Source organism: Cheilinus undulatus, linkage group 20 (genome assembly GCF_018320785.1).
Source record: "Cheilinus undulatus linkage group 20, ASM1832078v1, whole genome shotgun sequence".
NCBI lineage: Eukaryota > Metazoa > Chordata > Actinopteri > Labriformes > Labridae > Cheilinus > Cheilinus undulatus.
The window spans coordinates 23,647,579-23,791,757 of NC_054884.1; the positions used below are offsets into that span (position 1 = coordinate 23,647,579).

The 144,179-nt window shown below is 38.8% G+C and overlaps 4 protein-coding genes and 1 long non-coding RNA gene across 6 annotated transcripts in view; 3 read left to right on the top strand and 2 right to left on the bottom strand.

Annotated features, from left to right (window-relative positions):
* The first annotated feature begins 19,067 nt into the window (after window positions 1-19,067).
* LOC121527891 (melanopsin-A-like) lies at window positions 19,068-72,925 on the top strand. The gene is made up of 10 exons (XM_041814919.1): window positions 19,068-19,323; window positions 32,818-32,954; window positions 35,178-35,311; window positions 42,327-42,530; window positions 51,517-51,688; window positions 52,019-52,180; window positions 54,471-54,578; window positions 60,537-60,708; window positions 60,810-60,998; window positions 71,184-72,925. Exons 1-10 carry the CDS (start codon window positions 19,195-19,197, stop codon window positions 71,379-71,381), a joined length of 1,605 nt encoding a protein of 534 aa, XP_041670853.1. The 5' UTR covers window positions 19,068-19,194; the 3' UTR covers window positions 71,382-72,925.
* A 6,783-nt stretch (window positions 72,926-79,708) lies between these two features.
* Window positions 79,709-97,897, top strand: ldb3b (LIM domain binding 3b). 2 transcript variants are annotated; one of them, XM_041815254.1, is made up of 9 exons: window positions 79,709-80,039; window positions 84,974-85,125; window positions 85,267-85,342; window positions 90,868-90,890; window positions 93,675-93,872; window positions 94,618-94,641; window positions 96,456-96,625; window positions 96,783-96,819; window positions 97,221-97,897. In XM_041815254.1, exons 1-9 carry the CDS (start codon window positions 79,944-79,946, stop codon window positions 97,315-97,317), a joined length of 873 nt encoding a protein of 290 aa, XP_041671188.1. In that variant the 5' UTR covers window positions 79,709-79,943; the 3' UTR covers window positions 97,318-97,897. The 2 variants fall into 2 exon arrangements, with proteins under 2 accessions (XP_041671188.1, XP_041671189.1); XM_041815255.1 differs by lacking the exon at window positions 94,618-94,641.
* LOC121528101 lies at window positions 88,369-107,510 on the bottom strand. The gene is made up of 3 exons (XR_005993471.1): window positions 107,383-107,510; window positions 103,327-103,440; window positions 88,369-90,154 (listed from the first exon to the last, which is right to left on the bottom strand). It is a non-coding gene; the product is annotated as an uncharacterized LOC121528101 (long non-coding RNA).
* Window positions 100,388-116,738, top strand: sncgb (synuclein, gamma b (breast cancer-specific protein 1)). Its single transcript, XM_041815256.1, has 5 exons — window positions 100,388-100,789; window positions 104,490-104,531; window positions 107,405-107,532; window positions 110,992-111,033; window positions 113,766-116,738. The coding sequence occupies exons 1-5, from the start codon at window positions 100,669-100,671 to the stop codon at window positions 113,772-113,774; spliced, it is 342 nt and encodes a 113-aa protein (XP_041671190.1). The 5' UTR covers window positions 100,388-100,668; the 3' UTR covers window positions 113,775-116,738.
* A 2,284-nt stretch (window positions 116,739-119,022) lies between these two features.
* The window catches only part of glud1b (glutamate dehydrogenase 1b), a 28,432-nt gene continuing 3,275 nt past the window's right edge, over window positions 119,023-144,179 (bottom strand). Inside the window, exons 2-13 of the mRNA XM_041815431.1 lie at window positions 140,025-140,105; window positions 139,851-139,906; window positions 137,234-137,297; window positions 136,112-136,206; window positions 134,227-134,406; window positions 131,360-131,497; window positions 128,596-128,733; window positions 128,433-128,513; window positions 126,042-126,165; window positions 121,755-121,846; window positions 120,886-120,948; window positions 119,023-120,010 (exon numbers count right to left, since the gene is read on the bottom strand). Of these exons, the coding sequence (XP_041671365.1) occupies window positions 119,891-120,010; window positions 120,886-120,948; window positions 121,755-121,846; window positions 126,042-126,165; window positions 128,433-128,513; window positions 128,596-128,733; window positions 131,360-131,497; window positions 134,227-134,406; window positions 136,112-136,206; window positions 137,234-137,297; window positions 139,851-139,906; window positions 140,025-140,105 (1,232 nt within the window). The 3' untranslated portion in view covers window positions 119,023-119,890. The remainder of the gene's footprint in view (window positions 120,011-120,885; window positions 120,949-121,754; window positions 121,847-126,041; window positions 126,166-128,432; window positions 128,514-128,595; window positions 128,734-131,359; window positions 131,498-134,226; window positions 134,407-136,111; window positions 136,207-137,233; window positions 137,298-139,850; window positions 139,907-140,024; window positions 140,106-144,179) is intronic.

Here is a 144,179-nt window from a genome sequence, read left to right on the forward strand (position 1 = left end):
ATAATAAAGGAATTTCAGAGTTTAAGAAGATATCAGTTATGAGAATAAATTGAAAGTTGGGGTTTTTAAAAGTCTTTTTTTTTTTAAACCATAAATTTACAACATTTAAAAAAAAATGCACAAGGAACAACTGAAAACAGGTTCGATTTTGACTCAAAAGTTTCATGATTTTTTTCAGTAAATTAACTTTTTAAACTTTGAGTTTTTGCTTAAATTGAGCAGATCCTCTTTAGTATGTTTTTTTTCAACACTGGTTAAGTTATAAAGGATAGCTTACACATAAATCTTTTGGCAAGAACAAGTGTAAGTATGCCTTTATGTTGGGATTTGTTAGATAAAACAAATAAGACTGATGATTAATTTTTCCAAATAGCTTAAAATTTCCAAATAGCTTTTCTTAGATGGGGGGCGGCCCTGATGAAATTAACCACCACTTTAGACGTATCTCTGCCTGCTCTGTTTCATTTGCTTTCCACACACAGGCAAAGTTTTCATTATAGAAACAAAAGTTTAACCACAAATGAAACCATTATTTTGGAATAAAAGTGCACTTTGCATTTTTTTCCTTTGATAAGACTTAAAAATTTTGAAGTTTTATGAAAAACGTCAGCTGAATTCTTGTTTAGTTTATTGAAATGTCAAATTTAACACTTTGTCAAGACAGTTGCTGTCAATTCATGGCAAAGTGAAAAAAGAAAACTCTTTAAAACCAAATATCAGATGTTATGTTGTCATGTACGATTAGTTATAATTGTCTTTTCTCACTGCATATTAACCCTTCTCACTCCCAGATGTGCATAAATACACAAAATTACAACTGAAGAAAAATGTTGGTTCTTCTGGGCCATCAGGAGTGGGAAAATGGTCGGTTATAGGTACTGGAACCCAAATCAACTTGCAAGATTCACTTCTTTTTACTAATGTAAATTCTGAATGCTAAAAGTAGGTCAACTATCTTAGGTAAGGTATAGATTTTGCTTTGTTCATAAAAGCCACCTCTGGGGTCAAAAAATAAGTCTATTATTGCTGAATACAATACATGTTGGACATTTGGTTTCCTCTTGAGGATCTCTTTGGATTTACTCTAGCACTTTTGAAAACATTACATTGATATTATTGAAAATCAATCACCTGACCTTATAATCCAACTAACCTTCAGCCTTTGCTGTATTTTCCTGACCTCTTTGTCTCGCTGCTTTTTATGTCAACATATTTAAAAATGCACAGTCAGGTCTTTCAGATTGTCTTTTCAGTGTTGCTTCAGGGAAATGCAGTTTAATGTGAGGAAGGTTAATACATCAATGGGAAGGTCAAATACTCAACCAATCAATGCAATCCAAACAGAACTGTGTGTTCCTGATTGGGTGGTTGAACATTTTATCACTGTAAAATCTAGTACAACAAAAAGCTCATGGTTGCTGTGTTTTGTTGCCCTGTGTGAACGAGGCTAAAATGTCCAAAGCTGGAGACAGTTTTTATTTAGCACCATAAAACTAACAAGAAATCTCCCTAAGGAACCTCCTTTAAACACTTGGGAACCTACATGGAAGCAGGCTTTGTTTTCAGTGTGAAACAGAGGTTACTTTAGGGTTTTTTTTTTTAAACCCCAACTCACAGACGAAACAGTCCACTAATGTCTGACCTCCAGTGACCTCTGTATCCTTCCCCAGGCAGGATGTCGCACTGGTCCATTCCTATAAATACACCAAGGTCCAGCAGGCTGGGAACGCAGGGGGCAGCAGCTCTGAGGCTTCATCAGCCATGTTGGTGTGAAGGTGGGGAAAGGCCAGCCCAGTGGATGGAGGAGGACTTGAGTTAGGGTTCACTCAGCTCTGCTTTGGTGATGAATGATTGGAAGTGGACACAGATGATGCAGAGGTCATATTTAACACACATAGAGCTGTTGGAGCGCTGCACAGATCTATTTGTGGGAAGGAAAAAGAAAATTAGCATCATCTTCATTCCCATCACAATGAGCCTCATATACCAATATCTCCTGAAGATTTTTCTTAAATTTATCCCAGTCTTTGTGAGAAACCTGTGTTAGATCGATATTCATGTCTTTTACAGTGCTGTTTCAAGTATTCATTCTGTTGGATGTTTTACCCTTTTATAGATTTTATAAATCAATCGTGCTCAATATACTTTTGCTTTGTTGACAAAAAAATACAAGAAAACCTCTTCACATAAATACACAGATTTCTACAAAGCAATGTCAATTAAATAAGAACATGTAAAGTAAAATAAAAGACTGCATAAATATTCATGCCCTTCAAAACAATATTTAGTAGAGGAACCTATGGCTGCCATCACAGCACTGAGTCTGTGTGGATAGGTCTCAATCAGGCTTGCACATCTGGGGACTGCAATTTTACTCCATTCTTATTTGCAGAACTGCTCAAGCTCTGTGAAGTTGCACGGGGATCAGGCGTGAATAGCTCTTTCAAGACCAGGGCTTTGACTCTGCCTTTCTAGTATATTCACCCTGTTGCCTTTAAACAATTTCCGTGTAGCTTTTGCTGTATGCTTCGGGTCAGCGCCTTGCTGGGAAATAAATCTTCTCCCAGTAGTTGTTTTGCAGACTGATTAAGATCGTCCTCCAGGATTTTCTATAATTTGCCGCATTCATTTTACCCTCCACCTTTACAAGCCTTTCAGGGCTGGCTGCCAAGAAGCATCCCCACAGCATAATGCTGCCACCACCATGCTTCACAGTGGGGATGGCGTGTTTTTGGTGATGTGTAGTTTTTGGTGTCTGATGGCAAAATAAGCTAACCTAACATGCCAGATAGATTTCTTTTACACATCCATCTGGAAAACCTCCCATAGACGGTGATGGGGAATGGGCAGAGCCTTTGAAAAAAACTCAGAGGGTGATTGGATGAATGTTCTGTCTGTCACATCTTTACACGCCAATCAGATCAACAAAACATGTCATCGTGGCCCCAGGTGTGCCGCTACCGACCAATAAACTCCATAGATAGCTGCATAGTGCGAGCCATGGAGACTGTAGACATGTTAGTATATGACGTTTGTCAATGTTGTTCTTTGTTCTTCATTTAACGACAAAATGTCGTCAAGTTCTGATAAAACTTATGCTTTTGCAGCACCCACGCCAATGTCTTCCGCCATAATTGCACTGTCTTCTTCTCACTGCTTGCATATGTCACTCTGCCACACCCTAAAGTACAGCTCCTCGACACCGATTGGTCCAGTCACTTTCTAACCAGGCCCGAACGGTTCAAACGGGAGCTTTGCAAGATGGATTTGCCAGTAAGAAACACAGAAATGGGTGAATCCATCTGCTACTTTACCACTTGGCAATTGAGTCTCCCACTTGCCCTTTGGCGAACTCTAGTCGAGATTTAATGAGTTGTCTTCGACGGTGGCTTTCTCTTTGCCACTCTCCCATAAAGCTTTGACTGGTGAAGAACCTGGGCAACAGTTGTTGTATGCAGAGTCTCCCCCCATCTCAGCTGCTGAAGCTTGTAACTCCTTCAGAGTAGTCTTAGTGGTCTCTTTCACAAGTCCATTTGCACATTCAATCAGTTTATGAGGACGGCCTGATCTAGGCAGACTTAAATGTGCCATATTCTTTAATTTCTTACTTGGAGTGTTTTTTGTCTTTATGGTGTAATGGTAGCCAGGAATTCTGATCAACCAGTGGTTGGACCTTCCAGGTTAAGTGTTACAGTGTCATTTAGCAGACACTTTTGTCCAAAGTGACAGGTGTTGCTGGCATAAAGGACCTTTGTCCAAGCACCCCTAATGGAAAGATGTGAAAAATTAGCTCCAACCAATTATAAATGTGCATAAATGAGCATAATTTTCCAGAAGGTCAACATTTCTGTATCATAAATCCTTTTTTGAACTAATATTTTATGATATTTCAATATTTTGCGATCGTGGATTTTTTAGACAATCAAACACAGCATTTCACAGTAAAACAGTATTTTTATAGTCTTCTTTGTGGATGTCATCAGCACTCCAGCATCATCACGTCAGCAGGTACCACAGTGTTGTCTCAGATCCACTGTGTAGGACTTAAGGAGTTCCTGTAGCTCTAGATCATATTTTTGGTCACAGTACGTATATTAAAGTCATGTCAACTTTGCATAGTAACTGAATATTGCACTACTAATTAAATGCATTTATTTTTGTCAAAAGATAATACTCTGACACTATTATTTGTGTTTTTATACATTATTGTGTCTTATCGTCATGTGCATGTGCAGTCACTAATATGGATCTTCTAGTCTTTGTTTATTCTTCCCCTCTTTCTGTTCTTGTTCTGTCTGACACCTGCTCTGCCCCAGCCCTCCAGGTCAGAAAGGGTGACAAAACAAGAAGACAAAGAGTGAATATGGAGACTAAATAGATGCACATAAACACCCTAACATACATGACACATTCAGTACCCCCCTGGACTCCATTCCCTTTAGTGTGTATGCCTATGTTAAGGTATGTGAAATGTGCTACATTTAGCATGTCAACATTATCACATTGTCACTGTTAGCATGTTAGCATTCTGATTTGAATGGACAAACCATAACAACTAAAACTCCACTCACCAACAGACTGAAAAAAGGCCTTATTCAAGATTCAGAACTCGATTTACTTGCCATTTCAGCCAATAATCTCATGTTGTAGTTTGTTTAAGCAGGCTCTGACTTAATCACTCCTCACAGATTTTACATCCAGAATTTGAGTAGTGATAATATAACAGCTTCAACCCCGAGTCGGAGCTAACAGGTGGATGCTGGGGTGGAGGTGGGTTGAAGGCAAGAGCACAGTGTTGATCCAGGCACAGTGATTGCAGCAGAAGAAGAGACCAGAAATCTTGCTTAAATAGCCCACTAATTTAGGAGGATGTGGGTCATGTGATTTGATTAAGATGCGTGTCAGGTGTGAATGATTGCACTCAAGGTTATTGACAGAACTAACTCACGAGCTTTGTTTAATTTTCCTACAGACATGAAAAAGTAAAATGCTTCTCTCTAAGCTAACAGCTGTAATCAGTCACCTAAAAATGACTTAAAATGGGCCTGAATGAAAGTGTTAGCATGCTAATAGGCTGTACAAAGCAGATGAACTAGGTAAACATGACTAAGCCAAACATCAGAATGTTAGCAATGTCGCTGGGATTGTTAGCATGCTAATATGCAGTATATAGGGCAAAACACCACTTTGCCTACCTAGCATGAGAGTTGCTGATGTGTCTGTTGACTGTTTGTAAGTCAAGTAAGCCTCTTAATGAACAAAATATAACATCCAAAACTCTTCTAGAAGAAAAATTACATGTAAAATCATTTTTAGGGTTGATAAAATGTCTAGAACTAGCTACACAGCTTTTTTTCTTGACCTGTTATTCCCATAGACTTGACATTAATATGGACACTGTCACAGTGACGGCACCCACTGGTGCCTCAAGTGGACTTTTGAAGCCCATTAGTGGGGGTTGCTGAGCTGATACGCCACATACACTATACGTAAAACAGTATTTGGCCATACCTGTCAATTACTGATTAGGTATTCAAGTGTTTCAATCAGACCCGTTGCTACAGTTCTACAAAATCATAACCTAGCCCTGTGGTCTCCATTTATAAACATTTGTGACACAAAATGGGTCACTCTGCAGAGCTCAGTGACTCCAAGCATGGCACTGTACCACCTTTGCTATAAGAGAGTTCATGAAATTTCATTCCTGGATATTCCACAGTCAACTGTGAGTGATATTATTAGACAGTGGAAGCGTTTAGGAACAACAGCAACTCAGCCTTGAAGCGGCAGACCACATAAATTACAGAGTAGGGTCAACAACTGCTAAAGCGCATGGTATGTAAAAATTGACTGTTCCCCAATGTATAAAACCAGGACTACAAAGACATGGTTTGGTGAGTTTAGTGTGGAAGAACTTGACTCGCCTGCATAGAGCCCTGACCCCAACCCTACTGAGCGCCCTTGGAATAAAGTGGAACAGAGATTACAATCCAGGCCTTCTGGGCCAACGTCAGTGCCTGACGTGGCAAATGCGCTACATATTTATTAGGCACAAATTCCAACAGAAACACTCCAAAATCTTGTGGAAGGCCTTCCAAGAAGAGTGGAAGCTGTTAAAGCTGCAAAAGGGTAAGGTACATGTATTTGAATACAATACCTTGACAGTCCCTGTTGGTGTAATGATCAGGTGGTGAACACTTTTGCCCATATAGGGCTTCATTGCATTGGATAGTCTCACATCCATCTAGGTGTTTGTCCATAGTCCGTGTTTGGCAACTACATTGGCCACCAGCTTTTAGTATAAGTAAACCACACCGGTAGGTACAGCCTCATTCACCTGATTGGTCAATTTTTTCTCAGACCGGCACAAACGTTTCAGATTGGAGCTTTGCAGGATGGATCTACCTGATGACAGACGTGGAATCTGGCCAATCCATCAGCTTTGCAAGTTTGGGCAGTTGCTATTTTGCTGAGATGCTGTCTCGAGCCAACTCTCTGTCGACAGGCAAAGGGCTGGATATGAGGCAGATGAGCTAATCATACCAATTTGTTTTTAACTAGGCTGTTATTACATTTATTTTAACATGCTTTTAAATGTTTGACTTTTTAGGGATTGCTTTTTTTTTGGAGCCAGCCTCCAGTGGACCATAGAGGAACTGCAGGTTTTTTAAACTTCCATAGTATGAATTTTTCTAACACTGCAGTAGCTTCTACCATGAATACATTTAATAAAGCTAATTTTCCATTCTTGAGCCAACCTGTCCTATATATTTTATTATTTTTAACCTGGGTGTTTCATCCTTATTCTTTTATTTGAAGTTAGTCGAGTCTGTGCTGAGCCCAGATGTGCTGTCTGTGAAATGTGTGAGTCCACAGTCTGACCTCGAGTCCCAGAGCCACACAGATTTTCTAAATGTCAGTTATCTGAGGTATCTTCTCTGAAATGTTACCTTAGCTGTCACAAGAAGAGACTATCATCACAGTCACCTGCTGTCCACTTGTATTGTTGCCTTCTGAGTTTAAAAACAAGATCAGGCCATCTCTGTGCTGTTGTCCTCATCGATCCAAGAGCAACTGCTGTGTGAGGAAACAATTTATAGCTGGGAATAATTTTCTGCTATGGTTAACGGGGAGAACTGGCTCTATTCTTGTTATTTCCTGGAAAATAAACACCTGGTAAAACCAGATATGACTCATGTTGTGGACTTACATCCAATCATGTTTTGCTTGTACAGACTAAAAAAAGGGTACTGGAGCTCATGCAGCTGGACCACCACGACAGACTTGAAAAAATGTTTGCTTTAACCTTTTCTGTCCATCATTTGACCAGACATTGATGCAGTGATGCTTCCTGCCAACACTCGCAGCATTTCCTGAGACTTGAGGAAACTCTGACAGCCAATGGTGGTATTTTTAAATGAGCAGACAAAGGGGATCTGGGTAGCAATGTCAACAGTTTTATTAATTCTTCCACATACCAAGCATCATATCCCATCATATGCAGCAGCAGACGTCCGCAGGACATCATGAATCATAGTTTGGCTCAGTGATCTTCCCTCCTAGCACATGTCATTGTCACTGAAGCTTCTCATCTGATGGCTCTCCTCTCTTGGAGCGAATCAGGCGAGACCATCAAGCATTAACTTTGGCTCTATTTCACAACACCCATCATATTTTACCTAAAACAATGTAATCTAGCAATGCAGTTTTAAAGAGCCATGTCCTAAACAAACGGTGCCCAGCTCAAGCATCCTGTTCACCTACTAACGCTCGTGGCCTCATCCTGTTTGAGCTCTTTCTCAACAAACATTTTGACTTTTCAAAGGAAGGTGGTCCAGTTTCAGTTCCTGGCATTGTGCATGCTTGGCTCACTGACATAATAAGCTGAAAGGGTTACTTAATACCAGGCTGTAAACAGGTGTTTCAGTGCACAGTCAGATTTGCTATTTCACATCTGTTGCATCTCCAATCACTTGCAGAATCACAGTCTGGATATTGAGCTCTGATTGACCACACATTAGTTTTTTTTTTTTTTTTTTTTTCACATTGTTCTGACCCACCTGTAAGAATGAAATCCTAAACTTCTTAGTCGACTACTCAGAAATAACAGTGCCAGAGCCTGGGGACTCCTACTGTGCCTGGAGGGGGATAAGTATACAATAGGTAACACAGCCATGCACACTAATACACTGTTTCTATTGCTGCCAAACAATACAAAAGAGCACAACAGCTTAAAAAGCGTACCATCATTCCTGGTCATTTATTGTAAGAAAAGCTAGAAGGATAAAAAAGTAATTCCATAGACTGCAGCACTGCCACTAAGTGAGTTAAACTTAAAACACCAAGTGATAGCTGTGTGCATCTTTAAAGGGATATTTCGGTATTTTTGAAGTTGAGTTATATAGGGTACTTGGTAATAGTAGTGGCAGTAGCCTCCAGTGATTTCAGTGAGCATTGTCCCTTCAGACAGGACATGCTGGAGGAAGCTAGGCTATACAGCGTTGCAGATGGGTACAGTTTCTCAGTGTAATTTAGAGAATTTTAGGTGAAAAAAAATGGGCCAAAAAACATGATGGCTCACGCCAGATGAGATATATGAGCCCTCCAATGAGGCCTGGGTCTACCCCAAGTGGCAACTTTGGGTCCTGAAAAATGAAGCCAATGCGGAAGTGCAAAAAAATGCAACATGGTGAGTGTCCACTTAAGGCTGGCTGCAGGAACACCGGAAGTCCTGTCTGAACACATGTTAAAGCCATTTTTTACACAAGCAATAAACTGGTTTACAGCCCGGTTCAAAAAGTGAAACGTGTCTCATTAGCTAATATCTACATGTGCTCTCACTGTACTGGGGGTGATTTTTTTTGTACCACAATCATTTGGATTATATTTAGGAAAAACCTCACTACACGCTGATTGTCGTGTCTCATTTGATTGACAGATAGCGTGACAGGCAGGAGCTACGTTTCTGTTAACCAGGATGCTGGCTAGCCAGCTAGACAAGAAGTCAAGCTTAGTGGGCAGGCCATCAGGTTGATCCAAAGTTTGATTGAGACAGCGATTTCAATACGGAGCCCACCGCAGATTGGCTTCAAAAGCAGTTTGAGTCCGCCTATTGTAAGCAGACGACTGACATCATACAGGCTTTGTCCAGTTCTTTCTACAGTCTATGGTCTAGAATGCGCCCAGAAGACCTCCACTAGGAGGCATCCTAATTAGATGCCCGAACCACCTCAGCTGGCTTCTCTTTCGAGGCAAAGGACTAACAGCTCTACTTCGAGCACCCTCTGAATGTCCCAGCCACCCTCCTGAGAAATCTCAATTCAACCACTTGAACCTGTGATATCATTCATTTGGTTATTACCCAGAGCTCATGAATAAAGGCCTCCAACTAGTGTGGCAAAAACCTAGTACTAGTACAGAAAATTGAGTACTAGTAGCACTGTTAATGGTTAACATCACTGAGATCAAATAATGGCTCTAATGGCTTCCTATACAAGTCTGGTTGAACTGCGTTTTATTTCTGCTTTTTTTTTTTGTAAAGGTGGATTTCCCTTGTAGGAGTGACTACTCCTGCTAACCATACCTGAAGAAGGAATTAGTCAGCACTCACTGAGCTCTGTTTATACCTATTATGATATTATAATAAGAGGCAATTTAATATTTTGCTATTAGTTGATGTTTACACACTTGTTTACATGACATCTGTTTATGTTGTACGTGTTTATGCATGAATCCAAACATTTTGGCTGCATATATTTACATCAGTTTGCTGTGTTGTAATCTAATCCCTTGCATAATAGATGGTTGTTAATTTACATCATTTATTGACATGTAGAGCAACAAACAATCATGACAGCAATATCCTCGCTACATCAACTTTCTAAGCAGAGATTGGCTGATTGGATTTAAAGCTAATGATCCTTGTTCTAAACTCTTAAACAACCTTATTTAACTCAAACTGGAATGAGTACGATGGAGGGAGGAAGGACGAGGGGATCACGCCACACAGAGCCGTATTGTTTTGGCCTTTGTATTAGTTATGTTTGTATAATGCTACTGTTGTGTAAGACCAGACCCAGATTCTGATCCTCTTAATATCAGGCAGAAACCCCACATCATGGGACTGGTTAACTTCCCCGCTCCTACAGCTGCCAGAAGGCCACGCTGCCTGCAAACACAACATGCAGGAAGGATGTGTTTGTTTGTTGGAGAGTTCAGTCGGACGGGAAGAGGATAGAGGTTAAATGTTTAAACATGCTGCAGCACTAAGCTCACACACGCTGTGTTTGTGTGGATAATTGGTGGTGGACAAGTTGTTGAAAGCAGACTTATGGTTAAGCATGCTGCTGTGGGAGAAGCAAATGTGCAGAAAGTGCGATGACCTCATGTAGGCATCGGTCAAACCGGGAAACGAAACTGTTTTCACACTGGATCCTGTTGCTCTCCTTTCTGGTTACTGATCATTTCACTCAGCAGGGTGAAAAACTTCAGTCCCCTCTGAGAAAATCTGATCCACTGAGTCTGAGAATATCAACACTTAGGGCTTCAGAGGTGGGCTAACTTGATTGAGTTTAGGGGAGCTGAAGAGGCAGTAAGGCCACATTATGGAGCATTAAACAGCATTAGAGGGCATTAGCGACATATTATTGTTGAAATGGAAGACTACGAAATAGGGCGTTGCATAAACTGTAAAAATGGGTTATGAGGGCAGGCGTTGGTGTTCAAAAATCAAAAACAAACCCAAAGGCAAGCTGAGAGTGATGGAGTGAAGGAAGGGAAGCTAGGAGATCCATCATAAGACTTCATATTTCTCTCCAGAAGGAACAAAAGAACCTGAAGAGGTTCATGCTTAAATTCCTCCTCATCTTTCTTCTGGTGTTGACAATCGGCCATTATTCCCAATCTATCATTCAGCTCCGCTGCCATTCTATCTTTCCACATGCTGGAGCGCTCTTGGCTAAATGTCATCCTGGATGTGTGGAGATGAAAGGCTTGCTTTATTGTTCACCCAGGAACTGTTAGTGGCAAACAAACATGTTCTCACTACAGGTCCTCCTCTGTTATTGTTCCGATATCTTCCTACCAAGTAGTCATGAGACAGAGAAATAAGATCAGTTTCACACACATTAGCGCATTCTTACACATTTGTTTCTGTGATTCTGTTCCACAACAAGTTTGATGCTTTGCTTGTATAACAAGGCACAAAAGGTCTTCATGTGAAGCTCTCTGGTTCAATAAAAATTAACCATCCTAACTTGCTATCTGCTTCTTTAATTTATAAGCCATATTTATTCTTTAAACCTCACTGCCAAAAACACCTGAATCACCAGACTACACTCCTACATCAGGTCTATGTAGCCCTCTCTGTCCGTAGTTAAAGCCTCTGTAAAGTGATTTTTTTTAAAAAATCCATATATTAGGCTGTATGACAGGTCACTGTGTTTTGAACTACCAGGCCAAAAATCATGAAAAGTTCGTCTGTAAAATCTGTGAGCTGAAGCCACACCCACTTACAAGAAATACAATCCTCTTAAATTTAAAAAATGCTTCTGATCAGAGCACAGCTACCCGGCTCTGTGCCAGATCAGAGACAGAGGTTTGGGAATAAATTTACTGTTTTCTAGCACAAATCTCTCCATTATGATACTTTTGATTAGGGATGGGACCGATCCAATATCGGTATCAGGTCCGATATGGACATAATTAATAGATCTGATATCTGACTGATGGCGCCGATCCAAGTAACCGATCCAAATCCATCCTACAGTTTGCGGTAGACTATGAATGCACCACAGTCTAACACAAGCCAGTCTGTGTGTAACTGAGCTAGTATTAGTTGGGGATGTTCTTAGCGGTATAACATAGTCGATTAAACATAAATCTAGATTTAGAATAGTCAAAACTAGTCTAAAGATGAGAGAACACAAAGAAGAGTGGTGTGATGTTAGCCTGATAATACTCTCTATAGCGTGGCTAGCATTGAAAGCTAGCACCGCTAGCGCCTTTGTTCCTCTTTGCAGATTAATATCATGCTTTGATATTTGGCCTCTTTTCACTTTGGGTGAGTAGTCATATGTGAGCTTAACCCTTGACAGCCCACATACCACTTTATTTATATTTACTACTTTGGAAAACTGTTGTACCATGGTCTTCCTACGAGATGCTAAAAGCTTAGCCACCGCAGACCTTCTCATTGTTTATATCTGGTGAAGGGTCAGAGAGGAAGGCTGCGGCCATTAACTGAAGCTACAGCGGTCTCTAGAGATGGGAGGTTCATTACAGTTTAAAAGAGCATCATAGACAGGGATTTCAAGACCGTGCTCATAAAAAATGATAGGTAATTTGTTTAACCGACTGTTAAAGTAATAGTTTAACCTACTTGAGTTATGCTATGTAGGGTAAGCATTGTTGTTTATAACTTATACTCAGTTGTTGTTGTTTTTTGGATAATGCTGATATTCATTTTTTTAGTAGTAGGTCAAATAAATTTGTTTGGAACACATTTAAATTCAATTCATCTTTGTTTTTATTTTTTTTTTCCTTGTTAATAAGAGGAGCTGGGTGTCACGATCCCTGTCTGTTAAGTCTATTTTTTTCACTTTTATTTTTGCACATTCAGGTCTGTTTTATGTTTTGCATGTTCTAATTTTCCTTTTCTGTTCTAGATTGATCCCGCTCCGCTCACCTCGCCCCGCCTTTCCCTCACTGACTCCCGGTCCCTCATGTGTCACTCACCTCGTCTCCTCCCACTGCTGCTCTCCGTCCTGCATGCTGCTCCTCACACTTGTCCTGCATCACTGATTAGTCATAGTATAATACTCACCTGCACACTCACCTCCTTGTCAGTCCGTTGTTCTCCACAGTTCACGTTCCGGCTCTTTAGTTTTTTCTCGTCCAGCCTTATTGTTAACGACACAGCCAGTTATCCGTCTCTGCTCTTGCCTGATCCCTGCCTGTACCTTTGCCTGTGAGTTTTTTGGATCTCTGGTTTTTGACTTGGACTGTATTAAAGATTCGGATTTTTTGCTTCATGTCTACCGGTCTCCTGAGTCGTGCATCTGGGTCCTGAATTATTCTGTGTTCAAGTCCATGGTCCATGACACTGGGTGGTTTACTACAGCCTCATGTAACCTCACACATTATACCAACAACAATAATAATTGTTAAAATATGTGTATATTGTGTATATATATACACAATATACACATATTTTAACAATTATTATTGTATATATTGTATTATATATATATATATATACACACACACACACACAAATCGGAATCAGTATCGGCACATATTTATCAGAATCGGATCGGAGCTGAAAAGAAGTGGATCAGTGCATCCCTACTTTTAATAATCTGTAGGCCACTGTGCAAGGTTATAATAGTTTGGGGTTTTTTAGTAGTTTTAATTTTTATTTCGTTTTTACCTTGTGTTTTAGATTTCAGTTTAGTTTTATTAGTTTTTCCTGCTAAGTTGCTACTTTAGCTTTTATTTGGCAAAAATGTTTCATTTTAGTTTGATTTTTCATAAGATTTAGTGTTAGTCTCTTAGGCAATATCAAATACCTGGCAAAGGCGAGACCCAAAAACAGCTCATCATTTTTCATTTCGATTATTGAATTTTGATGTTTCTATATAACTTAAGACCGAAAATTACCATTGTGTGAGGTCTTCTCCATTCAAATCAGGGGCTTTTACTCTCTCCAGGCTTGGGCATAAATGTAAGTCATGATGCTGCTGTCAAAAACTAAAACGAAGGAGATTTTGTCTTTAATTTATTTTTAGTTAATTTTGTCAGCACCAAATTTAGTTTTTGTTAGTTTAGGTGTTTTTGAAAGCTTAGTTTTTGTTTTGTTTTTGTTAACTCAAATGATTTTTACATTTTTACCTCCGCCAAGGAGGTTATGTGATCGGCAGGGTTTGTTAGTTAGTTTGTTAGTTTGTTTGTTAGCAATATAACTCAAAAAGTTATGGACAGATTTTGATGAAATTTTCAGGAAAGGTCACAAATGGCATAAGGAAGAACTGTTTAGATTTTGGCAGTGATCCAGATCACCGTCTGGATCCAGGAATTTTTTAAAGGATTCTGTACTATTGTGAGATAGGGCTAATGGCGGAGGTCTGCGCTCTCCGAGTGCTTTTCTAGTAGTTTCTGTTATTTAGTTAGTTTTAGTTAACCATAATAACCTTGCCACTGTGAGTGATAGATTAGGGAAATTTACCTCACAATGAACAAAATCAATGTAGCGTTAGGGGGGCAGGGCAGTACCCCTCCAAGACAATGCTGATGATGCCATGGATTCAGATGTTTAGCCTGCTCAAATTAATTTCAGTAGTGTGTTAAGACACAAAGTTTGGATTTCACTTTACGTGTCCATATTTGAACTCTACTGCCTTACTCCAAAGGTTTGCTACAGATCCCCTGACTTCTCTGATTTTACCGATATGCAGGAAGAGGAAAAAAAGAGCTACAAGCTGGTCGGCATTAGTGGCAAAGTGGGGTTTTCATCCCAAAGTGTGATGAAATTAAACTGATTTCAAGTAATTTTGCTAAAGAAAATGCAAATTTATGTTTGTTGTTCATGCGCTACCACTAATCAAGATTAGGGGCCAACAAGTCGAGCAGTTGGAAGCACTAATTTAAGGATTCAAACAGCACTGCATTGTGGCTTCCACCAAAATGACCAGCAGTCCTTCAGAATTCTGCCGTGTTTTCAGCAGCAACTAAACAACAAAGAAGTCTCAAAAATGGGAGAGAGATCTAACTTCACATAACTCATCTGTCAGGACATAAATGTGATTGTTTCTCTGTTGGCTTTAAAAGAGAGTTGCAACATAGCAGCATAGCAGACAGATGACTCCTCTAGTCAGATTGTAGTCTTTTCTTTTCTGAGAGGATTGTATTTCTTTTGAGTGGGTGTGGCTTCAGCTTGTTCAACTGACATGCCCACAGCAGATTTTACTAATTCATTTTTCATTATATTGAAGCTTAATTTTATAAACTTAGAGATGTTTCTCATGACTAAAATTTGCCCAGTGGTTCATAACACAGTTGGCCTGTTAAACAACAAACTTAAAATGCAGGGTTTTTTAAATCACTTTGTATGGACTTTAATGAAATGTGATCAGCTGTTCTGTACACACATGCAGTCATTTGCACTGTGCACACCAGAGTTTAACACTTGAACAACAACAGCACTTAGCTAACATGCTAAAAAAGAGCCAACGTGAAGTTACTACCATAATCAATAGCTTAAAAAGCCACATACATTACCCAGACTATTGTCCATTTTATGTTAAGACAATAAAATCCCATCATCAAGGTTTATTTGGAAAGGTTAAAGAGAGAGAAAAACATTCACTGTGAAAAGGCCGGTGCAGGCCAGTGTTCTTCTCCTCTTGTCTCCTCCTTAAGTTAAGTTCACAGCTGCTGTTACAAGCTTGACTAGGAAGCACAACAAACTTTGGGGAGATGAGATGGCGCTCTTGCCACCATCTGATAAGATCCATTTGGTTATGTATGACGTGGTTAAATATTGTTCCACCACATCTGAGAAATGGCCATAATTGTATTTTCCCAGTCATTGAAGTCCACAGCAACTTTCTACTCAGTTCCAGTCTCACGCTCATCCCGGCCAGCTGCTACTGCTTCGTGTTGATGTTGCTACGGTGTGTGCAGTCCTCCTGGGTTTGGCTTCATTTTTTCCCACATCAGCAATTAAAACTAAATCCTTCCACACTGTTTATTTTTCTCCATAGATTTCAGTAGTTTGGCATAGATTTAGACTTGGAAGGAATTTTTTTCATGATGTCCTGAGACTTGATGGAATTAACATTCATGCAGCAAAAGATATTGTTGGTTAAAGATGCATATCGTAGACATTTTCTCCACTTCTGTCTGATTTTTTTTCCAGAGTTTTCAATTGTTTCCTTTGAAATACTGCTTACTATTATTGTTGAAAAAAAAAATCATAATCGACATGATGGGTGCAACAATTACCAGTGGGGGGTGGGGCTAAGTAAAGGGTCAATTATGTTTGTGCTGCTTACTCCCAGCCAGCTCTCATAGACCATTACTGTAATATGGAGTCTCTGTCAGAACAGACATGCCATAATTAACCCTCTCTACACTCTTAAATCTGATAAAATACAGTTTCTCTGCTGTACAAGAGAAATGTTGTTTCACTATTTAAGTCCTGCATGGTATCATATACTGTTCCAAGTTCTGATCCGAGTCTAAGATAGTAGAAACCAATCTGTTGTTGTATGTGAATAGCCTAAACAAACACAATGAAAGTGTTATCAGCTGTTTCTTACATGCAGTTGCAACATACACTCTGCATGTTGCTTCACATTAGCTTTCATTAGCCCGTTAACACATTAACCACTATCATCATAGAGTAAATGTACCATCCACCAGAGAAAACACCAATAAACCGTCAAAACAAAATGCTAACCAGCAGCCTGTTCTCATCTGATACCACGTTAAAACTCAGAATTTCAAATCAAACTGGAGTCTAAACTCTGCTCACGCTACTCTATCAACAAATTATATTGTTATTGTAGCTTTCGCAGGTATGTAGTGGACCTTTCGGTCTACTTCTCGGATATTTCCAAAGAATTTTCTATACAGTGGAAAACTCCACCTTCAATAATGTGGGTGCAAACGCTTGTGTGGCAACAGTAACCAAGGGGGCGGTGTTTAGTGAAGGGTCAGTTTGATGGTACAATAAATTTCCAGTTTTAAACTTTTTCTTTTAAATTCAGCTTTATTCATCCACAGAGTTTGGCAAGTACATTTATGAAATAACCATATTGCAAAAAATTTGCATGACATCCTCAGTCTTCATTGCATCAAGAACTGCTGCCCTAATTAGCCATGTGCTATGCTACAAAGTGTATATCCACTAAACTATACCTCATGGCAAATGCTAACTAAATTCCGCTCACGCTAATCCATCAACAATTTATATTGTTATTGTAGCTTTTGCAGGCATGTTGTTGATGTTTCTGTCTATTTTGCGGATGTTTCCAAAGAATTTTCCATACAGCGGGAATCTCCACCTTCAACAGTGTGGGTGCAAAAGCTCGTCAGGAGTGGCAACAGTAACCAAGGGGACGGTGCTTAGCGAAGCGTTGATTTGATGGTACAGTTGATGGTTCCAGTTTCCAGTACAGTTTCCAATTTACAGTTTTAGACTCTTTCTTTAAACTTTATTCATCCACAAGGTTTGGCAGTTACTTTCATGAAATAATCACATTGCAAACATGTAGGATAAGGGGCTTGCTTTGCTTCATTAGCTCTAGCTTTAGCTTTAACTACAGCTCTAGCTAAAGGTAACTTAACTATGCTAGCTACCTAGCTGTCATTTCTACATAAGCCAATATAGCAAAGTTAGCTTTAGCAATGTGATCTCAAGTGAACATAGCCAAAGCTCACATAGCTATGTAGATAATATAGCTAAGTAGCTTATATAGCTAATGTAAGCTTCGTAGCTTTGTTTGCATAGGTATGAGCTTTGTGAGCTTTAGCATGGATATTTAGCTCTGTTATATATGTAGCTCCGCTATCTATGCAGCTAACGCATTTAACAGAGATACTTTTTTCCAGTGAGCAGACTGTTTACTCTGCTTTTTAAAACATTTGGTAATTAGGTTTTGCAAGGTCAGTTTTTCACTTTTAACTCTGGGTATCCTAACATGACCTGGCACGGCAGATGGATTTGTTTCACACATCCGTCTGGTAAACCACTCATAGACAGCATTTGGGAAAGGGCAGAGCCTTTGGAAAAAGAAACTCAGCGTGTGACTGTTTGAATGTTCTGTCACATCTTTATGGGCCAATCAGAGCAACAAAACACGTGACGTAGCAGCTACTGAGCTGCAACCCCTACCGAAGGAGTAAACTCCATAACTCATAATGTGAACCGTGGTGACTGTGACCTGTCAGTATACGACTTTTGTCATTTTTGAAAAGAAAACAACTCACTGCTGTTCTTTGTTCTTCTTTTAATGTAGAAATGTCAAGTTCTGATAAAACTGGCACTTTAGCAGCACCCACGCTAATGTTTCCCGCCATAACAGCAAAGGCCTCTTGTTGGCGTTTGCTTACCTCAAGACTCCACCCCTCGTCGCCGATTGGTCCTGTCACCGGCCCAAACGGTTCAGACGGGAGCTTTGCAAGATGGTTTCGCCAGGGAGAAACACGGAAACGGGTGAATCCATCTGCTTTGCAAGGTTCATTCTAACCCTGACATAACTGAAAGTTTGCCGTAATCTGATTTTATTTTTAAATCTTTAGAGTATATTGTGTTTTCAGAGAAGCATTTACATGTAAGAGTGGCCCTAGTTTCAGAGGAATTTACAGTAGGTGTCTAATTTTTACCTTTTAATCCGTCCATTACGCTCATTCCTCATCTCTTCCTTCAGTCTGTGCAGCAGCGTGATCTACCGTGACCTCAACCTTTCCCCGCAGATGCACTCAAAGCTTCTCACTGCCCTAATGAAACACTCACCAGCTGTCTGAGTCATGTAGCTGCGATTAAGTTAATATAGATTTTTATCTGTTTTTACTGCAAGAAGATGTGGGCAAGACTTCAGCAGGCAATGTGTGAAAGCCTCCTTATCAGCTGATGCCCAAACGAAGACGTGGGGTCTTTTAAGCCGTTCCTGTGGGAGACAGATTGTTTTGATTCTTGTGCATGATTGTTTTATCAATTTTTAGCCCTTTCTTGCCTTACATGGAGGGGTGCAATGGGAAAGGGGAGTGAGGTGTAGTGTGTGTGTGTGTGTGTGGGGGGGGGGGGATAATGTAAAGTGTTAGGGTTCTGAATTTGGCCATAAGAGAGCAACAAATGCAATAAAGAGGGGAACAAAACAGAAGTGAGCGCTAATTCCTCGAAGTTGAACTGAAAAAAAATTCCATCCGAGTGTGTGCACGCACGCACAGGCCCACTGACACACTCAGAGGCATCCCCGGAGCACGGATTGGATGAGAGACAAGCAGAGAGAGAGGACTTTCCCTCCCCTTCACATCTGCACCAGCAGTCCTGTCTGTCTGTCACACTGAGTGTTTGGGAGCAGGGCGGCGATCATGACTGCCCACTTAGACTCGTAGTCCACATCACACAGTCTCCACACCTCTCCGGACCGCGTCTCTCACGCTCCTCTCATTAACCGCCGTGGATCGGGGATGGATTCTAGGCTGCGGATTGGACCGGGGATCCCCACATCGGACCCGACCGCCCGGGCACCCTGGAACATCAGCTCCATCAGCCCGCACCGGCTCATGGAGCTGTCTCCGGTCGCAACAGCTGTAAGTGTATGTCACATTTGTATACGTCTTTCTGCTTTTGGAGCAAAGTCAGTCTGTGCGCCAGAAGGGATGCGTAAAAGCGAAAAATCCCATCAAGTGCTGCTAAAATATCACCCAAAACATCTGCAAAAGCCATTCCCTTTTATGTTTCCTTGAGTGTTCATTCCCTCATGATTTCATTCATAAAATTTAAAGAGAGTAAGGTGTGAATGAGCGTGATGGAAACTCATATGAATGAATGAATCTCTCCTTGCTCTCATGCGCGTCTGCGCATCGTTCATTCAGCGCTGAAACCTGAATGAAGACAGGAGTTCAGCGCGCATATCTTTATTTCATGCTTCTTCGCTTTGCGCTGTGGGAATGGTTGCCAGAAGCTGCTATGGGTGCAGGTATTTCACCTCACCTTGCTACTTTTCGCGCGCGTCACGAAAGCAATACATGCATTTTTCTTCCATTTTTTTTGTCCCAAGTATTTTAGAATTTTGGTCAGTTTGTTGGTTTTGTCTCCTGCAGAAAATTTCAGCATGTTCGTTTCGCATTTTTTGTTTCCTTATGTTGCACTTGATCGCACTTATAGAGCCATTTGATCACGACTTGTGCCATTAAATTCCTAGATAATGTCTTCCAATTAAGTAGAGAGATTTCACTTACATAGAGGATTCCATGCCTTCCATATTTGGCTTTGTGCACCATATCCTTAAAAAGCAGGGGTTATTTTCCTATAAATTCCTATAAATATCATTAGTGCTTCCCCCTCTACTCTGCTGCATGTACTCTGGAAATTTCTTAGATTCAGTACATCTGCGATGATATAATCACCTTGATATTAGTGGAAATTTTGTAGCCTGTCGTTATCAGTAAGATTATTTTTATCTGATGTTACACGCCTACCTATAGACCCATGCATGCCCTCATCCTGCATGCAAACTGCAGGTTCAGTTCAGTTCAGATCCACACTGGAAATTCTGCTTGCAGAAATCCTGCAAGAAAACATAAAGCAGCAGCTTCATATGCAGATTTGTATTGTTTGTTTAATCACGCCGTCTCTCACATCCTCCCTGCAGTCTCATTTACACATCGTTACTCCTGGAAACTCAGAGCCGTGTGATCACCAGCAGGAAGAATGTGATCATTACTGAATCTCAGCCACGATTCAGACTCCAGCTCTCTCTCTCTCTCTCCCTCACTCTGTCTCCCTCTGTGTCAGACGGCAGGATTAGTTTACGCACATCCTTTCAGGGGGAATCCTTTTTCTCCACCTCTGCACTGTGCGTAAAATACCAAGCGTGCAAAAAAGAGGGTACAATGTTTAAACTTTGCCCCAGGAGGGCAGACACAGACTGTGATTTGAGGGGGGCAGAAACAGCTGTTTTGGGAGACGTAGTGAGAAACACATGGCAGTGTTTCGGTTGTGGTGAATGTAGTTCAGAAAGGAAAGTGTGAAGGGTTCAGATTGGACTTTGAAGTTGAGACCTGCAGGCTTGGGTCTCGGCAGCTTTCGCGGTCTGGCCTTCATGGTGGGAGTGCTGGGAAAGCTGATACTGAAGCAGGGCCTGAGGGCAGCTTCTGCTCACACAGATGGGATCTTCTGCTCTTAAATAAGTGCGGTTTTCATTTCTGGACTCTCCAGAAACTTTCTATTGCTTCTCTTTATGAACCATTTGTTACTTTTTCTTTCTATCAATGGAAGATAAACTTGTAGGCTTGTCTGACTGTTTGCATGCTTTTATTTTGCTCACTGAGAGAGTGTGTTAGTTTGTGTTCTCTGAAGTTGTAGATTACCAATTACCTGGAAACTTATTGACAGACTGATTAAGGATGCCTGGTGACCTTTTTGCTGATTGATTAGATGGGTTTTAACTTCAGTTGTGTTGAGGCTCTGGATGGCTGATTCAATGGAGAGTAGTGATTTTTCAAACTGTGCAGTACACCGTAAGCCCGGATGAGTTGAATTTACTTAAAAAATTTGAGAAAACCAGTTGCCCTGAAACATTTAAGTAATGTATAATGAAAACTTGAGTGAATTAAACTTAAGTTTTTAAGCACAACAAACTAGATACCAAGTTGATTTAACTTAAAATCTCTTGCAAAGTCAATTGCTTTGCATATTTATCAAACTTAATATTTTAAGTCCATTGCACTAAATTACAAGTTGATTTAATTGAAAAGCACTCGGAGAGCACAGACCTTTAGCTGTATCTCCCAATAGTGAAGAATCCTTTAAAAAATTCCTGGATCTGTCCCCATGGGCTCCCCACCACGGCATTCACTGATTACTCCCTCCTCGGTGGGGTGGAAACACAGTGAGGTAAAGCATTGGCTTCACTTCAGGTGGACTGTCATGGTGGAAGCATTGCCTGCTGGTGCGAACAGATGCACTGACAGTCTCACCCATGGTCTCACTAGACAACTGGAAGTCATGGCAGAGGGTGAATATTCCTCTATTCCTCCCAGCATTGTGAGTATTCTTGCTAAAATTCGCTGTCTTGCTCTCTGTTACGCTCTGACTCATCTCCTTGACCGGGCGTGTGTCTTTCAACCTTTATAAACTCCAAAACTTTGAATAGAAACACACCCAAAAATGCTGCTGGGATTGAAGTTACTTATGTCCGCCATCTCCTTATGTAAAGTGGTAACAGCACGGACCTCCGCCATTAGCCCCATCTCCAAATAGTAAAGAATTAAATAAAAAATTACTGGATCCAGATGGTGATCCAGATCAGTCCCAAAATCTAATCAGTTCTTCCTTATGCCATTTCTGACATTTCCTGAAAATTTCATCAAAATCCGTCCACAACTTTTTGAGTTATGTTGCTAACAAACAAACAAACCCACCCAATCACATAACCTCCTTGGCGGTGGTATTAATTTGGAAAATGAAATTAAGTCAACTTAATATTTTGAAAATGTGTACACTGTAAATGGCTGTTAGTGACCCATGGAACTAGTAGTTGATATTTTATTAATGTCAGTGTGCCATCCAACATTCATAGACTTTAATGATATTAACACCACCCCCTATGTAACTGAGACAGTAACTTCATTCATGGTGCATTTTATTTATTTATTTATTTAACCTTTATTTAACCAGGAGAAAGCCTCTTTGAGATTAAAAATCTCTTTTTCAAAAGTGTCCTGGCCAAGACAGCAGCAGCAAACAGAGTGCATAAAGGTTTAGTGCCCAACAGCATTCTGGGAAAGCTGCAGATTTGTCATATGATGTTGCATTTTACAGTGCAAAATGCTTAGAACCAAATGAGGGAGAAACCGGTCTTCTTAGCCTCTGTCTTAGATGCTTGAACAAGGAAATTGAACAATTTTGTTTCAAACAGGCCAAGACAAGGTTGAATTCAACCAGCTAATCAGAATTCGACACTTTGAAGCATTTGATATTATAAGTAAACCCAAAGTTTAAGTTAAAAGAATAGAAATTTTACATTTATTTAACTCAAAGCAAGTACACTCTACAGACACACTATAATAGAATACACCAAAATGACTTAAGTAATGCAAAAAAGCTTAGTTTTTTAAAGTAATATTTACTTAAATCATTTGATCACAAACAACTTTCGGGTAATCAGTGCAGTCTTCAGTATGTTAAAGCATAAATAAAGTTCATCCTAAAACTAATGCAAGACCGAAAAGCTTTAATAGTTCGAGCAAATAAACTCAAATAAAATGAAGCGCCACTTGTTCAATAAAGATGTATTCACTGACTAACTACAACATTCAGCTGTAACTCGTAAATGAGACTTTAAAGAAGCAAAGCTCAACAGTGGAGTTCTGGATAAAAATACCTCTCTCTCCATAGATGCTACCTGAGTGTGAAACAATGAGTAATGCTCCCGTGGAAGAAAAAGTTTGTGTGGTATCAATCTCATTTTAATAGAAACATGGTTTATTCATGATTTCAGGCAAAAAAAAATGTGCAGGGCCCAAGTTCCTAAAGTGTCACAGTGACTTTTCTGATTGGTGGGGCCCACTCTTACCAAGGTAATGTCACAACACATGCCACCAAAGTATGCAAACACCAAGATATATCACAACATTATTAATGAAATAAACACCTTAGTAAAGTTAAACTACTAACCCCAATTCAAAAAAAGTTAGGACACTATAAATTGCCAATAAAACAGAATACAGTGATTTCGGTTGAAATTCTTTCAATTTAATACAGTACAAAGATGAGATATCTAATGTCCAAACTGATGGGATTTATTGTTTACTGGAAATAAACTAATTTCTGATTGGAATACCTAAACATGTCCCAAAAAAGTTTGGTAAAAGAAAAGACTGGGAATGTTGTGAAGTGCTCAGAAAACTCCTGGGACATGCCACAGGTAAGTAGGTTAATTGGAAACAGATGATACCATGCTGCCTCTTGCCATCAATTTTGTTTGTGATGCTCATAGACAGGATCTCGGGGCAGTGTCTGGATCGAGAGGGTCAGAATTCCATCTCTGCTTTTTTGCAGCTGATGGGGTTCTGTGGGCTTCCTCAACTGGAGAACTGAGTACAAAGCGGTTGGAATGAGCGTCAGCACCTCCAGGTCAGAGGCCATGATTCTCTGGCCATCCATCCACGATGGATTACTTCTTCCGGGTGGGGAGTGGGTCTCTGCCAGGTGAAGGAGCTCAAGTATCTTGGGGTCTTGTTGACGAATAAAGGTAAAAGGGAGCGTCAGGTTGGTAGGTGGATTGGTGCAGCGTCAGATGTGTGGTGAAGAGGGAGAAAAGACAAAGCTTTCAATTTACCAGTCGATCCACCTCCAAGCCTTCACCTTTGGTTGTGAACATTTGGTAATGACCGAAAGAATGACATCACAGATACAAATGGCCGAAACATGTTTTTTTTCCGTAGGGTGGCTGGGCTCAGTCTAAGAGAGGCTGAGGAGTTCAGACATCCAGAAGGGAGCAAAGAGTAGAGCCACTGCTCATCCACATCAAAAGGAATCAGTTGAGGTGGTTCGGGCATCCAATCATGATACCTCTTGTATGCCTCCCTTTGGAGGTCTTCTAGGCACATCCGGCTGGGAGGAGACCTTTGGGAAAACCCAGAAATTCCTGGAGGGATTTTATATCCTGTGTGGTCTGGGAACACCTCGGGATCTCCCAAAAGGTGTTTGAAAGTGTTGTTGGGAAGAGGGATGTCTGGGTTGACTTGCTCAGCCCAGTACCATGATTGGTTAGTAAAGGAGCACTCTTGAAAGGCTCAGTCATTCACAAGCAACAATGCCGTGAGATTCTCCACTTTGTGATCACTGAGATCACTGGGCACATAGCCCAACAGTGTATAAACAATGCTCTTCAATGTGTAATTGCAAGGAATTTAGAGATTTTACAGTCTAAAATCATGGAAAGATTCAGAGAATCTGGAGAAATCTCTGCACATATCAGGGCCAGGTGGAAAACCAACATGGATGCCTATGACCTTTGATCCTCTAGGCAGCCCTGCATTAATAACCAGAATTATTCTGTGATGGATATGACAGCGCTGCCTCAAAAACACTTTGGAAAATCATTGTCAGTTAACAAATTGCATCAGGCAAAAACCTTCTTTCTCCACAATCACCACTTTTCAGGGAAGGAGGATTTTGTTAAAAATTTGGTTTGATGAGTCCACATTTCAAATTATGTGTTAAAAAAATAAAGGCTGTCAAGTCTTCCATACTAAAAAGGAAACATATCTGGAATGGTGTTGGGGTGTATTAGTGCTCATGCCAAGGGTCACTTGCACATCTATAAAAGCACCATTAATACTGGGAGGCACACAAGCTTTGGAGTAACAGATGCTTCCTTTCAGACAGCGTCTTTGCAGGGATGCCCTGTTTATTTCAGAGTTCATGAGTTACAACAGCATGGCCTCAGAGTTTAAAAAAAAAAAAAGTGTGGGTACTAGACTTGTCTCAATGCAGGCCTGAACTAACCTGACATGCCAGATGGATGTGTGGAACACACCAGCATTTGGAAAAGGGCACAGCCTTTGAAAAATTAACTTTGATTGGATTGGATGAACGTTCTGTCTGTCACATCTTTCAGGCCAATCAGAGAAACAAAGCATATGATGTGGCTGCTAGCGAGGTTAGTCGCTGTCTAGGAGTAAGTTCCATAGATTACTGCATAACGCGAACAATGGCGACTGTAGACGTCAGTACACAGCTTTGTTGTTTCTGAAAAGAAAACAACTCAATGCTGTTCTTTGTTCTTCTTTAAATGAAGAAATGTCGTCAAGTTCTGATAAAACTGGTGCTTTAGTAGGACACACGGAAACATTTTTGCCATAACTGCACCGGCCTCTTGTTGCTGCTTGTTTACGTCACGACTCCGCTTTGGCCTAAAGTACTGCCCCTCGTTGCTGATTGGTCCTGGCACTTTCTAACAGGGCCTAAATGGTTCATACAGGAGCTTTGCAAGATGGATTTGCCAGTGAGAAACACGGAAACGGGCATATCCATCTGCTTTGCAAGGTTAGGCCAGAACTGTCTTCCTTTGAAAACATTTTATGCATTATGTAGCTCAAAATATGATGGTGAGAACCCTGCTCTGTCATGCTTGATTCCTGTGTTAAAAATATTGATGTAAGGATTTTGTAAAATGTCAAAAAGAAGCTTTGATTTGGTACTTTTGGTTATTGTCATGAAACAGTTTCAAGAAAATCAAATAGGTGAGAATGTGGACACACATTTCTGCAGTTATTTAGAAAGTGTAAAGGAATGACTCAGTGTCAGACTTTGTTGAGCAGACAGATGAGTCCTCCATTTAAATTGCTGCTTTTTTTTTTTTTTTTTTTTCAGAGAGAGAGGATTATCTTGTTTGTGAGTGGGCGTAGTTTTGGCACATTAAACAGAAATGTCCACGGCCTCTTAAGCAAATACTGCCTCTCTTCTCCTGATTTTAAAACTTACTGTGCATTTAAAAAGTATTCACTCCCTTGGATTTTTTACCCTTTTATTGATTTTATAAATCAATCATGGTCAATATAATTTGAATAAAAAAAGAAAAGGTAAATAAATTCTTTAATGTCAGAGTGAAAACAGATTTCTACAAAGTAATGTCAATTAAAAAATATGTAATGTAAAATAAGCGACTGCATAAATATTCACCCCCTTTAAGTCCGTATTTAAATGCACTTTTGGCTACAATCACAGCACTGAGTCTGATTGTCCTCCAGGATTTTCTTATATTTTGCCACATTCATTTTACCCTCTACCTCTACAAGCCTTTCAGGGCTGGCTGCCAAGAAGCATCCCCATAGGATGATGCTGCCACCATCATGTTCCACAGTGTGAATTGTGTGTTTGTGGCGAGATGCAGTGTTTCGTCTCCTGTTTGATGGCCAAAAAGCACCATTTTGGTCTCATCAAACCAAAGAACTATCTTCCACTTGACCATGGAGTCTTCCACATGTCTTTTGGTGAACTCTGGTCCAGATTTAATGAGTTTTCTTCCACAGTGGCTTTCTCTTTGCTACTCTCCAATAGAGCTTTGACTGGTGAAGAACCAATCATTTTTGCATACAGAGTCTCACCCATCTCAGCTGCTGAAGCTTTTAACTCCTTCAGAGTAGTCTTATGTGTCTTGGTGGTCTGTGTCACTAGTCTCCTTTTTGCACGGTCACTCAGTTTGTGAGGATGGCCTGATTTAGGCAGATTTACACATATACCATATTCCTTCTATTTCTTGATGATGGATTGAGCTTAACTCCGGGGGGTGTTCAGTGTCTTGGGAAATTTTTTGCATCAATCCCCTGACTCATACTTTTCAATCACCTTTTCTCTAAGTTGCTTGGGGTGTTCTTTTGACTTCATGGTGTAATGGTAGCCAGGAATACTGACTAACCAGCAACTGGACCTTCCAGCCACAGGTGTCTTTATACTAGCACCAGTTGGATGGACCTCTGTTGAATTAGGTTAGTCACTTTAAAGGGGGTGAAATGTATGGAGTAATTTATTTCACATTTTATATTTTTGTTTAATTGGCATTACTTTGTAGAAATCTGTTTTCACTTAGACATTAATACAGTTGGTCCACTGAGCATTCCCTGGAGAACTTTGGCTTTAACTTCATGTTTGATGTGAAGGCATTTGATATAACATTTGCAGCCCGATCTTTCATTCTCCACCCTTTTTTTCTATTTGTATCTAGATTTTCATTTGTGGTTTATGAATATTTTCATCTCTACACTGGCAGTTTGACTTTAATAAAACCCCCCTGGATGGTTTCTACATGTTCCCCCTTGTCAGCCACCGTAGTCATTCTTCAATCACTGAGTCGTATTGTTGTGTGGCTCCGAGTTACACCAGAGTCTAATGAAAATACATTTTTTTTCTGCTGTAAATGAATCATTGCACTGATTTAGAGCATGATAATTTTGTCCTAGAAGTAACTCAGCCATGTTTATTAAATTAGAGTCAGAATGATGCAGTTTCTGCAGCATGTTTGCACACAAATCCATCTCTGTGTGTGCATGCAAGCCAATTACACTGCATCACATGCATAAGTGTAACCTGGCACACCAGATGGATTTGTTTTACACATCCATTTGGAAAAGCTTTGATATACAGCATTTGGGAAAGGGCAGAGCCTTTGAAAAAAAAACTTGGAGGGTGATTAGATGAACGTTCTGTCTGTCACATCTTTACGGGCCAATCAGAGCAACAAAACATGACGTAGTTGCGACCGAGGTGCACGTGCACAGCTACCGAGGAATAACACAAACCATGGCGACTGTAGACATGTCAGTACACATCTTTGTCGTTATTGAAAAGTAAACAACTCACTGCTGTTTGGTCCTCATCACTGATTGGTCCTGGCACTTTCTGACCGGGCCCAAACAGTTCAGACAGGAGCTTTGTAAGATGGATTCACCAGTGCGAAACACGGAAATGGGCGAATCCATCTCCTTTGCACGGTTAGCATAAGTGTGCACAGCTGATTTTTCTCGCATGCATTTATGTCCTTAAAATGGACCTATAACTCCTACACTCTGTCTCTCACACTCTCTTTTCTCTCTTATCTTTTTCTTCCTTCCCTCTCAATTTATTTGTCTTTGCCTGTTCTAAATCGCCATGTATTAGACAGCCATGAGACCATTTACATTTATATTACTTGCTCTCAAGTGATGAAGGAATACCCGGAATCGCCGGCGTGTGTACGTGCTTGCAGAGAGAGAGACTATAGACTGATATTACCACCCACTATCTCCATCTTAAAATCCCACAAACACAGACAAAAGAGAACACTCCTGTGCCACGCCACTCACTGTGCCCCTCTTGCCTTTCTCCTCACCTTGCGCTCAGCATTAATCTGGCCCCCGAGCTGGGTAGAGCAAGGAGAGAGAGAGAGGAAATGAGAAAGGAAGGAAGGAAAGGAGTGTTGGAGTGATTTAGGGAGCAGACGTGAAGGAGGGAATTAATAGGGATCGGGGAAGAAATGAAGCTGGGCAGTGGGAGGGAGACCTTGAGCGTGATCCACCACATCACACATGACAGCGTCAGACTAGATCCAAGTGTGTTTACATTCCAAACACACACACCCGCGCAGACACAGAATCCACATCTGCATCTCACCTCCACTCACAGCACTTTCCCCTTGCTTCAGTAACACCTCGCCGTGACCTTTTCACTCATTCACTTACATAACCGCTCCATCACTTTCCACTATACCATTCAAGTGTCCTCCTTCCAGTCACTCCAGCATATATGACTCTGCAGAAGAGTAGGACTGCTGGCACAGATGTTGGACACTGAAGCACATATGTGTGCACACATGCACTTACACGACACGGGCGCTTAAATGCAGTGAGTGGGATTAATACAAAGAGATGTGTGTGTTTGGCGGCTAAGGAAGATTTAGCTTAGTGGAAGTAGTCCGGGTGAGTGGTCTTGTGTTTCTGTGTGAGTGTTTGAGAGAAACCCAGAGAGACAAAGGGAAGGTGTAAATGCATGGGAGTGTGTCTTGATTTCTGAGATGAATTCTCAAGTGGATCTCTGTGCTCTGAGGTTCAGCCGCTTTTTAGAAGCTAAATGCTAACGCTAAGTGAAATCCTGGAATAGCTCAAACTCAGCTTTAATGCATTTACAGTTATACGTATGTCTACTGATGATTTGAGTTATCATCTCACGATTACAAACCCTTAAATTGACAATTCTAAATCATGGCTGGTCTTACTCTTTGGGTGCTTTAACTCAGTGAAAATAGGGCCTCCAGTTGACAGCTGCTGTTCTTTTTGTTTTAACTGATTTCCACATGTGAATGAAACAACAAGAGCTGATAATGTAATCAAGGACTATTAACTATATAAATATAACCCTAGCACAATAAGTAAGGAAATTTGTGTTTGGTAGATTATGTTTTTATTGTAACAATGCTTCTTGGCCATAAATCTTATACTCTTGGAAGCCTGGTTCTTCCCCTTTTAAATGGTGCTACATTTGTAAGGATCATGCATTCATAGGATGAGCTGCAGAGCTGAGTTTGTGGGTTATGCCCATGAAAAATTAGCCAAATATTCTCTGCCAATGTTTGATCCAAAAGAGTAATTGATTGAAGATAATAAGTGACCAGCAGAGATGGGCGGTGCAACTCTTGAAAAACTGACCAAGTGCTGTGTGTCCTTACTTAAGAAGTACCATGGTTACCATGGGCTGAGAGCTTGAGCACCTTACCGCTACTTGAGCTCACAGGATTAACTCCACAACATGAAAACAGACTGTACTGCAGCAAATGTACAGAAACTGTGCATTGTGGACTTTACTGAATGTAATGGATTATGTACTGGTGTAACTTATGAATCATTTTTAACATTATTGTACAAGAAAGCTAAAGATTCCAACTTTAGTATAATCACATTTTACATACACTGATGGATGTGGCACCGTGTAGTTCATAGAGCACACTATCATCCAGAGACAGTTTAAACTCAAACGGAGTCTCAGTATGTTTAAACGCATATTAATAGACTGATCAATATCTGACTTCTGGAGGAACCTGATTACCCAATTAGTCAGGTAAATAGCACAATGAGATGTACTTTACACCATTTAATCTGGTATCTCTCATTCTATCCTGCTGCTTTTGTCTGTTTTGGTACTTATTTGCCACATTTAATTGATTTTTGCTGCTTTTTTCCATTTAGCCAGTCATTTCTGCCACTTTCACCCATTTCGCCACTTCCTTTTGCCACTTTTTAGCCAATTGTTGCCCATTTTTTCACCTCTCTTTGCCCCTTCTAACCCATTTTTGTCGCTTGTAGCCCACTTAAGCACATCTTTTGCCACTAAATCAATTTTGTAGATTCAATTTTGTAGATTTTTTTCCCCATTTTGACTTTTTTTCCCCCATTTTTGACATTGTTTGCCAGTTAAACCTTATTTCTGATGGTTTTTGCCACTTTAACATGTTTGCTGCTTTTGCCTTTTTTTGCCACACCTTTTTGCCACTTTCAACCCATTTTGCAGCTTTCACCCATTTTGCCCTTTTTGCCCATTTTGCCCTTTTATACCAATATTTTGCCCCTTTTTGCTCCTTTTAACCAATTGTTAGCCACTTGCTGCCCATTTTCAAGACTTTTTAACATTTCTTTTCAGTCATCTATTAAAATTTCATTGGCATTTCTGCTGTTATTGTGTTGCTGGTTGGTTGGTATGATAGTTAATCAAGTAGTGTTTAGTATTGTAGGAAAATGATGCTCAAGAAGTCTCTTACAGCCTTTTGGGTAAGTCCAAATCTAGAACTGTTGTTTGTGGCTATCAGTCTCTGTGCTCACAATATCTGTGCTGTTAGCTTGTTCAGTGTTTGTCTTGTTCCAATTTGTGTTTGGTGGTCTCTGCATGCCAGTCAGGATTGTTGTTGGCTTTCCCCCAAAGAGTCGTTGACAGCTGTAGTGATAAGGAGTCTTAAATTATGCAAGGTTATCTCTGGGGCTACCCTGGCTTGCCACACATTTTCCCAACTAGAAAGGTCTAGTTGGTTTGATATGTTGCACCCCTCGCTGTATAAAAGTAGGAAGGTTGCTTCTCTGTGTCCTCCTTTTGCACAAAAATTAAAGTTCTTCTTCTGCTGCTAATTTAGTACTGTCAAGAGCTTACTGTCATAGAGCTACAGTACTGTGCAGAACGTTTTAGGCATGTTTGGGCCAAAAACTGAAGGAAGGCATTGATGTGCAAGTGAGCCCACCTAAGGGCACCAACAGGTGGAAAAGGAGGATTGACACAACCCCGCTGGAGCTCTGAATGTCCCACATTACCAGGAAAATGGGAAAAATTGTTGAAAAAAAATAACAATGGCCTAGGGTAGAGTCCGGGTGAGCAGTAGAGTTGCCATGAGCCCCTAGTCATGCTGTGGATGTCCCAGGGGCCCAAAAACTGCTAGTGAAATGACTCGGACTAAAAAGAAGCCGCCAAGCCTGACCTTGGCTGCTGAGCGACACACGTGTGTCGGTGTGTGTTGAGCTTGAACTGTATGTCTCTACAGTACCAAAGAAGGGACCAAATAACAGATCTGCATTGTTTTGAATATCTCTTGCTGCCAAGCTTACCTCCGGAGAGGTGAGATTTGAAGCTTAAAATCTGAGTGTTAGATGTCGATTATATTCTAGATTTTACACACTTGCACATTTAAAATAAATGTATTGGACATGCTTTTAAATTAAAAAGTTTGTCCACAGTCCCACTAGTTAACATGGAGCAGGCAGGAATTACGATGTATAATGCAACCAGCTAGTAGGAGGGCACTAAATCTTTGGCTTCACTTCGAATTGGGCAGTTGTTTTGATTTTATTCATTCTCTGTTCTTTTGCTGCTCTCTTGGCTTTTTTAGTGCGATATAAACCTTAGGTCAGTCACCACTACATAAAATTAGGTATTCGTGGTCATCTCTGTTGCCAACAATTTAGCTCCACTTGGATTACAAATGCCAAATTTCCCCACTGCCTAGCATCACTTTCTTGACCAACCATGGTCAGTTCTAGTCCAATAAGATAAAAAAACATGGTGATGGCCATAGTGGCCAGCTTTAGGCTTTATCAAGGCTGTTCTCAAAGACTATGCTGTTTTTATTTTGCACTGCTAGCAGCAATGTTCTGCAGAATGATGAACCAATTTTAATTTGCCTTTCAAGGTTGAGTACAGAGATAACAATTTACAAGGCATTTTCTGTCTTTAAGTTTCCATCTCCCTTTAATTTTATTTCTGGGTTGAGCTGCTCTCCACACCTTCCAAGGCCCATTAAGTGATCCATGAAACTGCTGCTGCGGCTGCAGGTTTACTCCAACCAAGCAGCCTGACTCCACTCATTCAATCAACTTAACCATTTTCACACAGTTGATTTGTTGTATCAGGCGCGCCCTTGCTTGGCGGGAACATAGCCTGCCACCGCAGCTGCCCTTTCACATATCACTTTAATACACCTTTCCCTTCACAGCAATGATAATGATCCCTGCAGTGAAATAAGCATCATTCCTGATGACATTTACACCCTGTTCTGTATTCCTGTTGCAAAGGGTTCCCTGGTTCCAAACCACCCATTCCCAACTGTGGACGTACCTGACCATGCCCACTACACCATTGGGGTCGTAATCCTGGCTGTGGGCATCACAGGCATGCTGGGAAACTTCCTGGTCATGTATGCCTTCTGCAGGTATGTAAATTTGGAAAGAACTTTCTCCTATGAACTTTGTCTGTCACAGTACGCTCAAATAATGAAGGATCATTTATGCTCTCTTGTGTACAAAAATAGATGTTTTTAAACAGCACCGTCATCACTACCCGTGTATCACAAACTTCTGTTATGCTGGGGCTGATTCAAAATGGAAGTCAAAGCGGGATGACATCATATACAAATCCAAATTCCAAAAAACTTGGGATGTTGTAAAAAATGTGAAAAAAAAAAACAAAATATGGTGATTTGCAAATCCTTATCTATGTTCAAATGAGCACAGCACAAAGATACGGTATTTAGCGATCAAACTAAGAAACTTTATTGTTTTTATGGAAATATACAAACACCCTGAATTTAATGCATACACTATGTTCCTAAAAAGTTGGGACAACAGACTGTTTACCACAGTGTTACATCACTTTTTCTTGCAACAGCACCCTGTAGAGAGTAAAGACTCCAATGATTGAGTTTTTACTGAGAAATTCTGTATCATATGGGCTAGTGGGGCTTTTTCCATTACATGGCGCGGCTCAGCTCGACTTGGTTTGACTCAGCATGGCAGCCCAGTACAACAGGGGATTTGCTTTGGAGAGAAATTTTCCTGCATATAAGTGAAAGAACAGTCCTCTGATGATTGCTCTGTGGGTCTCTAGAGAACAGAAAATGAACACAATCATATTTTTTGAATCAGCAGTGAGAACAGCATGCTTTACTAGCGCCAGTTAATAAATTGAAGACTGACTCTGTCGTGGGGTAAATTTTTCGAACATCTTTTTATTTTTTAAAAAGTCTAGAATTTATTTGTCTATCAGAGGGGTAAAGGGTGAAACGTTTGTTATTAGTAGGTGCAGAAAAAGTTGTAATCCTGGATCTACACCTGGACTTTTCTGATTTCACTCGTCAGTGTGAGAAGCCGTGCGCAACTATCCGACCGTAGTATGCACAAAAATCTCAAGTTTTGGTCTTGTTTCATAAATATTTAAGTCGTACAGTGAATGCTGACATTAGACCACCACTGTAACAGACATATAGACATCTGGAGCAGAGGCAGGGACAAAACATATCTCCCAGTCTCCCCGTGGGCTGAAAATGTATCATGGAAGGGGGTTATCAGTAGCAGAAGGGGTGAATCCCCCTGCACATCGCACCCTGCGAACCGCTTGCATGTCAGCGCGGTGCGCTTGGAGGTGGGGTTGGCTTTTGAATACAGCTTGGCACAGCCAAACTGGTGATGGAGAAGCAAATCAGCACGGCTTGGTTTGGCTCAGCACAGCCAGAGCCATAGTGGAAGCCCCATTGGTGTGCTTCTTAAGTTGATAAACAGTGTGTGTTTACATAATGCACCATACATTTTCAATGGGTCTTGTCAGAATTAAGTGCATGCAGGCTGAGTACTAAAGTATGTGAAGCTGTGCTGCTGTAACGAAGCAGAATGTGGAATAGCATTGTCCCGCTACATCTGATTATGTCTGATTAGAAGCATATGTTGCTCCAAATCTGAGACAGGATCCACTGCCTGCAATTTTCCCCATTTAATACCCAAATCTGTCCAGACACGAATAAGAATAGAGTTCAACCAAACAGACCCAACCACACTCGAACCCATGATTGAACACAATGTAGTCTTTATATACAACAGTCTACCCTCATTTAAAGTGCTTTTGTTTGTAGTTGTGCAAAAAATGTGCGAACAACAAGGGTAGTAGACTGCTGCACATCCTCTGACACTCACAGGCATGTTAAGCAGCAGTAAATAAGCTTACCACAATGCCTGTTCTTTTTCAAATGCACACTTGCACACGCAAGATGACACATGATGTTGTTGATTTATGGCTTTTGCTTTTTATGCTTTTCTCTTTTGTATTCAGTTTTTTGTTCACATTTTATATAACGTCCCAAGTTTTTTGGGGAATTGGGGTTTGTATATGTCTTGAATTTCTAACGAACTTGCACATTTTTTACTCTAACATTCTGCCATTTTCAGAAGCTTTCTTGCTGCCATGATTTCCAATGGTATAGCAACATTTGGTTCATATCTGTAGGCTTCCAGAAAATATGCAGATATATGGACAAAATAAATGCAAAGTACTGACAGATCAAGCGGGGCATAAATGTGCTTTAATCTGATAATGATTTATTCATTGACTAATACGACAGACAAAATTTCAACAGCTGTGCATACATGTGTTTTTGTGTGTGCAGGAGCAGGAGCCTGCGGACGCCATCCAACATTTTCATCATTAACCTGGCTGTCACAGACTTCCTCATGTGTCTCAGTCAGACACCTGTCTTCTTTGTCACCAGCATGCACAAGCGCTGGATCTTTGGGAAAAAAGGTAACACATGCACTTGCACGCTAATGACATCACCTCACATTTAAAACCAGTGTGTTTCTACGTGATGCTGCATTAAAATGCAGATATTTTAACACCATCACACATGTGCGTCCCTACACATCTTCCACAGTCATGCGCTGCATCATGATTCACACACACTTAAAATTCAACCAGCACATGAAATGTGTCCCTCCCCTGCTAAATGTGACCTACAGTTCGGTTAAGATTCTGTCCACATACACAGACCTGCCATCCTCTATCACCCCTCTCTGCCACAGTGTAAAAAGCAGCACCAAAGACTTACTCTGCAGTATCCAAATCCCATCGATCACACAGAACAAAGCTGGGATGCATGTCAGTACTGTGTTTTACATGAGTGCATTTGGAGGGGCGGGGGTTGCTCTGGTGTGTTTTAAACAACCTGCTGGGAGCAGAGATAGAGACGAGGTAAAGGAGGCTCCACACTCCACTGATCAAACACTGATAGTCAGAGCGCTGTGTTTTCCTTCAGGAGTTCTCATGACCTTGATGAAGACAGCCAATCGCTGTCAGATCTGGAGCTCAAATCAGTAGTGGTTACTGCAGGAGGACTCACGCTTTTTATCCCTTACAACCACTTACAAATCACCTTTTACTTTTTTAGTCTGCTGGTCATTTTCCAAAGACACAGAGAGACAGAGAGGTAGATGATATCTGAATTCACGGATAAATGTCGCAAAAGCCAACTGTACCTTTTATTTGTGCATCATCCACCTTACTCCTAGGGGCTCTAGTGTCTCACCTAAACACCACCATGATTTTCAGTGGTATTACATTATTCAGAAATACGGGCAAAAAAATGTAGGGAACAGTCATAGGACACAGCCTGCATCCCCATGAGTATCAGACGTAGTGTATTTGTGAGATTAAGATAACCTTTATTGTCCCACAAAGTGAGAATTTTGTCTCAGGCTCTTCACCCATACTGCAGCCAGAAAAAAAGCAGTATTCAACATTATGCACATATGCATATTACAAAAAAAATTGACATTTAAATTGGGTTACAATAAAAAACAGAGATGTAACATTAGAAAAATCTGGGTAACCTCGGTAACAAGTCCATGGTATGGTATTTATTGCACTATTAAAAAAAAAAACGACAACGATATATGGTCGATATATTCACTGATGCATTAGGCCTAAAAATATATGCTTATACTTTGGCTCCAGTGTGTTTACTAACCCTTAAAACCTTCGTTTTCCACCTCTGAAAATAACTGTGGGTCCGGTGATATATTCACCAATACATTTTTAATCTGTTAAGCCCTGGCGCTGTTAACTTTTCAAAAAATTCTCAGAAGTAGATTGAAGGAACATTGGTAAGGTAAAATGATGTACGCATCTTTACTCTCATTTAAAAAGAAATGTGAATTAGTTCTGATTAAACTGCTGCTTTCCTACAGCTACATCCCAGCTAATAGCTACCACAGCAGCAGCTATTAGATGCACCAGGCAAACCCCTCTGGTAATGATTGCAAACCCATGCTGAAGCAGACCTGGAGAAGAGCAAAAACATTTTCTGTCATGAAAAGCTTCCAGTTTTGCTCTCTGCCCTTGTTCAAGACATGTTGTCCAGTTCTGGCAAAGCCGACACTGTTGCTACGTCCAAACTAGTCACTCCACTAGCAGCCATTGTTAATACGCACTCAAACAACAACTAACCCCTTTCCCTCTGTGACTGTCACAAACTCATACCAAAGCGGGCCTGCAGAAGAGCGAAAACATCTTTGACATCATGAAACATCGTGTTGTTTTTATTTTTTATTTCAAACAGAAAAAATGAGGTCCAGGTCTACTAAAACCGATACTAGGCTAAAGCTACATCAAGGCTAATCACTGCACTGGAGGCAGCCATTGCAAACAGCTTTGAGTACAGCTAAACTCTGCTTGTAGCTACTGCCTTGTTCTCTTCAAATCATGCTGATTGCTCCGAACTGTTTGGTTTGGCACAATCATTGCAGACTGGAGATTTTCAAGATGGATTTGCCTGATGACAGAGATGGAATCAGGTAAACCCATCTGCTTTGCAAGGTTAAAATATTTGGGATCTCAGCCAAAGATACTACATTACCCATAATCTTTCTATAGCTTCGTTTCCATTACCCTGAGAAATGCATAAAATTGGGGAGCAGGTGGCCTAGTGGTTAAAGGCGCTCCCCATGTACACAGGTGGCCTGGGTTCGAATCCGGCCTGAGGCCCTTCACCGCATGCCTCTCCCCCACTCTTGACCCTGTTTCTGACTCTATCCACTGTCCTCCTCTATCTAATAAAGGCACAAAAATGCCCAAAAATAAATCTTAAAAAAAAAAAAAGAAAGAAATGCGTAAAATCTTAATAGCGCAGTGAAAAACTGGTAACAGATTCACCTGAATTTCTAAAAACCCCTCAAATATCGCCAAAAAGTTTTAAAGCTCTCATGAAGAAGTTTTGCAGACATTTCTATATAGAAATATATGGCAAAAGTGCAATGGACACACTTTTTCCACATTTACAAGTCACAGGACGTGAGGTGTCACATGATCAGTTCACTCCGAGACAACATGGCGCGATACATGCAGACAGAAGAAGAGCCTGAGACTTTTCTTAACATCATACTTATATCCTTATACATGGCTTTTGCCTTACATACAGACTTTGCCTCTGAACTATAATCTGTTGCCTTTGTCTTTTGTTCAAAATTATCAAGGCCACCACTGTAGATGTATTCATAACCGTACCAACCAACAGGTTTTGAACATCCAGCTTCCTCGCAGATGAGATAAGACTCCCTTCAATGGAAATGCATTCAAAGCACAATTGTAATTAGTCAAAATTTAAGAAATATCACTTTTTTTGGCGAAAAACTGTGATGGAAACCTAGCTTGTGTCACATCACTGATTGGTGGGATCTCTGGTTATCATGGAGATATCTACCGAGCCCGTGAACGAAAGCTGTCAACTGTTGATGAATGCTTGCCGCCGCAGTATGAAGCAATAATGCTCACACTACGACATATTACATTATCATTTCAGATATAATCAGTACAATAAAGAAAAGTGTAAAAAAGGGGTAGAAATATATAAGTGGTCTTGTACCAATGCTTTTTTCTTGGTTTTCGAATGCTATTTTTGCTCCAAATCAGTATTTTATAGTCACGAGTATTCAGGATTTGGGAAATGTCTATGGGGGATCTGAATGGTGAATTTCACCTCTGGAATCAGGGCCACCAAAAAAATGGGCAGGCAATGTTGAGCTCTATAGCCTAACACTGGCTTTTCACTTTAGCAGGTTTCTCTTGTGCTTCAAAAATGATGGCAGAAGTGTTCATTTGTTGATATTATCGTGAAGAACAAAGTGTCTTCATGTCATTAACTTTCCCACCATAAAGAGTATTTAAGAATACAAAACCCTGTTTAAAAGCCAATAAGCTTTTGGGCGACGGAACATGAGCATGGCCAACAAAAATACATGATCCTTGAAGCACTCTGCCATTTGAGAGGTTTTCTGTCTTCCATTGCTGTCCTTGTTTTAAAAATATAAAAAAAGGCAAAATGGTACCAAAAGCAGAGCTGGTCGGTAACCAAAAGAATGTTTCTGAGTACTGAGCTGAGAGAATATTTCAACTCTCTAAAAATAAGCCCCAAGTCCCATCACCCAGGCGAGGCTGGGCAGACATAAATAAAACTTCTCTCTTCTTTGTTTACTGACCAACTACCGACATAATATAACTGAGTCAAAAGGTGGTTAAATTACATAATTCTCTGAGATTAGATTCTATGATTTACTCTAAACTTATTTCAGTACCTCATTAAATGCCTCGTACATTCCTGAGATATTTGACATATGTTTGTTATCTTGATCTTAAAAATGCCCCAGGACTTTAAAACATACTGCAGCTCCTCTCTGGAGGACGTCTGCTGTTCTTTAGGAGTCGATCTGGACTTCATTATCTTCAGTAACTTAAACATACAGACAGTGCAGTGATGTGATATATGTTCAATTACCTGAGCAGTGTTTGTTTGGATTTCTTCACGCTGGCGACACACTTCAGATTTTGTCTGGTGTTCAGATGTGATGACTTGGTGCTGTGATTACATGATGTGTGACAGGTTGGCTGTAATCACACATGGAGCCCGAGGGGACGGCAGCTGATAAAGGAATGATTGAGTGTTTGTACTTTATCTGTGTGTAGAAAGTCTTATAATCAGATTTCCTCATACATTATGGATAAGTTTAACGTAATTATAGGCGGTATAGATGTTATGGAACAAGAAGAGGCCTGTTAGAAGTCTTGTCAACACTGCAGCAAGAAATCATGCGCAGAATGTCAGCATATGATAGGTTATTTACTGTAAGTCCTTCATAGATTAATAATTCAAACACTAATACCATATGCTGTTTGCACATGCCACACTTTCTCTTTCCTCTCTCCTGATACCTCCATATTTTGTCTCCAACCACCTTTCCATCCATCTTTTATCATGCTGCTCCCTGACTTCACCCAACGCCCTGACTCATACTTCATATTGTGCTCCCGTTCCCATAAACCTGACCTCATTTCCCCTTTCTTTCACCTCCAATTCCCAACAATTTTTACTATTCTATTTCATCTTTTGTCTTTCCCTCTGATTCTCCTGTTACTCCTTCTCACTTCTACTCTTGTTTTTCCCAAATCTCCCTCCACTTAAATCTTTACTAATGAGCTTTGTGGTTGTAAAATACAAAAATGGCTCATTGCTAAAGCCTGAACTTAACAATTGAGAGATGCAGAGCATCACAACCATCTCTCTCAACATACTGAAGACCCAACTGTAACAAAGCAGTTGATTTTTTGTGAACCAAATTATACTTCATATAGAAATGATGAGATTTGGTTCAGCTAAATCAACCACACTACTAAAAACCCACGTACAAAGGTTTTTGATTGCTCTTTAACTATGATGTCTACCTAGTGGTGGTACTAGAGAGATACATGGAAGATTAAAAAAAAAAAAAAAACATTATAGGGATAATCATCCAAGGCAGTGATTCCCAAAGTGGGGCCAATGGCGAGGAATTACAGGGGAGCACAGCAATGCCAAACATGGAAAATTTTGTGAAATAAAAAATAGGGTCTTACAATAAATCTACAAAAGACATCATAACGATTAAAAAAAGGAAATAATGATTAATATACAATGGGCATCAAGGAGAGAGCCACACTTAATGCTTTTACTACATCCTAGCAGCTTGAGATGAGGTGTTTAATGAATATCCACATATACTGTCATGTGCATTAGTTTTAGGCATGTAGGGCACTAAAGATTCATCACAGAACTGATGTGCTACAACTCAGGGCTGGAGAAGGGGGAACTGAGTCAAGCCTGACACATGTCAACACACGTGGGTCGCTGGGTGGCCAAGGTTAAGCGTGACAGTATTTCTTTTGTCTAAGTCTTTCACCTCTGGTAATACACTTGGAGATCACCAGCAGTTTTAGCAGCCCTTGATCCATCTACAAATCAATCAGGGGCTTGTGGCAACTCTTCTAACCACCTGGACGGGGCCAATTAGAGTGACCACAGGACAGTGGCTTACAGTACAACTAAATCCCTATTTCCTGCACCTTTTACATGCTGAAGCAAGCCAGAAGAAGAGTGAAAATATATTTACATCATGAAAAGCTTGCAGTGGTGTTTCTTGCTTTTTATTTAATAAAGAAATGTGGTCAAGTTCCAATAAAACTGCTGCTACACTCTAGCTTTATCCGAGCTAACCGCTATGTTGGCAGCAGCCATTTGAATGTATCGGCTTGCAGTAAAACTAAACCCTCCCATAGTTACCGCCTCGTTTTCCTCAAATGATGCTGATTGAATAGGTCAGTTTTCAGACCTGGTATAATTGTTTAAACTGGAGCTTCACAAGATGAATCTGCCTGGTGATGGTCATGTAATCAGGCCAGTCTATCTATCTATGTATCTATTGATCTAACATTGGTGTCCAAAAACATTGTCAGTGGGGGGTGGGGGTGGGGTGTTGGGGGGGTGTGAGGCTTTGTCTGCTCTGAACTCCACTTTTGTTAGGTACATATGGGAGGGCCTCCCAGTGGTTGGGAAACACTGGGATGGGTGAACATTTCAAAATAAAAGTATGTCAAAACAAAAAGCCCAACTTCTGTGTTTTTACAATTGAATAAGAGAGCTAGTTGACTTATATAAAGTATAAAATGAATAATCCGAATGGTAAATCTACTGGTGAATTAATGGACTGTATTACTTTCAGAAGAAAAATAAATCATTATGAACAAAAGCATGAACTGCTGTAGGTATTGTTCCATGTACGAAGCATGACGGGTCAAATTTTCAGTTTAGTAGAACGGATTATATATAACTGTATGTATGACCAAACTAATTATTTCTTAAAATAATATAGATTGTCTTTTCCGTTTAAATGATTGGACCAAAAAAAATTACAGGAAATTAGCTTGTCTTTTTTTGTTTGTTTATTTGTTTTCAAAAACAAATAAAATAAAAACTGTTTTTTCAAATGGTGTTTCTGGTCATCTGGTGAGTTTATGGTCAAATATTCCTTCTCTTGTGTCTTGTCCTGAGGGAAAACAAAGCTTTTGTGCTGCTAAATGCCCTAATCTGTTCGTTAGCTAGCTGCTAATTGTGACCCCTGCTTTTGGGTGCTTGGCAGGTAATGAACACTTTTTATAGACCTGTCTACAGCAGTCTTAAACACATGAGGTGAGACCTAAACAGTAAAAAATTTGAGTCATTACAGCCTATTTTATTGCAGTCCGTCATAGTTTCTAGCTAACGTGGCATTCTAAGAAAAACAAACATAGAGTGTTAACAAAAAAAACCACAGAAACCTGTCCGAACTGTCTAAAACGAGGTTGTAGGTCTATAAATGCATTTAGCTGCATTATTTCAGCTGCTGCCACGTAGCTACAGGGTTTTTCCGTTAGCTAGAAAACAGTGTTGGCTAACGTGTGTCCTCTCCTCCTCCAGGCTGTGAGCTGTATGCTTTCTGCGGAGCTCTCTTTGGTATCTGCAGCATGATGACACTGATGGTGATTGCTGTGGACCGCTACATCGTGATCACCAGACCTCTGGCCTCACTGGGGGTGATGTCTCGAAGGAAAGCCCTGAGCATTGTGGCAGGGGCCTGGGTCTACTCCATGGGCTGGAGCCTGCCCCCCTTCTTTGGCTGGAGTGAGTAAAGCATGAAGCAGAGTCATTATTGATCAGGGTGATTCCTCTGTGGGATTGTGCTGAGCTCTCTCTAAGAACAGAACACCTTTACTTTTAAATGAGTCAGTGTGTAACTTTCTCCTGATAGTTGAAAGACTACATCTAAAGATACGACATGTTTTTTCTTAATGTGACAAATCCATTCAACAGTAACTCTGCTATCAGGGGGCAGATCATGTGCTTAGCAAAAAAAGCTAATTGATGGTGAGCTTGAGGAGTTCTACCTTCTCCCTTTTTTCCTTCTTCTCTTGTTATATACACTCTTTAAAAAGACAGTGAACTGGCTTTGAGCAAGGCTTTTTGGCACAATTTCAACTTCTTTAACAGTGAAAAGAGACAGAACAAAAATTGAAGAATTGAAACCTCCAGCAACACTTGAAGCATATAATGACTTTTTTTTTGTTATTGAGGGAAGTTTTCTGTCTTGTAGATTTAATTTGTTTTATCAAAGTAGAAAACATGTTTATAATGATAAACACAATGAAAAGTATTTAACAGAGCAAAACTCAAACGTAAGGTGGAATGCTACACACGCTTTATTTAAATCAACAATGATTTTATAAAACTTCTTACTTGTGGGCGTCTGTTGTTATTATGCTGAAAGATGCTACAACACTCAGATTGTTTTATTGACTGGGTTCTGGCAAAAAAAAAATAAGAGACAAAATCCCCCATTTAACATCCAAGTCCACACCAGATCCTTCCCAGGATAAAGGTACAGCACCTAAGCCAGGTGAGCTTTCTGCGTGCAGCAAGCTACCTTTTAATTGTTATTGATCTAAGAATTTCTGTAGTTATTCATCTTGTTGCACGCATTTTGAAATGGTTCTGTTTAACTGTTATTGTTTCATTTTGGAGTTTTGTACTATCTTTAACTAAAGTCTAAAACACAGAGCAGTCTGGCTGCGCACTGTACATCTGACGGTCACTCTTACAGACCGTTCATCTATCCATATAGCTTTGAGAAGAAGAGCTGTCATTTACCAGTACAACATATTTCCAGTTTTAGTTGTTTTTTCATTTAACTTTATGAAACTCATGAAATATCTACATTGCAAACATTACAGCCTAAGCAACATTTAATAAATAAAACAGAGAAATAGGTAAGAGGTCTTATAAAATTACAAAAAATATATAATTTTTATTATTATTAAATTATGTATAGACCCGTTTTAGACGTAATGGCTCACTTTAGCTTCATTAGCTTTAGCTAAAGCTAATATAGCTACGCTAGTTACGTAATTATTGTTACAGCATAAGCCAATGTAGCTAAGTTAGCTGCTTTTTGGGCTTAGCTTTATGTAGCCAGGTTAGCATTAGCAACGTGGGCTTGAACAAACATTTCAAAAGCTAATTTAGTTGCACTGATAATATAGATGCGTAGCTTATGTAGCTGCTTTGTGAGCTTAGCTTTAGCCTGCTTTATTAAACATTTTCTAATTAGGCTTTGCTAACCCTAAACAGAAGTTTAATCTGATTTTACTCAAAGTTTTTGTGTGTATTTCTGTTCTGAGATATACGATGTCTAAGATGAACGGTCTGTGAGAGTGACCATCAGAGATGAACGGTCTGCAGCCAGACTGTCTTGAAAAAACAACTGCTCCACAACATTACACCATGTTGTTTGACGTACGTCAAGTGCTAGTCCCTGGAACACAATAGCAGCAACGCAAGACTAAACTCCCCACCAGCCACCGCTGGGCTAGTAGAGTCAGTGTTAATTTTGTAGACTAAAACTGTGACTAAAAATGTTCATTGACTACCTTTTTTCCAGGTAAGACCAGCTGAAAATCGATCAGTAGTTATAAAAAGATTAAAAGTCAGTTTAGTTATAGTATTTCATCAGTGTATTTTGAATTGAGCTCAAATGTTTGGGTTTTTGTCAGCTAAAACTAAAACTACTACGATTATAAAGGTTAAAAATGACCATGTTCATTTTATTGCTCTTTAAGAGAGTACTATGTCTCACTCGTATGTTTTTTTTCCCCATTTGTGAGACATTGCATGGACATTTTCTGTTTTATAGGTAATACAATTATTCATATTAATGCTCTTTCCATTAGTACAGGGGTTCAAAAAAAAACTGCATCTTCTTTTATCCATGCCTACTCATGCAGTCATTCAGATGATAAATACCTCAGATTTTATGTTTGTAATATTTACATGCTGGGTCCAGCTACTGCTCAAGTACTCATAGTGGTCATTCTGTCTTCTTTACATTCATTATTGACATCTCCTATGTTAGTTTTTTAATGAACTACTAGTTGGACTGAGAGTTGTGATTGGAAAGACTGAGTTGAAAGGATGCAGTGGGACAGAGCAATACTTTTCACCTTGGGCCAGGAGGCTCAGTGTACCGGTTGTAGTGGGAGAGAGGCTGAATACGCTATCTACAATGGGACATGAGTGCACTGGTCATAGTTGGATGGATAGGAGGACTGGTCATAGTGAATCAGAGAGGCTGACTTTAGTGGATATCATGGGACTGGGAGGCTGGCTTGACTCTAATGCTAAATGAGAATGATCCAGCAAAAATGTTAAACCGAGAGCAGATTGTTGAGGACTCCCTGAATGATGCTCAGAGAGGTAAGCAACAGCTATCGAGAGGGACAGCAACAACCACTCTGTTCCCTAGCAACATAGTTATGTGTGTGTATATGTGTATCAGTGTGTGGACTGAGCAGTGTGTAAAAACTCTGCAGCTCCCTGACGTGTGTTTGTGGCTGCAGCTCATACTGATAGTATATAGTTTAAACATCTCTGGCTGAATATTTTACTCTGCTGTAAAAGTCAGAGTCAGTTCATTTCTGCAGCCTCATACTGTTGGACATATCAGTTTGTTTGCTATAGTGGTTTAGTTTTTAGTTATGTTGAGTTCTTTTGAGTTCCTAAATTCTATAGGACTCTTGTGTTTCCTTATTGTTAGGGAAATATATGTACAATGCAAATGCCGTCTAAACAAATGGAGTGTGATATAGCTTTGAAGGCTTAGAGGCATGATGATATCTGAATGGTGTTTTTGGCTCTCCTGATCCTAACTACATGTGTTGTAATGTTCCTTCAAATTAAGACTTTGTGATTTGCAGAGCCTTTTCTTTTTTTTTTTTTTTTGGCTGGGGGGTTGTTAAATATAACACTTTCTTTGTACACTTTCCCTCCGCTCCCACCTTGCCTCCACTCTTCCCTGCCTTCCTGTTTTATCAGTCTGTGAGACTGACAGCGGCAGACAATTGCTGATAAACATTGGTTTCTGCAATCAATGTTAAGTGATGATCTGCATCTCAAAGTTGATTTTGGTTGTCATCTGTTTGTCTTTTCAGACTGAAGTAAAGCTCTTCTTCAGTAAAGAAGTGACGTTGCTTCTCCTTTAGTTGTACATTTTGAGTGTCACAGGTTTACCCTTTAGTGTCCTAAAGAAGTCATCCCATGCCCTCTCACATCCTCTGCACATCAGTTCTAATTCTTTCATGTCTAAATGAGTTAAAATTACTATTACACTCACAGGTTGTCATTTATCATTTTCACTGGCTGCCGATCTTCAAGACGACAGGGCTTACCTAACATAGGCCTGTCAGAGGGCAAACACCAGAGCTGCTGAAACAAAATAACAGGAAGCTGTTATTTGTTCTCAAAACTGAGGCCATGAGTTATACATCGAAACAAGACATAAATTGTGCAGGTCACGACAAAACAATGTAGGGGTTTAGGATCGTGATTTGTGAGGATGTAGGATATAGACAGAGAATGGAAGAGGACCAAACATGGGGCCCTGGGGCATTTCTTTTGGGAATCTGGAACATGAAACAGAATAGACCAATTGAGACCAATTAATGTTGGATTGTACAATAATTCATGTAATTAGAGTAAGAAACCACAGATGAATGCTGGAAAAGTCCTGCCATTAAGGTGGTGGCAGCATCATTGTTGTGGGGATGCTTCTCAGCAGCCAGCCCTGGAAGGCTTGTAAAGGTACAGGGTAAAATGAATGCAACACAATAGAGGAAAATTCCTGGGGGAAAATATTATTCAGATTGAGGAAAACTACAGCTTTGGAGAAGATTTATTTTCCCGCAAGACAATGACCTGAAGCACAAAACTAGACAGAAATGGTTTAAAGATAACAAGGTGAATGTTCTGGTGCGGCTGAATTTGTAAAGGGCTGTTTATCTACTAAATACTGACTTGAAGGGGATGAATATTAGTGCAGTCACTTATTTTACATTACATATTTTTATTTTATTGACATTAATTTGTAGAAATCTGTTTTCACTGGGGGGGGGGGGGGGGGTTGGTCAAAAAAGCCTAATTATATCAACCATGATTGATTTATAAAATCAGTAAAACGGTAAAACATCCAAGGGGCTGTATCTTTTTTACAGGCACTGTAAGTCAGTTAAAATATGAAATACAACATGATACTGAGGACTAGAAACAAATGTGAAATATGGCAATATATAAATAAACTAAAATTTTTACACATCATTATAAATACAGATAAAATGTTGAGAAGTAGGTTATTTGTGATTTAAATCTTAATGTTAAAATTAATTTGATAAGTGTTAAAAAGGACCATTGCTTTAATTAGCACTTAAAGGCAGTATTAACAGATGAATTTTCACATGACTCCTTTTACAAATATTATTGAACATATATTCTGCCTGTTTTAAAAATGATCATTTATTGTGAAAATCTTTTGAAAGATTTCAGTCATATCTTTAGCTAGTAATTTGTTTTCCTACTTTCAAGCTTGCATTTTAGAGGACTGTTTTTCATTTCCAATTACTGAATAAGCATAAAAGTGAGCATTATCATATTAATTCAAACAGAAAGGACACAGATGTAGCAGACACTTCAAACTCCTTTTGTTGTTCTATTACCTACATTGACTCTGTTAGTGTGACTGTTTTTCCTCTAAAAGTCTCTTGTGGTTTGGAGCCCCTACCGCCACAACAACTTCACACAACATGCAATAAAACTGACTTATGACTTCCTTCCGTGTCTGGAGGAGAGACAGAGATGGAGCTTTTCAAGGTCTGCTGCTGTGTGATATTTATGTGTGCATGTATGCTCTAGGTGTCTTTAAACTTCTAAGTTAACACTTTATGTCTCTTAATGTTTTTAATGTTTCTGCATGTTTTATCTTTAAGTTTGTTATATAATGATGGACATATAAAAATAGCGTTGTGAGGTCATTCCCAGCACTCCAGGTCTAGGTTTTTCGAGCAGAAACAACAGGGGAAAAGAGCCTCAACTTCTTTCCTTATGGATGGATTTTGCACGTGTCATATTTAAGGCAGATGATGTTTCACTGAGAGAGAACTGCAAATGCTAAAATAGTACAGTTGCTGTCAAATAGTTAACAAAAGATGTACTTAATAGCTGTGCAGTGCTGAGGCTGTTGGATGGTAATGCAACATCACCTGTTTGGCATTATTTTGTATTTGGAACAATCGGTCTTACCAGCTTCATATTTAATGCATGGTAGAGTGGTATATTGGAAGAAAGCACAATATATTTTGATAAAATCTTCTTCAGCCTCAAATAGTTTGGCTTTTTTGTGAGATATTGTGTCAGTTCATAGAATGGTCATCAACCATGGCCACATATCTCTACTTTGTTGTTTCAGCACTGGAAAAGGTGCGACTAAAATCAAAAATAACTTATCCCTTAAGGCCAAAACGACTAATTTTCATGCTTCTGTGCTAGCGAGAGCCAAGGCTGGAGGCAGTATGTTTTCGGCTCTGACCTTCTGTCCAGGCCAATCTAGTAGACTCAATCTCACATGAACGCTTTTCGGGATTTTCTTCAAACTTTGCACACATGTCCACTCTGACTTAAGGATTAACTGATGGAGTTTATTAGGTAAAAGTGCAAGGTATTTGGATGTCTTGTTCATCCCTTGCATGTGAATGTGAATTGCAGGAATGCTTTGAGGGGCTGTCTTCAATATTAGCAAAAATGTCCGCTCTGATAAAGGATGAACTGATTGGATTTTTGAGGTCAATGTCAAAGGTCAAGGCCTTTGGGCTTTTTGCCATTGATGGATACGACAGCTGAAAAGAGGCAGGAAATATGGGGACAGAGAGTGAAAGAAGACATACACGAAACATGCGCAGAGACCAGGAATCGATCCCAGGACCAGAGCGTTGAGGACCAGAATCTCAGCATATAGGTGCCTGCTTCAGCAACTGAGCTAAACCCACACCTGCCTTTAAAATATACTATATTTTCAACCTGATCCTGGAAAATGGTATAATACCAGAGATTTGGAAAGCTGCTTTTGTTACTCCAGTTTTGAAAGCTGGTGATCCATCTAACCAAATTAACTGAAGAGTGATTTCTGAAAGCTCTGTTGTGGCAAATGTGCCTGAAGGTCTGATCTATGACTAGTCAAAGGAATTTTTGTTACAAAATGGCATTTTTAAACAAGTTGAAGTCTGACTTTGGAAAGAAACATAGTACAGTCACTTCAGCTACAGAGGTCATAAATGTTATGGCTCTTAAGAACATTTTTCCTAGATTTATCTAGGGTTTTCGATACCATTAACCACTCTGATATTTGGTTCTCAGTAACAGCATTAAAATGGTTTGAAAATTATTTCAGTGACAGAAACTAAAGTGTTAAAGCTGACTTGTCTGGGTTTTTAAATGTTCAAAATGTCCCACAAGGGTCCATATTGGGCCTGATTTTATTTATTAGTTATATAAGTAAAGTAAGAACACTACTGATGCAAAATTTCATTTTTATGCTGACTATATGATAATATATGCCTCGTCATCTTCCCTAGACAGTGCAACAAATAAACTACAGATGACCTTTAATGTTTTCTAGAGAAACCTTTAACACTTGTACTTGATGCCAACAAGACCAAACTGGTGCACTTCTTAAGGTCTAAGTCCCAAGGTCAAGATAGTGCTCAGATTTTTATCTTAAACAGTTTGATTGAATGTGTTCAAGCTTATTAATACTATGGCTTTTTGCCATAGAAAGTCTGTTTTTTGGCTTCCTGTCAGGTTGTTGTGTGTGTTGATGCTGATTGGTGCTGGGCGTTCTGACCATTTTTCTGGACTTTTTGACAATTGATTTTGGATCACGGTCACTGGTTTAAGTGCTGAGAGTGTAGGTTTGACCCCTGCCTGATAAAGAAGTGGATTTTTTTTCGAAACATACTGGAACCGACTAGCTACTAGCTGCATTTCAAACAGCCGACCAGCTGACTAACAGCTGGCTGTGCTAACAGCTGTCTTCACTGAAAACATCCACAAAACAGTCGGACAACATGGGCTCAAAGAAAATACTAGCAACAGAGAGAGTAGAGAGCATTAAAAAGTTACTCTACTTCCTGACTGAGGACATTTCTGCTGTCCGGCTACAGCAGAAAGGCATCGTGCAGCTGGTTGAGGAGGTTAAAGCCCTTCGTGTATAGGATGTGGAGAAGGATAAGTGCATCACCCTGGAAAGCAGGGTCGCAGTACACCAGGATGATTGATGTTATCATCACTGGGCTACATATCAAACCCCTGTCATACGCTTGAGCGGTGACCGCTGACATCGGGGGTGAACCAGAGGACTTGGATGCTAGCTCCACAGAGCAACAAGTGGCTTCTTTCTTTCAGTCCGGCTTACAGCTTGTCACCCTCTACCAAGGAGAAACACCGGTGGCACTCCTACTGTCATCATTAAGCTTGTGAACTGCAAACATAAGGTTGCTCTACTAAAGCAGGGCAAAAGGCTGGAGGGATCCAATGTTTACATCAACGAGAACCTCACCAAGTCACCCTATTGGTTGCCTTACAAAGAAATTGAGGGTGAAATTGGATTCCCATGGATTCATCGTGAATGAGATGTTCTTGTGTTTCAAATACATGGGCCAGACACGGCCATCGAACAGGCCAGGTGGATCTGGCACCATGCAGTTCCTACACTCTCTTTGGTAGAAGAGCTTTTAATGTTTTTGCTCCGTCATCTTGATGTGAGCTACAGGGTCATTTTAAGCTTGAGCATTGCACTCGTTTAGGGGACTTGTTGATTGATTGATGTAACTTTGTCATGTTTTGTTTTTTGTTATATGTGTGGAACTAACCATGCTAACGTCTTGGCCAGGACTTGCTTGTAAAAGACATGTTTGAATCTCAGTGGGCATATTCTTGGTTAGATTCAAAAATGTCCAATCTGACATTTCTTAAGGACCAGATGAACTGACAAGATTAAGGTCAGAGGTCAAGATCACAGGACAATGTGTTCATCCGTGCTTCTGCTTGTCCCACTACTGTACTTTCACTTTTCAGCAGTTAGACACCTTACAAAGGCGTACACCCATTGGCTGATAGTTCTAGTTTGGTATTTTTTAGGCTAATGACAGTTGGATTTGTGTAGCACCAAGCCCTGGAAACAATGATCTCACCCAAGATTCAAAATTTTGGAACTTGTGCGAATTCTGCTTTGGATGATGCAAAAAAAAAAAAGCAGACTAAAGCTGTATTAGCATAAACACAAAACTCCTGAAAATGTCAAGGTTTGGTGTGTGTGTAAATGCAAAAAGCTAATCTTTCACGATGACTTTACCCAGAACAATTCCTACTAGCCCCCTTGTATTAACTGAGTTCAGGAGTGTACATGGGAAAAAAGTCTTTTCATACCCTTACAATGTGAGAGTGTGAATTTATAACTCAGGGCTGTTGATGGTTTACTTCGACATCAGATCACGGTTAACTGGGGGAGGAGGGTAGTGCAGCCTCAGTGGAGCAGCCAGGGTAAATCTATAAGTATTGATGGAATACAATGTGAAATGCAACTGTGCCTTCAGGTTATTGAACAGATATAGTATACTTGGATGCGTTCATACTGCAGGTGCATACAGGTCAAGGTCTTTAAGATGGAGAGACAACACAGAAACTGACTGAATAATAAATTGATCAGACTCTGACAAATATTTGTTTTCTGCAGGCGCCTATGTCCCAGAGGGTCTGATGACGTCCTGCTCCTGGGACTACATGACGTTCACACCTTCCGTCCGCTCCTACACCATGCTGCTCTTTACTTTTGTCTTCTTCATCCCTCTCTCCGTCATCATCTTCAGCTACTGCTGCATCTTCAGAGCCATCCGGCACACAACGCGGTTGGTTTAGCACACATGTGCAATCATGCTCCTATCCAAGACATACTCTCTGTGTTGATATTGATGTCTTGTTGATTAATGATGTGTCTGGGTTCTTCTATTGATTTCCACTGATGTTGTGCTCGACCTGAACGCTAATACCGTCTGTGCAGGCGGGCTGCCAAAGCAGGTGATGAGAAAGCTGCGTCTGCATAAGAGTACAATATATTTCTGGGTTAATTTACATTTACAGTAAAAGAAAATACTTAAGAGAGGCAAAATAAGAGGGGAAAGGTTCTGATATGAAATGTCAAAAGCTAAAGAAATAAGGTGGGTGTCTGTTTTTTTCAGAGCGATAACAAAGATCAACAGCGAGGGCACAAGAGACTCTGCAAAGAGAGCCCATAAGTTGAGGAGTGAGTGGAAAATGGCGAAGATCGCACTCATCGTCATCCTGCTGTTTGTCGTCTCCTGGGCCCCGTACTCCTGTGCCGCCCTCACTGCATTTGCGGGGTAGGTGTTTGTATGTGTGAGCAACTGCTCACTCTAGTGACGTCAAATCATCTCTGTAAAACTTTAAACAGGCTAAGCACTGTGTTTGTGGCCACACTGTACTGACAGCTTAGGGTTAAATATGCCATTAAAGAAAGCAGAGTTCATCTAATGCTTTGGTTAAGAGCAGGCAGCAGCAGCTTTAGCAACAGTTTTGATACGGCAGAGAATATCCTTGGCTTTTCTTTCTAAAGCAACACAAACATTTACTTATTGTTTAGTCTGAAAATACCTTGTAGGCTTACGAACATTTTTCTCAAAGAAGCCTTAAGATTCTGCAAGTTCAGTGTGAGACCACCTGCCTGGAAGGCGGGGAATTAATTCTAATTCAGACATAATTAGAGCACAAAAGCTACACAGTCAGTCAAGCAGGAAAACAGAGTGGTAATTAGGTAATACATATGATAACAGCTACATAATTAAGGAAAGAAGGGACTGTTGAAGTACAACCTGCATCTCCTCTCTGTTCAAGGACATTTCAGTGTTTTTAACGCCTCCACGCCAGCTACCAACAGGACTAAAATCATTATGTATTTAGGTCCTCTGTCCAGGCAATCGTTTCCTGAAACATTGCTCAAATGTCCACTCTGGCTCAAAGATGAACTGATGTTTGAGGTTACAGGTAGAATTCTTAGGTCACTGGGTTTCTTTTTCATCCCTTGCTTCTGAATGTAATATCTCATGAGTACTTTGATGCATTTCCTCCAAACTTTGCTCTAAAGTCCACTCTGATTCAAGGATTCAAGCACTCAATATGAGTACCAAATTTAATCTCTCCTGGGGAAAAGGGCTACTTTTAAAGTGAGTTGAGCCAATTTTCCACACTCATGTCTGGAACAAAAAAAATTAAAACTCTTCACCATACCTGATGTGCCTGCCAAGTTTGAAGAGTTTTTGAGCATGTTTAGGGCCATAAAAATGTAAAACCTAAGAATTCCCTTTTTAAAAATTAATTTAGATACTGCAGTGCAGAAATTCTACATAACATGGTGTTTTTCAAGGATGAGCTGGTTTGATTTAAAAGGTTGAAGATAAAAAAATAAGTCATTGGGCTTCTTGTTCATCCTTTACTTGTGAAACAAATATTTATGAGCACTTTGAGGAATTTTCTTCAAACATTGCACAGATGTCCACTATGACTCAAGGAAGAACTGATAGAAGTGTAGAAGTTAAAGATTAAAAAAAAAGGGTAACTGGGCCTCTTCATCCCATGCTTGTGAATGAAATATGTTTTGAGTGCTTTTAGGTTTTTGTTTTTTCAACTTTTGCTCAAACGTCCACTCTGACTTAAGGAAGAACTGATATCATTTTTATGTGAGATGTCAAGGTAATTGGGCGTTTGTTTTTCCTTTCCTTGTGAATGATATTTCATAGTGCTTTGAAGGATTTTCTTCAAACTTTGCACAAGTGTTCATCCTGTACTATGGATGAACTGGTTAGGTTTTTGAAGCTCAGTTCCTCCAAGTCCTGTGTTCATCCTAACTTTGTGAATGCCATATCTGAAGAGTGCTTGGAGGGGTTATCTTGAATCATTGCACAAATGTCAAAATGGACTTGGGAGGTCAAAATTCACAGCCACCTGTCTATGATATGTCCATTTCTTTCACAAAAAAAAAAATATTGTTTTTTTTAAGCATGTAAACACTTACAAGCAATTTCAGTCTGTTTTTATTATTTAATGTATCAATTTGATTCCCATATACTTAACATACTATGCAAAGTTTATTACTTCAGTAAAGAATTCAATTGACTGAAAATTCAGTGGTTCCATTTAAAATGATGGTAGTTAAATAATGTAAATAATCCCAATTCCTTCAATAAATATTTTTATTTTTTTAATCAGAAACACATGAGAACTGGACCTGTGCAAAAAAAAAGTAACAATAAATGAGATGTAATATTTATTAATCATATCTTTTATGGACCTTGATGTTGTAATACCTTAGCATCATTATTCTATTAGATTAATGTAACTGTTGACTCGCCGGCTGTTATTTAATGAGTGACAAGCAGCTTAATTAACTGGATAATTGATTAAATTGTGACAACTTAATTCCTGGTCTTCCTGTAAGTGTCATAAATTCAATGCTGACCTTGTGATTTTGCCCCCTCTCTTGTCTGCACTCATCTTTTACTGGAACACGCCCACATCCACCCTCATCACATGAATGTGTCTCATTTCCTCCTGTCACATTTCCTCCTCTGGCTAACATCTGTCCCTGCTCACCTCTTCATATCTCTTCTCCCACAGGTATGCTAACCTGTTGTCACCTTATATGAACTCTGTCCCTGCTGTGATCGCCAAAGCATCTGCGATTTACAACCCCATCATATATGCCATAACGCATCCTAAATACAGGTAAGATGCATGTGGTTAATTGTTGAATCTGTTTATCATCTTATTAAATGAAGTGTGGAAAAAAGTGATGCTACATTAACTCCTGAAGTTGCCTTTTTATGGGGACCAAAACATGCTCCACCTCTGTTTCAGTGCGTCTTTATGCTGCACTACATCCACTACACAGTAAATTTGAACATGAATAAAGAAAAACAAAGACATACAGTACAAATCCAGTAGAACGAGAAGAAAAAGTTGTTTATCCATCGAATGTGCTGTTGATAATAAGAACCACAGAAGGAAAAAGATTTAAAATCAAAAACAGGAGGCAGATTTAAAGCTATCTTGCTGAGGTTTCATGTGTTTAACCTCAGGCTGTGTCATGCTCTGACATATTTTTCTCCTTCCAATGCAAACTGAGTTTTCTCCCCGAGTAAATATTGAATTTATTTCGGTCTCAGACTGTGTCAAAATTCTTGGCAGTGCTTTGCTTTCTCTCTACTTGTTGCTGACTCTGTTTTCTTTGTGTTGCCAGGTTTGTGTTTGTATTCGGTTGGCCTATATTCTATTATTGTCTCACATTAATAGTTTCCAAATAGTTCAGATCTGTGTTGTCTGATTAGTAGTAAACTGAGCACAAAAATGGAATTCTGTTTTTACTGTAAATGCCTTGAATTATGCCAAGAAGTCTGTTAATGTGACCTTTTTCCATGGACATATTTGTTTGTTTGATTCATTCTTTATTAAATGTTGCCATGTTTGACTTCTTCAGGCATCTTTTAACTGTTTGGTGTCGAATCAGCTGTAAGATCAATTTCTGTAACAAAGTATTAAAAGTAAAAACGTTTAAGACTCAAAATAGGAGGCTGAGAATAAGTTTCAGCCCAGGAAAGGGAAACTCAGATGTAAAACAAATGGTTGTACTGTACACCAAGAGGCTGTAGGCCATATAGTCAGATTGTGGACAGCAAAATTTATCAGAATTCATGTAGTACAAATATCCTGGCCCATCAGGATTCTGCCTGGACATTTATTATTATAATGATTTATGTAAAAGAGTTTATTCTCTAGGTAACACATTCTCGACTGAGTTTGCAGAGTACAGGTGAAACAGCACAAGAAACATGACCAAAAACTAACAATACAGACACTAAACTTTACATAACAGTGGGTGTCTGCTTCAAACCAAATGCCGGAGTTAGCTTTTCTGCCAGACAGTTCTCTTTTGTGCATTTCTTGGCTCCAAATGGCCTCACTAGCGCAACATGTCAGCAACCATCACAGGGTAATCTGGCTCAGAAAGTGAAGCACTGCCTATGTTGATGTAAAGTCAATGAGATCGACACGCACCACAAAGAAGGAGATTTGCAGCAATTCTCAAACTACTAAAGGACAAAGTTTTACTTTGTTGAAATACCATCAAGGCTGTCAACATTCATTCACATGCACACTATATGGACAAAAGTATTTAGCTTCCTGACCATTACACCATTGCATTCAAGTACATGTACTTTAATATGGGGGTGATAACAGCCTCAAGTTTTCTTGTGAGGCTTTCCACAAGATTTTAGGGTGTTTTTGTAGGGATTTGTGCCCTTTCATCCTGCAGAGTATTTATGAGGTCAGGTACTGGTGTTGGATCAAAAGGCCAGGCTCAAAATCTCTATTCCAGTCCATCAATTGTTCGATGGGGTTTAGGTCAGGGCTCTGTATGGTTCTTCAAGATCTTCCACACCAAACCCATCAAACCCTGTCTTTATAGTCCTTGCTTTGTGCACTGGGGTCACAGTCATGTTTGAATAGAAAAGGGCATTCCCCAAACTGCTGCCACAAAGTTGGAAGCAGAGCAAACGTCTTGGTATGCTGAAGCATTCAGATTTCACCTCAGCAGTCGTTGACACTGCTCTGTGGTTTTGCATGGTCTTTTGCATTGTGGATGAGTTGCTGTTGTTCCTAATTGCTTCCACTTTCTAATGATATCCCTTACAGTTGACTGTGGAATATCCATTAGGGATATCCAGTGTACAGAGCCAATCGGTTTTTAGACTTTCTTACCACCTGAAACGCATCAGAAAGGATCATTAAAAAACATGATTTAAAAGTCTTTTGAATGCTAAGGGCAGAGCTGGTAAAGCTTGAGTTTATTATTTTCACAAAATTGCAACATGGTGTGATTTTAGCAAACTTAACCCCTTAAAGCCTGAAAACACAAATTACAGCCAGAAAATTGTAATTTTTTGGGACCGAAATGATTATTTAACTTTCTACTGAAATCCAAAAAATCCATTAAGTTTAACATATATATTTTTTGTGTCTCATTTGATACATTGGGTGTTTTTGGTAACTGATAGTCCACTTGACAGCATTTTTGTATTCATCAGATTGTATTCAGAATTTTTTTTTTAGTAATTTATTGATCATATAGATTAGATAAAGGTATCATAAAAGTGTGTATCAAATATGATGCAACAGGCTTTAAGGGGTTAATCGTATATTATTGTGAGAAAATCCCATCAAATTAGCTCATTTTCACATCGTACCTGAAGTGAGCCTGAGTAGGGTTGCTCTATTTCACACCTGCTGTGCAGCTGAGACTAATCCGATCAACTCCAGGGCTTAAAGAATTGACAGCCTTTAGATAGTGGATGTAAACGCCACACAGAAAAAGAAATTTGGCCTGGAAGTTGTTTTCCGCTTATCACTGGCTTCACCGGGACTAAAAGAAAAGCCACCTCCGTTCCCAGAGGCGTACAGCGTATATCAGGTGATGACAGACGATGATAGATGATAGCTTCCAAGCCCAAGCGGGGTGTTTTAACAAGAGTCCATGAGATGGCCAATCAGATTTCAAAGAAGACCCAGATAACCCCCCTCATCAGATGTCTTGCCACGCCCCTTTTTGGGCCACCCATGCTGTTCCCTCATGTCTCCAGCCCTCAGTTTGAGAACAGTTGTGCTAAAAATAATATGATACTGAGCACTGTGCTTTATGTTTATTAATCAGCCATCTAGGAAGCTTAAAGCTCCTGTGAGGAACCTTGGGTTTGTGTTGAATTCAGCGCCCCCTGTGGACAAAGTGTTGCCTCTTTTGTTTTTGCTGATTATGCTTTGTACTGGCATTATTTTAATTTTTTTTTTTTTTTTTTTTTTTGTGGTGAAAGAATAAGAAAAAAAAGAAATGGATTTTCCTTCAGCGTGTTATCAGTCACTTCATCTGACACCTACCCCTGTGACTGTGGTTATAGGCATAAATAAAGATTTCATAAAAACAATCAATCTCTAATCTTATGGTTTGGTTTGCTTTTGAGTCTCATATAAATGGTACTATTGTTACTTTAAGACTGTTTCATGGCGCTTTAAATAAGAAAAAAACAGCTTCTTCTCTACTGCTGTTTTGTAGCTTTATGGCAGATTATTTTCTATTCATCCCAAGTCATAAAATCCTTAAATGTTGAACCTTTCTTTGTTATTGAAATCTGCACAGGATGGAGTCTTTTCCCCTCCAGTCTAATATATGGTTCATGTCAGATGGTCTGTTTAGGTTTACAGAGAAAAAACAACTTGTTAAAGCTAAGAAAAACATCACGGTGTAGGTTACAATGATAACACCACATTTACGTCCAGTTTCTCAGGGGACTAAAAGTCTGGTTCCCTTATTAAAGGTCTGGGATGTTTTGTCCATTCATCATGACCAACCGTCCCCTTAACCAGACTCTGTAAACGTTTACAACAGCTACAAAGCTGTTTCTGTAAGTGTCTTGTATTTTCATAGAAGGGCTAAAACTACAGTCAGTTTAAAGCTCTGTGAATCTCATGCCAAACTGTATCATTAACTTTGTTCCCTTTAAGATGCATGGTGCAGCAACATAGTTTTTTTCATTTAACAAGAACCTAGCTAAGGTTTATGTTCACAATGTTTTAAATACGTGAAATAGAGTACAACAGAACAGCAAAGAAGAAAATAAAACAGGAAAAGAACTGGATACAGTAGACAAGAACATGTTGGGGCAGACTGAAAAAGAATAGAGTAGAAGAGAATAAAGGGACAGAAAAAAGTAGCAAAAGGACTTTTGCATAGAAGGCCGTATGTGCTGCATGTTGCTGTAGTAGCCATTCATTGTTTATATGTTGCATGTGTCAATAATGTGCCTTAGCTTTGCCCAGCTAAGCAAGGTTACAAGACAGTCTGGCTGCAGAACAGTACAGTGAGATGCCAAATCTGTCAGAACAGAAATCAAATCAGATTAAAATTCCGGTTGGGTTAGGGTTAGGCTACCAAAAGTTAAAAGTCAAAGACTTGACCTGCAAAATCTGACAACAAAATGTTTAAAATAAAGCATAGTAATTAATCTAAAAAGCTTGTCCTCCATGAAAACACATGCAGCTAACATAGCTAAGGTTACAGCTAGGGTGGCCAGAATTGAAATGCCTTGTCCGGCGTCCAGCGCAGTCTCAAGCCGGACGCTTATTTGTCCTCCTTTTGGAATTGCACCTGAACGTAGCAGCATATTGTCCATTGCTTTCTTTCTTTGCACATCAGTCTGGTGTTTGCATGTTAAATACGATCCAGTTCATGTATATAAAACGTTGACCAAACATAAACTTTACCAGGCCATCACATATTAGTAAATTAACCCTAAAGATATTTATTTTTGGAGATCGGTGCCATCCGTGATCAATGGGGTTCTTGCAGTGTCAGCTCGTTCTCCCTCTCGCTCTCTCCTGACACTTGCTACACAGAAACTTTCATCATGTCTGTTCCGTAAATTCATCCGTTATTCTGCAACTGCTCTCGTCAAACGTCAACTTCTACTATCATTTAGTTTGTGAATTTATGATAAAACTCTGTTAAGTTCCCATGTTGTTTCTGATCAGGAATTGATTGACATTATCAAACTTCCTTGCACAGCTCAGCTCAACTATGCAGCTAGTGACGCCATGTTATCTTTAGCTAAGCTAATTAAGCTAAAGCTAGCCAGTTGGCATAACTAGGCTACTTCTAAAACGGGTCTTTACATAATTTGATCCTGGATTAGACGTCAGACTTATTTTCTTTTTTATTCATGAAATATTTATTAGTCTGTTATATTTTCAATGTCGTTATTTCATGGCTGTAACAGCCAGACTTTTTTATGAATAAACACAGAAGTTGCATTAAAAAACAACTTCTAAATCTTCTACGGGAGCTTATACTAATGTTTCACTTTCAGGTAGCTTATGCTAAATCTCACTTGGATACTTCTGATAATATAGCTAACAACCAAATCCACTATGAAGAAAATGGACAGGGTTTTTGCTTCCAAAAACACTATTGAGCTCTATGCAGCTTATTCCTGCTCACCTGAGTCGTGTTATGAAAGAGGTACAGGGGGCGCAGATGGTCAAGTGGTTTAAGGCACTACCCATGTATGTGGGCGGCCCGGTTTCAAATCCGGCCTGTGTTTCTCCCCATGTTATTTTTTCTAGAGAGGTCACTGTTCTTTAGAGAACCTGTTTAAATTGTTGGGTTTTTTTTTTTCTTTTCTTTTTTAATGTGTTTTGTGATTTTATATGGCTGCTTCCTTGGCCAAGTCTCTCTTGTAAAGAGATTTTTTATCTCAATAGGACCTTCTGGTAAAATAAAAGTAAAAAATTAAAGACTCTATAATATGTGATAAACAGAAAACCATGTAATTACATTTTTAAGAAGGTGTACATTGCCCACATGTCTGCAGCAGATATATAGTGCTTGTGTCCCTAAATGCAGAGCTTTAAAGCAGCTGAGGAAGGTTTTTCTCTCAGCAGCACAGAGGTTTTTAAATTCAGAGCAGCAGTAACTGTCTACAATGTGTTGGATAAAATTTAAATCTTAGAAAAAAAAAAAAATCCTAATTAGAAGGTGAAATTGCCCCATTCAGGGAGGCCTCAAACTTCACCAGGATATAATTAAGAGTGTTCAATCAGGGTTTTTATTATTTTTTCTCTCTCTTATTCTCCCAGGTCAGCAATCAGCAGATATGTTCCTTATCTTGGAGTGTTACTGTGCATAAAGGGCAGAGACCGCTTCAGCAGCAGCAGCTTCCAGTCCACTCGTAGATCAACCCTCACCAGCCAATCAGAGAGCAAAGGCCCCAACAAGCCCCGCAACTCATCCCTGTCTGAGAGCGAATCAGTGAGTGTATCTCATATCTAATATGGTATGTCTCTGTCTTACACCTCCTATGATAAATACGTAAAAGTACAAGTTGCTGATTTGTTCTTCTTTTTCTTCAGGCTCACTTCTCAGACACGGAGGACGAGTGTTCATCTCGGACTCCCATCAGTCGTCAGTTGTCCGCTGATGCCAAACAGGTGCGCCATTCCAGCCAGAGATCAAAAGTTAGAGGTCACAACATGGGAGAGTATGAGAGGAGAGGCCACAACCTCAGCGACCCGGGCATACGTCTCATCTCACACATCACAGTGAGTGCTGGTGCCTGGATTATATCAACAGCGTATCTCTTCCACATTTTATATGCACTAGAATTACTTCAACTGCATGTGAAAGTAATACAGTTCTAACCTTACAACTTAAAGTGTCAAAAAGGTGCCACCACGCTGAGATATGGTGTCCCAATAGGCTCAGTTTTAGCTTTGACTAGTTTTTGATGGAAGGCTATGCTCCTGTTTTGGCATAATGTCAAAGCTAATCCTAATCCACTCCTATGAGTGGTGAGATCATGCTGTTATGAAGTCCTGTTAAAGTCAATAGACATCATGTTTATATTTGGCATTTCATGCACATAACTTTATGAGGTCATGTTAAATGAAACCCTTCAAAAAACCTCACATTTATGAGCAGCATGCAATCTGATTAGGTCAAGTTGTTCTGGTCTCCTCTCACAGAATGGTTTGATTTTGTGATCCAAAGGTTTTAGTATCAATTTCCATGTTGCTTAAAACTCTGGCTAGCACTCTGAGCAGCATTCTTATCTTTAAATGAATAGCCATAATGTTTAAATGCCCCTGTGAGGAGTTTTTAATGGGAATGAAACAGGCTGAAATTATTTTTCAGGCCTTTTTATGAGCTGCAAAAGTAAAGGAGACCACCAAGAAGAAGACTAGAACTGTATTTTTATCTTTAAAGCTTGAGACAGCTGCCAAGGGTAGATGTCAGACAAAGTGATAAACTACAACCCCAATCCAAAAAAAGTTGGGGCACAGTTTGAAATGTAAATGAAAACAAAATGCAGTGATTTGCAAATTTCATAAACTCATCTTTTTTCACAATAGAGCATAAATAACATATCAGATGTTGAAACTGAAACGTTTTACCATTTCATGAAAAATATTAGCATGTTTTGAATTTGATTGCTGCGAAAGCAAAAAAAAAGGAGCACTCTTCAACCAATAAACTCCTCAAGGTGCACAACAAAAAAGACTAACTAGAAAAGGAGATGTCAGCACTCAAAAATGTCCTTTTAGGTAGTTTTATTTAGGCAAACAACAATGGACGTGTTTCGACTCATGGTCTTCAGCATTGACAACTACCTAAAAGGACATTTTTGAGTACTGACTCCTTCTTTTCTTGAATTTGATTGCTGCAAAGCAACTCAAAAAAGTAGGGACAGGGCCATCTTCCCCATTATATAGCTTCTTCTTTTAACCAGTCTATAAACGCCTGGGAAGTGAGGAGGCTAGTTGCTGGAGTTTGGGAGAGGAAAGTTGTCCCTCTCTTGTCCAATGTATGATTCTAGCTGCTCAACAGTCTTAACAATTTTATAACGTGCCAAATGTTTGGTGAAAGGTCTGGACTACAAGCATGCAAATTAAACATCTGGACTCACCTTTTCTGAAAGGGACACCTGGATGGGTGTGTCAGAGTTCAGGGGCAAAAAAATCCAAAAACAAAAGGCGAAGGACCTAAATGCAGGAATGAACTAAGAAAGATTTAATTTCAAACAAAAAGGCAAAATCCAAAACCTGATCAAAGTTCAAACACAAAGGAAAAACTAAACTAAGGAACCACTAAGGGGAAATATCTACTGAACAAAACTTACTGAAAATAAAGTCCATCAAAAGGTAAATCTCACAGGAGAAAAACACAAGGAGTAAACTGGGAATCACATTTGACGAACTGACAAATGACAGGAAGAAACACGGAACTTAAATACACAGGGAGTGATTGCACAAGGGGAGACAGGTGTGGGTAACAAGACTCAGGTGAAACCAGTGAGGGTAATCACAGAGGAGGGAAACTGGAGCAGGAAGCAAAACTGGAATCAAACACAAGGGAAGGCAACTACAAAATAAAACAGGAAACATGGGACACTTCACAATACACAAGAACACTGGACCAGGAGGAAAATCAAACATGAGACACTAAGAGGGGAGCAAGGAAACAAATACAAAGACAGGGAGTTAACTTAACATGAAACACAGGAAATAACTAAACAAGAAACACAAGGAGTAAAACTAAACATGCTGCACTAAATACACAGAAACACAAGGGATCGTAAACTGAACACTTAATAAACTGAACTAAACAAATTAATATCATGACAGGGTGCATATGTTGCTCTAAAAACTCTATATACTTGAGCATTGATAGTGCCTTTCCAGATATGTTAGCTGTCCACGCCATAGACACTAATGCAACCCGATACCATCAGAGATGCAGGCTTTTGAACTGATGGATAGTCCCTGTCCTCTTGAGTCCCCAAGACACGGTGTCCATAGTTTCCTAAAAGAATTTCAAATTTTGATTCATCTGCCCACAGAACAGTTTTCCATTATGCCTCTGTTCATTTTAAATTCATTTTGGCCCCGAGAAGACAGCAGTGTTTCTAGACCGTTTTCACATATTGCTTTTTCTTTCCATGATACATCTTTAACCTGCATTTGTGGATGGGGCAGTCAACCTTGACAACAGTGATTCCTGGAACTGTCAAACCCATGCAGCAATTTCCAGTACAGAAATATGCCTGTTTTTAATGCAGTGCTGCAGTGCCCATTGTAAAGCATCTGATAGGTACTTTGAGCCTTGACTTTGCGCATTTCTCCAGATTCTCTGAAACTCTTGGTGATAATATGTCCTGTAGATTGAGGGATATTCAAAGTCTACAATTTGACATTGAGGAACATTTTTCTGGAATTCTTTATTTTTAGACACATTCTTTCACAGATTGGTGAACCCCTGCCTCTCTAAAATGCTCCTTGTATACCCAGTCATGTTGCTGACCTGTTGCCAATTAACCTAATTAGTTGCAAAATGCTCTTCCAGCTTCTTTTCATCAGTACCACTTACTTTTCCAGCCTTTTGTTGACCTGTCCCAACTTTTTTGAGATGTGTTGCTGCTATCAAATTCAAAATGAGTCAGTATTTTTCATGAAATGGTCAGATGTCTCAGTTTAACACCTGATGTGTTGTTTATGTTTCTTTTATGGATAAAATATGGGTTTATGAGATTTGCAAATATTGAATTCTGTTTTGTGCACACTTCACACAGCGCCCTTGCTTTTTTTGGAACTGGAGATACACATGCTACATAAACATCCTTTCTATACAGTTTCATATTAAAAATCTTAAGTTGTGTAGCCCACTCCCTCAGGAAAGTTCATTCAAACAACAGTGCGACCCACCCTGACACGCGTCCATCGACAGATTCCTGTGGGACATGTCTGCCGATGTCTTTCACTTCCTGAAAACACTGATCCATCATTTTTATGCACCTCACGCTGGAACTGGCCAGCTGTGCAGAGATGTGAAGGGAGCCAGGCTTCCCTCTCCTGCTTTCTTTTTCATTCTTTGCACAACTCTATCCATCACTTTTCATGTCAAGTGCAACACAAAGATACCTTCCAAGAAAGATTGTAAAATATGTACTGTTTTTCTCCATATTTGAGCTCAATCACATTTCCTGCTCACTAAGACGGCCAGATGTTCCCCCGTTGATCAAATATGGAGTAATCGCTTTTGTCCTCAAATGCGGATGAACAACATTTCAAACAGACAAACTCTTTTAATGCTTAATCCAGCCCAAATAATGCTGTCCTGACATTCCCTCTTAGGGGGTTCATTCCCACCTGGACAGAGTGACCATAAAGACTTTAACATGCTGACCAGGTGGACTGACAACCCGTTTGACCTCTGCTCTTCTTAAGGATTGGACGACCTTAAGAAGATCTGAAGATCTGACAAAGCCGTTTGGATGACAGTCTAAAGACTCAAAGAAAAAAGTCCAAAGTTGACCTTTAAACTCAGCATCTCCAGAGATATTTAGCAGAATACACCTTTAATTTCGGCTTCTGACTAAAATAAAGCATCTACACTCATCCTTCACTTTATTAGGTATACCTGTTTAACAACTCGTTAATAAAAAAGATCCAACCAATGTAATTAAGCATGCAGACATGGTGATCTGCTGTTCAAACTGAGCATCAGAATGAGGAAGAAAGATGATTTATATCACTTTGAACGTGCCATGGTTGCTGGTCGCCTGGCAGGCTTTTATGTTTAACCTAAATTCAGACCCTACCATTAAATGTTGCAGGAGAAATCAAGACTCATCTCACCAGGCAATGCTTTCCAACCTTCAGTCATCCAGCTTAAGTATGTCAGCATGAATTATAGTCTCAGTTCCCTGTTCTTAGCTGACAGGAGCAGCACCCGGCGTGGTCTTCTACTGCTGCAGCCTACCTGCTTCAAGGTTCGACATGTTACAGTGCCTGTAAAAAGTATTCACCCCCTTGGATGTTTTACCCTTTTATTGATTTTATAAATCAACCATGGTCAATATCATTTAGCTTTTCTATGACAAAATAACTTTACAAACCCTATTTAAAATCAGAGTGAAAACAGATTTCTACAAAGTAATGCCAATAAATCCAAATATGTAAGGTCATGAGTGACTGCATAAATATTTATGCTTCGGCTCATTGTCTTGCTGGAAAATACGTCTTCTCCCAAGCTGTACTTCTCTTGCAGACTGAATAAGATTGTCCTCCAGGATTGTCCTATATTTAAACTCTTTTCCTTTACAAGCCTTGGTGGCTTGGCTGCTAAGAAGTTTCCCCACAGCATGATGCTGCCACCCCCATGCTTCACAGAGGGGATGGTGTGTTTGTGGTGATGTGCAGTGTTTGGTGTCTGCCAAACACAGGGTCTTGTCTGATGGCGAAAAACAACATTTTAGTCTCATCAGACCAAAAAACTTTCTTCCACTTGACCATGGAGACTGCAACGTACCTTTTGGTGAACTGTAGTCAGAATTTAATATGAGTTTTCTTCAACAGTGGCTTTCTCTTTGCCACTCTCTTATAAAGCTTTGATGGGTGAAAAACCCGGGTAACAGTTGTTGAAAGCAGAGTCTCACCCATCTTAGGTTATTGGCAAACACGCAAGATAGTTACATAAAAAAATAGACTAGCAGTTTGTGAAATAACTCAAACCAGCACTTTTTACTCTAACAACCATGACATCTTTAAAGTCCATAAAATCACCTTCCTCTTCCATTATGATGCTTAGTTTGAACTTCAGTGGATCGTCTCGATCGTGTCTACATGCCTATATGCACTGGTTTCTATCATGTGATTGGCTGATTTGCGCTATCTTGTTGATACACCTAATAAAGTAACCGTTGAGTATATCTGCATATCTGCAAATAGCCAAGAGGAAAGTTGTTGGAAGATAAACAACATCTACACATATTGACGCTTGGTCAAAACCAACAGTCCATCCATAGACCGCACTCTCTATGTGGGGCATTGAATATGGAGCATTTCCGTTTTGCCCCTAATCATCTTAGTTGAAGGGAAATAACACAAGCAATCCTCATGTACACACATATGCAAACACACACATACAACTGCACAGGCATGCAGGTCAGGTTCACTGAGGACTCCATTACACAGGGCCTGAAGACTTATCCAATAATCTGGTGGTTTCAGACTTAATCCATGATTTGCATGACGCAACTCCATGTTTCAGCTGCACTTGAAGGCAAACGAAGACAGCTGATTGTCTCGAAGTCTTTGACCTCCATCTGCTTTAGTCTCTGCAGAAGATTTTAAACTTTAACTTTCATTTGCTAGACCGTGCCAAAAAATTGTATTAATTTTTTATAGTTTTCTTTTACAACATTTCTGAAGGTACTCAACATTACAAAATGTTTTCTTTTTAGTTTAGCATCGTAAACCCAATATAAGGAGTGCTTTATAGACTCATTAAAAAGTTTGTTTGAGGTGCTCATTGGAAATAGGATTCATGGACTTGATGAATAGACAAGAAAAAACTCTGAGGCACTCTCTTTAAAAATGAAAATGCCTTTATTTTCACAGCATGGCCATAAAGACCATAAAAACACACTTTGGTGCATTCCAGCATCAAGCCTTCATCAGAGAGTCAACAAACAGAAGCTAGGAAGCAGTACAGTAGGTTGTTTTAAAGTGGTACTCGACCAATAAGAACATGCCACTCAGGCATACCAGTAATGGCCTGCATACAGTGTTTTTCTTGTGTAATTAATAGTCTGACATCTTGAGGAATAAGCTCCTATCGTTAGGGTTTAATACACGATGTTGCAATACACTCAAATTACAATACCGTATCTAAAAACTGGGTTGACAATATGATTTACAGTTTTATAAAAACATAAGAATGGGGTCCGTTAAAGTATAAATATGATTCTGCTGACAATGCAAATGCAAAATTACATTTTTCCTTTGTTTTTAAATAATTGCAATTAACTGCAGCTTGAATTTATGCTTTTGAAATTTGAGTCTTTTGCATTTTAAAAACCATTATGACAATGTGAGGTGATTCTTGTCAGTGTCTTCATCTGGGAATCAAATTAATATCAAGAAATGTACTTTATAATCTTGACTTTTTGTTTTAGTGCTGCACAGACTTAGCAGAAAAAGCCAGCTTCAACATGTGAAATAGAGATTTTAACACTTTTATAAAGTGGAAATATGCAGCAGTGCATCAAATAATCGAGATATCATTTCAGCTTTACAGGAGTTGTTTTTTTTTTCTCTGTGTGAGTAACCCAGTTTAATTTAACAATTAGGCCAAGGATTTTTTTCAAGAAGCTGTCTTTTAATATGCCTTTAGTGTTTAATTTGTGTTGTCTAAAACCAAACGTGCTTCAGATCCATTTGATATTTATTTTCAATAAAGCTAAGCTCACAAAGCAGCTAAGTAAACTAAGTATGTACATCATCTGTGTAGCTAAGTTACCTTTAGCTATGTTTGCTAAACCTCAACTTGCTAAAGCTAACTTAGAAATAGATAACAGAGCTACATAGCTAATGAAGCCAACAGGGGTAGGCTATGTAGCTTAAGGAGAACAAGCTAAGCTCACAAAGCAGCAATGTAAGCTATGTAGGTATGTTATCTACTAGCTACATTAACGTTAGCTACTTTTTCCTAAAGCTCAAACTGCAAGAGCTAACTGAGCTAATTCAGCTTGTGTAGTAACGTTATTTATGTAGCTAGTGGAGCTATTTTGGCTTTAGCTAAAACTTACAAAGCTAATGGGAACGACGGTTTGGTAACTACTTTTATCTATGGATCTCTGACCTTTACTCTGCTTTGATGAGGAAATGTTTCTTGGTCAATGATTGCAGTATAGTTATTCCATGAATTAACTTCCAGAGTTTAAGAAACAAGTTGAATTTAAAAAACAAACTGGAAATACATTGCACTGGCAAATTATATCATTTCCTTTCTGAGATATACGGTGTCTCAGATTAATGTCTGTAAGAGTAGCTGTCAGAAATGTACAGTCTGCCTCTCTTTCAAAAATCTGGAAACTACTCTAGCTATGTCCATAGTCCAAGGTTTTTCTAAAAGGATGATTTTATATCTTGTTTGCTAAACAACGATTATGTTTTTTACAACTGATAGAAGGATTTTATTTCTTTGGACAGAGCCAGAGTGGCTATAGGCCTGCGTTTCCCATTATTTATGCTAAGCTAACCTTTTGCTTCATACAGACAGACATGAGATTAGGTTTGCGCCTTTCGTTCAACTCTCAACAAGACAAGCACATTTATTTCATTAACATTTATTTCTTGGAACTATTCCTTTCAGGATTCTTTTTGAATCCTTTCTAAAGCACCATGGCCTTCAAGACATATAACCCCTTTTTCTGCGCTAATGCTAATCCTGTTGCTGTTGGCATATCTTGTTATAAATGGGAAATACAGGGGGAAGCAAATGTGGCACACTTACAAAATAAATGCGTCTTTGTTTGAAAGGTCAATACTCTAATCGCATATCAAAGTAGTTGGTAAGAATGTGACCCAGAGTCTCAGAAAAAACAAAAGATCTCTTTGAATATGATGAACACTAAGAGGCTGTGTTTGTTTGCGTACTGTTCAGACTCTGACCGAGCCTGAAGACATCTCCATGTCGGACTTCAATCTACGGCCAACCAGCCATCTGCCTGCTCCTGTAAGACTTTGCCATAGTCCACCTCTCCTTTTAGTGTGGTTGATGTGGCATCTGTTTTGTCATGAGTTTTCATTTATGATTTTTGTCGCCATCACAAACAACCATATACCCTACAGAAAAAATGTTATCCTTGTGTCTGTGCAAAAGATGCTGTTTGCTGTCCAAAAATCTTTACTGTTATCTGCCTTCATAGGGGAAGTTGACAATCTGATGAACTGTCATCGATTCATCTCTCCTTCTTGATCAGCAAAAAGACAATAGCCTAAATAGGGAAAATATGAACACGGTAAAACAACAAAATTCTGAGGTTGATTTGGAGTTCATTTTGTTATTACTCTGTGATTTTTTTTTTCTTTTCTTATTGACACTGTAATTTTTGCAACACTTATTGACACACACTTGGACATTGAGCTCCACTTTTGAATTGGCTACCGAGAACCACATTGCTTTCTGTGATGGGTTAGAATGACCAGTGTGCTTCCTTTTTCTTACTTAAAAAATCCATCCAATCAATACATCCAGGGACTTCTCACATACACTTACTTGTTTTAGTCTTTCTAAGGGATTTATTTTTAGAAGTATGTTGCACCAGTCTTTACCTCTTTTGGCAAAGAGGTAAAGACCATTTCTTTGTTTTAACTCTATAGTTGTTTCACTATATTAAAGATAGCTTTAAATAGACTGTGAAGCCAGCCCCACTGCTCGAAAGATATTTTAGGTATTAAAAATGTTTAGCATGTCTTTTCAGTCCTTTCTTTTATTCACTATGCAGTGTGGCAGTCCAGTCAGCTGTGCAGCTCTGACATTAATATTAATCAAACTATGTGTGAAATCATAAGCTTATTGAAGCTCTTTCCTTTCATCTTTCCTTTCAAATTGATTGTTTCATCTGTTGTGGATGCTCCACACTGTCAATAGAGGAGAGGGAAAGTGATATAGAGATTCATTCAGTTTTTCTGGCCCAGAGGGAAGGGGCAGGGATACTGGCCCAACCGGTCTCAGGCTTGGGCAGAAAATCTAACCTTAAACATTGGCCTGCCTCAGCTTAGTCCTGGTACCAGACCCTTCACTTTCTATTATAGTATATACTATGATTGTATCTCAGTGTTGGTGAGGTAACCATAGCACAGCTGCCTGAAACTACTATGATGTCTAACACAACAATGTAGAGCATCAAGGCAACACCTACCTACCTGGTTCTCTCTGTGGAGTTTGAGAAGTCATACAGCAGTGTGAAGTGTGAAAAGACTGGTTTGATTCCTGTATTGCATATCCCCCTTGGGTGCTCCTGGTGACGATACTTTGACCACTTAGAAATCCTCAATGTCTTGTCGGCATCACCTTTTAGTATTGGCTCAGCTTGCTTGGAACCTCACCAGAAGTGATACCAAATTAAGTAACAAGTATTAGTGTTACATGGTTTTGGGAAATTTCAATACTTTTAATTCAAAATGGTACGGCACTAGAAATTCCTGACATTCTGCACTACTTGTGGCTTTCATAAAACTGTCCCCTAAAGCCCTACCTGGCCTGGACCTAAAGGTAGAGGTAGAGATCCTGGCCTGACCTTGTGCCAGGCTATGGGTCACATTGGGCTGGTCTGTGGCTAAGGCAGAGATTCTAACCTCGACCAGATAACAGGTGCAATCCCTAATGGAAAAAAAAAAATAGTACAGGCAAGACAAGTTGAGTCACCACATAGTGGAAAAGTGCCACTGAAATCTGGCTGCATATCCATACCTAACAGACAAACATGATTTTTTTTTTTTTATCTGTCCACAAAATGCAAATTTTCCCAGATAAGCAAATTTATCACTTTATAACTACAAAATTAAAATATTTATTTAGGGAAAAAACATGTAACATGTAGGTCGTCAGCTCTTATGCTCTTTTTGTGCACAGCTATTAATCTTAGGTCTTGAAGCGTGTGATACAGTCCTACTCCATCAAGGGTGAGCCATTTATCAGTCTGAGCGATCAATGCCTTTGATCAGCTGTGTCTGTTTCATGTCTTGTGCTGGCAACTTAAGTGGAGGAGAGTCGTATCGATCCAAATCACAGCAACAGTTGATAAAACTTAATTCTCTCCCTTTAACCTCCGACTCATTGCATTTTTCTTTCACACCAGCATGCAGCCACGCACACACATGAAAAATGTCGGTCAGTGTCAACACTTTAACATCTCTCTTTTTTTCTCTCTGCCCACACAGATGGATAATGTGATGGAGGAGTTGGGGCCAAGGACTGTGTGTAAGACATCATCAGTCATTGTCGCTTCCATATCAAGCCCATCTATACTGCACAGTCCTCCTGGTTTTCATGGCAGCCTCAAATTGACCAAATCTTACAGCCCCATTACCAGGGAGCCCCTGGACATAGCCAAGCTGGAGACAACAGTATTACCATGAATGGTTGGGACAAAAGTGCAACACAAGTGTGTGATCTCTGGAGTGTGTATGTGTTTGAATGTGTGGGACTTTTCTGTACCAGCATGCAGTTTTGCTAGTTACTGGAACTCAAAACCGGAGCATGCTTTTACAAGTTTATTTGCACAACAGTGAGGTGAGTTTGTGAGTGTGAATGCCCATATTTGTGTTTAATTTTTCTGATATTTCATAGCAGTTAGAAATGGTTTACCTCAGAGCTGGAGGACACAAATAAGCCTTAAGAACAAAATGCTAAAAGTTCTATCGCAACGGTTGGGTATCGATTTGATTTTTAATTAATTCTTGGTTCTATTTCAATAATTTAACAATACTTCAGTAGGAAAAAAAAGGTTTTGTCATACATGCTAACACAGATGCTCCTATATGCCTACCTGATCTGGACAGTCATTGGCTCTTACAGATGTCACTCTTTTCCTTTTAACACCAAACCTCATGCAGAAGGTGACAGTCCTGCTGATATTTGGACTTGCAAGGTGAGAACACCATGGCTATGTCTGAAATCACATACTATATCCTACATACTATCACAACTACATATCAGCATCAATTTTACAATTTTTCCCCACAAAATATTTTGAAAATGAATATTTTGCTGAAGCGTCGATCAGCACTGTTTTGAATGCAGGACTTTACCATGTAACAATGCATCTCTACAGTGTCACTACTTCCTCTAAAGTGAATTAAACCAGAATCTTCCTTCTACTTAAATCACAGCCCAGAACTCAACTTTTACGATTAGTGTTTGGTGATAAGACCCATTGCTGTCATTAAATTCCCTAACAGCTGATCTCTTCTAATTAATGTTTAACAGGATGCTATTATAGCCAGTGGGTTAAATAAGGGAAAGCTTATGTTTTGGCCAGTGCAAAGTATTATTTAACCTAAAACAAACACATTTTAATGTGCTAATGTTTGACTGAATACTTTCAGCATCTCACTGCTATCTGTAGCTTCCGTGTTTGAGTCTGCATGTACTTGCTGCTCCAACTAATTTTCTGTCAGGACGAAAACACATGCTAAATATTTTCTAATAAAACCGGATTACACTACTGGGTAAGGATTAAGGCGAGGGTTAGGATACCAAAAATGTAAAAGTCAAAAACCTCACCTGCAAAACCCATTTACAAAATGTTTGATAAAGCCAAGTAAACCACATGCTTACAGGAAAAAAGCTAGTCCATGAAAACACCCCAATGTAGCTTATCCTTAAGCTAAAAAAGCTAATGAAGCTACGTTAGCTACTTCGGTAACGTAACTCACGTAGCTATAGCTAAAGCTAAGCTTCGGTAGCTACATCAGTTTACTAAAGCTAGTACTTTAAGTACTACTTTAGCTTTACTACTTTAGCTTAAGCTATGTTAGCTACATCACCCAATATCCCATAAACCTACAGCAGGTGTAGCTAAGTTTGCTAAGCTCAAACTGCTAAAGCTAATGTAGTTACACTGGCTTACGTAGTAACATTAACTACAGAGCTTGAGTAGCTACATTAGCTTTAAGCTATTAACTATTCCAGAAAACAGGTCTATACAGAATTTAATCCTGGATTAGACCTCTGATCTTTTTTCTGTTTTATTTATGAAATATAGTCTGTAATGTTTGCAGTGTGGTTACTTAATGAATGTAACTGCCAGACTTAGAGTATGAACAAGCAACAAAAAGAATCTAAAACAGGAAATGCCTTGAACTGGGAAATTATTTCAGTTTATGTTACTACATAAGGCAATGTAGCAACATTAGCCTTTGCAACATGAGCTTTAGCAGAGCCAAACCTACTGTAGCCACTTGTATTTCCACCCTAATAAAATCTCAGGACTACATGACTTTATCATTTCTTTTTATTCTGGTCTGTGCTTCGACTAAGCTAGCAACAAACAAGCAGAGCCATTGGTATGCAAATAAAATTCGGGAACATGAAATATTATTACAGCTACTATTTTAAATGTAATTTGACAACAGCAGAGTTACTTTTATTCTTATGATGCTTGTTGGCTATAAATTCTGGCCGGCTAATAAACCATGGAGTTGTCACTTAGGTACAAAGGCAGACTACAAAATCAGATCATATTAAGTATGAATTATTAATAGTATGAAAGTGTGTGATTTCAGATACAGCCCATGTTCATAAGTTCTTGAGAATCTTATGTCTGTAAACAGAATGAGAAGCTGGAGACCTGTGCCTTAAACAAGAAACTAGCCAGTTAACACTAACTAACTAGTTACTGTAACAGTAAACAATATTTACATGCTAACTTTAGTTAAACTAGACATACAAATTAGCCAACCATCCACATTTCCACATGCAGATGGGGTCTGAACATCTTCTGAGTAAAATCTTATGACTGAAACTTGCAGTAGGGCCTACTGGTTGTTGCTCCAGTGCTATGAGTTAGCCCATAAATGGGCTGCAAAAATTGGGTGAACTTAAGACTGTTGAAACAAAAAACATGCATAATTTTAAACGGGTTAGATGGGCTGGGCCACCCTTGAGCTCCAACCCATATTTCTAAACTATGATTGGCTATTTCCTATGTCAGAGATGGGGCGTATGTTCAGGGTTTGGACTGTGTTGAAACAGAATGGATTCTAAAGGTTCTCTTTTGTGAGCATATTGAGGTGACTCACCTCATTTGACAGTGACATTTGTGTTAAGTAGACAAATTCTGTTATTTTTTGTAACTTTTAAGGGTTATAAATACACATTGAGCATGGATGTTGACTATCAAGTGAAAACACAGGAACTTCTGCCATCCACTGAGAGATGTCACAGTAATCATGTCTACAAGTGGTCAATGTGTGACAGTAATGTTTTTTCACAAAGCAGTCTCCTCATGCTTTGTCTTGGCTGTCAAAAGTGCTGGCAACATGCAGTTAATCCCTTGAAGCAGTTTTAGACATTAAAGAGTGTAGAAAATGTCAATGCTGAGGGTTCTGTTTGCTGTTAATAAAGAGGTATCAATTTGTTTTCCGTATATTTTATAAGAAGCTAAAAACTACTTACAGGAGCTTTAAAGTCAAACTGACTTTTACACTGATAATACTGTGTGTAAGCTCGGATATATCGACTGTTTATCTAAACCCTTCTGCCCTCTAGTGTGCAAAAAATACTTAATGCAGCTTTAATATTTTTTTTTCTTCTATACTGTTTAACCAAACACACTTGTTCACTTACCCCTACCTGATCAGTGGGGATATGTTCTGTTTGTGTCTGCTCTGGTTCTTTGTCATTGATTTTTCCATTCCTGGTGATATGAAGTACCACAAACGAGACAAATCAGGTCACAATCATGTCATAACACCAGAGTTCAATAACGTGCAAGTTTCTGTCTGTGCTGAATGACTGGACTCAGTACTGTACTTTGTATTTCTCTTGATGCCATTCTTTGCTGTAGTATATATCGTTTTATATGACGTGTGACAGTTCGCAAAAAGGCTGAACTGTTTAAAAGATTTATACCATAGACCTCATTGACCATCTCACTATGCTGTCACATCTTTTACAATGAACGTTACATTTCTCAAGCTGTTTTTCTCCCTTTTTGTACATTTCCCTTTGAGATTCCTAAGACTGCTGCATCTTTGACTATGATTGTAAAAACTGTTCTTTTCATGTTGAATTAAGTTTGTCACATGCTGTCAATTTGACATTCATAAATGATAAACAGTCAAATTGAAAACTTCAAATATATTCACAAAACAGCAAAGGCTGTCCCATCCCTCTGTTGTTAATTTTTCATTCAGTTCCATTAGTGAATGTGCAAATTTACATGTTTCAAAAAGCAAAAGTTGGCGAAAATTTCAGCTTTATGACAAAACATATACAGTACTTATATGTATATATGGAATTTCAATTCTGCTTAAATGAAGTGATGTTTATGAAGTGATGGTTTCATGTTGATTTTGTTTCTTTGTACAAAATGTTTGTGTTGTTATTTATTTTTATAAATAAAAATGTTACTAAATCCTGCCAAACTGTTTTTCTGTCAAAGTTTTAAGCATGGATGTAGACTCAGTAACATCACCCATTGGTTTCTACAGCAGAGTTTTGAACCCTAACAGCATGTCCTAACATCATGTGACGCAAGCAAGCACACTCAACAGTCAGCTTGATTACACTAAGTCCTTTTCTACTGTTTTGACAGTCTGCAAGTGAGGTATTGCTCCCTGTAGTCCTTTCTGTCTCTGTCATTGAGATAGATAAGGAACAAGGAAAGAGGGAGATGACAAGGAACCAGGAGTGTCTGACTAGAATATTTCAAAAGTAACTTTTGATCAATCTACAGACAGGCAAAGAGGTGGAGCTGAGGCAGGCCTTGAGATTCCTCATATAAAACAACAAAGTGCAGCCTGTCAATTTAGCCCCCAAATAATATCTGAAGTGCACCAATATTGAAGTTAATGTAATCAAATTAGATTAATATTTTTAATGCTTCTTTTAATGTGTGCAGCAATGAGATATGAGTGATTTGTACCAAATTCAGGTTGTAAGCATTTTTATTTCTGCTGTCATTATAAACAATTTAGCATTGGTGTGAATGGGACCTCCAGAAGTTTTGCAGCCAGCCCCTAGTGGACACTCAAGGAACTGCAGTTTTCACTTCTGCACATCAAAGCTTACCATTTTGGTTCTGAATTAGAGTAGGGGAACGAGTATTAAATTGTATTAAATTTAGAATACTATATTATTCTATATGAAGATCATCTACTTCATAAAATTAAAAAAGTTTAAAATATTTTTCACTTTTTGTCCATTAAAATCTACAAACATACAACCATGTGTTATAATGGTTCATGTACTATAATGTTTGTTTTCTGCAGCTCCAGATGCACCATCCGTCCATCAGTGTTGACTGACCGATATTTTCAGAGAACATTAGTTCAGTTTCCTGAATGGAATAAATCCATTAAGAGCAGCAGATAACAGCTGGAAAACTGATACATTAATGTGCATCAGATCTGACTAACATGACATCGAGCAGACATGATGGACAATTATTCACATGTTGTTTGACCTGAATAGGCCTCTCAGCAGAACTCTGGCGCCCCATAGAGGACACAGACAGGACTTGATTTTAATGCTTAAAACAGCTCAGTGGGAGGGGGGACAGACAAAGAGTATTCTGTCTCAAGAACAGTTTAGCAGTACTAGTATGCATTTACATTTTTTTTTTTTTACAAGAAAAGACAGTGGCAGCACAGGTTTCGGATTAAGTGTTCTCTTTTGAGTAAAAGTTCAAAATTGATAAAAATGAGAAAACACAGTCCAACAGCAAAAATGTACAGCAATGGGAAAGTACTAGGGTATAGATTACCAAAGAAATTTGCTGTTTTCTATGTAGGTAACATGGTGGAGGAAAAAGCTCAAATTGTCATGATCGTAGTGACATGAGTCTTGATTCAGAAGCTGTTATGATGGAGCCACCATGACTTACATGACATGCTTATTGTTGACATATAAGGTTGGATGTAACGCACAATACTGCTGTGTAACAAATTATGAACTGCAATCCCAGTATGCTTTGTGAGTAGCATGCAGTGCAAACTACAAAGGCCACTATTACCAGCTTCTCACCCTTGTGAAATTCATCAGTGAAACTAGAACAGTGGTTCACTGTTTGGTAATTACACTATATAGAGCACTCATTCTCAAAGTCTGGGTCAGAACCCATGGTTGGGTTGCAGGAGAGTTTTTTGGGGTCGCCAAAAGAGAGCTCCACCCTACAACACTCAAACCTTTCCACCAAAATGAAACACAAAACAAAGCTCTAGCAGCCACTGGATGGCAAGACAGTCACAGTTGATGCTTGGCTAATAAAAAAGAAATGTATTGTTCCACTGTGAGAGAAGAAGTATGCAAAAAAGTGGCCTCTTCCAGACATGTAAAAATAAATAGTGTCCTTTCTGCAGAATGCAAAAAGAAATGGGAGATGCATTATATTGTATTGAATCTAATTTAAGAAATTAAGACAAATGTAACAATCCATTAATACCACAGTTAAAAATACTTAAAAAGAGCAAGGAGATTTTATCTCATTTGGATTTTGCTCGTAGTCTGAAATATATTAAGCCGTCAGTCTTTTCTTTCTAAACACATTTGTAGACTCTTTCATATTAATAGTCACTATGCTCTGAAGCCTACGTTCTCTCAACCCCCTCTCTTATGGTGAATCATATCTCTAAAAAACCTGTGTGATTTTGTGCTATGTTGCCCTGGCTGCAGGCTCTTCAGTGTGTGTGCGAACATGTGCAGCCATGCGATATGCACAGAGGTGAAGGGCGGGAGCCACAAAAGTGCATCAGTGTCATCTGTGGTGGTGTGTAATCATGCTTGTTATCCCTCACAACATTGCTAGAAAGTAAATTCCACTGAGCATGTGTGCTCATGCATTTGTGTGTTTCTTCATGTGTGTCTTTTTGTGGCTGTGATTTTGTGAGAAGGAAACCTGATCGTAAACACTGTCATAGAGCCCCAATGCAATAGACTGGGTCTATTTATACTGGGAGAAAATGAGAAAGACAGCTGACCTGCTGCGCAACAATGGGTATAATTTATATGATTTTATGATGGAAAAAATGACCTATAATCACTGACTATTATTTTACAGCACAAAGATGAAATGGATGATTTATGACAGAGTGTAAAGTGCTAATATAACAGACCAAGATGATCCTGGATTGGTTTATAAATTTCTTTGACAATGTAAACATTTCTGTTTCAGCCTGAATGAAGACCTCAATATTCCAGAAAGAATCAAAATCAATGTATGTATCCCACTGAGACAAACTATGCACAGCGAGGCACAAGTCCAGGACTTTGTTGATCATACATTATCAGTGTTTATTTATCCAAAGAAAAAAAAAAAATCACATGGCATTAATTTGAAAATTATTTCTGAAACCGATCTAATTTTTGTTACATACGAGTTCTTGGGTCGGTGCATCACCAATTTTTTGTGGCATGATAAGTGAGCTATTGTAACCCTATTTTCCACCTGTTATGTTTTGCCCCATGTTATGCAAAAATATATCACGTGGAAAACTGGAAGATTTGTTGTAAAGGCCAAGGACATCATAAGAGAGTGGGAAAACATTCCTCTCCCAAAACTCCAGCAACTGGTCTCATCACTTCCTAAATGTTTACAGACTGTTTTTAAAAGAAGAGGGGATGCTACACAATGGCAAGCATGGCCCTGTTTCTACATTTTTGAAATGTGATGCTACCATCAAATTCAAAATAAGCTTTCAGGAAATAATAGAATGACAATTTCAACATCTGATATGCTGATTATGTTCTACTGTGAATAAAATATATTTTTTTGAGATTTGCAAATAATTGCATTCTGTAATTTACATTTTACACAGTGCTCATTTTTTTTTATTGAGGATGTACACCTTATGGAGGGTTTTTTTTAACACAGTCTAAAAGTCAAAAGAGAAATAAATGATGGAAGTGTGGAGCTGAGCAGCCTCTGTTGCTAATCTTTTGTTATTGTTTTGATTGAGAGACCATACATACATGTTTAAAGGTAAATGTGTGAATAATTTTCACGGAAACATCAAGACATGATAAAAACTAATACAAGTCTGCCATGACCTATGTCACAATCTGCTGTTTTTTTGTTCACTTAACCTTAACAGCTGAGGTTTTCTGGTAATTGAATTGCTGTGCATGACACACACATACCCCTCGTACACACACACACACACACACACAAACAGAGGGCTGGCAGGTTGGTGGGAGTGTTTCTAGGGAATCAGAGCTGAGTAATTTGTTGTTTCCTACCCCGAGCAAAGACTGCGAGGCTGCAAAGCGACTGACATCCGTGAACAGAGGCTGATTACAGTTAATAAGGTGTTAGCAGCATGAAGTGATAGCAGTATAAGAGAGAGAGAAAGCGAGAGAGAAGCAGAGAGAGAGAATGTGTTGCAGTAAGAGGGGTCTATATTGGCAATGTGAATCGGCAGTGAAGCATTCTGGGGCTTCGTGTTACAGGCCTTATAAGGGCCAGGGCCCCTGTGTCTCTGCTCACCTCGGCTATTCTTAGGCTGTGTGTCCCTCACCCTCAGCAACTCTGCAGGCAAGAAACTTTTCTCCTTTAAATCTGTGTATAAAGTTGACTTTTTAGTTTGTTATTCTTATTTTCAGACTTTTTTGGTTTCTGGGTAAGATGTTTTCTGTGGCTGTTTTCATGCAGTGGCTGTGCCCTTTGACTTAGAGTGTGTTCATCTGCTCATGTGTGTATTTGTGTGCACGGATGCATGCTCATGTGTGTGTCACAGAGGTTCCACTGCACCTGACCCACCCACCCACCACCCCAGGGTGTTTGTCCTGAACGCTGGGAGCAGACAGGGGAGAGACGGTAGAGAAGTCCAGGGCTGACGGAGGAGAGGCGAGCACCAAGGCGCCGTTGGGGACGAAAAAGGATAGCAGGGGGAGGACGAGGAGAACACACCGAGCAGAAAGGGGAAGCCATACAGCCAGCAGGAGTTGTCTGAAGGAGGAGTGTTGACGTCTAACCGAAGATGAGTTCGTACACAGTGACTCTGAATGGCCCAGCTCCATGGGGCTTCAGACTACAGGGTGGAAAGGACTTCAACATGCCACTCACCATCTCCAGGGTAAGGACACATCCGCCCTGCAAAGAGTGAGATTTGTTGTGACAAAGCAACTTGAAAAAAAACAAAAACAAAACAAAACAAAAGCCATCTGCAATGTGACATTGAAACTAATTATGCAATGTTACAAACAGAGCAGTTGCAAAATTACATGATGATGAAATATGACAAAAAAGTTTAGAAATGACTCATAACGCAAACTAAATCTGCTAAACTACAGCTCACCTCTGGCAAATGATCTGCTGAGAAATAAAAGATTATGTAATAATGTAAACACAGCACTGATAATGACCAGAATGACCATAAAACTTCAAAAATGTTTGCATTTTTGCAACATTTTGAGGATATATTCCACAAAAATTGATGGAAACAGAGGCAAATGTGAGGGTTTTTAGTAATAATTGGGGGTAAAATTACTTCTATTTTGACAGCTTGAATTATTGTATTTAATGCAGGTCAATATAAGCATAAAGGTACATACTGCTGTAAGCTTTTTGTTTCATGACATAAACCAATTTTGCACCTTTTCACTTAAACTCACCTGATTTTAAGCTAATAGTTAGAATTGGCAAACTCATTCAAACGTAATTAAGCTTCATACTGTATATGCATGTGATATGCGTGTACCCAACAGTGTGTTTGTGTGTGTCAGAGCAAAGACTAAACTGTTATGTAATGTTGCTGTACGTGATGATGACAGAGGGCTAAGATGTAATCTCCAGAGAGATTTCCAGAATAGAGTGGCAGTGGAAAGACGGGAATAGTTTTACTGGAGTGGAGGCGTTGCTGCATTAAGAGCTGCAAGTCTTTTTAAAAGCCCCTTTTGAAAATCTAATCTTTGATTGCATTCAAAACTTATTATATCAGATTTGAGCTGGACAGAATATTATTGTATCATCAGCGTAGAGGAGGATCTTTTCACATACGGATTAAGGATGAGTTATTTTTTCAGTGAAAGCTATTTTAAATGTCAAATATTTCAAACTTGAGGTGTCATTTTGACATCAGACTTAAGAAAACACAAATGGCAAATTTGAGGATGTTTCCCTTTTTTTGACAGTGATACTGGCATTACACAAAGTCATAAGGCCATAAAAAACACAAATTTCTTGCTTGTAAATTCGCAAGTTTCAGTTTAAGAACAATAATTTGAATATGATATGTCGAGTTAAGAAAAAAAAAGTTTACAGTAAATGAAAACTTCAGCTGCAGAGAGACGGGTGTCTTCCTCTCTTTGGCTGCCCTGCTGTTGTATTTACAGCGTTTCCTTTAAATAGCACTGCAGGAGAGGTGGATGGAGATGGATGGAGAGGGCTTGGAAAGGGGAACTGGGCAGGAAAGAAGCAAAGCTAATGGCAGCTTGTGTTACCTTTAGTAAGCTTTTATTCCTCCCTGATAGCTCTGTTCATCTTTTGGGGCTCGACATTGTAAAGGAATAGAAAAGGTTGGAGGATCTGATGGATTCAGGCGAAGACAGGGCAGAACAATGTGGACATTAACTCTGTCCCCTTACGTCTCATTCCTCAGTCTTGATTGATGCCCTGTTGGCAATCAGCCTGCTATTGATCCACAGCTCTGCACACGTGTTGCTCTGTTGTCTCCTGATCCCCCTGTTTAAAACAGCCAGGGAGCAGCTTTGATCCACGTCTGCTGTGGCATTGTATCATTGGATTTGTGTTCATCCTGTGGTCATGTCAGGCTCTGACAGGTCATCATAAAACACTTCAACTTGACGTGACACCTAAGGGTGCCATTACAGTTTGACGCAACACTGCCAGGGTTTGGATTGCTAAGAACTATGAGAGGCAAGAGGAATGAGAAGCTGTAGATTTTAACGCCCTTTTAGCCAGCTGAAGGATTGACCATTCATTTTGTCTCTACTCCAGTGAATAAAATTTGAAGGTTTTCAGCAGTTTAAAAAAATTAAAACTATTTACATGCTGTTTTCAGCCTAAAATAATAAAAACAGCTTTTCTGTGATAAGCTGGCATGTTGATGGAAGAAGACAAACAAACCAAAATCCATCAGTGTTGCTCTTTCATTAATATCCAATTATCACGGACTCAGCCTTCATATCCACTTCCTGTTAATGCATATAAAAACATGCATGACATAGTGGTCAGCAGTGTTATGTGTCTACATGTGTGTTTAATTACACCAAGGAAGCTGTGCGGAGAAACATTTTCTCTGCCTGACATCACCTCATATACTGCCCCCTACTGTTACTTTGCTTTATATACACACGATAATACACAGGGGAGGAGAAATGATTGAAATGCAAAGGTACAAAATGAAAGGAGGAGACAGGAAAGGATGAAGGTTACATATGACTATTTGATCACATGAAATGGTTTTATAATGTAAGGGAAGGTTGTGAATTCAAGAGGAAATCATACAAAAGGGAAGAGAAAATTGTGTGAATGTCAGTAGCAGGTGTGTGGGAGGGGTGTAGTGTGTGTTTGGGAGGGGCTCAGCAGGGTCAATCACAGTGAAGCTAGGCAGGCATCAACATCGTTGCTTATTTTTAACTCTTTAACGAGTCGACTGTAAGCTTAGACCCAATACTGTATGTCCCTGCAGGCCTCTGAGCTCAATTAAACCTCCTCTCTGTGGAGTTTAAGTGAGGCTTTGTGAGACTGAGCCAGGATTCAACTGAATGCCAATATATAGCTGACAATTCAAGAATATAAGCTATTTAAAAATAAAAGCTGAGACTATTCATATCATCCTCTAAATGAAAGCCTTGATAAATATGCCTTTCTAAAGTTTGACCATAAAATAGATAAAAATTTACTTGCTACATTGCGTCGACCCAGAGGTTCATGAACCCGCATTTTGAAGCCTTAGGTTAGTCATACTGGCTGCTGCCATTTCTTTTAGAGGAAGTGACCACATTTTGCCAAACAAAGGAATACAAATAGCTAGGGCTGTTAAAAGGAAAAATTTCTAATTGTGATTAATCTCTGGGTTTTTGTAGTTAATCGTGATTAGAGGCCAAATCGTCATTTGGACTTTTCTACGGTCTTAAACTATGGGTCATTGACTTCCTGTTTATATACAGGGTCCCGGCACATTTTTAAAAGTAACATTTAACACTTATCAAGACCTTTATAAGAACTGAACTAAGACAAATTAATACCACTTTTTGTACATCAAACGTTTAAAAATGAAGGCATGTGAGATTGCTCTGGACCAGGGCTGATTTTTCTGATGCAGAGTTTATAATTGTCAAATGATACAAGACAAAAACACTTTTGGGTCAAATATACCCAAATTTGATTATTTCTGGCACATTCAAAGCCTCTGTTCAATCAGTGTACCATATATGCTGTATGGTAATAGTTAGCATGTGTGCTAAGATGATTCGGAACAGTTAACACAGATAGGCTTTATACAAGCCGCACTGCTGTAAATGGGGTTGTCACACACAAGTAAAAAATGATGATTAAAAAAAACTAATAAATTGCTTTTTGAAAGAAGACTGGATAAAGATGTGTTTTAGTCAAAGTGCCTCCAGATATTTAAGACCTCTCACAGGTAAAAATAAGACTGAAGAGACTTTTTGGCTTTTCATTTCAAAAGCCCAATTTAAGACCTTTTAAGTCTTTTCAAGGATCTGCAGGAACCAAGTATATAGGTAGACTGAAGAGTTTAACAGGAACTAAACCATGGCAAAATGAACTTTTTATGTACTGAAAAGAAAATAAGGTGAATATGTTTGAAAACACAAAAGTTTAGATGACTTCTGACTCGTTCACTGAGCTATTAAAGGAAGAGACTTAATAAACATCACTGTGGCTGCAGGGAGATGCTGACATGGCTTAACCAAAGTTTGCTGGAAGCACAAATAGAGCGTACAATTAATCACAATTTTGGAAAATTAGTGCTCTAATTAAAGATTGTGGTTAATCACGTTTAATACAATTAAACTTGACAGCCCTACCTTTTCTGAACATTTCAATAGTAAATCTTGAAACTGTGTTTCAACTTTTTTTCTCGTCATTTCGACTCTATTCTTGAATTGCACACCATCATTTTTTTCGTTTCCCGTAGTGAATCACAATTAATGCAATTAATCTTGACAGCCCTACATTTTTCTTATCATTTCAACTCTATTGTAAAAGTGCATACCATTATTTCTTCCCTGTTTTTTGTAGTTCATTGTGATTTATGCAATTAATCTTGACAGCCCTACAATCAGTATTTTCTATTGCCCATGTTAACAACTTTCTGTGGTAGCCACTCATCAATCTCTGTACTCTCTCTTAATACTCTACTTTAGTATTAATATTACTATAATCAGAACCACAAACAAGCATGATAAAAGGAATGCTTATAAAAAAGGGATCCGGAATTACTGAGGTAGTAAACAAATTGAAAAGTAGTTTCATTTAATAGAGTCTGGCTTTATTTCTCACGGTGGAGTCGCCCCCTGCAGGCTATTAGTAAAGCCGCAGGTTTAAGACAATACAGAATAATTGTCACTTTGCCAACTAGAGCCTTTGTTCTTTTTCAAATATACAATCTATGATTCTGAACTCCACACTACAGAGATTTGAAACTTTTATTTATTCTTATTTAAAGCCTCTGAGGATAAAATATAGTTCCTCTCTGTTGATCAATTAAAACAGCTTCATCTGCATGCTGCCTCTGCTGCATTGCTTTATTTCACTCCGTCAGCTTCTCTACAGAATAAATAAGCATTAATTCACGTGTTATGATGTTTTGACCAATGGTTTGAAGCATCCCAGTGAACAAATCATTTTAATTTGCTGTCTTTTCAACGAGTTCTTTATTTAACACCCAGGAGGAGTCACTCCAAAGTACCCCTACAATGTGAAACTGGTAACTGCATATGTTTTTGCTTGCTGGTGTGGTTCCCTGAGGAATCTGTGTCAGTGGTCCTAGTTTGACCTGCTCTTTTGACCTCTCCATAGATAACTCCGGGCAGCAAGGCAGTTGGCGGCAGCCTGGCCCAAGGCGACATCATCTCAGCCATCGATGGGGTCAGCACTGAGGGAATGACGCACCTGGAGGCCCAGAACAAGATCAAGTCTGCCGTCCACAAACTGTCACTCACCATGCAGAAGTAAACTAGCAGCACTCACCGAAACACCTATAAAATAAGTAGATGGCACTAAAACATTCTTTACATATATGGTTCTGTTTTAACTGCTCCAAAAAGGAAAAATGTTTAAAGTTTTTAAGGATTTTCTGATGTAATCTACAGATCAAGACGTCCTGCACCAGTTCCTACAGCAACTCCAAGAATGGATTCACCCATGCCAATCATCCCCCATCAGAAGGTATAAACACACACACAGCAATACAAAGCAAATATATAATTCTAACGAAAAACACAACTAAACACACAAACACAGTAGGCAAATGTGCTTACTTCACATCTTTGCTTGTCTTATCAAATGTTTATGAGGGTGTCGACATCGTGGGACCAACAACAAGTGTCCTGCTGCCCTCTAGTGTCACATATTCACACTGCAGGAAACCCTGTTTGGAGAACAGAAATCAGGAAAATTTATTTTAAACCAACTTCAGGAAAATTGAAACATAATAGACTTCATAGAAGGGCCTATCATGACCTCTTCCCTTTTACATAACTTGTTAGAAAAGTAAAAGAGGAGGTCAAAATAGAGCAGCCAGCACACTTTGATTGAAAGGAACAAAAGGACTACCTTCCTAGTCCCACATAAGGGCACCTTTAAATATCATTAACAATCTAAACTAAACTAAAATGACATAATTAGTCAGTTTCCTCTTTTGAGACTTGGCAGAATTCCGCTAATGCAGGCCATGTAAAAGTTACCTGCAGCTGGTCTCTGGTGAGAAATAACCTGAAGTTATGTAACATTTAGGGAAGACTCAACCAAAATACCAACATTTGATCTAAGCCAATCAATAAACCAATAAAGAAAACAAAAGCTTTTTACTTTGGAGGAATCAAGTGAAATGCAAATAACTCCCAGCCCCATTTAACCTCACATTAGCAGGACTATGATCAGAAAATAAAACCAGAATTTTCCATTGCTATCCCAGCATCCATTCCTCTCACACGTGGCCCTATATCAGGAGCGTACACACAAACATACCTGGCCAGCCTCCAGGTAACAGAATAGCAGATTGGACTGCAGGGTCGTCTCAGGATCTTTATTACAGCCTGTTTAGAGACACTTTTCGAAAGGTCGAGAGGCCTGAGTGTCACTTCCAGATCTCTCAGATGACACCTGAAAGTTTTTAGAATTTAAAATAAAAAATATTTTTTGTTCACATGGACAAGAGATAAAATCAATCAATTTTCAATTGGCAGCCGGTTGGTTTCCCTATTCTGAACAGTGCAGTCTCATGAACTGTGGCTGAAATAAAAATGGAACTAGTGACATTGAGCTGCAATTAGATAGTTTTTCAAAAGAGTCTCTTTTTTCTCTTGTGTTGTTTCAGCTCGCTGATTTCCCTCTTTGATGCCTTTTATCTTAAGGCAAATACAACTCCTTTTTCTCCAACACTCTTACAGATTGCAAATCCTAGAAGAGAGAATTAATCCTTTCTCCCCTGGAAACTTGCTTGTTAAGCTTTTTTGGTGGTTTTAAATTCATGGCAGGGTTACTAAGAGGTTACGATTTTTTCCCTCTCAAGAGACAAACAGAGAGTTATTGACTTTTTCGTGTGTTCATTTGTTTGTTTGCTGTTGAAATACCCAATGATTCCAATCACTTTTAAAAAAGTGTTCTGTTCAAACAGAATGACGGTAAGCAGCTCAGTATCAATTTGCCACATTTACAAACTGGACAGTTTCCTCTGCTATCATGGCAAGTTTGGAAACTCACTGTGGTTTACCATTTAATGGTGAAAATTAATAAAGACATATTATATATTGTACAGTCAACACTTTATAACGAATTAGCTACCAGCAGACGGCAGATTGAGTCAGGAATAACCATTCCAAACCAACACTGCAGTCTGAAATACATCAAGACACACATAAAGAATCTTAAACTTCCACACTTAAATAAAAGTGCCAGTTTATACTTTCCATCATATTCTGCAGTACTACAATATAAAAGAGACATACATTTAAGTCATTAACTGTGCTAGTTTTTTCTGTATTAGGTGTAAAGGTCAAATAAACTCTTTTCCAAGGCATATGTAATATTATTGTTTAAATAATATTTAGAACTCTTCTTTATGTCTTCAGCTGAGTTCCACTGAATGGAAGTGCTTGGATTACACACCCAAAGCCTTAGGAGCAAATCCTATTGAAAAACAGTGTCAGCAGAACAAAAAGGAAATGGCTTAAAATTTAGTACTTCTGCAAGGAAGCAACCAACTTAGCAGACAACTTCAATCATGGTTAACGCGTCTTAACTCATCTAAAACACATCTAAACACTCTGTACAAAAGCATGATGGAAAAACTCCAACCCCCAGATTTAAAATTGCAGTGGGCAGAGCTTAGATCAGTTGACTCTACAGAGATAGAGTAACACTGAGTGGATCTTCACTGTCAGGTAACTCCACCACTGAAGGCTATTTTCTCTGAATGAAGTTAAAATTACACTTTAAGTGATAAAATCAACTCTGAACTGTTTAACACTGACTATTCAACACTCCAGATTTTTTTGTGTAGGTTTCCTCTAAGTCTTACCTCAGTATTTTTGCAGCCCAATTTTCTTTAAGCTAAGGTTGTAACCCTGTTACCTGCTTTGATGCTACAGGAACAAACAGCTAATCCTGGGCACCCAATAAAGGGTCATTTCTTATTTTTAATGACCAAAAATTCTAAGCAAACTCCTGCACACCGTCTAAAAGCACAAATACAGTGGTAAAATTTTGGCACAGAAATGTTGTCAAAGTTAGAAACAGCTCACAATCAATGGATTAAAAATATGACTGCAGATCTGGTTTATTTTTAAAGCTTTGGTACTTTGGGCAACTGGATTTGATTGAGGTTCTTGGAGATGTTTCGCCTCTCCTCCAGAAGGCTACTTCAGTTCTAAAGACACTGGGGCCAGAGCTGAAAAATTATAGCTTTTACAATGGTCAACAGAGGCTAAGGCCCCAGCCTCTTTAGAACTAAATAGAAACCTTTTGGAGGAGAGGCAAAACATCTCAAAGAACCTCAACCAAGTCCTGTTTCCCCTTGACAAAGATCTGTATAACTTAAACCTGGATGAATAAGAACCTAAACAGACATCGGAACACTGGATCATTTAAAAACGCATATTAAAAAGAATCACAAATCTTGATGGTCTTGATTCAGGCTTATGTCATACTGTATGTCTTTATCCTCAGTGCACTGTATGTTGCAATGACTTGAGTTCAGTTGTGGCCTCAATGAGAAACCTCTCTTCAGAGGGTTGGCGTGAATTCGGGTGAAGCCTCAGTCATGAAATACTTGCAGAAGTTAATTAAGGGCACAATCTGTTTGGCCTCTGACATATCACATCCAGGTATCAGCCTTCACTAATGCGTTTCCCTTCTGGAGCCGAGTGGCTTTACAGCCACAGCTAACGGTAAGTCAGGAGGCAGGAAACGTGCTCAGGGCAGACCGCAGAGCGATGACGGTAGTATCATGCCAGCGGCCCCACCTCACCCAGAACACGGACACTCTGACAGAAACAGACACGCACACACTCACGCACAGGAGAGAGCAGCTGTTAAACATGGTCATGGAATGTTCCGCTCCGGTTACACACCATCATCCCGAATCTCAGAGATGCCGAACCTGAGATAGCTCCTTCTCTGTGGGGAGATGTCTCACGTGTGAGGTCTGTGCCCAGCACGTTAACCTACTGTACCCACATCACATACTGTATGGACAAACCTACCGCCCGACTGCTGCCCTCAAAAGCCTTTAATCCCTCATCTCAGCATACTTGCACTGACATTAAAAAGCAAAGTAATTTGAGTTATTTGCAGCCAATCAAATGTGAAATTAATCAACTTTTAAAGCCTATCGAAAACCAAACCTACAAAAGCCTTTTAAATATTTAATTTAGCTTTTCTTAAACAACAAAAATACTAGTAATAAGTGTGGGCAAAGATGAGTGATTGCTGTTTAAGTTCCTCCTGAAACTGTATTTGACAGAGATATTGCTAATCTAGAGTTTACCAAGGAAAGACAGCTATTTGGCAGTTTACACCCACTGTTTGCTTCTGTCTTTGGCAAAAGTAAAGAGGTCTGTGTTGCTGGCTGACCCCTGTTGGTCTTCTTTCAACTCTGAGTTCAGTGTCAGCCATTGAGCTACAAGTGCTGTCTGCAGAAGGTTTTATATGGGTGTGAAAACACCAAAAACACAAATTCATTCGTACTGTGTAATAGCAATCTATAACACTTATTGTAAGTACTCAGAAAACTTTAACAGTTTTCCTGTTTTCTGAAAGTGCTGCATCAAATTCAGGAACAATTCTTCAACAAGACTACTGTATTGACACGATTGTGAGGATGTTTTTCCTGGAGGAGACTGTTTTTCCTAAAGAATTACAAACTTTATGAAGGAAGAAAGAATAAATTATTTGGCTAACAGTTAAAATTAATAAACAAGCAGAGGTCTTTGGGAACCTAGTTTGTAAAGTTCAGCCTGCCATGCTGGTGTTCCTACATTGCTCTATGTAGAGTAATGTGTCTATCCAACAACAGTATGAAGATGTAACTGTTAAAAACCTTACAAGATTGGTAAAAATGGAAATTTAAGAGGCATCTCGCTGCAGACCTCTATGTTTGGGCATTTTGGGCTTATCTGTTTCAGACATCTACAATGGGGTGACCTCGGCCATGGGGTGCAAAGTGAAATATTAATCCTTGTTGGGTTTTAGTTTGTGGTCTGTTATTTTAAATTTTATCCACCTCACCCTTACCCTAACCCTAACCTAACCTTTAGGGTTTGGTTACCTAACCTTAACCCTCTTTCAATTTTTATTCATTTCTTGTGACAAAAAAAAAAAAACCTTACCGTAACCTCTAACAGCAAGCAGAAAATACATGCCATCTGATTCCAACTTGGGTAATGTACGTCACTTCCCGCCCCACAGTCGCCCGATTGTAGAGGTGCCCCACCATACAGGTCTGCAGGCAGATCCTCCAGGGGTTTGGCCAGGAAATGTCTAAAACACCAAGTTAGCAAGAGATAAGCACATTAATGACTAAAAATCAAACCTCTTTCTCACTGGTCCCTGATCCCAATGAGGCTTATGCAAAATACGTTGATTTGATTACACTGGATGTTTGGAGAAGCCATTTTTCATTGAACAAACACTTGTGGTTTTGACTTGCTTTTTTTAACCAAATACCCAGTTTATTGTTGGAGTATATGATAAAAATAAGCTGCCAAAATGTGTCAGTGTAAGTCAAGCTTGTCAAAATTGTAATGAAATGTCAATTCTGCAGTTAAAATCTTAATTGTAAGTGCTTGAAGTAGTTTTGTGGGATCTTAACAGTTGTTCCCAACAGTTAAACGGTGAAATACCCTTTTTCTTCCCCAACATCTTGTGTGTGTAACGGCTGCAGCTCTGACATAAGTAGATCAGGTGTTGTGTTTGTGTATTTGTGGCTGTCCGGTGCTAAATGTGTCCTCGTCCTGCGTCATGTGATTGAGACGCTTCTGTTCATGTCAGTCACAGCTGATGATGCAGGAGAAGCGCTGAAATATCCCACTGATGACAAATGGCTTCTATTCTGACCTGTACATGGATTACAGTATATCAGTGGATTAGGATAGTTTCCTACAAACACACGATGTCTTTGTACGCACTAAAATACCTGTGGTGATTCATAACACTATCTTCTTCTCTCTGTGTCTCTCTCTGGTGTGTTTCAGGTCATCGCCAACACAGCTGCAACGTCAGTAATGTTGTGTTTTTCAGAACTTAAAGTGCATGAAGTGTGCATTTGTAGAGGAAGTAGGAGTTTAAACGGGTGATTTTGGTGTGGAGTATAGCTCATCTCTGAGTTTAAAACATGTTTCTAACAACATCAGGGCCCAAGAAGTGGTTTGTAAAAAAGTAAAGCTACTAACATACTAAACTACTGCAGCTTTAGGGCACTGCTATTGCAGAAGAGTTAATTATTACTCACTATCACTGTAACAAAGGTACTGTATAATTCAAAATTTACTGAAAACACATGAGTTCATGAATAGACACAAAGCCAAACTGCATAACTACTAATGAGGAGTATCAAACAAAAAAGTTTAATCTTACCAATATTAAGGGTCACTTTTAAGCCTGACACACATTAAAAGATTTTTAAAATCTTAACTGATTTCCCCACACATGGTTCAACTGTTTTGTTTTTATAATGTATGGTGTGCAATGAGATGGCCAACATGGCACAACACACAGTAGCAGAATCATTCACCAACAATCAGAGCCTCCACTCTCAGAACTCATCATCTTGCACAACCTGATAAAACAAGCTAAATTTTGTTTGTTTGCTACCTGCTACATCCACTGCAGTAGTGAAATTAGTTCAGCTCCTCTTTTGTGTGATTGTGATAGGTTTCCCAGGACATGTAAAAACATTAATGTTGTTGCCACAAATCAACAAGTTGCTCCTCTCTTTCTGATGTCCATCTTACTTCATACTTCACGTTTACTATAGTTGCCATGGCTGTGTTTGTTCTGCTTCCTCCTCTGGTCAGCTTCCCGATTTCATGTAAAAATCCATAGAGAGCATGCTCCGCTGTCCTTAGTGTTTTCTGATTAGATTTCTAATTGTACATATTTAACAATTTTTTATTTCAAGTCGAAATTGATTAAATCGTCTTCCAAACAGACTGGACAGAGAAAGATAAATCTTAACTGCAAAAAAGGACAAGGGCCAGGGGTGAGGGAAAAATTAATGCTGTGCACTTTGAGAATTAGGTCAAAATTTGAGGAATAAGATTGAAAAATATTTCAGAGTTAGGGTCAAAATGTAAAGATTTAAGTCAAAATTTCAAGAACAAAGCTGATACAAAAAAGGTCAACATTTGAGAGTAAAGTCAAACCCTATTAGCCAATAAAAAACAGCCTTGTATTGATGAACTTGTTAAATATTTCTTCAGAAGCGGATTTAAAAACAAAGATTCTTTCTCTTTCAGCTTATGAAGACATTGTGGTTGTCTGTTATATTCTAATAAGGTTTTATTTTATCAACAAAATTCAGATATTTTTCTCCACATTTGGAATTTTTTCTCAACATTTCAACTGTTCTCTTGAAACTGTATTTCAACTTTATTTTCCAAATTTTGAGTGTATTCTCAACATTTCAACTTTTTCCTGTCATTTTGACTTTATTCGTGAAGTTCACATCCTTATTTTTGCCCTCACCTCTGGCAGTAATCCTCCTCCCTAACACACCTAACATCTGGGAAAATCTAGCAAGTTAATCTTTAGAACCATCAGATAATCTGGCCTTTTCTGACTTTGGTCACAAAGGGGAATCTGTCACAAAATTGGCAAAGTTATCTTGTAGTGTCTGCCTTGTTTTACATATTACAACAACTTTCAGAACGACTGAATACGACTGAGTCATCTTTTCATGATGAGCTCATACTTTTTCTTGTTATCCTCCTCTTTCGTTTTCATATAGTGTACATGAAGTGAAAACTTATGGATACTGACTGTATAACTTTATGACAATGCATGAGCAATGGCATTTTGTTTAAATTAACATGTTTGGCAGAGGTGTGTAAAACAACATTAACATGTGTACTTCAGAGCGGTGGTTCCCAACCCTTCAGCCCTGTAGCCCCCTACTTGTTGCTAAGAAAAGCTGAGCTCCCCAGGACTCGCATAAAAACAAGAGTTACATTATTTTGTCAGTAACTGCATCATAGGGGTCCGCCAGGTTGGGGACCAATGGTATAGAGCGTGTTTTGTCAATCCTACTGGTAATAATCTATTTGTTTGTAATTGACTAAATCATTAGTACGCTTGGTTTTCTTTGGACATGTGGTGGTGGTGTGACAGTTTTAATCATCCAACCATTGTTTGTTATTTACTGACCATCCATGATGGACGGGGCCTTTCATGTTCAGTAAATTCTGCAAAGTTAATACCACTTTTTCACAAAGTTAAAACTTTGAATTAAAATACCAGTGTACTTGTTTTATTATTTATGTTTTGCCCTTAAAATACGAGGTGCCAATTCAAATCAAGCTATTGAAAGTTTTGACCTCAACACATATAACAAATTTTTTAATATTGTTATAATTTTTTAATGATTAAACGTGTTATTGCTACATTTTTTGTAGTGATTTTGAGCTTTGAGGATGTATTTTTGACAAAAATCTTTGAGTTTGTAAGATTTAACCATTGGTCCAGTCTGAAAACATTACTTTGTAAAAAAATGCTGTGAATCAGGATTTAGTTTCGAACTGGGACACAGTCACAATAAAGTTTAAGGTGTCTTGAGTGAACATACAAGTTGTCTCTACAAGTGGGCAACAAACAGCTGTTACATGACTGCACAGTGACCCAGTTTCCTCCCTTCACTTTGGTGCTTTCTCTTTATTTCTTTCCTCTCATATTTCCTCCCCCTCACCCTGACTCTCAACCTCACATCCTCACCCCTACCTGACCCCCCTCCTGAACCTCCCCACCTCCTCTCCGACCTACTGATCTCTGACCCTGACATGGACAGTGTGGAGTACACTCCCAGCTTCAACCCCATCGCCCTGAAAGACTCTGCCCTCTCCACCCACAAGCCCATTGAGGTGAAGGGTCCAGGAGGAAAAGCCACCATTGTTCACGCCCAGTACAACACACCAATCAGCATGTACTCACAGGACGCCATCATGGATGCCATCGCAGGGCAGTCGCAAGCCAAAGGACATGACAGGTGAGCTAGATAATCCATCCACGGTCTTTGATTAACTCCCTATACTTACAGCTTCACATTATCACACCAATCAACCAACCCATGTATTAAGAAGTTAGAGGGCTATTTAACCCAGATGAAAAAACATTTTTCTCTCAGGGTGTGATAACATAAATAGTTTATGGTTCAATTTGATATAATTTTGAGAAATCATTGCTCGTCAACCAACAGCATCAAAAATCTCAATCACATGGTTTCCAAAAGAGACCGTTTCTATACAGATGATGTAAGTTTTGCTCATCGTTGATGAGAATTTCTAGGATCCTTATGGGCACAAAACTCTCCTGTTTTAATGATCAGAGCTATCCTGAACCACCATGTTAGAACATGTTGATTCTTTTACTCATGAAGAGTTGAAGGTACAAAGTTTGAGTACAAAGAAAGAACAAAAGAATGAAAGAAAACTTTGTGGCATTAGAGAAAAAACTGTTTTTGGTGATTTGGATGAACAAACCCTTACTGACATTTGTTCTGAAAAGCCCATCCTTTGAAAGCAGCTTTACGTTTAGCCTAGTCTGCTGCTGCCCTGATGTCTCCTCTACTGTACGTTCGGGCTTTTCCATGTTGTCTGTGTCCGTACCCCGTACTCCTCTGTGCCGTTCACCCACTCTCCTCTCCTCATTCCATCCACAAACAAACAACCAACCACACCTGTGCTGTCCTCCACCCATCCCTCCCCATCCTCCCCTACTGGTTGTGACCTCAGTGAGGAGGCCGGCTCCCCCTTAGCGTAAGTACAGCAGTGCTCCTCTTCCATCCCGCCTCTCCTCATTCACGTGTCTCATTTGTCTAATGGTTTCTTAACAGCTTGTGCATCGCTCCATGTGTCTCGTTTTTTTAATGTCCCATTGAGTGCACATTTTGGAATCTAAAAATATTTTTTCTTCTTGTTACATTGTGTGTTTTGGACAAACTAAGGTTTTGATGGACAAACCCACTAACCAGGAGGTCACTTTGGCCTTTGATATGTGTGTAAAAGTACTTAGAGGTACTTTGGATAAAGTGTGAGCGTGTTAAGATTTTTGTTTTTTTTGCCTAAAAATAAAACAGATGAGATAATCACAATGTGAGGAACCTGTTGGTGATTTATGGCATGGGAATGTTCAGGATATCCACTTAAACGTTTTTACAGGAATACTGCCCAATCGGTACTGACTTAAATTTGAGACAAATATTTGAAAAAGTAAGTAAAAGGGAGCTGGTTTTGTGCAGTTGGTACACTGTAAGACCAAACAGTAAAATGTTGTTTAAAAAATCAGTTGGACTGGGGTGCAGATGTCCTAGTGGTTTAAGGCATGCCCCATGTGCAAGGGTGGCCCAGGTTCAAGTCTTGCTTGTGTCTACCTTCCAGCACACTGAACTTAACTTGCAAAGTAATTTCAGACATCATAGCTAAGCCATGATGTGCACAAATGTAAGGATGCCAGAAAAGAAAGTAGAAGCTGCTGATATGACTTTTAGGGGAAAAAATGGCAAAAATGAGTTGAAAGGGGAAAAATGGGTGACAATAATGCAGAAATGGGACAAAAAGGGTCAAAAATGGTGATAAAGGGTTAAAAAAAGTAGCAAAAATGGGTTAAAAGTGGCTTAAATAGGTTACAAAGTGGCAAAAATGGCTTGAAGAGGCGAAATGGGCAAAGGTGGCAATAATTGGCTAAAAGTGGCAAAAGAGTTGCAAAAACAACTGGATTAAGTCGTGAAAGTGTGTTAAAAAGTGGCAAAAATGGGTTCAAAGGGGAAAAAGTGCCAAAATGAAGAGATACAAGGTTGGAAATGAGTTAATGAGAGGGAAACTGGGTTAAAAAAAATTGGTGGAAAAGTGGCAACAAATGGCAAAAATTGCTTAAAAAGGCAAAAATGAGCCACATGGGGCAAAAAATTGCAAAAACAGCTGGAGAAAGAAGTGGACATGGGCTTTAAAGTGGCAATTATTCATCAAAGTGGATAAAGTTGCAAAAATGAGCAGAAACAGTGGATAATGGGTTTTAAAAGTGGGGAAAATAGGTTAAAATGTGGTGAAAAAAATGGCAAAAATAGGTTAAAAGTCATTTTGGAAATGGGCAAAAAAGCACAATAAAGTTGCAAAAATGGCCTGATAAAAGTAGAGAGGTTTAAAACACAACAGGAGCTAAACACTCTTTTCAGCTGTAGAACGAGGTAACTGTCTCCCAGGGCGCTAGCACCAATGCAACTTATCCCACACACATGCATTGATATCATCAATAAATCAAACTGGATTTGACCCATTCACTTGGTTTATCAAGCTGGTTTCTTTCCAGCATGTCGTTCCCCAATCTCTGACTTCCTACACTATCAACTGTCCTGTACTCTCTGGACTAAGGCAAAAAGCCCATAAATACATACTAAAAAAATGTTGCTATTATTTCATGTGACCTCTAGAAACAAAATCTTGTAATGAGGTCCAACTTTGAACTTTCAACTTCATGGGCAATTAGTACTTAATGGTCATCTATCACATTTGGGGTCTTTACCCACAGGGTTTAGTAAAAACTCAGAGCTCTAACATGACTGTCTACCCTGCAGTGGAGCTCTGCCAGTCAAGGACCCTGTGGTGGACTGTGCGTCTCCGGTTTACCAGGCAGTAATCAGGCCAGGAGAGGTACCCCAGGATATGTCTGAATGGGCCCGTCGTGCTGCCAACCTGCAGTCTAAGAGCTTCAGGATCCTGGCCCACATCACTGGCACTGAATACCGTCAGTACAAAAGATTAATCCCTTATTTTTTCATTCTACTTCTATTCTTTCCTACCTCTTGATCTTCTTGATACTCATCTCTGCTGATCCTCACTCCTTGTTTAGACTCAGTGATCATCCATATCAAATCCTTTTTTGATCTTTTCTCCCCATGCAGTGCAAGACCCAGATGAGGAAGCCCTTGCGAGGTCAAGGTAATAATGGAACAAAGAAAGACCACTTATCAGTCTCATAACACTTTGGGTGCCATTCTTCAAATAAATATTAACATGTTGAAGATTATGCTTCTACCCTTTCAGATTTAGGTAAGATGAAAAGATTTGAAGGAGGTGCATCCAGACACCTTTTATTTTTGGCAGACCTTTAGAAAGTGTGTTAATTAGTCACCTTTAAAGATGTTGCTGGGCAGATTTTGTTACCTTCAGACAATGCCTGGTTAGCCATTTACCCCAGCTGTCTCCAGTCTCTATGCTGAGAAAGCTTAGTGGAATCTATTTTCTGTACAGAGGGGTGATATCAATCTTTTAGTCCTAATTATTGTAAAAAATGAAATTGACAGCAATTTTTACCCTTGTCTTTCCTTCCACACCTTTAGGGAGAGGTTTGAGTCGGAGGTGAAAGGGCCCCGCTTTGCCAAGCTGAAGAACTGGCACCAGGGGCTGTCTTCACAGATCCTGAACGTCCAGGAGTAAAGACGAGCAGAAGAACAAGTGAAAGAAGGGACATGTTAACCAGGAAATGGACAAAAGCACAGGAGTTAACAGGAAAAAGGGGATAAATTATGGAGGGAAAAAAGGAGGAGGAGAAGGAGGAGGAAACTCCTCAGCAATGTGAGATAGTTTTGTAGTCTAGATTAGTAGAATGTGAGATACTAACTGTTAGCGTAAGAATGCTATATGTTCATTAGCTCAGTGTTATCTGTCAACATGTATCTGTCTGCTGCTAAGACCTGATTATGCATTTGGGTTTTTCTTGTTTTTCCTCTTTTTTTTGTTTGTTTGTTTGGGTTCTGTCTCTAAAATGAAAATTGTACAAAAATACTTATTCAAGCTGAGATGCAGAACTAAATATGTTTCTTTTATGCCCTACATGAAGTAGAGTACATAAACCTCCTTTAAAAACATGTTAATTTTAACTTTACAAGCATGTTTGTGAGAAGGCACACAAGGAAAAACACATAGAGATGTAACTACATGCACAAATACAGTATGTTAAATATGCACTCAAAAATGTACTGATATCAATGTGAATAAATGTTTTCTTTAAACCGGATGGCTGAGTGGAATTAAATAAAAGTGTCACACTCAATTTTGTGAATAAAAAACTGGTGTCAAGATTAATACAGAAAGTCCTCCATCAATTATTAACACTCACTTTCCTTGTCATTCCTAATCCTGATGATGTGAAAGAGAGAATTTGTAGAAATTATAGCAGGAAAAAAAATGTCCTGAAGAGAATGAATCTAGTCGCTTTACTCAGCACTGCTTTATTAGCAGGTGGCAACTTCATATTAAACTAACCACACATCAGGCAATGCCGAGCAACACTGACACTACTTTGAATTCCTCTAACTAGCAAAAGCTTGTCTTTGATTATCATTTACAATAAGGGAAGTATTACTTTTTTAACAGAGTACTCTCAGGATCAATAAAGTATCTGTCTGTCCATCCATCCATTCATCTATCTTGTAATCTTAGGTGAGCTATTTCCCAATTTGTGTGTATGCTGTGGGAGCTTAACTGAGGAAACAAACTCTAGCTGAACAAGTAACCAAGGACCTAAATCTTATCATTTAAAAAAATGAAGATTTTTAGACGTAATCAAGAGTTGCTTCAAGTACTTACTAAAGATACCAGTATTAGAGCACTAAAGGGCTTAGTTTAAGGCAGTGTTTCTCAACCCTGCTAAACCAAAGAGCTTAATTGTTGAAAAAATACCTTTGCAAGAACCACAATTGGCAATAAATCTTATATCATTGGAAAGCCTATTTTTTCCCCTTTAAATTGAGTCACATTTGTAAGGAACATGCATTTGTGGGATGAGAAGCAGAGCTGAGTATGTAGGTTGCACGCATGAAAAATTGGCCAAATCTCTGCCAGTGCCAAACAGCTTATTCTGCCGCTGCTATTGTTTTGAGCTTCTGGTACCCCCAGGTGCTGAAAATCAGGTGTCTGATTATTATCATTGAAGGCAATCTCAAGGCAGAGAGATATTTCGATGAGATTCTGCAACCAGTTGCAATCCTGTATCTCCAGTCTGAGACCGAACTCTATCCTTCAAGATGAAAATGCTCCCTCCGTCAGGGCGGGGTTTATCAGAGACTACCTCTAGAATTTGAGAGTGGAGAGGATGGAACGGCCTGCCAGCAGTCTTGACCTCAACCCCATTGAACACTGATAGAATAAGCTTAGACGTGCTGTTTGTGCCAGGGTGACCAACACAACCACATTGGCTGGCGTTCAACAAATGCTGGTTGAAGAATGGTATGCCATCCCAAAGCAGTGTGTGACCAGGCTGGTGACCAGCAAGAGGAGGAGGTGCCAGGCTGTTGTGGCTGTGTATGGTTCTTCCGCACGCTGCTGAGGCTCCTGTTTGTTAAATGAATAAACTGTTAAATTGCCAGTATGTCTCGTTTCTTCAGACTTCATTCATCCAATCCACCAAACAAGAGCCAATGGTAGAATAAGGTGTTTCGAATTGGCCAGAAGATTTGGCAAATTTTCAGCTCAATTTTGCATTAAAAGGAAAATGTTTGGATGCTGTGTCATTCTCATAATCAGCCTACACAAGCCTAGATGGATTGCACCTTGACATGTAGTTTCTATTAATTTATATGAGCAACTTTAAACCAAAATCTCTGAATGTGTTCATTTACAGGTCATAATTTAGAGTTAAAGCCTATAAACTTTGAAAAGAGAACCATACTGCTGTGTCATGATGTTATAAATTTTATGACCACCAGAGGGCAGCAGAATTCTGTTAGACCTGACGGAGACGAGACATTCTCTTCACTGCAAGAGCATTGTTCCAAATATATCTCTGTGCTACCCTTAAAATTAAAAATATGTGCCAGTAACTTCATATTTTTAGCTCTATTTGACTTCCTAATCATTTTTATCTTTCTGCATCCTTTTTGAATGGAAAAGTGGAATAAAAATGGAGAGAAAACACAGCTGTTCTCATATTAAAACTACCCACAGATTTGCTGTGCTGCTGAGTAGGCATGTCTGGGAGAAATGGGACGCTGAGGAGGAAAAGGAGGGAGGGGAAGTTGTGACTCATCCAGGTGGAGATGACAAAGCATTTTGTCTCCTCTAATAACAATAAAAATGGCTGCAGGGACTCTGTTTATCTTGCTTTGTTCAGTAATAGTAACACGCCGCTTTAATAAATATATAGAAAATAGTGAAAGAGTTTACATTTGGGTGAGGAAACGGAAGAACGATTTGTATCTTTAGGGCCAACTACGTGATCTGATTACAGATTACATGGCAAAATCTCACAAGGCATATGATGTCAGAAAAAAATCCTCTTTGCTTCCAGTGCTGATGCTCTGCTGGTTATGTAACAGTGCTCACAAGCTCAGCATCTAGAAAGGTGTGTCCACAGCAGCCTGTCAATCAAAATATGCAAAGAGAAAGCCAGACACTGAGCCCAAACATGAGTGAGAATCATCTGGAGAAAGATGGATGAGGGATGGAGGCGTGGTCAAGGCGCGAGATTGCAGCATAACTTGAAAATGCTGCAGCATCCGGTCGTCTCTCCTCCTCCTCTCTCCATCTCATGTGTACCGGCTGTTTCCTCCCCCCCTCTTGCTCTCAGTCTGCGTGCTGTAGCCCTGCTGTGCGGTCCTCTCAGTCTTCTGTTGTAGCACCAAAGGGAGGAGGAGCCACCGTCTCGCATAGACACGCACGCATACTCACATAGACACGCACACTCTGACATCTCACATCATCTCTTCCGCAAGCTCACTGTAAGCACCAGCAAAGCCAGCCAGTCAGGCCAGTTCGGAGCAGGGGAGCCCAGCCGTCTCGTCGCCCAAAATGGATGTACTGATGAAGGGGTTCTCCATGGCCAAGGAGGGGGTGGTGGCCGCTGCAGAGAAGACTAAAGCCGGCATGGAGGAGGCGGCAGCCAAGACCAAGGAAGGGGTGATGTATGTAGGTACGTAACACATCTCATCTGCGGAGCAGCAGAAATATAGGTTCCTTAAAGGAGGGAGCAGGGTTTGCTTTTTTATATGCATGTGGGGTTGCATCATCTGTTTTTGAGGTGGGGTCCCATGGGTGTCCACGTCTGGGACACTTGTGAGAAGTGACAGGAACAGAGGGAGGAGGAGGAGGAGGAAGGATACTGCTGCAGGACTGGTGCAGGGCAGAGGGTGGGGGTCTTAAAGAGTGAAGAAGGGGTTGAATAACCAGAGAGGAAGATGGATGAAGTTCTAATTTCATCTTGTTATGGGAGGCAAGAAAGAAAGGAAAAAGAGGAGAAGAGGGAAGAGGAGGGGGGGATTCTGCAGGATCATATAATGGCACTGCCCCATGATTTTATCACCTGTCCCTATTTTATTCATATTGTGGAGCAGTTTGCAGAGGGATGTCCCATGATCAACTCAATGCAGCAGCTTTGTCCTTCACCACTCACCACATTGCCTTTAAAACATACAGAAGTTGACCTATATTTGCAAGACCACCATACAGTTTGAATCACAGATATAAAATACATGAAAACAGCAGAAATGCAAGAAAATGACAGAAAACCTTTGAAAGAAATAGCCATTCATACTTTTAAAAGATGCATCAGACGCTGTATGGACATGCTGTTCTTTTCATGCAGTCTTACGTTAGCTGGAGCAGCTAATGCGTCACATCTCAAGGTTACCCCGAGAAGCAGGCTTTTAGGGCCGCTTGGAGGAAGGGGGGGTTAAAAGTAGGAGGGTGAGTGAGGAGTAAGTCAAGTGGAAGTCTTGTGATTGCCAGCATTACACTGACAATCTGATGTTAAATGCGGAGAGTTGATGTCAGAAGAGTCGGGGAGAGAGGTGAAAAAGACAGGGCAAGGATCACCTGAGCACTGCAGCAGAGTGCTGTCCCATAAACCCCCCACATTCACCCTCAACCCATCGTTATGTTGAGGGAAGAACGTGAATGTGCGTTGCAGGATTTTGCCTGCAAGTGTGTGCTGCTTTGATGACTAACCACCTTCCTCCCCCACAGCTCTGAAAATACCACCCCCACCACCACCCATCCCAGAGAGGAGGAAGGATGGAGGGATGCATGGGGGGGAGACAGAAAGAGAAAGAAGAGGGAGAAACCAGGGAGGGGTGTTATGTCAGAAAAGGCTTAGAGCGTTTGGTCTCGTGGATGAACAGATGGAGGGACAGAGAGAGAGAGAGAGAGAGTGAGAGAGAGTTGATGTTGAGTGATGGAGGGATGAGACAGGTGAAAATCTGAAAGTGAAGTGAGAAAAAGAAAAAAAAAGGTGAACAAGTAGAGCAAAAGAGGAGGAGAAGAGGAAGGAAAGGGGAGTGTGACTACTGAAGTGAAGAGGGTCGATGGCTCTGATAAAACACTGTATCTGCCTGCAGCAGAGTGCAGACGTAAGGATGTAAATGTGGGTACATGGATGTCCGCAGGCCTGCTTTCACCAACAGGCCTAACCTGGAGAGACAGCATGACGTGATCTGTGATTTAATAAGAGCAAACACAAGAGTCACTGTGCATAAGCTGCCAGAAAAAGCCTAAAAAAACTTGACTGCATTTTTGTTTATGGTTTCCTTTTAACAGCTTCAAAGCAATACAAGTGATTTCTTGTTCTTATCAATATTTTTATTTTGGGGCTATTTTTTTTACCCTATCTGTATCTGTAGATTAGGATTGGTGCACGTAATTTACACTTTTAAAGATTGAATTATGAGCCTCAAAAACTGTAAAAGAAATCAGGTATTCTTAAATGTTTTAGATTCTGAATAGCTGCATTAAAATCCTAAAAAAAGATTTGGTCCAATCCACCCTTTATTTACTAACAGTTAATTCTTTCAGTTTAAAGAGGATGTCTTTGCATGTTACCTCTCCTTTCCTGCTTCCTTTTTCCTCTCTTGTGTATTAATGTAGATACTGTGTCTGTGTCTGTGCACATAAATGTTTTAGTACATGTATTAAATCTTTTATGTCTCTGCAAACACATAAAACAACACTGCTGATAAGATTTTCATTAAATAAGGGACGTGCCCAAGCCTGCATCTCATCACGATAGCTAAAGCACAAATCCTCCTAGGAATTATAACTAGACTTTTTGCACATTCAATACATTATTCTATAATGGGAAAGGGAATTAATGCAAACTATAATCCATGCACTCTTCATTTAGAGAGGCAAGCTTTGGAACAGGATTATCATATATGGTCAGAATGTTTTCAGAAGTTGCCGTCCTTCAAAAATGTCCTGTGCCACACCTGCAACCACACCTGCCCAATTTCTTTCTTCCAATTAAAATGCAGTTAGGATTTCATTCAAAATGATAATAATGCACTTTCATAGGTACAGTTTGATCCATGCCATGGTGACAGATGCATCAGCACAGGCTCAAAAACAGACTTTGACAGTGACACTCAGGGGGGCTCCCTCTGCTGACTGGGAGAGAGGAGCTGTGTCATTGCAGTGTGTGGTGTGTGTGGTGTGTGTGTGTGTGTTGGGCTGTACCGCAGTACTGCTCAGTACTCAGGCACGTGGCTCATGTATCACAGGGAGCGTGCAGAGAGAGATGGAGGAGAGCAGGAGACGGAGCAAGGATGGGAGGATGCAGGAGGGCAGCATCTGTGTCAATGAGCAAAAAGAGAACAGTTAATGTGCAAAAACTCATGTGGTTTGGCAGCAGAAGTCCTCTGTTGCTCCCATGTTTCTACCTTACCACCATTATTCTCTTTCATCTTTTTAAAGCAGATATTTCTCTATTTCTATCCCCCTCATTCTGCCAGATTATATAACCACAATTTAATCTGCTTGGGATCATACTGAAATGAGCACAGTGCTGCTGAGCAGAGAGGGAGAAATGGCAAGGTGCTGCTCTTTATAGCATTTCCCCCATTAATTGACTAAATGGTGCTCAATTTTCTCAATGTTGACAAAGATAGAAGTAAATAAAGGAACTCAGGGACACTAGAGAAGACAGCCTCAGCAGGGAAACACATCCGCCATACTAGGAATAGAAAAAAAGGCTTTACATGTATTTTTAGAAAGAGCAATGGATACTGCTGACCCAACAACCTCAGATGTAAGAGTCCTGAGGGGGCAACAGCCACTAAAATGTAACCAAAACAAAGAATAAAGGTTTTTCTTATCTCTTTTACTAAGGCAAACTAAATTAAATTAGCAAAATCAACATTACAGTATTATACTAATGTAAATTGAACAAAAGATTTAACAAAAATTCAATCTAGTAACATATTTGTGCCATATAGGAGCATTATTATTACGTCAACAACTTAAGCATCTGGATTTATTTTTAAACAATGTTGCTGGTTTTATTTAATGCAAGCCAGTATCTTTATATGTATGATAATTATATGTATATATAATCAAAATATAATTGATTGTCAATTATTTTGCACCCATTATTGCTGGGTTTTTGGGGTGATAATTTTACAATCAGATAGGGAAATAATGACAATTTTCTGTTAACATCCCAATGTTTCCCAGTGGAAAAAGACAAATTAAAGGCTTGCCGAATATAGAAAAATGAAGTCTGAAATATGAAGAAATATGAATACAGAAGGCCATACACTTTTTTAACATTTATTGACAGTGTAAATTTATGTAAAGAATTTACTACTGAATTTAACTGTGATCTCTCTTTTCATTCTCAGGCAGTAAGACAAAGGAGGGAGTTGTTTCATCAGTAAACACAGGTAAGATAAGCATTGAGAAAATGGTTTATGATCATAATACTTGGTTCTTTTAACAATGTTTTAACCAACAACTAAAGCCAGATTTTTTTTTTAAATAATCAAGCAGCAGTTTCTATTTTATGTGATTTCTAATCAGTGGCCTACGTGACTTCTCTTTAAATGCAGAGAATGTAAATCCCACTCTCAACAGATGACAAGTAGAGAGATGCTGCTCAGCTCCACCAACGTATGCTGCTTACTTCGTCTTTTGAATTTAGGACTCCTTTTAGCAAAACCGCTATCCATAAGGTGTCTTTACAATAGTAAGTTACCATATTCATTCATGGATGAGCTGAGCAGCGAGTCTCTATTATACCTGTATACAGTGTTGTGAAAAAGTATTTGCCCCCTTTCTGATTCCTGATGTTTTTACATATTTTTTACATTTATATTATTTGGATCGTCAAACCCATTTTTATATTTCACAAAGACAACACAAGTAAATACAAAATGCAGTGTTTGAATGATTATTTAATTTTTAAGGGGGGGGCAGACCTATCTGGTCCTATGTGAAAAAGCGCTTTACTTTTTCACTGCACTGTACATCTAGTGGGGAAAAACCATCAGGAGTGGAGCATGGGGTGACGCCTTACAGGGGGCGATTGCGTGAATAACAGATCACAAATAAGCAGCACAAAACGAGAATGAGGTACAGATTAGTTTTAGCCAACACAGATATCAATACCAAATTTTAAATATAATTTTCTGACCTTTTTTTCCTTTGAACACATTTGAATAAACTGTTACGAATTATATCTTTAGGGGATGTATGAACTGAAAATGGCGGCTGGCTGTGGTAACATTTCCTGATAAAACAAACATATATTGACTATATTCAGGTCAATGAAATATAAGGCTTCATTCATTTGCAGTTGTGCTACCTGACATATGCAACTAATCCTAAATTTACCCAGCAAATACTTTGACACGTTGTTACTTGTATTCTTGTTAGAAAGTGGATGCATATTATTTGAAAATAAAACAAAGAATTTATGGTAAAATATAACTTTGCTGTTTACCTTGGTTGTACCACCTGACATGGAAAGTGTATCCTCTCACCTGAGCAAAACTGTAATCAATTTTTACCTCCACCAAGGAGGTTATGTGATTGGCAGGGTTAGTTAGTTAGTTAGTTTGTTTGTTTGCATCATAACTCAGAAAGTTATGGATAGATTATGATGACATTTTCCGGAAATGTCACAAATGGCATAAGGAAGAACTGATTACATTTTGGGAGTGATCCAGATCACCGTTAACCTTGCAAAGCAGATGGATACGGCTGTTTCCTTGTTTTTCACTGGAAAAATAAATCCATCTGGCATGTCAGGTTAGATCACCGTCTGGATCCAGGAATTTTTTAAAGGATTCTTCACTATCGGGAGATAAGGCTAATGGTGGCGGTCTGTGCTCTCTGAACGCTTTTCTAGTTTAAATATCTGATGGCTCATTTACTTTACTGGAAGTTAAGGGAATATTTTTAGAGCTTTAAATTAAATAGAATTATTTCATAAAGTGATACTTTTTGCAGCTCCACGATTGAAAACACTGATTGCACCACCTGATAAACACAACTAATAACTAATGCAACTGAAATTTAACGGGGAAATACTTAAACACATGTTGTTACTTCTGTTCTTGTAAGAAAGTGGACACATATATCTTTCAAATAAACTTGAGAGTTTTATGGTAAAATACATTTTGAGCATTGGTTGTACCACCTGGCGTGGAAAGTGTACCCACCCACCTGTCACTGAAACAAATACTTTTAGCATTTGAAAAGGATCTATAAACCATTTCACTTGGCCATGAGTGTCAGCTGGAGCTAAAAAAAAATATATAAATTATGCTACAATACGTTTTTCACTTCATTTTAAAATAAAATACCTATGATTACAGTTGAGCCACCCTGACATTTAAGAACTTGCAAATTGCGGGACAAATGTTTTTGGATTATCTTACTAACTTTAAAATGAAAAAAAAAAATCTTTATTTCAAAGATTTAAATTATAAAATGATTCAAAAGCATTCTAATTTAAATTTCTCGCAATAAAAGTGTCAGTAATCTGTTTATTTACTAGACAGGTCACGCCCTGACATTTTTAGAGATTGAGATGTCAAAATATGAAATTAACAATATTATTCAAAAACACTGAAAATGTATTGAAACGAAGTAGATTTTATAGAACAAACTGACATATACCATGAACTGACAATATTTTCAAAAGGAAATAATACATTTGGACACAAAAATATGGTCGTGTCATTGATCCATTCACAGTTTCTCCCTCTTCATACCATATTTATGATTAGCTTACAAACAAAAACATTGTTTAAACATTTCTGTTTAAATATTGACTTATGTGAGGATGAACAGCAAATATTTGGAGGTATGACTGGCTGTATATATATGGTTAAAAACAAGCCATGAACCATGGTGAACAGCTAATGTCATTGCATTCAGCAACTTACTAAATACAATAACCGTTAGCTATGAAGAGGCAAAAAGCTAAAATTACTGTTTAGTAATATTACAAATAAAACTGGTAAGGAATAAATCTCTAGCAAAAATTATACTAGAATGTTTAATTTGCTTCCCAGCTTATTAATAATGGTAACCACATGCCAGAAAACTTTTTTTAAAATTCCTTTGCAACGTTTTTAGACAACCGCTAATGCTAGCATCCAACCACAGAACATCTTCTCACAACAGACACTGCTACTGAGAAAGGACTTTTTTGTCTGCATGAAGGGCGTGACGTCATACAAACTTACCTGGTGGGGCCTACCTTGTGTTTGAGTGTGTGTTACTAACCGTGCTTTTCTTTGTCTGTCAGTGGCAAACAGGACTGTGGACCAGGCCAACATCGTCGGAGACGCCACGGTGGGTGCAGCTAACGAAGTTTCACAGGCAACCGTGGAAGGTGTGGAGAACGTCGCCGCGTCGACCGGGATGGTCAGCCAGGTCAGTAACAATGGCGCTGGTCACCGTAATGAAACTAGTAAGACCACACAATGGCAACGGCGATACAGTACGGGGAAAGGATAATTATAGTGTCACAAAATATGGAAGACTGTGGAAGTTTCATTCATTGCATAATTTACTCAACTCAGCCTGAAACTGTAGCTGTTGCTAGTTTGCGAAGACATGGTTAAAAGTCAGCCACTAGGTCGAGCTCTTTCCCCACATTTGCCAAATTAGACAGCTTGTCAGAATCAATAAGTGTTTCAATTTCTCAAATAACGATCACTAAAAATTTTACACAGGTGTAAACCAGTTGGGATTGCTCATATAGCCAGAGCTTCTGGAATGACCTAAATCTCTTTCAAAATAGATAATTAAATGTCTTGCCAATATTTAAGGAGGAATTGATATTGTTTGTTTGTTCTTTAACGATACAATTTAGTCACGGAAGACCTATATGTTTGTTCCAAATTCCTAACACCAAATTTCTAGAACAAAAACCCAACTTTAATGTATTCATCTCCTGTGTAAAATCCTACCTGGAAACACTTGATCATTGCACAAATTACAAAGCCCTTAAAGCTGAAGATGTTTATGGTATAACATTTATGTCATTCTTTATTTAAGATGTAGATATTTCCATTAGTCTTTTTTTGTTATGTGATATTTTTTATTATTTTTTGCACCATATCTAAAGCCCAAAATCTCATTGTAGTTAAAGTCTGATGTATTTGACAACTTGTAAATAAAGTGGTTGTGTAAAAACTTGGTAAAATGTAAATTTACACTATTACAATTATGAAATAATTGCTGGTAGGTTTATAAATTAGCTGAAAAGAACAGGAATCATTAGGCATATTTTTCATTATTAATATATATACAGAATTTTAATCGGTTATACATTTACTCAGTGGGGGAATATGTAAATCTTGTTTTCCTACTACTCCTACTTGTGTTCCCTGATGAGCTATCCAATTAAAAAACGTATCCAGTTACAACAATTTAGAGGCATAAAGAGAAAAATCAGGAAAAAAATGATACCGCTGGAGGAACTAAAACAAGTCTTTGGGGGCATTTTAGTGTTTTGGTTATGTCATATGTATTGGGTTATTGGTGGTTGAGTAACAAAATACAGTAACAAAACTAGTCAAATGGAAAACAGAGTTGATACAGCTACAATTATTCCATTTAAAGATATTTGGTCTGCAGTTTCTTGTAACTTAATTGTCACTTCATGCTGGAATTTGCAAGTAAAATTAAATATTTTGAAGCATTTCTTTTCAGTCAAGAAAACCCCATTACTGCACAGTGACAGGGCATGATTGTGAACTGGGAGAACTTAACTAGAAATAAACAATTTATAAGCATTACAGGTGTAATATATTTTTTCTGCCTCAAATCATGATTTCTTAATGTATTATATTCCATTTTAGCCCACAGTGATTCACTTTTTTATGGATTTTTTGTATATATACCTACCTTGCTATAAATAGCTTAATATGAAGACACTGTTGGACTTTTTGATGGATTTTAACTCAGTAAGAAATGTTTTGAACTATAAAACTCTATTCTGATGCAATTTCATGTACTATAGGTACATTATTTACATTAAAAATACTTATCTTAATTATTTCTATTTTGCCTTTAAGCCCCATGGTACAAGGCTACAGGCAATTTCCTACTTTGTCCACTTTTGTGTTTGGTACAGTAAAGCTTAAATGAAAATGTAAAACTCATTCTATGTAAAATGAAACTTTTAACTGAAATATCCAGTTTACTGCTCTTTTGAATGAACCTGTCTATTGATTACTTGTTGATGTTAGATGGCCTCTCATCTAATGCTTGTGTTTGTCTCGCATGTCTCAGATTGTTTTCTGCCTCTGTGTTTATCCTTTTGCGTTAATACTGTGCTTGTGTGTGCTTTGCTTCTGTCTTGTGTGTGGTTTTGTGCTGCTGTCATTCTTACGTTCTGTTGTTTGTGTCGTTTGTGTCTCATCTGTGTTTTTCTGATAGGAGGAGCCCGTATACGAGGTGCCTATTGGACAGAGCATTGTGGGGGTCATAGATCACCCTGGGGTGGGCTGGGGTTATGAAGGAAAGCTAGGGCATTATCTGCATGCAAGCTGCTCTAAATTATCAGTATTAGAAAGAAACCTGTACAGTCTGATCCAGTAAATCTGCAGAGGTATTATGGTTTATGAGCTCATGTATAGAGTGCTGCAGGGATGACAAACCTGGAAGTTACAGGGCAGTTTCCATAGTCAGTAAACCTTTGAGTTCTTTTCATTGTGCTCTGGGTTATTACTGAAAATAAGCCTTAAGGTGGAGAAAAGTTCACGACACTTACATTTTTTGTTCATCAAATGAACACTTATTTAATATTTTTGAAGCACGGACATATTTGGCTGAAGTAAAGCTGATATTGGGCTATAAGTAAGAAGTACAAATACAAAATACCCCTCTAGTTAGGAACTACAAACTGAAAATTTTGTATACGAGTAGTTTTAGTAAGAAACACAGCAGGTGAACGTCAGACTAGTGGACGACTAGTGGACTTTGTTGTCTGAGCCATTTGGTTGCAACTATCTTTTTGTGAGATTTGGTGAAGCTTTAGACTTAAAAAGCAGGGAAACATTAAGATATCTTAAGCTTTTGTTTACCTTGGCCTTAATTCAGGCATCTTACTGAAAAACCATTCAGTTTACCAAAGACTTCGCTGAACTGCTCATTCATTCCCAGGTTTTTGACTTATTGCTGCAGCACAGTATTGCAGGACTACTGGATGACATAAACTGGTGTAGGTTCAACACAAGAAATGTCAACAAGGTGTATATAGCAGCTGCTTAGCTGAGCCAACTTAGTGAGCATCAAGAGGAGGAGGAAGAAATTGCAGCTCTTAAAAGAAAATGGCTTAAATCACGCAGCAAAGCTGCACTAAATTACAAAAAAATACAGTCTTTTTTGGAATTTTTCAGTTTTCCTGCTCTGAATCTTGCAAACCTGTTCCTCTCACCTCTCAGATGCTCACTGATTTAAACATAAGAGATACTAAAACTCTGCATTTCTAACCATGCAGCCCCTCTGAGCATGTCAGATAAGCTAATATGAATAATTTTCATGGCATGCACAGCTCAGCTCAGCTAGAACAAGGATTAAGCACCTGGAGACAGGCAGGTGAAGGTTTTACTGCAATCCAAAATGCTGTAAATCTCTAATCTACTAACTGAGCCTGCAGGGAATAGTTTAAGCATGATAATAAGAGATGAGTCAGCTGAACAGCATGGCCTTTGTAGGCTTAACTGCTTTATTATGTCAAAGATGGAGAAAAAAGTTGTAGCTAGATGGCCACTGGTGCTTGAGGCCTCCTGCCTTGCCATTGTCCCATTCTTTCATCCTCTCAGGAGACGCCGTCTCTTTTTTATGTCTGATTTATTTCCTCTTTATTTTCTCCTTTTGCAGGGAGAATATGGAGGAATGGAGCAGGGTGGAGAGGGAGGAGAGGTAAGGAAACAAGCTTGAGAAGCAGCAGCTTTTGTCAAATCAAATCAGTGTTTGAAAGTTTGGGTTAAATGCTGTAATGATAGGAATCTTTTGCTTTATACATTTTTTTAATGCTTTAATTCTTTGAATTTCCCTCTAATTTAGTCAAGACTTTAATTTTTTTTCTAAGATGTTTAGCTCTACTGTATTTCTACTACAGTTAACCTTTCATATGATAGAAGAATCTCATCACTTTACTATTAACCAAATAAACTTTACTAGGACATCCCTCTCATCATTAATTGATTATTTAATTTGGGGAAAGGACCAATTTGAAACAAAAACCTAGAACAAGAATTAGAAGCCACAAAACTACAAACTGAGAAAAAACATACAAAAGTATAAAACACGACAAAAACTAAATCCAGTTCTACAAGGACAAAAGAGGTGACATACTAAGTTTGCATTGGGAGGGAAAGTAGGGAACTGCGTCTTTATTTTATATTATTATTGAATAAAAAACTAATTTTCTAATCAAACTTATCTTGGCCAAAGTTCTAGGTAGAAGGTTCCAGAAGAGAAAGAAGCACTGATTGTGAATGCTGACAGTGCTGATTATTTTTAGTTATGCTTTTACTTTCAGTACTAAAGAACATCTGATGCTGAGTTTCTTTTTCATTTCTACTCACTGTCACCTAATGAAAGCACATTTAGCAACACAGTAGATCTAAAAATTGATGTTTTTAAGTATTTAGAAGCGCAAAGAAGCAGTGTATGAGTTTAAGAATAATCTACCAAATGGAAAGAATTCATATTTGAATACTCAGAAAAGTACATCATTTTAAGGAAAGTTGACTCATTTTTGTAGTGCAAAGTTTCTATATCTTTAATACTTCAGATTTTGCATCAGTGATTGAGTCACCTTTTATTACTGAAGCTGTTAAGGTGAAGCAATTTTTTTTCATAAGATTATTTCTTTGGGGGCTTTTTGCCTTTATTAGATAGGGCAGTTGAAGAAAGACAGGAATAGAGAAGGAGGGATGAGTTGTACCAGCCAGGATCAGGACATCACCAGTGCATTTAGAACTGTAGTTCCTATATATGGGTGCCTGCTCTACCAACGGAGCTACACAGGCAACCAAAAAAAGTTAGTTAAAAAATATTCCTTTAAACAGCAAAAGAATGAACAAAAACAAAGCAGCAAGAGTCCCTTGTGCTAAATGTCCCAATAGTGTGCGACATGAGTGAGCATGAGTGTCAGAAGTAGCTTGATGCCTATTACAATGTCTTCATAGCCTCAGAGCAACACCATGCAAAGTAGATTTTTTTACCTCAATATCCTGTTTTTGTTTTTATCAAGATGCTAATAATGGAAAATAAATATATGTAGAGTCTAACAGGGAAACCTGCTCCTGAGGCAAGACATGACTAGCTTCAGAATACTGCATAAGTATAATGGTGGTACCACCATTTGTATCTTATAATTCCAACAGGACACCTAAAATATTCACAAATATTGAATGATTATGTTTTAGCAGTGATGAGGGTCAGAATAAAAATAAGAACTGATCTATGCCATTTAAGTATAATTAAACTGTTATACTGTTGTAAAACTGACCAAAAATCACATCTATTTTGCTATTTATATCTTAAAAATGTCTATAAATTAATAAAAACTGCCTCTGGATCACTCTTTATCTTTGTAAAATCCTGTGGCAAAATGAAACTACTCTACGGATTACTGTTATCCTACATTATAATGAGTTATTTGTCTAGAAAATACCCTTAATTTGGTTGCTAGATGAGTTGGCCATATGTCTTAATATAGACACCATTTTACGAACCTAACCAGATGTGCATCCTCCATTTTTCATGCTAAAATTTTAACAATTGCTAGAAATCCTATGCAAACAAAACCTAACATGAGATTTGACATTACTATTCACCCATATGAGTGAGTTTCATGAATCTATCATGGCTAGTTATGATGTTAGGGCCTTTTGATTGGGACCAAAAGAGACATAAAACAGCGTTTTTTGAGTTCTGGAGGAAACAGGAAGTCTGAGACTCTCTGGGTCATTGCTGATTGGTTGGATGGAGTGATGTCACTTTCCATGACATTAACTGATCTCCCTTGATTGGCTGAGAAAAATCGTACTAGTTAAACTGTATCACAGAGAGTTCCTTGCTCCATAAAGGGTAAATGGAAAAACGATACAGTTTGGACCCTAGATGGAACAAAATATATGACTGAACTGATTTATGAGGACATGCATGTAAACATGTCATTTCACCCTTTTTTGACATGATATCACAGTGTTTGTTTATTCTTTTATCTTGAGAAATAAAGACATTATCATATAGAAATTATAGGGAGCTTTCTTCAAGATATTTCTAGCAATGATAATAGGATGAATAAGGCAGAATCTCATAAAAACATCAGAATTTACTACTTTTCTTGCAAAACGGAGTGAAATAGATATATGAAAACATGTCTGCACTGCCACTTTTTTTTCCAGGCACCAAATTGTGACCTTCTGAAAAAAACATAGCGCTCCACTTTTGGGTCCAGACCCACCAGTTGAGAACTTAAGAATTGTTCGAAACATACCATTTGACCCTGAGAAGTCAAGATGATTCAAATGCAGGCTTCAGCTTTCATGGTTTTATTACTTTGCTGCTTTTATAATCCTAACACTGATTTTACATTTTTTATAACTGATGTGTTTCCGTCTTTGTTTCCTTCCTTCCAGGGGTACTAGTCATCTTCAGGACCTCCCCTTCCGTGCTCTCCGGCGGCCCCTCGCTCCCCTTGCCTCGCTGTACCAGATTCCAGATGTTCAACATATTTTTTTGTGACTTTACAGAAACCAAAATCAACTCAAACAGACTCTTCCAGATGCCGCACCTGAGCCCAATCCTCACCCTCTTACCTGCACCCACTCTGCCTCACCCCCTCGTGATGGCCCCTCCCCTCACCTAGCCTCACCTTCTCTGCAGCCTGTAGCTTTTTTTCTCCTCCACTGCCCGTCTCACCCTCGCCTCACCCGTGTGTTAGTGTTGTCCTGATATGAAACCTGTTGTTGTCACCGCCCCCCACATGCCTAACAACCTTTAGGGAAACCTCGCCCACATACACACCTTGCACAAACACGCACACTAAAAAAAAAAAGAAACACCTTCATTCCACACATGCATTCAACACACACGTACAGATGATGCAAGCACAGACACACACTCTGGGCAACCACAACAATGACTCACTGCGTGACTGAGGCAGGGTGTGTGAGGGTGTGTAATCTTCTTTTTCTATGCCTTCTCTCCATGATAGCTTAAATATACGTGTGTGCATGAGTAGCTGATGGCATACAAAATAAATCTCCAGAGGCGTTAAAGACAGATCTCACTCTGTTGTGTGTGTGTGCAGTAGTTAGTTAGCTACGATAGCCTGCATGATCACGTGTGTAGAATGACTCGTGTTGTGTCGTAACAGTAGAGTAGTGGCTGCTTTGTGTAGCTTTGTATGGCTTAGTGTGTGTTCAGCCTCGACATTTTGTAGAAACAGGGTTATTACAGTGTCATAACCAGGAAGCAATACACAGCGCTCTTTTTCTCAGTCGTTGGAGCGTCAGCTCGGATTGTGTTGCACGAGAAAACAAGAGCACTCGTCCTTTTTGGTGTTGGTCTTCCACGTAATTTTCAAGAATTTCTCTGTAGCATTACACAAATCTTAAATAAGGACACACATTAGCTTTAATTATTAACACTTAAACACAACATACAGAGTTCCTCTACTTGATTAGTAGGAACACCTCCATGCTAGCATTTCTTTAACACATTTATAAATAAACAAAACTGTGACATACTATCTCACTCTGGCAATAATGATGCCCCTGACTATGGACTTATATAACTGAATCTGATTGGTCAGATTTAGCATGTAGGCTACTTACCCACTTTAAAGTGGCATGTCATGTTGCTTGTTGTTGAGTAGTTTGACAAAAGCTGTTAACACAGCTTGCATTTGACTTTTTTGGAGATGGTTTTTCGCTTGTGAAAATGCTCCCACACTTTTAAGCTTTTTCCTTAAATCGTGAGCCATTAAGAAACTGAAGAGATTTGAGGGCCAGCTTAGTTGCCGCTTCTTAAATGGATTAGTCCACCTTAAATTCAGTAATGCACACACTAAAAGACTGAAAGCTATTTTCTGTATTGTTTAAAAGTATGAGTAAGTTGATATTTATGCTAAGATTGGCTATGAGTTGTGATTTATGTGGAGAAATCAGGCAAGTCCATGTATCAACAGGCATTTATCACTCCCATATAGCTAGAATGGAATGAATATTGTGTTATTAAAGGTGAAATAAGAAATCAAACAATGCCCTATTGAACAAACTATCAAACATTCAACTATTTGAGGTCCACCCTTGTATACAGAAGTACCTTCATTCCGGGGCAGAGCCAGAAATGTTTGATATCGGGCTTAGCCCAAAGATTTAGATACATTTTCAGAAATACAGAAAATATTACCATCTCAAACAATGTAAAAAGTATAATCTATACTGTAGTCTCAGCTCTTAGAAGTGAAATAGTTTTATTTTTTTCATTTTGCTTACAGGAATGAAATTTACATTTACATTTATATACTATGAATCATTTCTTTTTGCATTTATTGATTATAATACAAAGCAGAAAAAATACTTTCACCAGCCTGAAAGTTTTGGGGCTTTTGAGAAAATATTCAGGGCTTAAGCCCGGCAAGCCACGCCCTCGCTCCATGTATGCTTTGTTCCAAATACATTTTTTTGAAATCAAATGGAGGGCATGATGTTTCAAATATGTATTGCTAGATTTCTGAGCAAATATGAATAAAATATATCACCAGAAATAAAAGCTTGATTAAATAACAGGAATTTAAAAATAATATTTAAAAAAAATCCAAATCTAAGCAAAGTGATGCAAAATCTGAGCGTCTTTTAAATAACGTTTCCTTTATTCAAAGTTATTCGCATGTCAAAGGAAAAACTAGGTTTGAAGTGTTAAATGAGGTGTGAGACATGAGCAGCTGATTCAGATCACCTCTTATTGTTGCATAGTTCCTGTTTAGTCTTTGTGTGCATGCCACCAAGAGAGACATGTTTGGAAATCTGTGGTGAAAAAACCTTGATTGAGTCAGCTTTGAGAGCAGAATGAAGGCTTAGGTTTCAGCATGCATCAGCTTCATGTGTAGTTCTGTGTCCAGCTTGAATTCTGGGAAATGTAGTTTTTTGTTAGGGTAGCTTAATTCACTCGATAGTGTGTAACCGAGCCGTTCTCAAATCCAGTCGGAGGACTTTCTTCTCCTGTCAGTCACCTCTCACTGCTTGTCCGCCCGGCGTCAGTGTGTGTGTCTGTGAGCGCTGTATGTGCGTGTTATTTACATGTGTGTGTGTTAACGTAGAACCTGTCCAGCCAGCAAAGTGTGTGTGTTTGTGTGATTGTGTGTTTGTGTCTGGAGCAGGTTTGTGTGTTTTTACTTTGAGGCCAATGGAAACTGATGACTGCATGTTGCCTTATCAAGCAATCTGACATTCACACACATAGCTGACACACTTACACAGCACATACACAGCACACTCCTAACAACACAAAATCCCACACCTACACAAATCGCACACCATGTTTAAGTTGGCATCAAAGCAGATTCGCTGATTTTATAAACAGTACCAGTGGAATAAAAGGTTTTGTTGAAATCCACCAATTGTGTTGAGATTTTTCTTTTTTTTTTTCAATCATGGGAAATGATGTCTCAGTCCCAACCTTTGCTCCTACCCATCAACCTTATTCCTCTGCAAGTTCACATCTAGGGTCGGGTTGTCAAGACCTTGCAAAGCAGATGGATTGTCCAGATTTCATATGTCTTTAAGCAGATCCATCTTGCAAAGCTCCAATCTGAGCCAATTGTGCCTGGTCTGAAAAATTAATCTCACCAGTCAGCAGCATTTGAGGAGAACAAGATGGTAGCTACAGGCGGCATTTATACGTACTGGAAGCTGATAGCAATGGCTGCCACCTGTGTAGCACTTACCTCTGATGTAGCTCTAAGTATAGTGCCAGTTTTATCAGAACTGGACCAAATCTATTGAATAAGAGCAAAGAGTGACACTGAAAGCTTTTCTTGGCAGAGATGTTGTTGCTCTTCTCCAAACCATGTTTTTTAAACCGAAAAGCTCCACCTTTTGTTAACTACAACAGCACTTTCCTGCTAAGCTCGTTACTACCATAACTGCACAGGGTACTACCTCATTTTGTCTTATTGCTCTGATTTGGGCCGTCAAAGTGTGACAGACAGAATGCTCATCCAATCACCTTCTGAGAATTTTTTTAAAAGTCCTGCCCTTCCCAGACGCTTGGCATGAGAGGTTTCCCAGATGAAAGTGAAATATCCTCCATGCCATGGATAAATTAAGTGGTCTATTGGTCATGTCAGGTTTGGAGAATCACAATGCTTGATGGAACAGAGGGGCAGGGTCAAGGGCTGGAGTACGTGGCCCTTTAAACAGACATTTTCCAGAAACAGGGTCTTTCTCAAACTCTGCTTTCATGTCCCCCTTAGACTTCTAGTACACATGAACTCCATCTGACGTTTCGGATGAAGCTTCCTCGGTTAAGGCGAAGTCAGCATGAGGCTTTGAGAGGAACTTTCCTCACTGCCACAGAAACTGGACTTTTATGTTACATAATTTATGTCACTAAAAGTAAGTTGTCCATCTATGTTCTAATATTCAGTCTGGATTGATGGATTAGGGTTAGGGTAAGGGTTAGGGGAAAATACTACCTAATTAACTTACACAATATAACAAGAAATAACTTTATAATCAATACATTATGAGTTGGGAAATACTACTACTACAATGAGTTACTACTTAAAATGCTTACCTGTCACAAGGTAATCATGTTATTGCTACAAAATTACTAATTAAGGCCCACTGAAATAAAATATTGCCAAAAATTTGAAATGGGACTGAGTCTCAGATTAATCACTAAATGACAATAATAAGCTTGCACTGACTTATTTCTATGTGGAATACCAAACCAAAACCAATAGCTCTTACCTTGATGTGTACTGTATGCTATGTAGAAAGAGCCAGGTCACAGCTAACTGTGCTAACTTAGCATCACAACTGGAAGTAGCAACAAAATAAGAGGCAGCAGCTAGCACGGCTGTGTCTATATTCATATCATCTCCTGTTTCTAAATACATTCAAACACGGTAATATAGAAACAAGTTTCATTCTGATGCTACAGCAGTTTTGGTTGAACAGCTTTATCCAACCATGCCGCATTTCTGCTACATTACTTAATGATGACAGTAAGACTCCATGTCATTGGTTCACTAAAACTACTCCAACCCTCCCTCACCCATACAATAGCTTGTCATTTTTATTTCATGCTTATTTTTTTAAATATCTAGTAATAAGTACTAGAGGTGCTTCATGTCAAAAGACCAACTCTTTGATACCAGTCTTTATGTTAAGCTAACTGCTACATAGCTCATGCTTGACACAAAAAACATGAGACTCGGCAAGAAAGCAAATGTTTTTGGGCAACATCAAATTATTTCATTAAGTATACACAGAGTACAGCTCACATTAACTGTGTATAAATGATCTATGTAGACTTTTCCCTCCATCATATTTTACCCGTGGGCCACATTAAGCTGCCAGACTGGAGGTTGTAGGTCTATTAAGTTTTAAAGTTTTGATTGTGTGATAATTATCAGCAAAATATCAGCAGCAATATTGAGCATTAGGGTTAAATCTTTAACATCGGGCTACTGTTTTGAGAAGCTTGCGTCAGTTGAAAATAGACTCCTGGAGATACTGATTTTTGTGTTTTTATCACCATAAAAAGCAAGGCCTTTAGATTTGTAATAGTCTGTTTTCCCTCATTAACATCTAAAATATGGTTTCAGAGATCTACGATTCATAACATAATGGTATAAAAATAAACAGGAGGAACACTCTTTTGTCTCTTTTTCTCAGTATTTTATTGGTTTCCAAAAAATGAATAAAATAAAAATAAAAATTTCCTCTAAAACAATTTCAATGATGAGGAACAGGACGATTAAAACTTAGCAAAGTTGCAAATGGGACAGGTGGTCACAGTGACACCTAGCCCCCTCCTGCTCCCCTTTCTTGGCCAGCGGAGGAGTCGGGAGAAGCTGCTTTTAATATTTGAGACAAAGCGATGGGAAAGGTGAAAAGTAAAGAAGGGAGAGGGATGATCTCTTCTGGTAAATACATTAACTATGACAAAAGAAATCCTTGTGGGGAACCCTAAACCTTAGAAACTTAACCTGAAGAGTCACAAAATTACGATTCTCTTTATTCACATGAAGCTAAATCTACATCCCTTTTAATTACAGTTAAATTCAAGCGGCTGTCTCTACTCAAGAGAATACCTCTTGATAAAATAAGGCATCTGTAGTGCTGTTTTACTGAAATAACCGCAACATAAGGGTCACACGTGCATTCAGCGATCACTAAAATGGCGCTTTGAACATGGCTGCCACATGACAATATCGTAGACGTTTCAGAGGGCTGAGGGACGGACGGGCTGAGGATGTTACTCTCTCTCTGCCTTTTGTTGATATATAATCAGGCTAAAGAAACAAAAGGGTGACATTTAAACAGAGATGCAGACACAGCATCATGGCAGCACAGAGATCACAGGATATGTACAAGGCAAGCCAGTGTTTCGCTGTATGTGTGTGTAAAAGAGCCAAAGAGCAGCGGTAAACAGTGATATGTTCTGAAGGCTGTTGAGAAGAGGAGAGGAGGGCAGGAGAAGGGGGGATCAATGGCAAGAGGGTGGGGATGAAGGAGAGATTGGCCGTTTATGTGAAGGTAAGTCCAGCCTCGTTGTAGACTTTGAAGACCTTCTCGATGGCGTTGACGTAGGCAGCCGTCCGGAGGTCCAGACCCAGGTTGTACTTGGCTGCTGTGCGCATGATTTGCTGGAAAGGTGAAAAGAACACAAATATGTTACCAACAATAGATTCAATAAACAAAATGGTACATGTAGATACAAAGGTCTGCAACTAACTATTAAAAAGTAAGGACAGACCAATGCTATAAGAAAGCTAATCATACAAGGAATGAGAACCATCAATGCCCCACTTTTTTTCAAAAAATGTTTTTCACATATTTGGACATCCCAAAAAATTCTGGTGATGCTCAGTGTTGAAATGAAATTTTTTGAAAGCTTTCTCCAATTTTGGACAAAACTGACGACGTCTTTTGTCATACATATTTTTGAACTGAAGTTGAATTTTTTAAAGTAAAAGTAGAATTTTTTTTAAAACTCATCAAAATTTTTCAGAAAAGTCTACAAGAATCTTAAAGCTTCACAAAGCTGCGCGTATTAATTGCTGGACAAGTGGAAAGCATACAAAGCAAAGCAAATTGCACAATTGTACTCCAAAGATTTCTCTTTTTCAATTTACTATGTTTTTCACATATTTCCACAGCATTAAAAAATTTGTGTGAAGCCCAATCTTCGCTGAACACCTTACAAAAAATGTTCAATTTTCCTAAAACTCTTTCCAGATCTTTTCTCAAAATTAATGTTTTTTGTTTGTTTGTTTGTTTGAAAAAGCCCAAAAATAAATCTTAAAAAAAAAAAAAAAAGTCTGCAGAAATTTAGTTGAACATTTTCAATAGCTTACTTCAATTTTGGATAAAACTGATGGGTTTTTTTTTTTTAAACATTCATCAATGTTTTTGAACCTTTCTGTGGATTTTCTGAAACTCATCCATCTTTTAGAAAAGTCTTAAAGAATTTTAAAACTACAACAAGGAGGATTTTGTTAGGTATCTCCCAATAACTTACCCGAGCTGATCTCTCCATGGTGTAGGCCAAGCCAGAGTGAACTATGTCCTTCTCAGAGGCACCCTGAAACAGAAGACAGATGTAAAGCACTAATTCAGTCTTAACGGTACGATACGATATGATGCCAAAGAATATGATACGATACAATTAAATACAATAAGTAACACTATAATAAATTGCACTAATAACTTAAGCACTGTAGAGCAATAATCAGTCGAAGTCTGTCTAAACAGTACAATACGATAAGTTATAATAAGTTACGATATGTTGTGTTACGGTACGTTACAATACGATATGGTACGATTCAATACAAAAACTAAAGCTACAATTATTGCACTCCTATAAATTCCTATGCTATATGTTACGATAGAATGCTTTAAAATACAATACATTACAACTCAAGCATGAACATGATCACAACGGTCTCTTCTGTATTCTTTGGCATAAATAGAAGAAGAAAATGCAGAAAATGCTGAGGAGAGTAGGTATGTGAAATCTGGCATCAACATGGACTGAGCTGAGTAATATCTGTGACGCTGAAGCACTGAACAGTCTCATCAGCAAAGTCATAAATGTGCTATTTGGTTGGTCTGGGAAAAACTGTCTCAGTTAGTCAGCGCCGGCACTACATTAAAAAGGAAAAACTGCGTTAAAAAGAAGGACTTCTTAATACTATTTAAAGCTCTGAAGCCTCCTCTGATACACTACTTCAATAGCATCTGCAGAGATGTGTGATGTTTTTTAGCTTAAAACCTCTCATGGTTGGTGAGGACAAACTAGTGTGAAACACGTCAAACTCACTGCAGTTTAATTGAAAACAGATGTCTGGTGTTTGTTTGTTTGTTTGTGTGAGTCAGCATGTTACTCACAGCAACTCTAGCCTGGAAGTCAGCAGTCGGGACAATGGGAATGGGTCCCCCCTGCTTGCCAAACTTCCTCTCTAAGCTCTCCTGCACAGACACTGGAAAACAAAACAGGAAACAGAGAAAATTGAAGATCGACACTGAAGATACCAAAGAGAAACCAATATCATTTTTATATTGAACGGCACTTCCTATTTTTTAATTCCCTCATCCACAGCCAGAAAAAGTCCATCTTTGATTTAAGACTTCCCACAAGTCAGAATAAGACTGTTCCGATCCTAGCCTCTTTTCATTGGCTTCCAGTGAGATTAGACTAAGCAGCTGTTCTAGGGAGTCCTGAGATGAACACATAAACTGAGGGATTAAGCTATGGAACAATTTTCCCATCCATATAAGATCTATGATAAATACCCTCCTTTTTTCAATTTACCTTCAATTCTGATTTAACCATATTCTATTTACCCTTATCATTATATTTTGTGGTTTCATCCTTACTCTGTCTTATTCTCGTACCTCATCTTACTACTATAATTGGTGGCATACCTGTGTCAATTTGCATACCACACCATTGCTTCAATTGTCCTTGATACCTCTTAAAAGACTCCTAGGGTGTAGTGTTTTGAAAACTGGTGCCAATGCAAAATCATAAGTGTTTACAGATAACTTTGTAAATAAGTCAAAAAGGCACAACTTTATTGAATCATCCTTATCAAAATGTCAATTGCAAAAAATACTATTCTTTAAGAGTTTTAAGAATATTAAAGATAATTGTTCTAATCCAATAGTACTTAATGCTTGAAGGCATGGAGGTTAGTGCAACATCTGGAGGGAAGGTCTAAATTAACTTCAGTGTTTACTCCTATAATTAATAATCCAGACTTTTTGCCAGGCATACTGGATTCTGGTTTTCAGCATTGGTGTAACAAAAATACAAGTATACTAGGGGACTTATTTCAGAATAATAGTCTGATGTCATTTGAACAATTAGTAAATGCACAACAAATCTCAAAACAGGATTTTTTCTGTTTCTTACAGCTAAGGCATTTTATTACTCAAAGTACTACCTTTATAGAACACCCTGAAGTATCTGTAATTGAGAAAATGTTACTACAGCATTCAGAGAAAGTGTCTTTGAGCTCTCTCTACGGGGTAATGTGTGGTATTTCACCTATTAATACACAGAGGGTTAAGGGTGTATGGGAGAGGGAATTATCAGTCACTATTGATGATGAGGCTTGGGAAAGTATTTGGAAATATGTTAAAAAGATTTCAATATGCTCACAAACAAAATCAATCCAATTCAGAATTATACATCAATCTCATATATCTCCCAGTCACAGGCATTCCTTTAATCCATCACTTTCCCCTCTGTGTGTTTAATGCAAAACAGAAATTGGCACTCTAACTCACTGTTTATGGTCATGTCGTATTGTGCAGAAGTATTGGTCAGAAATACTTTTTGAAATGGGGAAAATATTTCTTAAAAACTTTGAGGTGGCTGCCATATCGCTGATTTTGGGTCTTCCAAGCCGGATGATAAGCACTGACGCAAATAAAAGATTGTATAGCATTTTCACTTTTGCTGCAAGAAAAAATATTTTGTTACAATGGATTAGTGATAAGAGCCCTACTGTTGAAGGATGGAGTAGACTTGTGTTTGAACTGGTTCCCCTTGAATATCTTACAAGCATGTTGCATTGAAAGAAAGATTAGTTTTACAAAGTCTGGCAGCCTTATTTGAATTATATTGGACCTGATCTCTCTGCCATTATTGTAAAGGGAGTTTCTTGAGCCTGGATTGTGACCTGTTATAAGCATACAATGGACAATTGCCTGTATCTTGTGTATAATTGGACCCACCTAAGCTGTTTGTTTGGATTTGTTTGGATTTGTTGGTTTTGTGTATACTTGTTGACTTATTGAGTCATTGCCAATATATATATTTTATTTACTGTATAAACTAAAAAAACTCAATAGACATAATGAAAAAAAGGCTCAACTTCAGTGCTCCCTTTTTGTTTTGTAGGTCAGTCACAAAAATACACACCGGTGCGCGGAGACGCTGAGCCATTATGAACTTATTTGGGGGAGAAGAAAATCCTTTTGCATACAAATTGGTCTTAATGCATTAAGCATCTAATGAAGAGGTCTTGAGAGCTGATGGAAGTGTGCTGCAGTTTTGAACTTTCAAAACATTGGAAAATGATTTCACCTCTGTAGGGCTTAAAGTAAATGATGATAAATGATGTGTAAAAAAGGTCGGTAAATATTACTTTGGCGTTGCTTGTACTGACCAGGAGTTACATCAGTCTGAGGCTCCCAGCTGCTTTTTTTTTTTTTTTTTTTTTTTATCTACGTGTGGCATCATTATACATGATGAGGATATGACTGTTGTGGCGGTTTTCTTAGATTTTCCTTCATTCAGGAAGGAACCTTTGACAAGGTGGTGCTTAAGTGAACACATTTATTTTGCCATTCCTTAGAATTAGGCGCACAATCTGCTATTCTGAATGGTCTGTGTTTTCTGGTCGATGCAGATGTTCTTTTACCTCACCTATGGTGTCTCTTGTCTCTCAGTACTCTGGTCCATGTATGCTGTTTTCTTTAGCTGCATCTTTTCAGTTTCATTTCTCCAGAGCAGCAGGATTTCTAGGAAACCTTAGGGTGTAGACTCTGTTCAGAGTAGCCTGATAAACACATGGTAGTAAGACTTCTTTTTTTTAAATCAATTACGTAATACGACCATATATGGTTAAGACAGGGAGCGCAGTTTCATGATTCGCTAGACTAAAGTAAGATGAAAAGTATAAAAAGATGCTGAATTTGTTTTCCCACAGAGATTCTCTCACAGCCCCGACATCGCCTGACCTGCAACAGATTCAGTAAGAAAACTTCTCTTTTAAATTATTCTTTATTACCTGATTACAGTTTTATCAATCTTGTACTTTTGATTTTCTTAATGATGCAGAAGGACCTGGGATAAAACTTGCTTATGATTGCACAATAAGCGTTTGTTACCACATGCTAAGTCTAATTGTAAAAAATGAGAGATAAAGTTCTTATAAACAGTACAGAAGGAGTGCAGTAGAGTTACATTTATACTATGAGAAGGAGTTGTGCTTTGTCTATGACACCAAGTTCCTGATTTGAAGTTTTATACTGGCTTCAGGAAGCAGCTGCAGAGCTGGAATTTCTAACCCCACACTGAGAAACCCCGACCATGGCAGGAGCGAGACAACCGGAGGTATGACTCGCCAGCCAGTCAGATTTACAGTTTGTTTTCCTTTAGCATGTCTGTTCTAAAATATAATGTTTCACTTTTGTTTTAACACAGATGAAAGCTGTTCCTTTTAACTACCCAGAGAACAGCAACGACAGAGAAAAGGGAAAATTCAAGAAGGAAGAACTAAACATGCATCCTGAAAAGCTCTACTATGATACGAATTGCAATTGCAGAAGGACAAACCTCATTTTTAAGAACTTGTATGAAGAAGGATGGATGACAGCCATCAAGGAAAAATACCCTGATGCTAAGGAAACTGAGCAGAAATGGATCAAACTGAAGTACAAAGATGGCACTATATGCCTGTATGAGAGCGGAAAGGTTGTTGTGTACGGCAAACTGATGGACAATTTTGAGAGAGATTTTGAAGAAATTAGAACAGCAGCATTGGCAGAAAAAATGGGAAATATGAAGTTGGATAAGAAAAAGGGTGCTGGTGAGGGAAAAGGTGAGGATGAACCAACCCCACCTGAGCCAGAGGAATAGTGAGAGGAAAAATGTGGGGGAAAATAAATGAATGTTGATGATAAATTTCCAACTGTTACAGAATTTTCCTTCAATTTTTCAAAAATGAATATATTTTTTCTTATAAAACACATTTGTTTCTGGTTCTGCTAATGTATTACTTTTCGGTGCTCCATGAAAAGGGATGGAGATCACGATCTGGTTCAGTATTTTTTTAAGCCCGGATAAAGTTGAGTCTCAAGGATCCTTTAACCCTTAACACCAGCCAAAAATCAAAATTGAACCAAAATGCTTTACCTTCAACTGTCAGTTTGAAAAACACTCCAAAACGAGCGCTACTGAGCTGATACCGACTCTGTTAAAATGCATTTTTCATCTCATCTTCTCTTCTCACAAAATGTGAAAAAGTAGCAACAATGGGGGTATAGATAGAAACTCAATAAGGGTATCATTATCAGCAAAAATGAAGGACCTCCATCCCTAGTCAAGAGTCAAACATGTAAAGGGAAATGTAACAATAATATTCAGAGCAGTGTTGTACTCACTGAGCAGGTGGTAGTTTGAGTCCCTCTCATATTTGAAGGTCAGTCTTCCGTAGCTGACATGGTTAAGATTCTTCAGCCACTCGAAATATGAAACCGTCACACCACCAGCGTTCAGGTACATGTCCTGTGGACCAAAATACCAACAACATGATCTGACTGTTTCAACTTGTGTATGTTTGAGGGGATTTAACTTGTGTTTAAATGACTCAGTTGTCTTTTGTTGAGATTTGATGTGGGAGGAATGCGATTTTTCTGTGGAATAAACTTTCAATGAAATGCATGGTGCATTGTGAGGGTGTTATTTTTTAACATAAAAATAGGTGCATGCCGAGCAAAACTTGGAAATGGAGAATACTATGATGGTCTCTAGAAAAAAATATGGCAGAGTCTATCATGTACGAAAGCCATAAATGGTGACACTACTATATTTTATTTTATTCCATTATGCTATGGTTAGGTGACAATTAAATTTTGATTGTTTTCTTAAGATCTTGACTTATTAATCTAATTTTCTTAGGACAATGATGCTGATATTCTCACAATAATCTGCTAATTCCTCATGATCTCTAAAAAGACAACCAAAATCTGCAATATGAGCTTTGTAGACACGTCTGTCCTGTCTCTTTATGTTATGTTCAACCTAAACTTCAACATCATTCAGAAAATAACTCTGAGAATTGAAAATTTTCAGAAATCTGTGTCACAAGTTTTCATTGAGCTCCTTAGACTCTGCATGTACATATGAGGACATCACAATTTGGCAATACAGCAACATAGAAATAAATTCTTCCAATTAGAATTTTAAAGGTAACTGACATAAGTGTCCATTGAAGTGAGTAGTTTGCATAAAATGTAGGGAGAATATGATATAAACTTTGAAGGAATATTCAAGGAAATTACAGGGTTTTTTATGTTTGAATCTTATGAAGTTTCACTGAATTGTTTTGCATCTTCATGGAAATGTGGGAAATGTTCCTGTAAAATGATCAATAATTTTTAAGGAAATGTCAGGGAAATTCTTCAAATGTTTGGGGGAATTTTTCATACTTTTCATAGAATTTTGGAAGGCTATTTGAATTTTTGAAAAATTTAATTAATCAATTTTTTTTAGGTATTTTTGTGGAAATTTGGGAAATTTATTTGAAGATTTTTTTGCTAAAAATTCAGAGAATTTCTTTAAATGTTTTAGAGAATTTTCCATCATTTTCATATAATTTTTTGAAATTTAAAGACAATTTTAGGGGGAATTGCTTTAAAATTTTCAGAATTTGCACAGGAATGTTTAGTCTTTACAATTAAGTTTCACTGTAGAGAAATTTTGGGCTACATTTTATGGAATACTTAAAAAATATGTTGTTAAAATTTTCACAGAAATTTTAGGTAAATTCTTTGAATGGAATTTGTATGTACATGCAAAAATAGGCCAAAGACCAGTTTTGAAAGTGGACCAGCCACACACATGGGGCGCACCTTAAACAACTAGGCCACATGCGCCCTGAAATTCAGAACTTTAAGTGGAAATTTTGTTCATGTCTGGGCTTACCAAGTCCTTGTGGTCCTTATCAAAATAACATGAAAAATGACCACACCATTCCTTTCTAAATGACTATCACCATTTCTTGCTAACTTAAGATCCCCAACAACTAACCATCTGGCCAACACAGCCAAAACATATGCTCAAAAACTGATCCAGTGCCGCATTTCTGCAGAAACAGGACCTTTACGAGATTTGTGGACATCATTTTGGTTAAAAACTAATTCTGTTTCAAAGACAAGGCTGAACTTCTTAACTTATCAATTCCTAGTTTTCTCAAAGAAGTAGAAGAAATTAAAAATGCATTCCAAATCAAAAGCTCAGGACTCAGGAGGTTAAGGAGGTGGTGTTTTGATTTCTAAGAATAGAGCATTTCAGAAGCACTGTACTTTGAAAAAAAAGATAAGTAAAATACATGTGTTTTCCAAGATTTTCTGTGACATTGAATATTTCTGACAAAGTAAGTAAAAATCCTAATTTAAGTAAGAAAAAACATCCTGTCAGGGTGCTGGCAGCCTAGTGGGTATGTCCATGCACCAACAAACATCGGCTGTTGTCCTCCAAGGTGTTCAAATCCAGTCTGTCACTCCCTTGCTGCATTTCATTCCCAAAACAAACATGAGGAAATATCAGGCTAGGAAAGGGACTGGACCTTAAATTGTGATGAGCTTTTATCTGGAGTTTTACAGTAGTAACAATAACAATTTAAAAGCTTATATATTCTGACCTTTTTGTACAAACTGTTATGTTTTTTTAATGCTTTGCACGATTAAAACAAATCACATCAATGAGCAAAAACTGCCTCCAGTCCTGTTATTTTTTGTTGTCTGTCTGTCTGGGGTTGTGTGTGTGCTTACAGGAATAACCATGACGTTGTTCTCCAGGAAGACCTTGTCAGCATCTGGGGTGGTGGGACCGTTGGCACCCTCTGCAATGATCTAAAAAGACAAAATAGGAGGGATTTAAATGGCCCCTTAAAGCAAAGCACCACAGGTAAATTAAGGGTGTGTGAGAATATACCTTGGCCTTAATCCTGGGGGCGTTGTTACGTGTGAGCTGCTTCTCTCCGGCAGCTGGAATCAGGATGTGGCAGTCTTCCTCCAAAATGTTGCCTTCATAAGGTTTGGCTCCAGGGAAGCCAACAATGGTGCCGTGGTTCTGCAGAAAACACAGATGGTACAAATAAACACACATAATAAGCAATGAGGGAAATAATTATTTTATAATTGGGGGATCAAATAAGGGCAAAAAGTTGTTCCATAAAAGGAAAAGCCCTCTAAATGTAAATGTTAATACTTTTTGAAACCACATGTTTAAAGGTTCAATGCGTAGACATTTTGCACTAAACGTCTGAATTAATTAGACATTGACTATCCCCATGTTTGTTTTTTAGTTTTCATAGTTCACAAGGCATGTCTTGTTACAGCAGCTTTTTCTCATTCATGTTTTTAGTTGCATACTTGTGATACACTACAATTAGGCCTATTCTAGCTTCTGGTTACGAGTTCAATCAGCCAAGATCACCTCTGTAATGGAGAACTTTCTGAACTAGTACTGGATGCACATTAAAAAATATAGAGAGAGGATGCCACAGATAAAGCTGGGTTCCTAAAAAAGAGAGACTGTGCACCCTCTGCAGCCAACAGGAAGTGGAAACAGAGCTTACCACCTGTCCTTTAGACAATGACATCAGAGACCAGTTCTTTCCACTTTTCACCAGCAAACAAAAACAAACACCAGCATGAACAATGAATAGAAACTTACATATCTGCTGGGTGAAGTTCAATAGTGTGCAAATACTGCAGCACTAATGTGAGCTGTTGTGACCAAAAAGAGCCACACCACCATGGACGGGACATTTTTAACAATAATTTAGAGTTAAAACAAGTTTTTGATACCAATTCTAATACTTATTTTCTTCAATTATTATTATTATAAAATGTAAGTTTATTTGACAATGAAACTGGTGATCGTTTACAAGCAAGTAAAGCCTATTGAACTGAACTAAATTGATTTGAGCTGAGGTCTGTCCAAGGGTCTGTAGTAATAGTCACTTCATCAATATGCAACTCTTTCCGCATACATCTTTTCCTCACTGCTCTGGTGGCTTTCAATCAAGCCTGACAAACACCATCAGCTTGCCGAAGCCCACTCCTTCCACAAAACTTAGCATGAGCATTTCTCCAGTCACCAATTTTGTGATAAGAAAGCGAATCTTCCTCACTTTGGTACAGAAATAGTGTGTGCTAACGGGTATCTTTTGAGTAATACGCCCCTTGGTTAATGCTGTAATCCAGCTTGTTGTTCTAATAAAGCCAGCACCATGGCTGGAGAAGTTACACCTCTGTTTACCATTTACAATCTTTTTTTTTTTTTTAATGTTTTTTTTATTGTGCAAAGTGTGAAAACAAAACAGGTGACAGAAGTGCTATACAACAGTAAAACGCCCCTTGGGTAATGCTGTGACTTGTTGTGCTAGTTAAGCCAGAGCCATGGCTAGAGAAGTTATACTTCTGTTAACTGTCTACCATCTTCTTACCTCCTACTGTTTCTTGCCAGGTATAGCCTATTCAGTTAGACCAGTGGTTCCCAACTTTTTATCCTTAGGGCCCCCCTATTTGCACCTAAGAAAAGCCAAGCTCCCCCAGGAAGCACTTGGAAAAAGTACACACATTTTGATTGTTTTCATTGACAAAACCCAGCATAATAGACCCGCATATACTTGTTGTTAATAAAAGCTGTATGTATAAATTATCTATTATTACAACAGTGTATGAGAGCCACTTTTGGGAAAAAAAAAAATAAATAAATAAAGAGGATCTGATCATTTTCAAGAAAAAAATAAATTGTAAAGTTTAAAAAGTCATTAATTTACAAAAAAAATTTAGATTAAAAGTTGTAAATAAACATCAACCAAAACTTAGAATTTTTGAGATTGTAGAGTCGAAAATCCAACCACTGTTTTCAGTTTGGTTTCATGTGACTTGTGACTCTGCTTAAATTTGCATTTTCAAAAACTTTAAATTTTTGAGTTTATCAATTTAAAATGCCAGACTTTTTAAACTCAAAAATACCATGTTTTTTATTGTAAATTTCACTTTTTAAACTCTGAAATTCTGAGTTTGTTTACTTGTAAATATACAACTTTATAATCTCAAAAAAAGACTCTTATTTTTTTTTAAATCTTTTACATCTGCCCTAATATACCATCTTATATTACTTGTCAAATCATGATTCTGGATAAATGTATGTACATCTAATTTTGACATTGTCAGACCAGACAGGGTCCTGTGCCCCACCGAAATCTTTGGTGCCACCCCAGGGTAACCCCAGGTTGGGAACTACTGAGTTAGGCAAACCCAGAAAGTTTGAGAACATTATACTGAATCAGTTATGCTTGATACCGCTTGTGCACAGTGCATGCAAAATGAAACATTACTCAAATAATGACAGCCACATCAAGTACTTGAGTGTTCAAATACTTGTACCCATCCCTAGTTTTAACAATACCTTGACAATACTGATAATAGTTTTGGTCTCTATAACTGTAACATGATTTAAAAAATAAATAAATAAATAAATAACAGCCACATTGTCAGTGTCTATTTCTAAATGTGCGGCATTGAAATGCAAAATTCAGTTAACATGAAAAACTTGAGACAAAGTAAGACTAAGTTGTGCTTATGTATTTTGGAAGGGAAAGCAGAGAGGAGAGAAGAACTATTTTAAAAATGCAGGACAAAATAAAGGGCACAGGGCCAAAAAAAGGTGACAATGCTCATACCAGTTTGTAGTCCTCCAGCTGTTTGGGGTCGATGCCCTCTGGGTTGTAGATGGCTCCATCAATCTCAGCGATGCCCACACACTTGGCTCCGAACCTGTGCAGGTACCTCATGGAGTGGAGACCCACGTTACCAAAACCCTGTGAAGAGCAAAAACAAGTTAAGAAGCAATAAAGTACAACATTATTTGGATATTATTCTGTTTATGATTATTTGAATTATGTAAACAACTTCATTTATTACACATTCTTCAACTCAGGCAGAAACTGTGAGTCAGCATCATGCTTTTAAATACTCTGGTGCCCCCATGTGGCTGTTTTAGGTTATAACATCTCCATCACTTCTTGCATCATAGCATGAGATAAGACCTCAGACAGACACCATATGTTTGGTTTTACTAAAATGGTGGGGATTAAAACAATGCAATAAAACAAACAAGGATGGACAGGAGGGATTGTGTTCAGTTAAACATTTTGGTTGCTAAATTTTTACAAATATATTAAAAAAGATAATTCATGATTTACAAAACCTGTGAAAAACAGTCCAGTCACTGCTTCAACATCCTCGACAATGATCTCGCACAATGAGAGATTAAAGTACTGACGCCTCTGTGTGAACGGTTGCTTCATTATCTGCTGTGATCTTGATACCATACTGATCAGTCCTCTCCTCACACAGTAATAAATCTCTAAGAAAATCTCATCTCAGCACAGCATAATCCTCAATCAAACACACTTCCACAAAGAGATAAGCTTTTTGAACATCTACGTCACAATTCAGCTGTTGCGACCACATCTTCACCCCCTAAATGACGCCTTTTTATTCATAAGTATTTAAAAAAGTCTGCAAACATCATCCTTTTTAACTTACAAATCTGACTCTTTTGCAAGTCTAGTGAAGGAGGCCATATTTGTGATGGTGAAAGAACCAAAATCAGAGTATATCTGCTTTAATGTGTTGGCTGTAATTGCTTTGAATATATTTTGTTGCTAAGAATACTAGATAGCATTGTTGCCATTACAAAGTGGTAATTATAGAAGATATTCTTAGAAAGCAGCTGAGGCCAGCAACTGGGGGACTGCAGCGGGACACGTGAGGAGTCAACGTGTGACAAATGGAAGTGAAACTGCTGAGGGGAAGAAAATTGTTCTTAGACCTTTTGTCCTCAAACTTTACAGATAACAGTTGAAATCAGACATTTCCTGAAACTAAGAACGGCCTTTGTGTGATCTTAATGTCAGATGTTAACTCTTTGTGCAGTGTCTTCCTACAGACTCTCTGTCTTAGACTCTTGAGCATTATGTTTAGATGATATCATCATCTTTAGCAATATCATGAAATTCTTGAAGATATAAAAGACAGATTTTTTAATCTCTGACTTCAACAATTAGGGACTAGTGCCTGGTGTACAATTTTTAAATTTGAACTGTTTTCAAAATATGGAAAAACCACAAAGAAATTTTAAATTTTCTTTCATAAAACAGCAAATATTGTAAAATTAAAGACTAGAAGTCGCATCGGTATATGTATGTTGTAGATGGTTTATTGGAGTCTCCCAAAGGAAAAAAGGTTTATACTGTCTTCCTACATGACGACTTTCATTGTGTTCAGTGAAGGCCATGGTGCGTCACTCTTTTAGTTCCTTTAGTTTTTGGAGTTTGCATATCTACTAATACAGTTATTGAGCTCTGAGTCTGCAGTGATTGTTGACAGACACGCTTACAGTCCATGAGCCGCTCTGCCCACCTCCACTTGTCACTTGTCTTTAACAGAGGACTGTTTTCAGTCAAACCTTGCATCGCAAAGCCCATGGATTAGCCCGATTACATGTCTGTCATTAAACCAACCCATTTTTCTAACCTGGGAATGGCTGAATCAGCATCATTTAAAGGTGAAGAGGCACAAGCTACAAGTGTGGTTGAACTGTATTGTGAGCCTGCGAACATGGCGGCTGGTTAAGAGATTAGCATGGATGCACCTGAAAGTCTGGAACCAGGTCTGGATGAAGGTTCATGTTTTTGTTATCTTGTCTGTATTTGGTTTGGTTAGTTTTGGTTTCAAGTTAGCTCACTTCATCCCTCCTTCAGGACTTCTTATTAGGCATGACATAAATGAAGGTAAATATATGTATGTATGTTCACCGGCCAAAGAGGAAGAAGATGTGAAAATGTTGAATAGAGAATAAAAGAACCTAAAGGATAAAGCTTGAGAAAGAGTGAATGCATGCATTTATTAAACTGCACTCTAATTTGTAAGGGTTACTTTATATTCTTCTGTTCATCAGATAATGTAATGTATCATCATTATATGACTGTCTTGCAAAATATCAACCATCACAAAATCTTTGTATTGTGATTTTATTGTTATCATGGGCCATGTATCACCTGTTGTATTATGATTCCCTGTGGTGATATCAACATGTCTTGAATCCCTTCACATTAAAAGTACATTTGGGCTGATAATCCTTTCAGGCCAGCCCCAGATATAAAATCCTCCTGAGATTGAAAGGACAGAAAATTAGACCTACAACCTGAACCAGTCACCCTCTAATGTAGGATCAGCATTAGAGGAGCAGAGGAAGTGTACAGTTTCAATCACAAGACTATTAACTCTCTCTTTCTGAATCACCGTCTCTAATGACCAAAGACGGGTCTCTGTGTCAGTTCTCTGCTGTCTGCTCAGGACAAGGAGATCAAGGCTTGACTGAAACAGATGGCTCTGCTCTGATTGAGCTCTAAAAACCCTCATGATCTGAAATGAAAACTTAAATCCTGTGAGGATCTGTGAGCATGTATCTGGACTATACTCACTGTCTCTTCTCCCCTCTCCAGTGAAACTACCCTGCAAGTCTGTGTGTATTTGTGTGTACCTGGATGATGAAGGTCTTGTCCTGGAAGCCCGGTGTCAGGCCCAGCATGCTCATGTAGGATGCCTCGTTGATGAAGTTCTCAATGCCGTGGAAAACTCCACGACCGGTGGCTGAGATACGTCCGTGGATTCCTCCCTGGCTGATGGGCTTGCCTGTCACACATGCGTGAGCATTGATGTCCTACACACAATCACAAACAAAGATCAGACCACAGGGTTCAGGCTGATTTCATGACTGTTTGATAAAACCAGAAAAATAAATTCCTGTTAGCTGGGCATTTTATTTCCTTTATCAGACATAAAAGCATAATAACATAACTGTTTTAACAATGCATCTTTTCAACCATGAGAATGTTTTTGTTTTTATTAAAACAATTATTGATTTAGCATGATTCCCTTTTCAGTTTTCTTTCAAACATCATCCAGACAGGAGAGGCTGAAACTTACCCTTTAGGTGGTTAGTTTTAGCCTCTCCCATCCAGCTATGAAAAAAGCTTTGTCCCAGCAGATATGAATATAATCAACAAGTCACTGTGACACAGCACCAATGCTGTAGAAGCTAAATTCTTTATTGAATATTTTTGGATATGATCTTGTTTCCTTTGCCTTGCATTTACTGATGGCACTTCTTCAGTTGTTGTTTTACCATATTTTTACTGATTGCTTATTTTTACTTAGTTTTATGGAGCTCAGCGAAAATTCAAGTAGGAAGATTATTTCTACTCATTCATTAGTCACCGCTTGTTCATATCTCTCCCGTCTTCCATCTTTCTCTCTTCCCGCTCTGGTGATCAGCTGATTATGGGCGTTCACTCTCTGAAGGACTAAGCTAAATAGATTCTACCATAACCTTGTTTGACCAATCATCATGCACCCGTCATATTTTAAATCTGTAATTCTCCCCATTCTCGATAAATTACATTTCTATTGCAAGACAATTTGAATTTAAAAGAATCTATGTATTCATAAACTACCTTTACTCACATCTTATTAAAAATAATTAAAACCTTCCACGTTTTTAATATAATTCAACAGTCTTTGTTTTTTTGGAGCTGTCGCCCAGTGGTCATTAGTGATACTGCATCCTTTCTTTCTGAATGGTTGTTTACAGTTTGGCACAAACAGGGTAAGAGGTCATGTAGTGCCTCAGTACCAGGATATTTGACAGCTGACTGCACCTCAGTAGTCACTACCCAGAATCCTTTGCCTTCAGATACCCAGAGCAGGAATTTGTCAGCCTCTCCAAAACCGCATAATGGATATGTGGAGCAGAGGGCAGTAATCTACTGTAGGTTAAGGTGAGAGGAGGACAAAAGTGGACATAAGTGGGATGGGGAGAGGAGGGGAGAAGAGGTGTGACAAACTACAACACAACAGTCAGAGTGAAAGAGCCACACCGCCAAATATACATGACAGAAATAAATGTAAATTAATAACTGCTAATAAAGAAAAATATTTAAAACCACAAATCATGTGTTTTTCTTGACATGCCATTCACAAATGATGAAGACAGCAGCCTTAGCTTTAAGCTGCAAAAAACAGTCTTCAGCTAGAACTGTTTTTCAGTAGATCTATTTAAACAGGATCACATAAAAATCACCCACTCCCACCCAACAACCACCCAAGAATGACTGATTTTCAAAGGGTTAGACACACAATGGTAAATATTTTCCATCTCTAGTCAAATGTTTGGCAGGTTTTGATCAGAGAATGATTAACTGATAACAAACACAGGCCTCTCTGTGTGAAGCTGCTTCTAAAAGGGAGGAACGTCTCAGTGGTCTGCCTGGAAGGGAGTGGTGGAAAACCACTGTTCATGGTTTACATATGACTCATGCTGTTTTCAGAGTCATACCCAGACTGGTCCAGGATTTCTGAAAACTTACAGTGTGTGCGATGGTGTTGGCGTATGTGTCGGCGATCCAGGACATTTCCCTCTCTCCTGTGCTCATGTCGGGGGCAGGGACGTCAATGCCGGGTCCTGATGAACAATGTGACAGAGGAGATGGTTAACATGGTAAATGCTTCTCAAACCAGTTTTCACGGCTGGCACTGCACAGATTCTTAACATCTGAGTGAAAATCATACCAATGAAGTGTATAACCTTCCTTCCTCCCTTGCTTCCATCATACCTGTGTGATTTTATTCGTGTGAAAAGTTCTGGAAGCTACAGTCTTCGCTCTGTGACTCAGTCACAAGACTTATTTTTGCTATGTATGCCCAAAGTGCATCTTGAAATGGGTAGGATTTGCAAGTACACTGCTCCTGCAGCCTGGAATCTGCTTCTTACGGAGCAGGTGTCTCTAAATGTTTTTGGAAGTAGATTGAAGGCACTGGAGGATAATGCTTCAGGTTGTAGATGTTTTGACTGATGACTCTGAGCTCTGTGACTCAGGATTGGTTGAAATGTGTTTGTAATTGCCGTTTTATTTCGGTAACTCCGGTGAATGCACTGCTGCCTGTCTTGGAAAGGACACTCTTGTAAATCAGATTCTTGATCTCAATGAGGTTTTCCTGGATAAATAACAATAAATAAAAAAAGGACTTAACAGACTCAGCAGCCATGCAGAGAGAGGAGGTGGAAGTGCTGAGAGCAGTTTAAGCATGTTACAGTCATACTGACAGAGCAGGGCGGTGATGTGTGCAGCTTTGCCTCCAGTGAGTATAAATCAAAAGGGTCTTGTGTAAAACCTCACTAGATGACATAACTACTGCAGTCTACTGTACAGTCAGTAGAAGTTGTATTCTCTGTTGCAGTTGTTATATTTTTGCTCTCTTATCTTCATCCTTGACTTGTTTTTCATCACGATTAATTGTCGTCCTTTACATTTGGCACAGGCACACCCAGAGCTAACCAAACCTGAATAAACAGCACTCGATGACAGGAAATGTTTACCTCCCTGGGTGGACGCATTCACCCCTCACCACCACAGTCAGTAAGTCCACAGACGATAAGATAGCTTGAAAAAAAGTCTTGTGATACCGGTTCAAAAGTCACTAAAACTCACCAATGAAACCCTTCTTGGCCAGCTCGATAGTGAATCTCCTGGTAATCTTCTCTAGCTCATTATCCTGCCACACACAGATGCAGAGTAGAGTTTCAGAAAATCGATCTGTTGCTTGGTTACAGCAATAATAACACATCCAAAGAGGGGAAGTTACAAACCACAAATAAGGCTGCAAAGGAAACAGAAATATACAGATTTTCTCCTACAGTGATCACAACAGTGCCCAATTCTTTTAACAAACAGTTTCAGTTTGATATTTAAAGGAAGGCTTCCAGCTTTTGGACAAACTGTGAGGTTTTTGTTCTGGGATTTTCCAGTAAATTCAAAGCTCTAAGGGAGACGTCAGTGACCTTCATGCCTGTTTATTTCACAGAATCCATCAATAGAGACTAAACTTCCTCTACATAATCTAATAAAAGGAAGGTCAGGCGCCCAAAAATTAAACACCAAAGGCTCATATAAATCTGTATTTGTCTTTGTACACTTAAGTTTCTCTAAGACTCATTTCTTCTCTGCCAAAGCTGAATGAAAAAGCTACTTCTTCTATCTTTATTATCAAGAAATGCAAAATGACGGGTAAGAGCCAGCATCTCAAACCTCCTGCAGTAGTTGGCCCATCTTTTCACTATTGTCTTTGCTTTCATCTGCCATATTGAAGCATCAAAATGAACATAAATCTATTTAAGTACCACAATGAAAAAGTCTGTACTAGAGAATCAAAATAAAGCGTGCATCCCTTAGAGGTGCTGGACCCAGAACAAACAGGCATAAATGAGCAAAAACGTCTGCATACAAGGAGGCTTTGATTCCATTTATTTAGCAACAAGCGACATTTTGAGCCAACATGCTCTTCTCCATACAGCAAATCTTGGGTAGAGCATGTTAATAATAATAATACATTTTATTTATAAAGCACTTTTCATAGAAACTCAAAGACACTGTACAAGCAGAAAAAAGTTCAAATCAAAAGGTCTTGTGACACCATGTTGGCTCAAAATCACGCTTGTTGTCTCACAGGTGCGTAGATCCCCACATGGAGTAAAAGAAATTGTTACACTGAGGGTGCTGATATCAAAAAATGGCAGCATTCATAAATAACAATAAATATAATATACACTTACAAATTTTTCCAAATGCTTTTGCATTCCTTTTTTAATCAAGATCAAACTTGATCATGAATGTCAACTCTTGATTAATTTTTATAATCTAACCCTTTCAGTGCCAGTTTAAGTGCAAAACCCTGATGCTTGTAATGTAAACACACACAAAAAAGGATTTTTTATACTACTACATGCCACTTGGGTTTCCCTGAAAGGGATCTCATGGCCTTAGAAAATGTTAAAATGAGCAGTTATTTTGATTTTTATCCTCATTTTATTTTAAGATTTCAATTAATTGTTTCACTGGAGGTGTTCGTGACTAAAAATGGACCCCATACATATATCATGATAAACTATTGAAAAGAAAGACTATTCCTTTTTTTTTTTTAAATCCCCCTTTTGCTTTCATTTTTCAGCCCAGATCAGACCTGATCTTAAATATTAAATATCAGTTAATTTGGGGGAATCAAATCATTTAAATGCTAGTTTAAATGAAAAAACTGATGTCTATAATGAAAAAAAAACAAATATCAAATATCTTTAATCCACTTCATCCAGATTGGATGTTCTTGAAGGTTACTATCACAGCCTTGAATATCTGATAATGAGCAAGAACTTAATATTAAAAAAAAAAATATTACACTGAGGGTTTTGGAGGCTTAAATTGATGCCATAAATAAATAGCAATAAATATATTTTGTATTTAAAAACATTCCACCTTTTTTGCATTAATGTTTACTCAAAATCAGACCTGATCATAAATATCAATTAAGAATTAATTTTCAATTCTAATTTAAAGCGCACAAAATATCTTTTCTTTTGTAATGTGCAACATATGCAAATTGGATTTCTTTGAAGGGGATTATCACAGCATTGAATATCTTAATAATGAGCATCAACTTTGATTTTAAGCATGTTGTTTTTAATTCTAAGATTTTCATATATTGTTACAAAAGTGCCCCGATAGAATACAAAAAAATCATGCCTTTCCCCTCAAGCTAATTATGGGAAATGGCTGGCATATGGTGATGATCAGGAAAACCTGCAAATTTGAAGTAATGACTCCAGAGTGAAAGCCTAATATCATAAAATGAATGTTTTTTTACTGTGATGGCTGGGGGATCAAAATTGGGGGTTTAATGGGTTTGAATGGAGCATTTTTGGTGAGAAAAACCCTGAGAATGTCCAAACGTGTACAGAGCTTAAAATTTAAAAATTCTATTGAAAAAACCCACTACTGTCCAAAATTATGTTCTTAGCATTGACAGTCAGAATGTTTTTTTTAAATGAACAAAAAAGGCCCAAAATGGCATAAACACCCTATATGGGTTAACAATGACTTCCCAACAGTGTAACAACATAAGAATTTCTGATTTCCAATTGAAGAAAGTCGTGTGATTATTCATCTGCTTGTTAAGAATAAGAGAACTGTGAAAAACCGAAAAACTGATCATCTATAACATAGTGTACGTGTCTCTATGTGCATGACAGTGAGGAGGAGGAGGATTGAGGCTTACAGTGTAATTCCTGGGGTTGATCTTGACTCCAGCTTTGGCTCCACCAAATGGCACATCTGGAGGAGAATAGAACGGCTTAAAAAACACGGGAAGCTTCACGTGTTTGTACCAAACATACATATTACATATATTTACACAGGCAGCTTTGTGGAAAGCTAAGACTTTAATACTTACCAACAACAGCACACTTGTAGGTCATCAGAGAGGCCAGAGCTTTGACCTCGTCCACAGACACATCTGTACTGTAACGGATACCTGAGGAAACACACAAACAACAGGCACATTAAAACACTAAAAACAAAAATATTTTCAGCATGCTGCTGAAAAATTTCAACCAAAGTTTTATCGTTCTGTCATTTAGAAGCACGAAAACAAGAGTAACCTGGAGCTTCACTTTGTCTTAGTCTATCTTTAGTGTTGCCCTTTCAGTCCCTCTTCTACAAGGGTATATTTGTGGGTAATGTATGCATGTGACATAGTCACCCAGGTATGTCACGGGCACTGGGTTTGTCTGACTGTCAGCTAGGAAAAATGCAGCAGTAGTAGTCAGCAGAAAGAGTCCAGTTTATTGTCGTGAAAAGTGCTGCATATTGTGTTCACTGCAGTGAGTGAATGAAACACCTTTTAACACAACACTAGCACAACATCTCACAACCTCAGAGGACCGAAGAAGGGAAATGTTCAACTGTTTTATTGTTGCTTTTTCTGACACATTCAGAATTACATGATTTTGCACTCTATTTAGGCATAAGCCTTCCCATATGCCCTTGTGGAGTTTGTATCAAAATGTTTTAAGTAGAGGCCTACCATGGCTGTAGTCATTGAAGCAGTTAGACCCAAACACTTGTCTGCTTTCCCACATGACATTCCCTTAGATTGTCTCAGTATTAGTGACATCACCCTTTGGTCTCTGGAGCAGTTTTCAAGTACATTAATTGAGGTAAGCATATGGGAAAGGCTCTTTAAAAACAACCTATAAATACTCAAAGAAGTGTATCTGAGCTGGGGCTTTAGCCTCCTGGTAGACTGAAACAATGTTTGTCCTGTTAGTCAGATCAGCCACGCTCCTAATTAAGTATAACTCTTAGCCTGAATATCATCAAAAAGGTAGACATATGGTTGTGTTGAAATCAGGCGCTTACTCCCCATTTCCTTTATAGTGAGGTGTCTGAAGTAGACTATATAGTTTACTCTGTAGAACCGTGACGTCTGATGGTATATATTGCTGGGATAATCACCAGTGGCTGATAGCTACGTTTCCAATGCATTGTTGACTACAATGACTGTTCTATTTAGGTATAACAATGCTCATTTATACTGCAGATGCCATTACAAAATGTTGTATTCACTCTATAGTGCACTACAGCTTGAATAAGGTGTAATTTTGGACACAACCACATGAAAAAAATAAACCTTGCATAATATGTGTTGCTAAATAAATAAAGCATTCCAACAAATTTGTTTTCATAACTAGGCTGTAAAAGTGTTTATTTCTGCTGTCAAAACTAGCACTTTAACATGGGTTTTAATGGGACTTCCAGATCTTTTGGAGCCAGCTACTTTATCTACTAATCTGCAAAGTAAAACACCCTGTCCTTTCTGCACTACATTGTGAAAAGGTAGGATTTTGGACACAACCATTTGAAAAAAAAAATTAAACCCTGCATAAAGTGTGTTGTTAAGAAATTAGGCATTCCAAACATTTTTTGTCAACAGGCTGTAAACATGGTTATCTGCTGTAAAAACATATTTTTACATGAGTGTTAATGGGACTGCAATATTTTCAAACATTGGCTTCATCACTTGGTCATTCCCTGTTCTCTCATCCTATTTGTCCTGATTTAGCATAAACGCCCCCATCCCACTCAAAAACAGTGTAACACATATTCATAACATTATTTCTTTGCCTTTCTCTTATCTAATAATTTCCCAATGCCACAACAAGTATAACCAGGCAACCACTAGTTGGCTTATCGCTTACACCAACTATTACTGAACTCTGGTGAAAATCATTAAGCAGATATAGCTCCTATAGACTGTAACTTTACATTTTAGTTGCTAGGTTATGACTTCAAGCTGCTTGTATCTGGCAGTGATATTAAATGTTCAGGCTGCAACATGAGGAAATCATGACACTAAAGCTGTCTGCACTGTATGTACAGCTCGACCAATGATCACAGTCTGTTTTTTACAATCGCACGAGACCACATGAACGGGTCAGAGATCACTGATGGTGCCCGGCAGTCACAACAGCACAAAAGGGCGGGTGGAGACCACATGAACCAATCCTGGCCCTCTCTTTCTCACCCCAGCCGCACAGTTACACTCATTCCTTCCTGTTGTATGGGGTTTACTACCGTCTCCACGGTTACATTTGTGGGCAAGCTTGTGCGCCGTGAGATCATAAAGTAAGGCTATCCAAGACATACTACTCCATCTAACTTCTATGGCAATATGAGAGAGTTAAGACTGAGGGGCAGAACCAAATATAGCTCACCCACAGTTCACTTACAAAGAGAAACCCAAGGGCAAACAGCAAAAAGAGGAGAAGGCAGAATACTTTATGTGGGCAGGGGCTAAGAGTGTGTCTATTTTAATATATTCGACTGGGAGTAGAAGGTAAATGCCACCCACTATGATGTCATCTTTAAGTGCCACTTTAATGGCATGAATCTGTGCCCTCTTTCCATTTGCCTTATTGCAGTCACAGGAGAAGACCAGATCTCTGAAAACAAAGCCTTTTCACTGTTCTGCCCTATGTCTTCATTTCCTTTCATCCACAGATCAGCTGAGTTACCTCGCGCTGAGCTCAATGATTGAATTAAAAAGAAAAAAAACAGGCTGGGTGCCCTCCCATCCCCCACCCAGGCATCCATTTATCCAACCAACAAACAGTTCTCCACAGTAACCGGACAAATCACATTAGTAAACACATTCCTTTGAAATGGGGAGCACATTTTTTGGAAACAAATATAGCCCACGCTGAAAATGAAGTATTCTTGCCAAAGTCAGGGCAAATCAATTTCTACAGTCAGGCCTGAAGGCCCAACATGAGGAGACCTTCTGCTTCAGGGTATATATCAACCTGCCAAATATCAAAGCTTCTTTTAAAAGGACATTCTTCCTTAATTTTTACTATTCCCCCTTGACTTTCAACAGTTTACTCCTACAAATTTATCTTTTTTTCAGTTTGGTTGTTCCTGTTTTTTAGATATGTTTTTGGGCTTTAATGACTGTATTAGAGAGAACAGTGGACAGGAAGAAATAAGGGACATTGCAGGAAAGAGGCAGAAGTCAAAGTTGCCTGCTTGTAGTACTGTAGCCTCTGCATGAGGTGTGACCTAACTTCTTGGGTATCAGAGCACCCTCTTCCTACTTTACTGAGTGTTTTATTCCCATGCATGAATTTGGGAGGTGGGAGTTGTTGTTTGCTTTTTAATTATTGATTGACTGCACTTTATTTGCTTGAATGCATGCAAAGTGCCTAACCCTGCATATCCTTTTTAACTGTGGTTCTGAACTGGTGGGTCAGGACCCAAAAGTGAGTCACATGCTCTTTCCAGTGGGTTACGAATGTGTGCCATGAAAAAAAATGTGGCTAGTCTACGTACAGTATCCCTAAGTGGACATAAAGTAAATTCAAACATGTATTTTTTTAGGTTTTCCTATGATGAAAAGTAAATTTCAGTCTTTGTTTCAAGATTTCTACTTATTTGTCTGCTCTTCTTTAAATAAAAATGGGAAATTACTTAAGAAATTAACTAATTTCTATCCTGTCTCAAGAAAATGGGTTAAATAAGACGCACCTGTGTATGCATACCATGTCTGTAATGATGTTTATTTAGTCCTGTCTTTTGTAGAGTAAAATCCATTACAAATGTTCATGTTCCTTTGACAGCATAGTATCAACTACGACATTCTGCCTTCCTCCCAGGCTTTGCAAATTAAATATGCTACAAAAAGATGAAGCACTTTGTGCACCATTTTGTTGCATAAAAAATACTACATAAATATTGCCTGATTAATAGGTTAATTGATTTATTTCCACATAAAATCAGAAAAGAACTTTTGTATTTTTGCCCTGGTGTAATTTTCCCCTTGTTCCCTAAAGGCTGCTTCTTTCTTATTTGTTGATTTTTTTTCTCTTTTAGTTCACTCATATTTCTTTTACTCTTTTCACAGGACTGCTGAATGCTGCTCAAAAGTGCTTACATATTAGTGGTAATATAGTCAATATTTTCTTTAAGATGTGTGAAAAACTGTGATTTTTTTATGGTCTGATCTATCTCTTACACTGGCAGATTCTCTGACAGCTGAATAATTTCCAAT

Bases quoted from the DNA above. Each gene is read 5' to 3' on its own strand.
- LOC121527891 (XM_041814919.1), top strand. From the start codon at position 19,195: ATGGATTCTAGGCTGCGGATTGGACCGGGGATCCCCACATCGGACCCG. The intron at 19,324-32,817 runs GTATGTCACATT...CCTGTTGCAAAG, and splicing joins CGGTCGCAACAGCTGTAAGT to GGTTCCCTGGTTCCAAACCA. The intron at 60,999-71,183 runs GTGAGTGCTGGT...CTGCCCACACAG, and splicing joins GTCTCATCTCACACATCACA to ATGGATAATGTGATGGAGGA.
- ldb3b (XM_041815254.1), top strand. From the start codon at position 79,944: ATGAGTTCGTACACAGTGACTCTGAATGGCCCAGCTCCATGGGGCTTC. The intron at 90,891-93,674 runs GTCAGTAATGTT...TGACATGGACAG, and splicing joins ATCGCCAACACAGCTGCAAC to TGTGGAGTACACTCCCAGCT. The intron at 96,820-97,220 runs GTAATAATGGAA...CCACACCTTTAG, and splicing joins GAAGCCCTTGCGAGGTCAAG to GGAGAGGTTTGAGTCGGAGG.
- sncgb (XM_041815256.1), top strand. From the start codon at position 100,669: ATGGATGTACTGATGAAGGGGTTCTCCATGGCCAAGGAGGGGGTGGTG. The intron at 100,790-104,489 runs GTACGTAACACA...TTTCATTCTCAG, and splicing joins GGAAGGGGTGATGTATGTAG to GCAGTAAGACAAAGGAGGGA. The intron at 104,532-107,404 runs GTAAGATAAGCA...TTTGTCTGTCAG, and splicing joins TGTTTCATCAGTAAACACAG to TGGCAAACAGGACTGTGGAC.